This window comes from Parambassis ranga, chromosome 14 (genome assembly GCF_900634625.1).
Source record: "Parambassis ranga chromosome 14, fParRan2.1, whole genome shotgun sequence".
Lineage (NCBI taxonomy): Eukaryota > Metazoa > Chordata > Actinopteri > Ambassidae > Parambassis > Parambassis ranga.
Genome location: NC_041034.1, coordinates 2,976,864 through 3,108,915, shown reverse-complemented (window position 1 = coordinate 3,108,915; position 132,052 = coordinate 2,976,864). Strand labels below are relative to the sequence as shown.

At 42.2% G+C, this 132,052-nt stretch overlaps 2 protein-coding genes across 3 annotated transcripts in view; both read right to left on the bottom strand.

Moving 5' to 3' along the window:
- Nucleotides 1-12,882: 12,882 nt before the first annotated feature.
- Nucleotides 12,883-112,373, bottom strand: doc2b (double C2-like domains, beta). Its single transcript, XM_028421415.1, has 9 exons — nucleotides 112,043-112,373; nucleotides 65,279-65,358; nucleotides 43,645-43,719; nucleotides 33,343-33,452; nucleotides 30,252-30,378; nucleotides 24,381-24,538; nucleotides 20,823-20,904; nucleotides 18,807-18,903; nucleotides 12,883-16,642 (listed from the first exon to the last, which is right to left on the bottom strand). Exons 1-9 carry the CDS (start codon nucleotides 112,371-112,373, stop codon nucleotides 16,509-16,511), a joined length of 1,194 nt encoding a protein of 397 aa, XP_028277216.1. The 3' UTR covers nucleotides 12,883-16,508.
- Nucleotides 112,374-125,862: 13,489 nt separating this feature from the next.
- The window catches only part of tmem248 (transmembrane protein 248), a 7,824-nt gene continuing 1,634 nt past the window's right edge, over nucleotides 125,863-132,052 (bottom strand). Inside the window, exons 2-7 of one of the 2 annotated variants that reach the window (XM_028421891.1) lie at nucleotides 131,696-131,854; nucleotides 131,158-131,446; nucleotides 129,668-129,818; nucleotides 128,636-128,819; nucleotides 127,805-127,986; nucleotides 125,863-126,474 (exon numbers count right to left, since the gene is read on the bottom strand). In XM_028421891.1, coding sequence (XP_028277692.1) covers nucleotides 126,417-126,474; nucleotides 127,805-127,986; nucleotides 128,636-128,819; nucleotides 129,668-129,818; nucleotides 131,158-131,446; nucleotides 131,696-131,854 — 1,023 coding nt within the window. In that variant the 3' untranslated portion in view covers nucleotides 125,863-126,416. The remainder of the gene's footprint in view (nucleotides 126,475-127,804; nucleotides 127,987-128,635; nucleotides 128,820-129,667; nucleotides 129,819-131,157; nucleotides 131,447-131,695; nucleotides 131,855-132,052) is intronic. The other variant, XM_028421892.1, reaches the window with a different exon arrangement.

Below are 132,052 nucleotides of genomic sequence, written 5' to 3'. Positions count from 1 at the left end.
ACAAAAACAATGACATGAGGACATTAGGTCCTTACTGTTTAGTACCGAATCAGTTCAAGCGATGACAATAATGACTCACTGTGATCTATTAACGTGACAGACGAGCTGCTGGGAAACATTTAGATTTTAGTGGTGATTTCCTTTGTGTGTTCTGTCACAATATGCTGCCGAGATGCAGAAAATGGAGGAATTTATTTGTGTGTCTTGATGGACACCTCATGAATATTAATGACCTCGCAGTCTATTATTATGCCCTCGAGTCCGAGTCCGAGGCCGAGTCATTTGATTTTGAGTATCTGCCGATACCGAGTCCCGATCCGATCCTAGCAAAACGTGTGTGTGTCTGTCCAGACCGCCACGCTAGGAGATTTCACACACGCAGCGGCTCATCGAGGTCTCGAACCAGGACCTCTCGCGCCAAAAGCGACTGTCATACCCCTACACTACAGGACACAGAGCCACCCTGCATAGAAGGCATTAACTTTGAGAGTCCTAATAAATATATATTCGAGTCCTGATCGGGAGGTAATATCCGATTCCGATCGAGTCTGAAATCACGTAATCGGGCCCGATTTCCGATCACATGATCGGATCGGGACATCCCTAGTTATATGAAAATGTTACAGAGTAGAGGCTATTAGAACTACAAACAGTGACACCTGTGGTCATCCAGTGAACTGCAAGCTGCATTGTGGTCTGAACATCAATTATTCGCACACCTGCTGACGTTATAAAGCAGCTAATGCCACAGTCTAAGTTATTTTGTACTGGCTGCTAGCTGAGCTGCTAAATGTTCATGGTGTAGGCTACAGGACGTTTAAGCATTAGCATTATCTGTCTTTGATAGCATGTCATGTTTCTTTAGCTAAAATACACCCACTTGATTCAGAAATTTGTAGCTTAGCTAACCAGCTAACAATATTTTCTGCTAATAAAGTATGCTACATGCCCATTCACTTACATTTAGGTTGCAGCGATGGGCAATGCCCACTGAGGGGGACTATTAATGCCACATCCTTTAGATTTTCATTGAGTCTTTGTAGTTGTAGAACCTGAGGGGAGGTCTAATAAAACCATTTAAATCAGGTTCTTTGTCATATTTTTAACACTAGATTTTTTTCATGTACTTTTCATGTGTGGTGAATTGCTGATTATTTAGAAGTGGTTTTTCAGTGAATGAATGGACTTGAATACAATGCACTGTCATTATGTGCACTTTGATCACGGTACTTATGTGCTTGAGTGTTTAGTCATTACCTGACAGTCATTAAGTCGGCACTTTAATGCCATGAGTTACTTATGGCTTTCTTTCCACTCTACGGGAGCCTTTAAGGTCTCGGTGTGATTCTAACAATGGTAGAAGAAGTTATTCACACTTAGCAGTTCCACACGACTGCTCCGAAAGATGTAGTGAAAGGAGAGGGGGGGGGTCTGAACAGAACCAGCAGAATTTTCCCCTCCAGCAGCTCTGTTCTGCTTCCCGTCAGCTTCTCTTTTAAGCTGCAGCAGATTGATCGCAAAGCTTGCTCCATTATATTTCAGCTTCCTCTTGGCTGCACCTCGAGGCCTCTCCAAAAACTCAGCGTCTTTTCTATTTTTTTTGTGTCGTCTCCATGTGATGAATCGTGGGCTGAGGGATAACAGCTCCCACATGTTTGTATTCACAAATAAGTTTTGATCCCTTTTTGTAGACTTACAGGAAACCTGCAACTTTGGAGAGTTTGCTCAGACAAAAGGACGATGCACTGAGCAGTCACCTCCTGCATCTGTGTCACATGGGTTCCTCCAGGGCCCCACCTGTTTCAGAGAACAGTGCCAGGTCTTTAAACTATTGATTACAATTGTACACATTTTAAACGTAATGTTTCACTTGTAGATTGTGCTGTGTTTGGCTGAGAGAGTGCAGCAGGTAGAAGTCGAGGTTACAGGATATGGCCAACGGGGGCCGTCTAAAAACCGAGCTGCTGGAAACAAACTCAACTAGGTTGTGCTCAGTGTTGGGGAGTAACGGATTACATGATGGTACTTTGACATGCTTTTCACTGCTGGATGAAACAAGTCACGTAAAAAAATCATCGTCTTCTTACAACAACGATCTTGTTTACGGCAGATGTCTGACTCTCCTGATCACTTGTCTCATTGTGTGGTCATATACGTGTGTATGATGGTGAATAGTCATTAGAGTGAGAGGCGACAGAGAGGACAGAGCAGCCGGACTGATGGGGGTCAGAGTCTGAGGATGAGGATGAAGCGCTGCGTGCTAAATGCTCCTCAGTCATGAAGCCGGTACACGGTTAGCATCACTTGAATAAGTGAACTAGTTAGCTCTGTCCAAAACGGAGGCTGATTGACACTTAGGTAGTAGGAACATGTCGCTGCAGTCAGCTGGTTTTATACGTGGTAAAATGAGTCTGTTTTATGGACGTATTCAACTATTTTTGTGTGTAAAATGACTTTGGGTTATGTTGTTTAAAAATATATTCTGTCATGATCACGTTCTGTTTGTGTTTCTCTAAATAGAATAACTAACAACACTGAATAAAGGTTTCTTAGTCTTAATCTTAATCTTAATCCTAAATCTTAATCTTAATCTGAATGCAGTAAGCTGGAACAGGTTTTATTGAAAGTTTCATAGCATCAGCAGGGACTGATCGCTGCATTCAATCACTTAAAATGCAATTCAATGTGTGAGTAATCCAAGTATTCAGAATACGTTACTCAGATTGAGTAATGTAACGCAATACATTACAAATTACGTTTCAGGGCATGTAATCTGTATTCTGTAACATACTTACTTATAAACCTTTAAAAGTATTCTCCCTAACACTGGTCGTGCTTTTGCTGAAATTGCTCTCTGACTCTAATCATCCTGCTGCAGCTGGATGTTGAGCCTGAAGGCTGCAAACAACCATTGAGGAAGTCACTCCAGTATTTTTGATGCTTAACATTATATTTTGCCTGCAAAGAAGTCCTAAATTGTCTCGGAAATTCTAACATTTAACATCCTTAAGCTTGCAGATATATATGTAGTACACAGCTAGACACTGGAAATGAAACATAGTGTGCCAAACAGCATAGCTTAAGGACTGTGTAGGTAGACTTTGTTCAGGTACAAAAGGCGCCTCCTGTGCTCAAACACATGACATCAGTCTGTCAGGCTTCAGTGCTCAGGGCTTAAAGGAGGGAGAGAGAGAGAGAGAGAGAGCACTGAAAGTGAACCTCCCTCACTCCCACTGTCTTCTCCTTACATACCTCTACATCACATTTGATACTATGTCTTAACTGCCAAGACACCAAGCCACAAGAAAAGCAAAGCAGAATGAAGGATGTATGAAAAAAGTCCAGCCTGTTTACTCTGCAGCCGTTGTTGCATCATATGATATACGACGACGAAGAAGAAAAGAGCCGCTGTGCTTTTTTGCATGCGTCACTTCTGAGCAGCTCTGTAGTCTCCAGTGGACGAACACACAAGAAATCCCTTCCACAAGGTCAACAGCACCAACACCATGCTGTCAATCATCTGCTGCTTCTAAGATGAAAAGAGAAATACTGCTGCTGTGGGGGTGATTTCTGAAAACAGAAATGACTAACTGCATGTTGTGGTTAGTAGAAAAAAAGTCAGCCCGAAGCTCAGCATTCAATTCTACGGGCCGGATTTGTGTCCAGGAAGTGTCGTTTCTGCACAGACCTCAGACCTGCATGCCTGAGGCAAAGTGGAGGGTAGTTAGAGAGGCTGAGCTGACATAAGTACTGATGTTAGCTTCCAAAAAACATTCAGGTTACACAGGACCGGGTCTCTTTACGACATACTTCAAGAATAATTGTGCACAAAAAACAGACTGTCACCTGGTCCATGACACGCAGGATGTCTGTGTCTATGACCTCTGCTGCACGAACTCAAGGAATCATCATCAAACCCACAGAAAACACAGAAAAATCATACTTTATACTTTATAAATGTAGAGGAAAAGACATCAACACAGTTCTATTAAGAATAATTAGTGATAAAAAAATAACCCTTTACATCCTCCAGCTCTGTGCCTGAGGGCCCGACAGGTAGGCTACCTGATGATCACAATAAGCAAACTTTACTGCACCTGAGGAAATGAAACACTGGCGCTAACATAATAAAAGAGGAATCATTAAAAAAAATGATAACAGATAAAATAAACACTGGGTTGGTTAGTGTGGAAATCAGCTTTGACAATGACTACCGAGCTAAAAGTGATGCAAGCCAGATCATGTTTGTACTCCTGGATGTAGTGATGACTGGATAATTCCATCTGTTCAATAGTGTTTCACGGTCAGTGTCGAGGTTTACTTACATGTCATGTTTGCCAGAATGATTAAGTCACAGCTGATCAGGAGGATGTGTTTGTTTTGTTCTTTGACCATGTGTTAAGTGAAGAGTTATTTGATCTTTGCACAAGGATTTATAAGAGTCACATGTTTCAACCTTAGATGGGTTAAAATGAATATTTGCATTGCATTGAGGCCTGATTGGAGTTGTTTACGAAACAAACGGCCTGTAAAATGGAGGACCTGGGGGTGGTGGAGGTAGTAGAAGGGTAAGCTGTAATCTCTTCCCCGTGACCCAGATGAAAATCCTGAGAACAAGCTGGGTGTTGGCAGGGCTCAGGCCACGTCTTAGAGGTACCTCCCTCCACCAGTGAACACAACTGTGATCTGTGTAAACACCATTCTCCATGGATGACTGGACTTTGTTCACCCTCAAGATCACCAAATACCAGAGCCTGTTACCTAAACCTAAGGGTTATGTAAGCATGGAGAAGAGCCACAGTTTATGTCCTGAGTTAATTATTCTATTCTCAAATTAAACAGAGAGAACTGATAATACATTCTGCAGGCCTCCTTTATTGTTTTCCTATTATTAAACTCAACCGTTTCACTCATAAGACACAAACGTTTTAACAATTTTACCTGCAGCCAGTCGTAAGTACAAGGAAGCACTTAACGATCATTATAAATAACAGTGGAATATATAGTTACAGACAAAATTAAATGATAAGCCCCCCATTAAATGTCATTATTTTTCAAACATTTGCTGAGTAGTACCAGGGTCTAAGTTATTAGCTCTCTTAAGAACTGAAGTGTCAGAGAAGACAGTCACTGTGTAGCCCTGTGGAAAACTTACAATTAGGTAGAATTATTATTATTATTTAAACTGTAATTGAAACGAAAGGGTTAACTCAATGTTTAACATGAATTAGAAAAAAAAGATGATGAGAAAATGGTGAAAGTAAACCTTTAGTGGAAGACAAGAAAACAAAGAAGTGAGTATGTTCCTTTATTTTCATTTGTTTTGTTTTATTAGTCACTGCCGCTGTCAGTCAAGGTCACCTGTAGCAATTGGCTGAAGATTGAGAGGGGCGGGGCTAAGAGCGAGAGAGTGCGGAAGTGAGAAGCAGGTGTTCGGCGGAGGAGAAGCGAGGAGAAGAAAAGTTTAGCGACATACGTGTTTTGTTTTGTTTTGTGTGCGAATGTATGTTGGAGTGTTTTAGCTACAGTTTAAGTAGTTTATTATCGAAGCGCTCTGCAGGAAAAGGACGTTGTTGCACCGAGCAGGACTACTGCGCTAAGCTAACTGTAGCTAGCGGCTTGAGAGGCCCTGACGAGGCTGCGCACACCTGTGCGGATAATAGTCGCTGCGCTGCAGAGGGAAACGGCTGCGTGCTTCAAAACAGAGAGACTCATGACACCACTGTCTGTTTCCTTCATCTGGACTGGAGCGTTGGTTTGAACATTCCCGCTACCGCCATCAGCAGGACCGTCTTGAAGCGGGCTGGGAGTCCTTCCTGAAGACGCCATTGCTGTTTCTTCTACTCCTTCTCAACCGATTTGGGGATTATTTCTTCAGACTCTTCACTGAACGGTGAGTTTAACTGACTGTACTTCTGCTGAGGACGTGTGTGTGTGTGTTTAAGGGCCTGCAGTATGTTTAAGTGTAAATATTGTATGTGTAATATTTTGCATATCAGGGAGGGGAAATGTGTGAAAGTTACAAATTTGGCCATTGCTGGTAAACAATGAATGATTATCTTATTGCATGTTAATTATTATATGTTCTTTGTATGCACCAATCACTAAGGCAAATTCCTAGTAATGTGAACCCCCTTCACTTACATGGCAATAAACACGATTCTGATTCTGATTCTGGATCTGGATCTAAGTCTGCTAGAGACAACCTGGAGACAGATTACACAGACTGGAAGTCATGTGGTCAGATGAAACTAAACTCACAGAGATCACAGAAATGTACAGAGAGGCGTAGAACCCAAAGAACACAGTTCATACAGTCAAACATGGCGGTGGCAGTATGATGCTGGGAGGATGATTCAGTGAGTCTGGAACTAGGGATTTTATCAGGGTGAAGTCTGCAGTCTGCAGTAAAACTGGGTCTTGGTTGTGGTTTTCTCTTCCAAAATGACAATGACCTGAGACATACATCTCTTTTACAAGGAGAATGGATTGTGATTCCTCAACAGATGAGACTTTACCACGTGACCATGATCTGACTGTTTTAAAATAAAAAGAATGCCCGACTGATTTTGGCTGTAGGAGCGGATCCTGTTCCATTCAGTAGGAGAGTTTCTTCACAACAGTGTGGCTAAAGAGCATAAAGGAGACTGTCGATGTCGAATGTCGATTGCATGGCTATGTTGAATATTCAATTCGGATTGATCGATCACAGCTTTCTAATACTTCTGAAAAGCACACGGCTGCTGTGCAGAATTGACTGTTGCTATGGATGCTGGACACCAGGGGAGATCACATCTTATCTGCTGGTGAAAGTGTTTTAACTCAACACTTTGTGTACAATAATCGATGTGTTTAGTAAGCAGCTGTGCAGGAATATATACAGTGTTCTGTTCGTTTTAGCAAGTTTATGCAGGTTAAATCCACCATAATGAATGATATGCTCACAACTTTGCCAACTAACACATCTAATTTCATTGTGTATCTGAGTGTGAAGAAGATGCAGTTATATAATGGTTATTAGTTGTTTAAACTAAAGAAATGAGAAAGAATTTTGCATCTAGCCTACAAGGGTCCAGGCTACATTCATATCCTAAATGAATAATAAAAGAGTATATAGTAATGAATTCATTATGAATTAATGCTTGACAGGGACAACAGTGGCGCAGTGGTATAGCAGGGTTGTCTAGTAACTGGTTGGTGGTTCAATCCCAACTCCTCCCTAGTCACTGTTGTGTGTTCTTGGGCAAGACACTTCACCCTAGCCTGTGGCGCGCCTTGCTAGTCATTGTATGACACTGCTTGGCAGCAGCCGTAAAGAATTTCCCTCTGGGATTAATACAGTATCTAAAATAAAAAAAAAAAAAAAAAAACTAAAATAAAAATATAAATATAACATTACCTGAAATTATAAAGGGAATTATAAGCTTTTGTACAAACAATGAGGTCACATTCATATTTATACTTAGCCCTCGGGCGTCATTGGGGACTTTTTTTGTCCATTTGGGTAATTTTTGCCTCTTTACCTGGCCACCGTTTTATCTGTGTTGGTGCATATGGCACAATTTTTTGTAACAAAGACTTAATATGTTTAACATATTAATGTTTGGTAGTTTTGAGCAGGGCTGAAGTTGTTTAACATATCTATGCAGAAAAAAGCAGAAAAAAATATTAATCTGTTAATTATTTATAGCAGTTCTTTGGAAGTGTACGTTTTTGTCCATGAATGATACAAAAGGGTAGTAAATTTTAAAACTACTGCTACACAAAAACTAATAATCCATCAAACTCAATATTTTGGCTAATCTTTGACCTATCCATGACAGATTTAAAAATAATGCCTCAGCCACCTAACTTTAGTTTTGTGGAAAATAACTCATTTTTTGTGTTTTCTTCATAAAAAATTACTGTGACATCAAGTAATCAAACTGGCATTTAAAGGGTTAAATTCCTCAAAATGATTTAATGTTTGGTAGTTTTGAGCAGGGCTGAAGTTGTTTAACATATTTATGCAGAAAAAAGTAAGAAAAAATATTAATCTGTTAAGTTTTTATAGCAGTTTTTTGGAAGTGGATGTTTTTGTCCACGAATGACACACAAGGGTAGTAATTTAGAGTGACGCCTGAGGGTTAGTTCATTAGTTGTTTTTAACATCTGTCTGTGCAGGGATACAGTTGTTGGGGCCTAGATGGGTGGAAAATAGTTCTTTTGTGCAATTGCTCACAATTCTCTTGACTAACAGGGTTATGGTATCTGGAGAGAGAGACATTGCTTTTAGGGTTTTGAATCATATTGTAGCGAATTGCAGTGGTGATTTCTATGTTTATGCTTGTGTGTTTGTGAGCAGTACGTACAGAGTCACGTGACCGTACTTTGACCAATACTGGCTCGGATAAAGCAAGACCGCTAACCCTAACCCACAACTTTTCGGGAGTTCAGAAGCAAATAAAACTGCCTTCCAGTAGTTGTGGAATACTGGAAGTGCAACCGGGACTCTCTCTCTTTCTTCTGTGACTTTATTTTGCAGAGACGTCACAATCTATTTAGTACGTTGAGGAGTGCAAATTAAGAGCCATTTAGATCCATCTATTATATAATTCAGGCAGAAATTTCCCAAATCAAAGAACTCACATAAAAAAATGACGAATAAACTGCACTGCAGGACATGAGAACAATGTAAATATTAGATTTTTAGGGTGAAAATACAAATTCTTACTTAGAAAAACTTTCTTTCTCATTTTCTAATCGACTGTGACGAATGTGAACAGACTTTTTTCTTCTTTCTTTTGGAGAATTTATAACAACACACGCACACATATTAGGAACGTTTTCTGAGCTTTCTGTGTGTGTGTGTGTGGTCTCTAGTCGCCATGGTTACCTGCAGAAACCACCAGTTCACATATTAACACTGTCATTTACTAACACTGCCAACCCCTGCTGACATTTAGTCATGCAAGCAGGAGTATCACACCTACCACCTGTCAGGAAAATGAACTTATTAACCTCTGCTTCAGTTCGGCTGCCTCATTTCATTGTCGCCTGTGATGTTTTCTCTCATCACCTGCAGAGAGCTCAGCGTTCAGCTGCAGGAGCCGTTCATCACGCCACACTTTTTTCTTCTTCCATTTCTAAGATAGATGTCTGGGAGCTTAAATTCCCTAATTTTCTGTGGTGCTCAAAGACATACATCACAAGTTAAAAAACATCCTGAAAAACTCTGACTCCTGACAGGAAGGTAAATGGCTGCCCTGTGCTGTTCTGTGTGTATCCCTAAAAAAAAATACTGGCCTAATGTTGGCTGTCAGACAGAAACGCTGCTTCCTGTCAACCTCAGAAGAATTACTGAGCTGCATTTTCTTAACAGATGTCTTGTCACGCGGTAATTGCAGAGATGTTGTTAGCAGGTACAAAATGACGAGATGGGCTTTGAATCTGTGCCAGGTGATTAAAGATGTGGGAGAGTGATGAAAATTTGAGAGACTAAAACTTTTTATTCGTCTGTGAGGATTTTTAGTTGTAAGTTTCATTTGTTAATTTATTTATGAAAGTAAGTCAGATTAGCCATGTTTCACTTAGACTTTTCTAGCTGTAACTTGTGCACATGGCAGCATTAGCGACCGGCTAATTATTGAGCTAATGGTATATGGTGCCTTTTGTGCATTGCTTGAACTCCCATAATTCTTTACTCTGTATGAACACTAGGGATGTCCCGATCAGGTTTTTTTGCCCTCGAGTCCGAGTCATTTGATTTTGAGTATCTGCCGATACCGAGTCCCGATCCGATACTTTCAAGATTCTCTATAAATGCGGCAAATAGCGCGTGTGTGTGTGTCCGTGTCCAGAGCGCAGCACTAGGTGATTTCAGATCCGCAGCAGCTCATCCAGACCTCGAACCCAGGACCTCTCGCACCAAAAGCAACTGTCATACCGCTACACTACAGGACACAGAGCCACCCTGCACAGAAGGCGTTAACTTTGAGAGCCCTAATAAATATATATCCGAGTCCTGATCGGGAGGCAACATCTCTGAAATCACGTAATCGGGCCCGATTTCCGATCACATGATCGGATCGGGACATCCCTAATGAACACCAATACCATAAATGGCTCAAACAATAACCTTTTAGCGAGTCAATTAATTCTCTCGTTATCTGTAATGAAATGAAAATGAAATAAAAATGTGCCAAACATGGCGGGCTGTTATGCACAGTTTCATGACATGAGAAACTTCCTGTAGGTAAAATTCAGTCTGTTACTAAACTAAGTCAGTCGGTTAAATAAAAAACAATTTTCCTGCTGTGCTACTGATCATTTGGAGCGCCACATTAGCGCCTGAATGTTGCTGACGGAGAGTTCAGACTCTTTCTCTGTTGGCCCATAATGGGCCGCATTAGGAGACGGGGGCACAAAGAAATAGGCAGTCACGCAGCTAATTGATTTTTCTTTGTTCCCTGCTTCTGAATCAGAGCTGAGCAGCCGTATGTGGTTTTCTGCAAGAGTAACCTGGCTAAAGGCACAAAGAGGAGATCCGTATCTCTCTGAATTGTCTGGTTATGTCCTTATAGAGGAAAACTGCTTGAAAAATTGCCTTGTCTTTCATATGGCCGTGTACAATGCAGCTGGGCTGTGAATGGAAACACCTCTCAATGCAAGATGGATTAGATGTTAGAAGTGTTTCTGTGCTGAGGAGGATTTGATGTGTCATAATTCATCACAGTTACTTTATTCTCTCAATTTAAACACTATTTTGTAAAGAAAAACTAAGATTCTGCACTTTGTACTACTCAGAAGCTGGTAGAAGGTAATATTGATTGAAGTTTATTTCAGTGTTTCGATTACTTCTGTCTAAATGTGTCATGCAGCATGTTTGAGTTCTCTCTACGTGTAGCCCTGATTGTGCTGTTTCCACATAGGCGCAGGACTCTATCATATTGAAAGTGAAAAATGAGCTGTGGGAGTGAAAAACACTCCAAAACTACGTGTTTCAGAGGGTTGAATGGAAACTGTGCAGTTATTCATAGTGCTTCTCTGCCTCTGGATGAGTGTTCTCAAGTCAGAGAAAATAACCTCTGATAATGTCTTCAGGGTTTGAGACCATTCATTTTTAGAAAAAGAGAAGCCTGCATCAAACTGTTGGATTTACCAGCGGGACTGATGGGAAGATGTTATGTTTAAGGAACATACGGATCCCTTCTTTGGAGAAATCCGTGTTGTGAACCTCCACAGCAGCATGAAAATGGCGACTATTGACCTTCTTCCACTCAGGGTGGTAGTCTAAGGGGAGTAACTCCAGTATGTTTCTCCCATAACTGTTTTAGGTGAAGGTATGACCCTTTTACACAAAGCAGAGGACTACATCTTGATGCAGCTCTCACTGACTTAGTGACCGTTTCCACGGTTTGGCTTGAAGTGGTGGATCTTTCAGGATCCACCCCAGAAATGGCAGATTGACTCTCGATGTACTGTGCTGTCATGAGAGGTAGAAAATACACTGGAGTAAAAGACTGTAACATAGAAACTGTTGAGCATAGCAAAGTGGAGCTAAAGAATAGAATAGAATCGAACTGGGAAAACCTGTTTAAAACCCGGATTTTATTTTAAGTAATCAGTTGGAGAGGTGGATTAGGTTTGGTGTAGAGGTAGAGCTGGGTGTCATTGGCGTATCAGTGGAAATGGATACTAGGTCTGCAACGATTACTCGAGTACTCGAGTAATATTCGAGGGCAAAATAAAGCGACAACTAATTTAGTACTCGATGAGTCGTTTAGTGATGTCATTGGGAATGATTCTCTCGTGGCGTAGAGGGATGATCAGCGTTTTGGGAGCCAGATGAATTCTTCTGAGGTCAGAAATTCCACAAAAGTTATTGACTTGATAAACTTTTCTAATGAGCAGCGTATGGACACAAACATGCGTGACTATGCTGGCCTCTCATTACCAGGCAGCACAGCAGTAATACAGCTCCTGATGCTCTCTAGTCAAAACACAGAACACCGGCATCAGGAAGCGCCTGCTGTTTGTGCGCATTTGCACAGAAATGATTTCACATTTGACACATTCACCTTTCAAGAGGAGTGAAAATGACCCGTGTGAGGGAGAAGAGAACAAAAAAGGCACAAACATCTCCTGCTTTGGTATAGGACTAAAATATAATTTGAGACAATGCATTTTATAGTCAATACATTCAACAAACCAGAAAACAAGTGCCTGAGTGTTCAAAAGGAAACAAACCAACAAAGGAGAGATTTTAATTCACATCAAGTCACGCTTCCAGATAGTCAATACAGCAGCCAAACAGGCAATGCAATAGTGTTCAAAGGTACAAAATGTTGTCCAGAAGAAAGACTGACTGATAGCATAATCTGAGAGCATCCACAGTCGTATATTATTTTGTTTTTTTTTTATACAGAAAACAGTATCAAACATTAGGCAAAGTCATCTCATGACAAAACCAAGAACATACGCATGCAGTTATGTTTTTCTTTTCCATAATATTGAGCTTGCATACAAAGGCAGACAGATTACAAAATCAAAATCACATGTCAGTTGTATTCATTACATATTCATCAGAGAGAGAGAGAGAGAGAGAGATCACTGTTGTGTCAAGGAGTATATTGAGATGCCAACAAGGTTTCGCAGCCGCTTTGTGCCTCACAAATCACTGTGGCTGTACAGGCTGTTAAAGGAAACAAGAGATGTGACAGCCTGATGCATGAAGCATCTCACTCCTCAGTGCTAAAAGGTGTGAGAGCCAAAGCCCTCAAAATGAACATAAAAAAGGTGAAATAATAGAAATAAATGGACATCAGGGCTGTGATTAGTCGGATAAAATGAGGCGACATTAACACAGACAGGCCCGTACAGTGACCAGTGAGGTAATGACAGGAAGCTGTTAGCTGGATTGCAAAGAGCCTGACAGGAATCCTGATGTTTGTTTCTGTGTTACCAGGCAGAGCGTGGCGGAAATTTACAAGAAAGGTTGGTGGGTGGGTGGGTGCGTGGAGAGGGGGCGGGGGCATACGGAAAAGGTCACAGCGTGGATTGAAACTCATAAAATCACAAATACATGGCATGCATCCCAACGTTACTGATCCATGAGGGTAACTCAAGTTCTCAGGACCGCACAGGGACTTGGAGTATTAAACTTTACCGTAAATTATTCAAAGAAAATACATAAATTATTATTATTAAAGTAAAGAATTTTAGCTTTCTTAGTGACACAGCCCCCGGCAGTCCATTGTGGAAACCCACAGAGGTCAGAATTTGCCTCATTTCACCAATATTTAGACTTTTATCAGCCTTTCTCTAACTGTTTTGGTTTTATACCAGTTTGCGAATGGGAACTCTTCCCATATCCCATGATTCCTTGTGCCCGCAGGTTATTCAGTCGACCATTTTCATTTATTCATCACCACATTTTTAATCATTTGCGACATTTTGGTTTATTTACGTTAATTTGTTCCCATATTTTGAAGGTGATTGATTTGATTGATTCTTTCCAAATTCATTTTTTTTTCCTACTTTTTTAAGATGTTCCCACATTTTCAAATTTTTCTCATTATTCAGTTAAATTATTCCCGCAGAGAAAATGTTCATTGCTCTCCACATTTGAATTAATTTGTTGGTTATTTTCTCTCTCATTTTTGATTTATTCATTCAATATTTTCAATTTGTTCCCTTTTTACTTCATTCTCACTTTTGATTATGAATTTTTATGAATTTGTTTTAATATAAAGAATAATTAGTTCCCACTTTTTATAGTTTGAATAATTTGTAGTTCATGTAGTATTTATTCCTTCACACATTTTACGTGTTTCACATTTTGATTAAATTAATCATTTTGATTTTTTTTGTCATGATTTTTAAATTTATTTTCACTGGATGTCAAATGTTACCTTTTCACCTCAGACTCTGCAAATCTGAACTGAAAGCTGCTCCTGTTGTTGTGTTCTTTATGTCTATTGGCACAAGTGATCAGAGGAATGGGAGTTCAGTAAAACAACTTGAGTGACACTATCGATATGTAAACATCAAGACGTGGTGGAAATGAGATTAATTATGCCCTATGTGATGTTCCATAGTTTGCTGCCTGACTGTGAGTTCAACCATCTCTATTCCCAGGTTTGTGTGCTCCAGCACGGAGCTTCTGATTGGATGATTACAAATTATATAAACACTACAGAGCACTAAGGTGCACATTCTCAGAGGATTTACTGTGGAATAGAAGGGGTTAAACATGTACATTCTGTTTGATACATTAATAGTGGCGCTGCTTACATTAAAACATAAAACATAGTAACAATATACGTACACTGCTAGTATATTAAAATGTCTGCCCTTCTCATCTCTGCCCATCTTAGCAAAGCTTGCATTGCACGACTGAACAATCGCAGTTTAGCGAGGGCGAGTTTCACCCTTTCAGCAGCAAACTTCAATAGGCTGTTGTAAACAATACATGCTCTTATTAGTATTCTTCTGTTTTTTTTTGTTTTGTTTTGTTGTTTTTTTTGTTTTTTAATATTTGACGTAAACTTCCTGTTTTCAGAATTCGGCCCTTTTGACTTACAGCAGTTCCATTTTCAGCTGTTTTTGTGGAAACTCATTTTCTGTAGTGTAAACAACAAGCTGGACACACACACACACACACACACACACACACACCACAGAGCTGCCCAATCAGGTGGTATTGTGATTTAACAAGTGATTTTCAGCCAACGGGTCACCCACTGAACTCCATTCTGTGGCTGATTACAGCTGTACAGGGTGATGTGATGGGTGTTTTATCCACAGATCATCAGAATCACTGTGTGCATATGACATCTTACACCCGTAACCGTCTCCGGCACTCAGCTAATCACAGAAATATGCCCTCGTTGCCCTTGTTCAACTAACCGACTCCATGCTTTTTGTGGTCCTTAACATTTTTGAGCTCCTGCTGATTGAACACAGTGCTGGAGCTTGTTCCGAATTATTACCTCCTTTTAAAATGCACACTAGTTTAGCTTTTTTACTTTAAATTGGGAAGCAGCAGCTCTGAGGGGTAGACGGGAAGATATGACATCAGTGTTACCACAAAACTGGGCAGCTCGACGGTCCAGGGTTTGCACTGAAAAATGAGTCAGTAATCCCAGTAGGTCAGGTGGCGCCGTGACACCTTCCTCATTGTGACACACAGGGAGTCAGTTTAATATCATGAATACATGCTGTTAGTAGTCGTAAGGAGCGTATTGATCATTCAGTAATTAGTATGGCTAATTAACCAACATCTGTCTCATTGTTCAGACATTAGGGTTACAGCAAGTGACACTGTTTAAACCTCAGTATGTTTCAAAACAGACGTGATGTAATTTGCTGATATTTAAATCACTCTTTGTCAAAGTAGTTGGCCATGATGGTTTTTACATAAGGAACTAATTACTTTAGACTAATTCTAAGCCAACATGGGAAGTGCTTAAAAACTGCAGTTCCTCTAGTGGCCACACAAGGCTGCAGAAAAGAAAGAAAAGGTGGTTCATCTCATTATTGGTCATTTCCTGACACCTGTCTTATTTTAAAAAAGGAAAAACAGGAGAAAATGTAAAAGAATTTAAAGAGTTTACATGTGAAAATATTCTCAATATTGTGCAAAAATTTGCGGACACAAACATAAGACTGCAGTTCCCTAAGTGGCCACTGGAGGCTGGTTTCAAAACGAGAAAATACCCGTAGAGATCCATGTTAAAATATCCAACTTTACAGCTGATATAAACAAGTTTACAGCCTGCTAGAAAAACATTTTAGGTTGGTGTGGACACTCGCAGCTGACCTGTTGGATGCTGTTTCAGATCACATCCCTGTTCCCTCGCGCTGCACCAAGCTAGCTTCAATTCTTTCTTCAGGCAGCATCACGGCTGTGTTGGTTTGAAGCACACTGAGGCTTTAACACTCACTGTATTTCTCCAGTTCTCTGTAAACACTACTGTTTCTATGGCATCGTTTTCATCTGGCGACTACATGACAGAGGCTTCAGACTTCTTACACAAACTGCTGAATATGTGGGACGTGCATAATCAGGAATTTATACTCATGTCGAAGAGTGACGTCTTCAACAAACAGGCTGATTGTGGGACGTTTGTTTGAGGAGAACTTTTCCGCTAAAAACTTTCTGCACAGTATGAAACACGTTAAATATTTGCTACATCTCCATTGTTCTACCTCCTACAGCTCTGTAGGAGATTGTGTTTTTTCCTACAATTCCCATCATTTTGATTCAATTTCTCTTTAAAATAATAAATGAGTAGATGTGCAACTACATGTAATGTGTTGAACATAAACATTTGGATATTTTTTTAGTTGAGCCCTGTTAAGAGGAAATATATTCCCAAAGAGAGGCGTCACAGGTCGCCGTGGCCGACAAAATCCAGAGTAGAGGAGCTGGGAGGAGGAGGAGGAGGAGGAGGAAAATCAAGGCAGGAGTCCTATCTGGTGTAGCCAGGGAGAGTTTGGATGGGGGGCCAACAGGATGTGGGTCTTCAGTCATTTAATGAACCAGGTAATTCATTGGTCAACGTGTGCCAGCGTTCAATTTTTTTGTCCTTGTTTTTCAGGCAGTCAAACCAGTGTTTGAGCCTCTCTCCGTTTGCATTAATACCCAGGGATACACCACCTGAAAGAACAGGCGCACACAGTGAGTCACACGCACCAAAATCACCACAAAACAGCCCAAAACTGTATCAAAGATATTGTAATCCTCCTGTAAAAGGAGGTTTACCATCAGCTGATGATGCCTTTATAAACAATTGACCAAGAAGATTCTATGCTCTGATAATAGGTTGACTTATGACTTTTAATGCTTAACCCTCATGCACTGTTCGGGACATTGTTGTCCTCTGAGAGAAATGTTTCTGTTTATTTTGGCCATAACTTTGTCAATATGTGACCAAATTGAATCATTTTTACTCAACAAGCTTAATTTTACATACATTTTGTTAATATGATTTAAACATTTTTCATAGGTCAACAGTACACTGTGGGCAAATTTTACCCCCTTATGTGTTGTTCGGGACAAAAACGTCCCCTAACTTTAACGGTTTTAAAAATATATCAGATAAATATTTTTTTGAATTTTTTTTTGCATAGACCTTTTAATTAACTTCAGTTCTAATCAACAGTAGTGAAAAAATCATTTCCCCCCCGGATTTTAACCCTTTAATCACCAATTTCATAAGGGGTGGTGCTGAAAATTGGAAAAAAAAAAAAACACAAAATGGCTCATTTTTAATAGAAAAGGTGAATGTGGACTGGATTTTTTTTAACCTTTATTACAGTCTTGGTCATGTCAAACATCAGTAAAAAAATTGACTTTATTGCATTATTAGTTTTTGCACAGCACTGGATTTTCATTTTTTCTCCCATTTTGTCCCATAGACTTCCATTATAAACACACTTTTTTTGACTGCACAGCCATGGCACTACATAATCATGCATTCTTGATTGTTGGTGGTTTACCCTGTTGGTAGGAGGTAACATTTGTGATTTTTACGTCCATAGGGGATGTTTTTGTCCCGAACAACACATAAGGGTAGTGTTTGCGAACAGTCCATGAGGGTTAATAAAGATGAGTAATGGTGTCATTTGATGTCACCAGTTTAATGCTGAGCTCTGTGACATTGCCTCAAGCATCCATCATAGTTTAATGTGAGCACACTGGCTAGTTTGCGATCCACTTCACTTAAAACTAGCCTGCTTGCTAGCATATGCTAATCGTGTGCAAAATGTTCTATGGATATGGCACTTGGTTAGCTTGGCTACAAATGAATAAAACAGTGATGTTTTCTTCACTGACTTCACTGACACTGATACCCCGTTCACACTGGGGAAAAAAATGTGGCTTAAGCAGGATTCGGCTGCATCCTGATTAATCCAGATGTGTTTTTTTCCCGAGTGTGAACACCTCGAATCCGGCTGTATCCAGTTTGATTTCAATCGGGCTAGATCCACCCACGAGAGGTGGATCTGGCTCAAATGTGGCTCAGGTGTGAACGCAAATGTGGCGAGCGAATCCGGCTAGCGACATGCTACTTCCGGTTAGCGACGTGCTACTTCCGGTTCAAGGGGTGCGACACGGGACAAAAACCGCATGACGCATGCGCACACGCGGTCCTACACGCTGGATGAAGCCGGATTGAGTGCGGACACAACTGTGTGCTAGCGAGATTTGAAAATAGGTCTGAACGCATCCAGCTTAAAGGCTGTCTGGGCTCAATCCTACTCTAGCTGGAATGACTTTCTCCAGTGTGAACGGGGTCTGACACTGACATGCAGGAAAATAGTTGCTGATAACTCGTGTACAAGATGGACATTTAACAGTGTAGAAAAAGAGTAACTGTATTAGGATTTAGTCAAACCAATTTGAGCTTTAATTTCACTTTTCTGCAGCTCTGTGACTTACAGTGAACTTTCTGGAAAGACTATTTTTGCACAGTGCCTCTCAAGAATATTTCCTATTTTTATCGTTTGTCCATCATTTTTTTAAAAAGTATTAATTGTCTCAGACACACTGTGCTGTAAACTGAAACCACCGCCACCTTTAACTTTTAAGTGGGACAAACGCTTCCTAAGAGCAGCTTTCAAACAGGCCAGCCAGCTCTTGGCCGTGGCTCAGTGCTTGTTTGTGTCCCAGCCTTCAGGCTTGAAAAGGACCTGGGCAGATGGAGGCACATCTGGCCTTCGGTCCAGCTGAGTCGCTGTCAGGCCCACATCATCATCATCATCATCATCATCAGGATCGTCAGCTGTGATGCAAGCAGAACAGGCCCACCTGTGCTTACCTATGAAATCATTTGACTTTCCGATGTCGTAGTCCCATACGGTCACCTCCAAGGTCTTCTTAGTGAGGTCTGCATATTTTATGTCATAACAGAACTCCTTAAAGAAAACAAAAAGAAGAACATAAGGGCTCTGGGTCCTTTTCTCCCACGTACTATTATGATAATTGAGAATAAAAGTCTATTCTGCCTCACCACCTTCACAACAAAACAGCCTCCTGTATCATTACATCCAGCCCACATTTGGTGAAATTGGTTCACATAATTCCAAGTGCCTTGTTTAATCAAAATAAAACGGTTAAGATGTGAAATGTATTTTGACTGCACAGAGGAAATGGAATGTGAGACACATTAATAGCACGACAGTGCAATCAATAAACACCGTCTGCTGTATGAAATGAGCATTTTTTTCTGATATCAATTGGTGAAGCAGGAGCATTTATCCTGCATTCCAGTCTGAGGTTCATTTAGGGATGCAGCTCCACCTTAATGAAATTAATGCCCTGATATGGTCGAAGACCTCATTGCTCATCTCTTGACAGAAAGGTCAAGAGGTGATGGAGGAATATGGGCACCAAAAATGTCAGAGGAAATGTCAAGCCGTTGGTGCTTGGCCAGGGACGTCCACTCGTATCCAGGTGGACCCTTCGGAGCCAAGCTGCCCTGCCCGTGCACCTGAGCGGCCTGAAAACATGTTTTCATGGCTTCCTCCTCCAATTTCAGACTCGATTTCAGTGAAATGTACAATTAATCATTATAGTTACAAAGGGAGGTGTTGAGCTGTGAGGCCTGGCTGCTGAAGAAAATAAACCGTTTCCTTCATTTTGAATTAATCAGAGCTGCGGCGTGGCACAGTGCAGCTCAGCAGGCACACAAACAACACAAAATATGTTGATCTCACATTTTAAAGGGGCATTATTAGATTTTTTCCGGCTAATACAATATTTGTGATTCGATGTTTCAGCAGCAGACTGAAATGTTGCCACCGATGTTTTTTCTTTTTAACTCTGTAAATGGATAAAACATTCCCATGGTACAGCATATTTTTGCATTCATGCTGAAAAATGAAACGTATTGCTTAACATCATCCCACCATGGGACCTGTACAGGTGCAAAAGTCTGTGTTGGGAGGTAGTTTGGGAATGGCTGTGGTACAAGCAGCAGAGCAGAGCTTTACTCAGGAGTCCTGGGTTCAGGCCCTCCACCCCTGGTGCACTCTAATACTTCAGTTTTAGATTTACTGGCAGAGCGGGGCTGAAGCGTGCAGCCGGCTCTGCATAAAACCTTTTACTGACATCACAATCACGTCTGCTACACGTTGGTTCAGAAGGTGGTACCTGTGACAGAGCTAGGACCAGAAGCAGCCTACGTGTGTTGTTAAGCTATCTTGCTCCGTTAGCTTTTTGGAAGCATACAGTCAGTTTACCATACGATTAAAGCTGAATCGAGCCGCTCAACAATGCAGAAAACAAATGATCTGAGCCTGTAAAACGAAACGATAAGCTGAAAGGCACAAAAACCTATTAGCCTGTTCTGGACTAAAGGTCCTATCACAGCCACACAGCCAAATCTAGCCTCTAATATCCTCTTTTTAAACTGTGTAGGCTTGAATGAAATGTGCAAAAACCCCAAATCCTGAGAAAAATGACAACAGCTACTCCTCATCTCAAGCTTCACTTGTGTGTTCAAAGCTCGACCTCTCACACCTCTACATCAAAGAGATTCTCAGGGAATGAGAAGCTAAAGAGACAAATATTCGGCTGACTTTTGTGACATATTTTTCTACCTGCTTTCTATCTAAAGACAGCTTTGGTTCAGCTGCTCTCTCAAGAAAGTCGTCTTGTAATAAATAGAAAATAGAAGAAAATGTGCTTCTTCTTTTTCAATCTGACAGCCGTGCCCTCTCAGAATAGCTTTTGTATGTCTCGGGGTTACGGATATTGCCCAGCACGTAAGAGAAGAAAAAAAAAAACCATACAGCAATGAAGTCAAATGAAATTGGAGCCGTGAGGTTTTTACCTCATTGAACTCGGGGTTGAGCGTCTTCTTTTTCACAGCAGTCTTGTGCTTTGACTTTTTGTTCTCGTCAGGCTTCAGGTACCTGCAGGAGGAAGACAAAACACAGCAGAACCTCATTAATAATGTGGAACCACACACACACACACACTGACGCTGGATGTTTGTCTGCTGTTATACTGTTCTGTCCTCCAGGGGGTGCTGTGGTACTGCCCTTCATTTAACCACACAGCTGCATTACAGTACACATTATCAGTGTGTGTTAAATTTAATTTGGTAGTTAATCTTAAATGTTTGTTCACAGCTTTTCTCTTATTTGTTCAGACACTTTATTAGGTACAGTTTGCTAATGTTAAACCATAATCCTCCAGTAAATCCTCCAATCCAAGTTCAGATTAGTTTTGTTCTGACTGAATTGATTGATATTTTGGAGGCTTTACTTCTGAGAGGGAATCCCAGTTCAAACATCAATTAAAAGTAAAACAAGATTCATCAGCTGTTCTCTGAATCTCTTTAAATTCTGATTTTAAAAATGTCTATTTATTTTATTTTATTATTTTTCTGTCTATTTACTGTATCGACAACATTAGCTTTAGTTAACCTAACTTAAGAGTTTATGTTTGGGGGTGGTGGATACATGCTAACACTTGATATACTTTAGATATTTAATTTAATTTTAATTTATAATCCTTTATTAATCCCACAGAGGGGAAATTTCTTGAGGCTGCTCATGTCATACAATGACCTGGCAAGGCGCCCCATACACCAGTGTACCATTAAAGTGAGTACACTGGAGGCTATGCGGGTAAAGTGCCTTGCCCAAGGACACACAACAGTGACTAGGGAGGAGTTGGGATCGGACAACCCTGCTCTACCACTGAGCCACTGCTGCCCCCCACGTAATCTGCATTATTTGCTCTTAATTTTAAAGCTAGACTAGCATCTCCTCAAACTAGCTACAACTATGTGTTGCTGCAGATCAGACTTTTAGCAGAGCAGCTAGTTTGCTAATAAACCAACCACTTAGTTGACTCACTCACAACAAACGTGTTGCAAATATTCTTTGCTAAATTATTCCTATCCAAATTTAAATGTCTGGTTAGTTTTTAGTCTGCTAGCAAAGGTAGTTAGTTAGATGGCAAGTTTAAGTTTTATGTCAAGGCGATTAGGTTTCAAATTTTAAGAGGAATCAATATGTTTTATAGAACTTTGCAGTTTTTATTTTGATCTTGTTTGTTTGTTTTCATGCTTGTGGAAAATATCATCAGTCCCTAGGTCCATGCAATACCACGTAACAATGCTGTGGTAATCCAAAGTATTTAAAATGCACCTTAAATAATTCAATTGAATACATGAACCCAGCAGACTTTACTGCTGCTCTGCATCACGCTTCTGTTTCACTGCAGTGAGTCAGTGGTGAAGACAGACTCTTACTTTGCTTTGTGTTTATGAATGTACAGCCAGTGTGTGTGTCTGTGTGTGTGAGAGAGAGAAGGTTAGACATCGGTTTCTATTCTGCCTTCATAAATGATGCAGATGCGTCCTCGTACGATTACACTTTCGGGGGATATTGTGGTGTATTTCATTGCAATTACAGTAGCTCATCACAGTCGGCTCTCTGCAAACACACAGACTTAAGAGACTTAAAAGGAGGCTAAGTGGGTTATTGCTCACAAACTTAGCCCGCGGGAGTGGGAGCTGAAATTGTTGTTGATGAGGATGTTGCGGTGAATCTAATTGTTGTCATGTAATTGGACTACTGACCCCAAGGCGTAACAGTTAGGAAGCAAACAATGCTTTTCTGCAATGTGCATTTTTTTTTTAAACTCCCACTGTGTGCATTTGCAGCATGATTCAGTACTCATTCTTACATTCTAAGCACACACATCTCTACTTGTTGCACTTAATCTGAATCTGTAAATATTATTCTTCATATTTGCCCTGTAGTCACCCTCTGTCTTCGTTTTTGACCAATAATTACTCAACCTTTGCAAACTGCCATTTCCAGACAGTGGCAAGTTTAAGGACTGCACAAGTAGTCGCCACATTGCCTTAATTCCCATAATCCTTCACTCTGCATAGAGCTGTGCAAACTAACACCAATGCAGTGACATAAATTGGCCTTTAGGTGGAGATTATTAGTGTTCTTTTTATACTAGTGAGCACAATACCTCACACAGAGCAGACAGTCAGCATTAGTTTTATCATGATGACATGTTTTGCATGGTCTGGATCGATTGACGCTGATGCATTTTCATGCACAGCAAAGAGAACCACTTCCTGTTTGTGTGATTTGAAGCCTTCAAATAGGAGAGGAATCTGCAGCCCTGTTTATCTGCCGGTGTACACACTTCCTTTCTTTATTCTTCCTCATGTGAGCCAGTCAGTAAGTCTATTATCGACCGCGTGTCCTTCAAGCTTCAGGGAGATTTTTTCAACCTCAGATGGTTGGAAAATTGTTGCCAGCCCCTCTCTTCTGAAACGAGACGCGCTTTTGTTCTCGAGGTGTGCACAGCAGTCGGAAATTAATTGCACTTTCATTACTCAGCCAGATGAAAGACTTGGGAAATGTTCAGGTGTGATAAATAGGAGTCTCCTTCAAATTGCAGCCCTGCGGATGGCCTCTCGTGGTTGCGAGTCTTTCATGCTGCTGGTAATCATAGGTAGTCTGCTAAAACATCAGCACCGCTGGCTACAGTGCACCGCACATCCACTAAAAATAGCATTATGACAAGCATCTGGTGTTCGGAGGAGAAATGTTAAATCGACAGGTTGTTGGAGTCGACCTCATAATAAGAAACAGCCTGATAATATCTCACTGTTTCTTAATAAAAATGGAGATGATTGTCTGACAGTGAAGATATCTCGACACCTGAAGGCCAATCTGCCATGAAATTTGGTATCAATATTCATGAAGTCTGGGAACTGATCGGTAATATAATGCTGGTGACCCCTCTGTACCTTCTCTTGTGCAATCATAAGGGCACATTTTTTGTTATAAAACGCATGAAATTGGTTGTGGATACTGAACACAACAAAGTTAAATTTAATCATTAAGCTTGAATACATATTACGGTAGTTTGATTTAACTTCAGATCTCATCCTCACAAAAAACTCTTTAAACCTCAGAGCTCCAAAACCTGTTGCTGGCTCTGAAATTGATATTTTTGTCCATTTATTTGTTGGGTGTTGAAGTTTCAAATGGTACCTAAATGTGGCATATGTTTGGAAAATACCATCAAATATATATAATATCTGTGAAATTTCATTTAAAATACACAGAAAGAGAAACCCTTTGCACTAAAAACATTCTGTAAAAAACTAAAAAGTCTGCATGCCTCAGTGCAACTAGGAAGCCGAGTTGTTATCTTATGTCTTCCAGGAACCATATGGCCAAAATTCAGCGGATATTTGGCTAATTTTGTAGTCTTCATACAGTTAATATGTGGTGAACAAAGGGATTGTAGAGGCCAGTTCTCAACCTTTTATATAATATTTTCCGTCAGCAGCCCTGGTTTTTGTGTGTTTCTGGTGTGCCTGCAGGAGTGTTTGCATACTGACGTTTTGACGTAGGGGTCAGAAAAGCCGTTGGCGTCCATGGCGGCGAGGTGAGCACAGCGTATGATGCCCACTACCAGGCAGGACTTCTGGGTGTTGTACTTGAGAGAAATCATGATGCGTCCACGCTCCTCCAGAGACTTGTCTTCTGTCTTGTTGACCTGTCGGGTGTAGATGACAACATTTAGACTTCTGATTTCCTGCTGTGAAAGTCAGTTTAGAGCAGCTGCAGTTTTTGCCGTGTTAACAGCAACAGTGTTTTTGCCTTTTGAAAATCAGCCAAACACTGATTGGCTGATTGATGCTATCTCCGCTGTACATGATGAGCTAATGGCCTCATCAGAATTAATTTGCCGTGTTCTTCAGAGACAAGACAAACATCTGAACTGACACATGACCCGTGTGACAAGTGTGCAGCTCGCACTGATGAGCAGGATCTCGGCGTGCAGGAATAAACACACACACACACAGTCTAAATATGGACGCACAGACATAACATGGACTCCCTGCTGTAGCCAAGTTAGTTCTGTAAAGAACAATAACATGGAGAAATGAAATATTGTGAACATAAGAGTTTGGAATCAAGAGACGGCAGAGATATTTTGTTTAAAGCTACAGTCCTAAACCTTTGTCTCCCCCTTCTGGCAGTGGGAGTAACTTCACATACAAACTAAGTATTTCAGGTGATGTCTCCTCTGACAGTTAACTTAGTGCTGAAGTGCATTAGACTCCTGTAGCTGAAGAGATCCATCAAACTAAGAAAATAGAAGGAAAATACACCTGAGTGAATAAAAGTTACAGAAATGTTGGCTTAGCTGTCAAAAAGCATCTTTTTACTTCAACCACGAGTGTCATTTACCAGCGTCATTGCGGCTGTTGCTGATTGCGTGATTACGCGGCAAATTCTTCCTATGCATAAGCACGTATTTTTACCCACGTGAAGCCGTTTATATCAGCAGGACGAATACACAGACAGGCTTAACTTTAGCTTCAGGCTTATCAGGAGCTGCTTTAAAGAGCACAGACCGGAAGAAACGGTGGCATTAAGCCTGAGATTTGGTTGGTGCCATTTCAGGTTGATAATCATTAGGTTTATCTGGTTTCATTCCACCCCCTCTCATTTATAATAAACTGCCAATTCTCTCTGAAGCTGAGTTTCAGAGAGGTAAACACTTTTTTGTTGTTGTTTGTTTGAAATTACTTTAGGAATGTCACTAATTGATCCCTCTGTGGTGAGAATCTATCTATTTCTCCACCCTTGTTTAGCCCACAATACCCATAATACAACACAACCGGCCAGTGTTTGGTCAAAGATTTAGGTGTTATACCAGTTTCAACCCCAGGTAGGAGCTGGATTTCTCAAAGACTCCTCTGAAGCTTGAAACGGCTTATTCTACCCTTTTCAGCCTTTCAGGCTCGAGCGGGATTTGGGCAAATTCAGTTAAAGCCGGATTGGTTTCAGTCCAGCTAGATCCACCACTCATAGGTGGGTTAAGCCTGATTCGCTGAAGTCTAGCTATGGTCTAAACGCAAACGTGGCTAGTGATGACATACTTCTGGGTTCACTGGGGCAGTATCTGGGTCGTGTACAAAAGCCTTGTGTAAACATCCGGTGAACTATGAAAACTTTGAGTTTATTTCGAACATGGCTACAAAGGAATCAACTGTGTTCTGGACCAGCGAGGAAAGAATGAACAAAACGGTCTGAGCGGGTTGGAGACAGCATAGATGATTAAAGTCAATCTGGATTCGATTCTACTTGAGCCAGTTTGACTTTCCCCAAAACTTTCACATCAGGAACTCATTTTTCTGATAAATTTCTTTCATCTCATAGCCTCTAAAATGCCAGAAGTCCTGAACCAAGGCTTTAAATGAAAGCTAACAGATTCAGTGTGTCTGCTCAAAATATAATATAATAATATTATATAATATAATATCAAAAGGGTTCTGCCCTCAAAGCAGAAAGCTCATAACTGTTAAACACTGACACCAACAACATTCAGAGGAACAGTGTAACAAATGAAAGGAAAGCAGGCTTCAACAGTCTGTCCAGCAGTGTCCACAGCAGGATACAAATCAGACATCTCCGGGGATCAGACTCTCTCTACATGAATCACAGATGACTTTTACAAGATGTCTCGCTGGACTTGTGGACTCCGAATCCATTTCATCAGGCATGCCAATGCATTTCCAGGCGCCGCCCCGCTTTACTGTCAAATCCATTTTCTCTGTCTCTTCTTTTATTGTTTATCCATGGTTAGGACATCCCACTGTAGTCAGACTGATGCACTGTGACAAACCAAGAGTCTAACAGGATCAGGTATCGAGACAGGAGGGAGGAAACCTCAGGCTACCTCTAAGAGATAACAAGGTTGGCGCACCTGAAGTGCTGACATCTTTACAGCACTCTCTGTCTCGCAGATCCACCATTTAGCCAGACTAGCATCTCTCTGCTAACAGGTGATTTTTTTTTTTTTTAAAAAAACAACACCAACAAATTAATAATCCTCAATCAGCCTTTTCATAAACTTAGGTCTCCTCCTCCTCCTCTTCCTCATTCTATTAATCCCCTCAAACATAAAATCAATTTACATAAGCAAACATGTTGTTGTGCGGGAGTGTTTGCTTAATATTTTCCAGCTAAACTCCAGAAAACTCAATTATGATTGGCAAGAGGATGTCCAATAATTGAATTGAACTCGCAGTATAACCGGACACCTCCGATGTGAATGTACATCTTCCTATGCGTCTTTATTTACTTGACTGCTGCACATATAGGTAGCAAGAGAACACAATAATACTCAGAGGGTATTGACTAGGTTCCAGGTATCACACAGACCCTCAGGGGTTACCAGGGAAACAGAGGTATTACCAAGAAAGGTCTGGTAAAATCCCAGGATAAAGGACGGTGCTCTTTTGACTGGTTTGCGCTGCTGAGCCTCTAATCAATTCCAAATTTCCAGACTTTAAAGTGGAAACCTTTCATTTACTGCCACAAGAACGCAGTTCAGGATATGAGGCTGTGCAACAGGAAACCAGCCAACGTCCTGCTAGGATCCCTCAGATCAACACCTCTCTGAGAACAGCAGGGATCCGACGATTGTGCTGATGCAACAAAAGAGGCCGCGGTGTTCAGGGCGCTGGCATTCGCTCACAAACATATTCCATACAGAGAGGACAGGGGGGAAGCCGTGCTGATGGCAAGAGAGGTGAAATCAGGTAACACAACCTGGAGCTCAGAGGTTTAACGAGGATATTTAGGCTTCCTGATAGAATATTGCTTCAGTTCTGGCATAAAATAAAAGACGTCTTTACACCCAACCCCCCCCAAAATATGTGCTTTTTTGCCTTCTCGTCATGGACAACCATATTGGATGTTGCCGTTCTTCAACCAAACACTACCCTTTGTGAAAATATCCTTGTACTAGTTATGGACAAAAACACTAGATGATCAATCAACATCACCTGTAAAGAGTTTAGAAAGGATTGGCTCTCCCAGAGACTACTCAGCAGTTGATTGGATAAACTGTCTGTCTGTCAGCAATATGCAGAAGTGGAAACAGTTCCCCATGTGGGTCTGTGGGGATTGATGCGAGTGGCCACATGAGGAAAAACAACCTCCACATTGACCTCATTTCTCATCCTCAGGTTGAGCTCACCCTAATGACCCTAAACAAGGTAGCAGTGTGAACACTGGTGCTGACAAATAAGCAGCTTTTATTAAATATGGATTTAATGTGTAATGAGGCAGAGTACAATCCAAAACATGGAATTAAATCTCAGATTTTTCAAAACAGGACGAGATACAAATTTGTGGCAATTTCTTACAGTTAAGCCTTTCATTGTCCAACCGCGCAGTGGGAATAGAGAAATGTACTGCACACAGATCCAAGATTCATTGCCAGATTAGGCTGCTGGCTCTAACACTGCTCAGGCACACTGTTGCTGTGTGCTGGTGCCAGAGCAAGGGACAGATCCAGAGTCCAGGCTGGCAGCCTCAGCCATTAGATGGGTGATTGGTCACAATGTTAGCGAGGACAAAAAAACACCCAACCAGGTTATTCAAAGGCCTTTAAAGCAACATGTATGGTGACAAAGAAGAACATGTGACCCATTCAGGTACAAGGTTGATGCACATTAAGAGTGCTCATGTATCCACACAAAACCACTGAAAACGCTGTAGTACATATGCCAGGCCTGTTAGTGGTGCTGTAACAATACCACAGACACATGTTAAAAGCAGAAAAAGAATACGTGAGGCTGGTGCTGACCAAACTTGTGTCGGAGTGAGTTAAAGGAGAGGGGGAGTTGTAGCGTCATTGTTTCAGAAAAGTTCCATTTAGCGTGTAAACATTGAAAACTGCATTTAAAAAATGAGCGTATTCAGGCTCCCAAAACACTGGATCCATGTAGATATAACGTACATACGACAAAAACCTTTACGAATACACCTAAGCGTATCTAAAAAGATCAATTATTTAATTCCATGTGAATTAGTTGACTTTTAGTATGTAAATAGATGTAAGTAAGAGTTAGTATAGTCACTTCAAAGTACCTCGCCTGTGCAACACTAGCTATCATTAGCAAGTTTGCAGTGGATATAGGAAGCTAATTTTCTACATTCTCTGGAACTGGACTGGATAGCTTGCATATGTCTAAGAGTTGGCCGACTAGCTAGTAATTCCGGGCTGTAATCACGTTTAATTCTGCTGTAAAGTTGTACATCTTAACATGGAGGTCTGGGGGAACTGAGTCAAAATTTTGGAGCCAGCCTTCAAGTGGACATTTGCAGAACTGCAGCTTTTGGCAGATCCACACTAGCATTAGCCCTGGAAGTCATTAGGTTGGTTTACACACTAATATATAAAGATATTTTATACAACAGACACATAGAACACAACCTGCCAGAAGGCTTAGAAATCTGACTGCACTGTGGCTGTGTTTACATATTTTGTATTTTTGGAAGCTATGTCACACTCCCACATAGACAACAGTGAGTGGAGCAACAGGAAGTTGTCTTTCCAAACACAAAACAGCGTTCTACATGCCAAATATGGGCTATCCAGAATTACAGTGCATCATGTTTTTAAACCATAAACTGTGTAGGCAATTTCAAAAGGATATTCAATCACAGTTCAATGACACTTGACTCCACTCTGAAGCTCTCATAACACATAATCCACTCCTGCACCCCACTTATGTGCTCAAAACCAGTGTGCTAATCTGTCATGTAGTTTAAACCACAGTTATTTCTTCATACATGAAGCAGCATGGAGCACGCTTCTTGTTGGGATCTTTAGTGGTAGCAGAACTGCACCATATTTCAATTAGATCAGAGCAAACAAGCTAAAATAGTGACATGTTGAGCTGCAGTGGCATATAGCATTATGCTACCACACTCACAGAGGACACACAGGCACAGATGCTGGAGCCAAGCTGCCAAGTAGTCTCTCAATAAAGAAGGATAAAATGGTCCCGATTAAATTTACGATGCCGTATGTAGAATATAAAACACACAGCAGCCATGAAATTTTACATCCACGGTTTTGCAGAGTATGCATGAAATCTGCATCAAATATCAAAAACCTTGGCCAACAGAAAGACTGCTGTTCAGAGATTATTTTCCTTGATTTTCTCTTTGCTTTTACTTTATATTACACAATTTAAGTTATGTCACATAACACCTGAATAAATAAAACAAAACATGGAGGAGCTAGCTTGCTAGCTAGCCATCTCATGGTGTTTCTAAATTACACTTAATGACATAATCTGTGGTAAAACTGTACATTTTAAGACACAGTAGTTTTGTAGTGTAACATATGGGGGCACTGTGTTTGGAGTGTGTGCATGCAGTGTGTAGCGGTGTGTTCTTACAGGTAACTGTTTCTCCAGGCAGTTGTTGAAGTTTTTGATTTGGTTGGGCTTTAGCTTCTTGAGGGGGATCCTCGTTTCCCCGATGAACTCATTGTGGCGGAATTTGTCCTCATCACACACTGAAATCCTGCAAATACAAGAGCAGAGCAGGTGGAGGAGGAGGAGGAGGAAGAAGAGGATGAAGAGGTGAGCAAAGTGAGGCTCAGGTTAACGTTTTTTTTCTGTTGCTGCTGCTGAGAGGAGGCTTAGAGCCATAAAACTGGGTACTTTTCCACCTGGAGTCCATCATCCCCAATCACAGGGTTTCAGCTCTCACCAGGATCTTCACTTCACTTTTATAGGTACTCCCACTTAACCTCTCTGGGCCACCAGTCTCACAGCTCTGAAACACTTTATAAGATGTTTGTCAGCCTCGATCAGCGTGGCAGGAAATAATGGGATAATTACACGTTAGGAAGCATTCAGCTGTGTATGGATTAAAAAAAAAAGATGTTAAAGTGAGAGGAGACTGAAAGCTGACCATGTTGTGATCGTGATGCCTTGCATGCATGTTTAGATCTGTTTCTACATAATAAATACAAAGACTCATATATAACCCAGCCAGCTAAAGGCTGGCTGCAGTGAGTAATGATGGACCGAGAGGCAGTTCCAAACCACCGAGGACAAAAGCCCACGTGCCGCACATCGAGCTTCAGCTGCTTCCTTCCAGAACTACAGATCTATATTCCTCTCCAGCATTTCATTACATTTATAATGAAAGCCAATTATTGGTGCTCCCAGCAGGCCTACGTGTTTAAATAAATGCAAAGTGCAGCCCTATGCAAGCCCCAGACTTGACATGATTCACACTCATGGCTACATGTAGAGCAGCACTGTGTGTTTTTGAGTGCTTTTCTTTGCATAATCAGAGGAAAACACGAGGCCATATATTATACTCTGCTGTATGGACAGGTGCTGGTGAATTCAAATTTCAATTTACAGAAAGAAACGAGTTATCGTTTCTTAGAAATGGTTTGTGAATAGTCACATCAGATCACATCTCTGCTGCTGATGCTAACACACACAACAGTTTGTTTTAAAAGCTCTGCAACACAAACAACAACAATTCAGCAGCTGCTGAGATAAGTGTCTTCCCAGTTCATAGTCTGTAGCATATTTGAAAAGAAGGATAATGGCAGTTGGAGATTTTATGAAGAATTTAAAATTATCAATAGAAACCACCTGGTTTGGTTTGAGGAGAACCATTTTCAACAACATTCTTGTATCTCTCCCCCATATTTGCAGCTAATGTGTTTCACCCTGAAAAACACATTTGATGTGTTGGCTATAAACATACGACCACTGGAGGGCGCCAAATACATTTACAACCACTTGGTTTCCATGGAAACAACATGGCTGCTTCAAATAAGATGTTTATGTTGCAGCAACACATGGATAGCTGACTTTTTAAAGTGTGACAACAAATGAGCATAATGCTAATGTTAGCATGCTAAAGTGCTAGTGAGGTTTTTGCAATGTACTGTATACATGTATACATGAGCTTAACTAACTTTTGACCAGAAGGTGGCGCTACCATCATGTTTTTCTTCCTACATGAATGTCTGAATTTGAGGTCGTCCTTATCAGAAAAATGTTAGCAGCAGTCCGATTTTCAGGTGATTAAAACTTCTGATGTGTACTTCGCTATGTGCCCTCTTGTGGTCGTATTCATAACTACGTGTTATACCACAGTTGTCATGGAACTCGTCACCATGGTAGCCAAGAAAATGGCCGAGATGCTGGTTGTAGATGGGAGGCATTTGCCAATCTGTTGGGCAAAGACCTAAACATCTTTTTCTAAACCCAACATCAATAGTATTGATAAAATTTTATCAATAATATTGATAATATTGGCACTAGAGTTTAAAATGGTGGAAGCGCAGACGCATTGTAAACATGTTCTCACTTTGGTAAAAATAAAGGAGCAACATATGGCCAAGTAACACCTCCATTGCATAAGAGTGTCGTATTTGTCACAGAGAAGTTAGTGTTCCAGTGTGTTTCTCGGGTGTTGTAGTGGGACAAAAATAGCCTTCAAAACAGGAAGTCCTCACACCCAGACAGGAGCGCTGTTTGGAGAAACAAAGGATTCCCCAACTGTTGTTCTGATCAGGGGCTTTCACAGGTTCTCCCTAACATCCAGGCTCACATTATAATATGACAGTAAACAGAAATGTACGGCATGAATAAGCACATCAGTGCCATTGTTATCAAACAGAGGCTGTAATTTACCTCAAAGTCAAAGAAGAAGAGAAACTGTCAGACATCACAGCTCCCTGAGAATGATTCTCTGATCCCTGTAAAATGGATCCATAAAGCTGCAGCATAACAAACAAACCTTCTTTGTCCTTCTTCTTTCACTCCCGTCCCTTTCATTTTGTTTTTCACTTCGTAGCATCTCAGCCATGTCACTTCCTGTCTTCTTCTTCTTTTTAATTCAAATGTTAATTCAACTTTTCTCTGTTATTTCCTGTCACTTCAGTTACTTTCACTTCAGTCCTCTCTCCTTGTTTTCCATCCTCTTACATGTTTGTCTGGTTATGTTTTCTTCCTGATCTCCTCTTCTGATCCTCACTTATGTCTTATAGTATTTCCATTTTACTCTCCTTCTTCTCTTCCATTACAAGTTATCCTTCCTCATATTCATTTCTTCTATGTTTTCATCCCTTCCATTGTCTTCATTCTCTTGCGTTGCTCCATCCCTGCACTCCTTTGTCTTTCTTCTCTTCCTTTCTTTTCATTTTTATCTCACTTTATTTCCCCACATTTCGTGTCCTTCCCCCTTTGTTAGCTCCTCCTTCATACTTTTTGATTGTCTTTCCTGCTCTTTTACTCTCCCATCATCTTTCTTTCTCCTCCGTGTATCCTTTCCTCCTTTCTGTTTCTCTTACTTTCCTCGGTCACTTCTATTGCATCTATTGAATCTTTGATTCTGTGCCCTCCTTCTCTCTCATCCTCCCCTCTCCACCTCTCCTTTCATTACCTTTCTCTACAGTCTTTTTTATAGCTGCTCTCTTTCCCCTCCTACTCTTCCTCCTTCTGTCATCAGTACCTGAGTGTTTTGCGGACCATGTCTTCATCCGTGATACCGTAGTAGGTCAGGGTCTCGCTCCAGACGGGGTTGAGCGTGTTGTGCAGGGTCTTGGTTCGAAGTTTATTGGCCTGAAAGACAAACAAAGACATTCGTTACTAAGCAGAACTGAACATCAGTTGTGATTGATAACTGCTGGCTCCTCCTCCTCCTCCTCGGGCTCAGAGCGCTCATTCCTCAGGTGTCAGTTTCATTGAAATGCTGTCAGAATTATATAAACATCCTTGAAAATGTACAAAGCCTCGCCGCTCCCCGGAAAATTTGTCAATGCTTTGACGTCTGGTGACAAATACACAAGCTCACTGCTGCATATTGAGCGGGGCAAACAACAGAGTGCCGGTACATGAAGTGACAGGCATCATCAGAGCAAAGCAGGAAGCAAATTAAAAGAGCAAGCTCCATGTGATGAACAGTCTGAAGTCCACAAATTCAACGTTTCAGTGTTCTGATATGATATTTCTCATTCTGGATCTGACCAGAGTAAAAACAAAAAGTGTTTTCTATCGCAGTGAAATGCAGAATTACTGTTAATAGATCTCCAGAGAAGATCCCTCATGGGTGTTACAGAGGATTATTGAGCACAAATTGAATCGATAAAGCTTCCATACACATTATTTTCACACTTATTGTGTGGGGGAAATCCTCGGGGTATGCCGCCCAACGCCACGAGGCGAGGATAAGGACCGTGTGCGGCGAGGACATGTGATTTAGCTGAATTAAATCAATTAGGCTGGTGTGATTATTTGCAAGTCTGATGGCAGGGTTCCATGTAACAAGGTCTCTCGCTGATTGTTTTCTCCCTCAATCAGTGGTTGTTTCCCACAGGAAGGAGGCAGAACACACACACACACACACACAACCAGATTTAACAAATGCACATAACATGTTTTTATTTTATAATTTAACTAAATGATTAAATTTGAATCTTGATTGCTTTCCATGAATTCTTCTTTCCTTCCTTGTTTTGTCTTCATAATCAGGCTTTTAATCTCGTCACTGTTGCTCATTGGAAACTAAATGGAGCCTTTTATTTATGCTGCATCTGAATTAATTCAGGTCGGGGATGTTGGTGGATCAGGAAGGCTGAAATGTGTCACCATGTTGCATATAATGAGGTCTGTCTTCCTTATTACCACATGAAGGCAGAAATGTACCAGTGTATGAGAGTTGATATTATAATGTAACATTTCTGTGACATATGTATTAATTTAATCTATTCTGTTTTTTTTTTGTTTGGTTCCAAACACTCTAATAATAATAATTATAAAAGGATAGCAGCATCCTATTAGGGAACATTTGGTACACAACTTTTAGACTCTATATACGAGATGATTGTCGACTTAAATACATCCATAACTGTCCGCACTACCTCACAGGATGCCTGTGGGTCAGATACAAGTACTTATCCTGAAGCCTGGCTAGATGGATTTGTATGAATTTGTGAATCTAATGAGAATCCAGCTGCTGTTAAATGAACACATCAACAATCATAGTGTCATAATGCTGACTTGTGATTGTTTTAAACCAGTGGTTCCCAATCTTTTTCTGTGTAGACAAGAGTAGTTTTTCACCAGCCAGAGTCCAGTTGATGTATTTTAATTTGAAAATCTTACGAATTCTCTCTGCTGTTCTGATGCCTGACTTCCTGCCAGCTCGATCCGGTTGGTCCAGTTGACGAGTTTTGGATGCGACTAGGGATGTACCGATCAGGTCTTTTTCTTATCTGCCGATACCGAGTCCTGATCCAATACTTTTAGGTTTCTCTACAAAGGCGAATGGCAGGGCACTCATTGCGCTCATTTGTGCTATCTTACTGTTCTGTCCTGCTTCTTCGCGCTGTCACGGGGTATATAAATGTTACTAGATTTTACCTGTTACTGCTCATGTTTCTTTGTGTGTGTGTGTCCCAAGAGCGCTTGTCGCTTACTGCTTTGACCGAAACGCATTGCCACAGACAATAAATACTTCATCTTTCCCAAACTGGGAAATTTCGCAAACAGAACAGCTTATCTGAGCCTGGAACCCAGGACCTCTCGTACCCAAAGTGACTAGACAACAAGCCAGAGAGCCATCCTGCACTGGATTAATCCGCGGAAACGTTGACAGCCCTAATACATATACATCCGAGTCCTGATCGGGAGGTAACGTCCGATTCTGATAGAATCTGAAACCATGTCCCCGAGATCGGATCTGGACATCCCTAGATGGTGTATTATAGTTCTAGTAGAGTAGAGCAGAGCGGTGGGACTGAAAATAACAATAAAAAGCCCTGAAGTTTCACCTCCCTCCATTCATAATGAATGATGAGACAGAAGACAGATTTGTATGTGTGTGGGGCTCCTTTACCTGTGATTTACACACTCCTTCTATGCTGCCTGGGACGCTCCATCCACCGCTGATAGTTAGAAAACCATCGAACATTAATGTGAGAATGAATGGAGTGAAGCTGAATGGTAATTCAGGATGGTTATCACACTCTAGTGTAATTTCCTGTGCAAAACCAATAAAGATAATTACTGAATAATAACAAAACTCATTTATTTTATCTTAAATTAATATTTTTGCCTTAAAACAAATTTATATGTTAAGTTCACAATAAAAAAAAAAAAATCCATCCTGAGGCATATTTCGGTCTCTAACACACATACAGAGGCTTTTACTGTACGTGTGGGGAAACAAACCCGATAACTGCACGAGCCAATTACTGCACAGTGCTGCTGCGCTGAATGTCAAAACGACGGCCGTACAGGGGAGGGTCTCCATAAATAAGTGATATCATACCTGTCCGCTCAGGTACTCCATCACTGTTTGAGGCAGAGTTCCTCATCCACTCTGAGAAGGTCAAGGTGTTGTAACCGTCGCCGGGGACACCTTGACTGTTTTACATGCTCTTTCGGCGAGTTACTAAGTGGATTGTTGGCAGGACGGTGAAAAGCAGAGGAAGTGATCCGATGAATATCAATGCTGCTGTGATCGGGGATGTCAATAAATCACACAGAATGTATGATTTGATAACAAAGCCCTGAGATGACATAATGTCAGGGTGGAAGGCAGAGGAAAGAATGAAATGAGAAGCTGCTGTGGAGGTGGGAGTTTCTCTTCTAACGGGTGCAATCAGCATGCATTAAAGGGGGAATAATTCACCTCCAACCTCACCAATGTTTCAGTTCTCTGACTAATTAAGGCTGCTTTTACATGGACTTGTGCAGACCTGAGGCCAATAGGGAGACATTAATAAGTTCATTAAACAGCCTCTGTGCTGGGTTTTTAAAAATTATTCAGATTTTATGTGCACAAATTAAACAGATTAGACCAGTAAACCTGCAGAGATAATCCAGATATTTATTATAAAGACAGTACTGTTTGCCAGGTGTGTTAAAATCAAGCAGATCAGGAGATGTGCTGACTTTATGGGGGCTTAGCTCCTTAACATAAAATCCTACATTTCCCATTCTTCAACCTGAAAACATGAATATTTGACACTAATTCATGTTTATAATCTGTTCATTTAAAACACTAAATTATAATGTTTTTAAAATAAGTGTGTTTCTTTAAAATGTTTTAAAAGAGAATCAGTGTTATTCTGACAATAATATTAAACTGGACATTATAAGAAACCAATTCCAAATCCATGCTGGTGAGCTAATGTTAGCTAGCAGAAATTAAAAAATCATTAAAAAATCAGTCACCATGGTTTTATAGGCAAACATGGAAAATCGGGAAGTTGTAATTGGAAATAAAAAATCAAATGTTATGTTACCATTTTATACAGTACAGGAGCCAAATTTGAATATTTTCAATTCATGTGATTCTTCTAAATGACACATTTTAAATCCTTCTCATGTGTCCTTTTATTTGCATGATATCACAGAACAGAAAAGTATATTGTCTTTATTAGTGTTGAATTATTTGTAAATAAAATAAGAATAAATTCAGAGGTGAAGCTCTTTTAAAGGCCCTACTGTGGAAAAACAAAACTTCTGCTATAAAGACACTTGACACACGTCTCAGCTGCTGAACAAATGGCATAATAGTTTACAATAATAATAAAAAAAAACAATGTAACACAGCCTCTTCCTCTGCCTTCAGCTGTGTGTTTGGAATAATAGAGAAGGCAATAAAATAAATAGAACTATTCATTTTCTATAATAACAAGCTGTGGACTTCATTTCAAAGTAATCTGAAACCGCAGATATGTTTGTTGTGTCTGTGCAGGTGAATCACATTCCTCGTTTTACTCTGGTTTATTACATAATGTGAAATACAATAAACAATAGTGCAGCTCTCTAAATGGAACTGATCTCTTAGAATTGTATTTTTGCACTGTGTGTATGTATTTATATCCAGCACCATTACCTTTTTATATCAACCTGCTATGTCACATCCTGTCCAAACATCACATTTTCTATGACTTCCCTGGAATAATTAAAGGCATCTCATCGTGTTTGATTGTGGTCTCGGCAGAGATGAAGCTGTGATCCGGCTTTGCAGCAGAGCGTGAAACTTCACTTCTGATTACAGTGCAAGCAGAACTTATGACCTCTTTAGTGGGCATTAATGAGGCTCTTAGACCGAGCCTAATGATTATTTTGAGAACAAGCTGAAGGGGAAAATGTGAGAGAAGGTGGCAGCATCTTCTTTTACTGGCAGAAATATTCACAGGCCTCCTACTGACACCGCAGACAAATCCAAGAGAGGTTTATTATTTGACGTAGCAGTCAAATAATCCATGACACTTCATATAAACTCACGCTGCTAAGCTGAGAGGGAGCTGGCTGATTAGCATTAGCAGTGATACCCAACATGGCAGGACAGTTACAGAAAGGAAAACTCCTGACATGAAGTCACTCTGTGGTCACACCGTGACAGCAGAAACTTTTCAAAGTAAATTTAATTCAGCTTTTGAAAATGCTAAATTTATACAAGGACAATGTACTGAAACAGGGAGTTCATTTCAGAACAGGTCATTCTAACCTTGCTCCAAACATGGCCGACAATCAGAATGAAATGACATGTGATAGCTGCCACAATGGTCCACAGTGTTTCTGCTGTTGCCTAGACAGGCATACAAACACACTGGTGTGCGTCACATTTGTGTCATAATTCAACCCAAATATATAACTTTGAACTGCTAAATGCTACATTTGATGACCACATGCTCACACTTCTTTCACTTCTGTATTCAGGTTTTCAGTTTTCTGTGGCAGAAGGCTCCTCTTTTGATGGTTTATGTGTTACAGTGTGTGACGGGGTGGTGATAAGTGTCACCCTAACCTGGACACACGTGCTACATAAACCGTGGCTCTTTCAATCAGCTGCTGAGGATGGGCTGTTCATTTCAGGGGTGAATTGTTCCTGAGGTTGATGTTTCAGTCCTCGTTAATGATGGTGGGACCTGTTGCCACGGTAACAGAAGGTAACAGTTTTCCTTGTAAAACGTGTTGTGATCAGTGTTAATTTTGGCAGCAATTTCGGATTTAGTTTTTATTTTAGTCTTGTGACTAAAATGTCATTTGATTTTAGTCACGTTTTAGTCATCAACATTTTTAAAGTTTTAGTCTAGTTTTAGTCGACTAAATATCAAATAATTTTAGTCGACTAAATCTGCCGTGGATTTAGTCGACTAAAATTCTATGATATATATTTTTCATGAAATATTTAAGGTTTGATTGTGCAATAAAAACAGGCACAGCTTTAACTTGTGTTATTTGAAACAAACATCTCTTTATTTAATTGCTATGACCTTTTCACAAAAGCAGCAGTGAACAGTGAGCTGCTCTCCCTGAACACACTGTTCAGTCATGACCTTCTTCATGAATCCTCCATAACTACAGCAAAACACTTCAGTGACAACTTAGAAACAGGTCGCATGCTGTAAAACCATCAGCAGCGGTGTCTTCATTTATAGATTTTGTCACGTGTATCTTTGAACGGAAGTTAAGATGACTCGTCTGCAAATGTCGCTTCAGGTTTATTGTTTTTACCGCTGACAGTCGCTCCGCACGGTTTGTAAACCGTCTTGATTGTCTTGAAATTAAACGTGTCTGTGTGTCTGTTCTCCTGTTTTGTGTTACCGTGCATGAGCACGCCTTCTTCCAGCATCGCGGCGCAACGTCCTTACACAGAGAGAGCATTTCTGATTGGCTCTCTGCCGCCGTCTCCTGATTCGTCCCTCCCTTTCCACAAACAAAATTTGCTCTGATTGGATCTCGTCTCCATCAATAATTTCGTCTCGTTTTTATTCGTTGACGAAAGTGTCAATACATTTCGTCTTCGTTTTTGGCACCGTGCGTTAGTTTTTATTTAGTTATCGTCTCGTTTTTATCAGCAAAAAAAGGTTGTTAACGAAAACTATGACGAAAATGATTCGTCAACAAAATTAACACTGGTTGTGATATTGATGTGTTATGATCTTTATCTAACCTCTTGCCCTGTTTGTTAACCCGTTATCCTAACCAGTAGTTTTTTTTAATGATAACCCCAAACACAAGTGAAAACAAAACAGCAACGCTGTTGGGGGGGGGGGGGGGGGGGGGGCTGGACCCTGGATTCCTGGGTTAAGCTCCAACTAACAGCATCCCCACCCCATGTTTCCTTTTAACTCCCAATTCAGACTTCTGTGGCTGTATTAGTCCAATGATTGGATGATATCGGGTAATACATATATATGATCGGATCAGGATGTTGGAATTGTTATGGTTGTTTATCAAAATTTACAGTTAGCAAGATGGCTGCTCCAGGTAGCTAAGGGTTTTGTTTAGGGATGTCCCGATCCGATCACGTGATCGGAAATCGGGCCCGAATTACGTGATTTCAGACTCAATCGGAATCGGACATTACCTCCCGATCAGGACTCGAATATATTTATTAGGACTCTCAAAGTTAACGCCTTCTGTAGAGGGTGGCTCTGTGTCCTGTAGTGTAGGGGTATGACAGTCGCTTTTGGCGCGAGAGGTCCTGGTTCGAGACCTCGATGAGCCGCTGCGTGTGTGAAATCTCGTAGCGTGGTGCTCTAGACACACACACACACACGTTTTGCTAGGATCGGATCAGGACTCGGTATCGGCAGATACTCAAAATCAAATGACTCGGGGGACTCGAGGGCAAAAAAACCTGATCGGGACATCCCTAGTTTTGTTTACCTCTGCTCAGAGAGTGGCAAAATAATGCACATGTGAACCTTATTTACTTAGTTGTCCAAAATATTCGTCAAAAAACAGCTGCAGCTGCTTCGTTTTTACATTTTTTTAAAAGAAAACGAAAGAATGGAAGAAAGAAGGAATTAAAAGGTAGATTAGCAGGTTGCTGGCTGCTGTTTTTTGATTTTTAAACCGGTGCTCCTGTTTTGGCACTGACAAGTATCTTATGAGGACTAAGTTAAATTTCCATTAGAACAAATACAGTGATGAATCACTACTGACGCAGTTGGTTATGTGTCATTCACTCTCAAAGGAGTATTTTTAGCCTGGAACCACAGCAACTCTGTTTGTGTACTTGCTATTTCTCTTTAACAAAGTAGCACTCCTGTTTATCTCTGCAGAACGGAGAGCACACAAACAGCCGCTGAGGCCAGGCAGCAGAGACTCAACTGTTGCTGTGTAAACAGTCACATTTCTCTACAAATACTCTGAATTATACACCAATCTCATCACTGCTGTAGTTGTAGGACAGACGTGAGCTGTGTGACGGACAGATTTCTGCTAGAGGAGCAGCAGCAGGTGGACTGTTGATGTGTTTTATGGTCCCTGTGACACTTCTTACACAACTGTTAGCTGCAGGCTAATTGCAGATTCTCAAGGATTGCAGTATGAAAACATCACCTGAACAAGTATCAACAGTGTTATCATGGCTACAAGCAGACACATTTCGTCATGCACAGTAACAACATGGTTATAAAGATGATTTTAAATTTAAAAATTTCTTTGATTATTGATTTTATAAATAGATTCTAGATTTCTTTATAGAATCTTTTAGAGTGCAAATTTATTTTTGGTTTATTTTACAATGAGGCATGTGAAATGCTGTTTATACAAACTGTTTACTGAAAGTACTACTTCATTCTAACAGGTTAAGCTGGTGAGTAGTGATTAGGCACAAACCAGCCATGGAAATATGTATTGATAACAGATGCACAAACTGCTTCAAAATAATAATGAAGCAAACATTTAAAGTACATTTGTCCTTCAGATGTTCTTATCTTAAGGTCACAGAGCAGTGCATGTCAACATTAAAATTAAACAGGACAAATAAGTTCAGAAAAGTCACATCGGTGATTATTTCAAGTTAAAAAATGTGTCTGTGCAAATTAACCTGTGACTGGAATATGTCCCACACTAGTGCATGTTTTCACTCAGACTGTAGAACAGAAGCAGAAAAAACATGACAAACAAACAAACCGGACAATTTCACATTTAAATGTATGTCTGTGCAAATCAACTGTTACGTTCTTCCAGTGCTTAGTAATGTTTCCTATCTTGCTGTGGAGTCCATAAATAAAGATCGGAGTTCGTTCTTTTGATACAAGCAAAAATCCAGTTACTATGGCAACAACCAACGCTCCACGCTTCACCTAATGCATGTGGTGGCACTATATACAGCTGTTGCCGGCGTTGTGTCCTCGTCGCGCTTTCTTCGGCTTTCTTCGGCTTTCTTCGTGCTCCGGCTTATGGTGACAGACGTTGAACTTATGTTAGAAACGTGCTGCTCCGCATTATTTAACTGAACACCACTGCCTTCCACCATTATTGTTATTGTGGGCTCACATGTGCGCGGGTGATGGTGAGAGTACGCCGCACAAAAAATGCGTCATCATGACGAGGCACTAATCGCAGTAATCGATAAGTGGCATATATATTAATCGATGACAGTTTTTCTGACGATTAATTGCACATGATACGATTTTGCACAAGCCTAGTCCTTAATAGACGTGAAAAAATGCTCTCCAATAAATGTAGGGGAAGCTCTGGATGCTGATCTATACGTCCTACTGATGCAATGCTGCTTCAAAAATCATCCGTTTCCAGGTAATTGTTTTGCATTAACTTACATTTTAAATTATTTTATTTATATATATTCTTTTCAAAACATTAGTGACGTATTGGCTGATGGCACCTGACACATCAATTGATTATGGAGCGATAAAGGAACCAATGTTTATGTAAGGATGCAGGCTGGGAATATTGGTGGAATTTCACCCAGTCAATGCTGAGGTTCTGTGCTGAGAGCAGACAATTACAAGATTCAGATCAAAGCGACAGAAGTTTGAAAAGATATTAGAAGAAACTGTGATGTAAGTCAGGGAGATAATCAGCCAGCTTTGGCTTTCAATACGCTGCTTTTGTGGAATATAGTCATTCACAGCATCTATATTAGATATGAAAGCTTTTAATGAAAGGATTAAATCATCCTCAAGGCCTGCTGTCAGATACAAGTTAAAGAATTCACTGTCTCTTTGGAAACAAGCAGTGAGTCATCTCACACTGTGGCTCTGACACACAGGGACCCACGAGCAGCCTTCAAGGCTCTTTTACAACAGTTCAGAAGTTACATCTGTTCATGTGAACCCACGTGTAATCCACAGCAGACGAGTGCAGCTCAGCAGCGGGTTGCATTAGGTCAGTCAGCTAATGTTTACACTGACAGACCCACACTGTGGTGCTCCCTGAATCATGAAACAGATCATTATCCTCCTCCTCCTCATACGGGTCACCTACAAGAAGTGCTAGACACTCAGAGCCGTGAACCCGGTGGAGGTCTGTGCATAAAGATGGACCAACATTTTATCAAAATTGTGACGATGAGCGTTTCTAAGCTCATTGCTTTGCAAAGGTACGCAGGTCTACTGGTGTTAGGATATCAGTTGCCACATGGGGGCACCGTCAAACATTTACATAGTTCGCCCGATTATCCAAATACATGGAAAGAGGTGGAGCATTAGTGGAGCTGAGGCTGACGAGGCTGATGTAGAAGCAGAGCCAGCAACCGTTCATTTGTACTAAACTTTAAATATTTTCTTCTTTCTGCTATAAAATTAGGTGTTTTATTTGAGGGATGCATTGATTGACTTGTATTTGGAGTCAGCCCTCTAGTGGCCATGAGAAATACTACAGAGTGTACTTCATTTGTTCAGTGTAGCAGTTCTATCTACTTTGCTAAGCTAACCTGAAAAAACCCATCTAGAGTAAAGTGAGCTCAGTTTTGACCACAGTGTTTAAAGTCGTGAGAGAACAGTGCAGATTCATTATTAATAACCATAGAGCTCACCTTGCTGGCGCCGGGCAGTAGGTGCAACTTGACATAAGGATCTGACAACCCGTTGTGGTCCATCGGCTTGAGCCCCTATGGAAGAAACACAGAGAGGCATTCATGAATCATTAAAATAAAACTCCTGGGACAGTCTAACAGCAACACATGAGGGGGACAAGAGGAGGAAATACATAGATCTACTATATCTGCTGCTATATAAAATGTATTTGCTGTGAATCACGTATACAACTGTGTTGTGAATGAGACATTCAAAGAAAGATCTTCCACCTCACTGTGAGAAACACTGATCAAGTGTACAAAGGAGACGACTGAAGGGAGAAGTTTTACGTTTCTTTAAAGTCGAAATCAATAGAGCTCACAGAGGGCAGAGGATGTAAAGGTCAGTCACACAGTGAGGAACACCATGTGGGAACCCACTGAGTACAGTCAAAGAAACTCTGAAAACCCTCATAAAAAGTGTTTGTCCATGACCCCCTGTGGTGATTCAGGACTGTGTTTCATATAAAAGCAACGTGAGAGTCCTTTAATTACTATTATTTGTATTACAAGCATTGTGAACGACGTCTGCACCGACCACCTGACTGTCAGGCTGGCATGGACACATGATTCATCTTCTGCTGAATCATACCGGTCTGATAAATTTCCATGTGTCTTTTTTGTTAACTGTATGGTGTGTAAAGGTGGACCCCTGTAGTAAAGAAACACAAATGCACCTATGAAGCAGTAATGCGATCATGCAAACTAGTATTTATGTATGTTGTGTGTTACTCTGAGTGGCTAAATGACCAGAGGGAGTTATTTATGACATCAAATAAATAGTACACAAATAGCCAAGAGTAACTACGTCTTTGTATTTCAGACAACCAGTTAAGCAGTAGTAAAACCGTTTACCTATGACTTTTATTCTGTAAGACATTTCTGTGAATTGTTGTCATCATTAGGAATAAATGAATTTGATCAGTTCATCCTTGAGTCCAGATTTGAATACATTCTCTGAGATAATGAATGGAAGAGACGTCACAGTGACCTTCAATCACCAAAATTGAATCAATTCATTCTGAAGTCCAAAAGAAAAAATGTTTAAAAAGGTCAGAGTGACGTAAAATGAATGTTTGTGCCAAATGTGAGGAAAGTATCTGAAGTCATTGTTCAGATACTGATGTTTTTTTTAATACTAGATGTGGATGTATGTGAAGTCAGAATGACCTTTGATCCCTTAATCAATTCATGTTTCAGTCCAAAGTACATTTGTGCCAAATTCTGTCAAAGAACTAAAACACGATAAACTGGCAAATTAACTAGAACTGTTAGAACAGCTGGAGGTTTATTTACACATCCTAGTGAACATCACTAAGGTAAGTTGGTGTCCAGCAGTAGCTAGCATTAGCAGTAACAGCTTTGATAAAGATTACTACGACTACTGATAATACAATACAATACAAAGAGAGGTCACATCGTTTACTGTCACTGCATGTCACTGTTTAGATCTTAAAGGTCGGGTAGGAGATTTCATTCTGATGCACTTTTTGTTAAATTAGTGTAACTTCTCTTTTTTAAACTATTTGAAATAAAACTTTATTTTGTTCTGTAATTGTTATTAAAATTTTCATGTTTATTGAAAACTAATACTGAGTGCACGTTATTAGAGTTGTTGTTTGCCTTTTTAAAATCTACTGACAGTTTTTGAGAAGTGACAGAGTAGGCTACCTTAAGTCATTTACACAGAAACATGCAAATTAGTGTCAATGTAAAAACAAATCATGATAAAATCGTGATCGTGATTTTATCATTAAAGAATCGTGATATAAAATTTTTGCCATATCGCCCACCCCTAGGCCGAAGTCACAGACCACAGCTCGTCTTCAGGTAATGCGCGTCCATGTGAGTGGAGGCGTGGCTTCGGGGTGAGCTCAGAGAGAAAGGGGCGTGTGTTTACTTTCAAAATCTGGCTGACTCTCACTGAGTTTTTAAAATCTCCTACCCTACCTTTAATAGAATACTCTCATACCCCGTTCACACTGGGGAAAAAAATCTGGCTAAAGTGGGATTCGGGCCTATCCAGATGTTTTTTTTCTGAGTGTGAACACCTCGAATCCGGCTGTATCCAGTTTGATTTCAATCCGGCTAGATCCACCTCTCGTGGGTGGATCTAGCCGGATTGGCTCAAATGTGGCTCAGGTGTGAACGCAAATGTGGCTAGCGAATCCGGTTAGCGACATGCTACTTCCGGTTAGCATTGTGCTACTTCCGGTTCACGGGGCACGACACGGGACAAAAAACCGCATGACGCATGCGCACACGCTGTCCTACCGCGGTCTGAACGGACTCTGCATATTACGAGGCGCCACCTAGTGGTTTGGAGGACAGCAAACACGCTGGATGAAGCCGGATTGAGTGCGGACACAAGTGTGTGCTAGCCAGATTTGAAAATAGGTCTGAACGCGTCCAGCTTAAAGGCTGTCTGGGCTCAATCCTACTCTAGCTGGAATGACTTTCTCCAGTGTGAACGGGGCCTCAGAGATCAAGCTAACTGTGGTACCTTGACCACTGACAGAAGACTGCGCTCTTGACCTGTTTTCTTTTTGGCACACCGCTGCTAAGCGCTAACAGCTGATTGAGCCTGTACTCGATACAGAGGAAACTTCATTGGACAGGCCATCCGACTGAGTCTGCACTGAACCGAAAACTAAACTGAACCGAGAGGTAAACGGATCAGCAGAACGATCAGAAAGCTCCAATCAGCTTGATCCTTGAGAGTATTGTCTAAAATGAGTGCCCCATGGCGTCTCAATACAGCAAATTTGACGTGTGCCTTAAAACCATCTACTCCACCTCATGCCTGTTTACATAGTTCTCATCAGTATTGTAGCTAACAGAAGGTTTCTTTCCCGGTTGTTGAAAATATTCATTATTAAATCCGGCGTCCAGTTCAAATGTCACCTCCCTTTCCTCACTAACCAACTTAGTGACATCACCATCTCCGCTAGGACAACACTGGCACTGTACGTATTGCGATATGATATCCACCTTTTTTATCATGGATTGTTTCTTTTCCTTTTGAAGGATGGTCCTCACTTCTACTTTGTCTAGCAGACAAACACTCACATAATCCTCCTTAATAAAGGCTGTGAAATTGACTTAAAAATCTCACAATACAAAGACTTCATCTCTCCTCTAAAGCCTCCTCATCACTGAGAAAGTCTAACATCATTCGTTTAATTGTTCCCTGCCTTTGTGGTTTTCTCTTTAATGGAGCGAAAATGGAAAAATAAAACAAATATGACGTCTGTTCTGCCACAATTATCGGGACTAATAGAGGAGCTCGGCTCAAAGCCCGGCACTCAGCAGGAATTACTGGCAGCAAAATGACACACTCAACTGTGTCTGTAATAAGGCAACACTACTGCTCTACATCCTGTCTGCACAAAATAAAATAAAACCACTGTGACACTAATTTCTTCAGCTCCCACTCATAAACATGTCCACGTTTTGATGGACGATGTCGGATATATTTAGTACCCCCAAAGCTCAGGGAAAGTCCAGACGGCACGTTATAAACACAGACTATGAAATCAGTTTAAAGGGAAGGAGGGTCCTTCTGATTTCATTTGTGCACGTCACAGAGACGGATACATGCAGGGAGCTATCAACAGGATTACATTTGTCTAAAGCTCTGATTGGACGGGCCGTCGCACGCCCTTCCAAGGATTTTGTTGTCACTCTTGTGGCTTTTGCCGTGAATATAAAGAGGAAGGATCAGTCAGAAGGCTGCTCACGTATGAGGAGCGATTGATAAGTGAGCGGCCTAAACGGAATAATAATGTGGCAGAGAAAGACTTCCTGTGGGTCAAAGAGGCTGACTTCTATGAAGAACAGCTTGTTGTCTCCAGAAAGACAAAATATGGGGTCAATATTCCAAAGTCTGGAGGTGTCAAAAACTGTTCCTCCTGCAGCCTGTGGGGGCAGGCTCCAAAGGACGACCAATCCACATAGGCCCCGTTCACACTGGAGAAAGTCAGTTCAGCTAGAGAAGGATTGAGTCTTTAAGCTGGATACGTTCAGACCTATTTTCAAATATCACACACGCATGTCCACGCTCAACACAGCTTAACCCGGCTTGTTTGGTCTCTTCCAAAATGCTAAGGTGGCGCCTCGTAATATTCAGAGTCCGTTCAGGCTGCGGTAGGACCACATGTGCACATGCGTTGTGCGTTTTCTCAATCTTTGTTTTTTTTTTTTGTTCAAAAGGCAGTTTATTCCTTTGTAGCCCTGTTGAAAATAAACTCGGGGCAAAGCTGTTGTAGTTTAATGGTTTACATACACGACCCGGACACTATGGTGTCGCTAGCCGGATTCGCTAGCCACATTTGCGTTCAGACCTGATCCACATTTGAGCCAATCCGGCTAGATCCACCTCCGAGAGGTGGATTGAAAACTATCCGGATATATCCAGCCCCACAAAGGGTTCCATCCTTCCATCCATTTTCTTAATCTGTATTGCCCTGTGCTACCTGGTACACATTGAACAGGCCACCAATCTATTCCAGTGCTAACACAGAGAGACAAACAACCAGTCTCACACACACACACACACACACACACACACACACACACACACCTATAACCTTGTTTTTTAACTCCTAATTGATGTGACGGGCTCCAGATATGCACACACTGTTTCTGAGGCCTGGAAGTATCGACTAGTATCGACTGGCAGGTTCTTTGGGTGTACATTTTAATGGCATCCTTCTTGGTTGAGCCATCAGATTCAAGTAGATGGAGGCTTTATTTTGTGCAGTGATGAGGTCAGCAGGTGTAGTTTGGTAGGAAATAGTCCCAGCATGAAATTGTTAGTATCTGGGTCCAGAATTCCTGAAAAAAGACATTGTTGAAGTATTAAATTGCATTTTTGTCTCACACCAATCAATCTAAATGGCACTGCAGGCCAAAGGATACATGTAAATATTTGATTGTATGTGAACTCTCCCTTTAACTTTTATTAGAGTGACACATTCACGCAGAGCTGAGCAGCAGAAGCTGAGAGGCATGCAGGGATTCTGCTGCTTTATGCAACACAGTCAACATTCACTTTACAACCCGAGTCTCAGTACCAGCCATGACCCTTTCTCCTCAATCTGCTTTCTTATTTTCTCCTCGCTCATCCAGGGAGCAGCCGGGGTGAACTAAACATGGAAAATATTCAGCTTTGTACGATGTGCTGAATTCAAAATACACACACACACAAATGGAAACATAAATCTGACTCTGCACCTCTGAGTGTGGGAATGTTACTCAGTGTTTAGCTGTAACTGTTTCTTTCACACTAACACATTACTGAATCAGCTCCATGAGAGCTGATTGAAGGGGTTAAAGTGTCATCTTCATCTGCTTCTATTGTTGCCCTGAATACACACCTGAAGCTGAGACACATTATGTATGAGGTTGGACCGAGGATGAGGAGACAGCTGCATCAAGCTGCTGATTGCACAAGCACACCGTGAATACTCGGTTGATCATAATTATGGAGGGTACGGAGGAAAAATGACCGCTGCACCAGGCAGATGGAAGTGTACACACACACAGACACACACACACACACACACCTCCCATCTCACACACATTCATTCATAACAAATCTCCTGAATAGAAGCCTGAAAGGAGGTCCAGCTCCAAGTTTAGAGCATTTAAAACAGAGCATACATGCTGCTGTGTTCAAATACATCCTTCATCACATGCAGCACTGTGCCACAGATCTTTTGGTCGGATGATTTTAGGGTTTGTCTATCTGTGCTTCACACGGGTTGTCTTCACCTGTCAACATGATTGTGCAGTGAGTCTTTAATGGAGTCTATTCTTGGATAAGTTCGAACACTAAAAATAACTAGAAAAGGCATTTTCTGAAGAACATGCAAGTTTGATTGCTGCAGCTGAAGCATTGCTTTGAATGCTGATGTGAAGGATTGCTCTGAATTGCTGGAGAATCTGCAATCTGAATTTAATTCACTGAAACACGGTTAAGAATTTGAAAAGATGAAGCTCATATTTTGAAAAGTAGAAAATCTTAATAGGAGGAGATACATTTGGCAGATGACCCTCGTTGAAGGACTCTCTCTCATAGACTTCAATGTTAAATGGCTTTTGAATTTTTATTCATATTTTGAAAACGAAACATATTTGAACAAATCCGAATACAAGTTTAACAGCCCTTGAAGAGCTGAACAGAATGATGTTTGAACGGGTTCTGTAGCTGAAAGCATGTGGAACTAGTTACATGTCAAAGTTGAAGGTGGTTTTGAGGCTCCTCCATAGACTCCCATGTTAAAAATGACACAGAAATTGCTTAATATTTGAAAAACTATAATTTTTTGAAAAAAACTTGACATTGACCCGGAATGTCCTCTGTGAGATGAACATTTTGATAATTGAATGGCTGAAATTGGTCAATGTCAAGTTTTTTTCAAAAAATTATAGTTTTTCAAATTGCAAAGTGCAATAGTTTTTTAATTTGATTGCCTTGCAGCAATCAAATTAATAATAATAATAATACAGATACTTGCCCATGAGATGTTTATTTTATATATTTATGTTCATGATATTAATGAATTGTAAGAGATATGCTTCATGTAATGACATTTTTTTAATGCTATTTTACCAGAGTAGGGATGTTTTTCTAAAAATAATAATAATAATAATAATAATAATAATAATTGAAACCTTTATTAGTCCCACAATGGGGAAATTGCTTAAGGCAGCCCAGCAAAGAGCGCCATACACCAGTGAGTACACTGGAGGCTATGCAGGTAAAGTGTCTTGCCCAAGGACACACAACAGTGACTAGGGAGCAGTGTTAATTTTGTTGACGAATCATTTTCGTCATAGTTTTCGTTAACGACCTTTTTTTGCTGATAAAAACGAGACGATAACTAAATAAAAACTAACGCACGGTGCCAAAAACGAAGACGAAATGGATTGACACTTTCGTCAACGAATAAAAACGAGACGAAATTATTGATGGAGACGAGATCCAATCAGAGCAAATTTTGTTTGTGGAAAGGGAGGGACGAATCAGGAGACGGCGGCAGAGAGCCAATCAGAAGTGCTCTCTCTGTGTAAGGACGTTGCGCCGCGATGCTGGAAGAAGGCGTACTCATGCATGGTCACACAAAACAGGAGAACAGACACACAGACACGTTTAATTTCAAGACAAACAAGACGGTTTACAAACCGTGCAGAGCGACTATCAGCGGTAAAAACAATAAACCTGAAGCGACGTTTGCAGACGAGTCATCTTAACTTCCGTTCAAAGATACACGTGACAAAATCTATAAATGAAGACACCGCTGCTGATGGTTTTACAGCATGTGACCTGTTTCTAAGTTGTCACTGAAGTGTTTTGCTGTAGTTATGGAGGATTCATGAAGAAGGTCATGACTGAACAGTGTGTTCAGGGAGAGCAGCTCACTGTTCACTGGTGCTTTTGTGAAAAGATCATAGCAATTAAATAAAGAGATGTTTGTTTCAAATAACACAAGTTAAAGCTGTGCCTGTTTTTATTGCACAATCAAACCTTAAATATTTCATGAAAAATATATATCATAGAATTTTAGTCGACTAAATCCACGGCAGATTTAGTCGACTAACATTATTTGATATTTAGTCGACTAAAACTAGACTAAAACTTTAAAAATGTTGATGACTAAAACGTGACTAAAATCAAATGACATTTTAGTCACAAGACTAAAATAAAAACTAAATCCGAAATTGCTGCCAAAATTAACACTGCTAGGGAGGAGATCATACAGACATTATATCATTATATAAGGACTTAAAGCAATAGCCTACCAAGCAGTTTTTCAGCCTCCAAGCTGTGTTTCCAAAGTCTCTATAGAGATCTATAGAGCCCAATGTTGTTTTTGTACCCGGCTGTAAACATGTTTGTTTCTGCTGTGAAGACATGTTTAACATTTTCCAGGATTTCTGTTTTATTTTGCATAAAAAAAGAATATATACATTGTTGAACTTGAAACTGGAGTTTGAACCTGTTTTTTTGTGTTTGTTACATTTCTATGTTCCTTAAGCTTTTGTTCTTGTTCACATGAATCTGCTAAGTTTAACCATATTTATATACAAAGTCATTAAACATAGACAGACACATTCATTTTAATCAGATAGTGTTCATGTGTATTTTCAAAGCCATACATAAATCCCATGGGTGCTTATTTTCCACAGCGCTATCAGCCTCTTGATCGCTGGGGCATGTGTCTTCATTACCATATCTGACTGGGCTGCTAACGCGCAGGTGGAGGAAACATCAATCACCAGGAGCAGCAGATAACAGGACGGGCGAGAGAGGAGCCATTGATCTAAGCCGAGGAGGAAGCTGACCCGCCGTCCCGTTAAAGAAGGGGTTAATGCCTCAGGTGGCACCTGGGGTCAGTGGAGGCGTTCAGGTCAAGGCGATCGAGAAGTGATGGAGGTAGGTAATATGGAAAGCTGGCAGATGGCCCACCATTTATCACAGATGTATGTCAATACTCACGATGGAGAGGCTTGAGGGAGAGTGTGGGGGAGGTGGCGGGGGTGTCACATGGCCGTGCTGGGACACATTAGTTTCAGTGCCAGTCATATTATTGATAACAAGTCATTGATTTGGAGGGGAACCACAGCAGGGATGCTGATTAGTGATGAATGGGATTTTTGTCGAGGATAATAAGTGGAAATTTAGAGATTTTTGAATCATACACACTAACAGCACAAATACAGAGGCTTTAATTTGACTACATTTCTAATAATTTCATGTTATATCAATGAGGTAAATATATATAATGTGCACTACGAAGCACTGAATCAATACTCTATGAAGAATAAGGGAACATAAAGCAACTTAAAGCGTCACTTAATACGTACAGTTATTACCTTATTTCTTTTTTCTGACTTGTGTGTGTATATTTTTTTATGCTATCAAACCTTAAATACAGCTTTAAACCTTATCTAATTTTCCCTTTGAGCTCTATCCAATCCAACAAACATGTTTACACCGTCACTCTTTTAAAGGATTTTAGTTCCTAAATGAATGCAGTATTAAGAAACAGGGCTGTTTTTAGTGGACAGGTGTGTGTGGTCACTGAATGCTAGCTGGTTAGCTTAGATTCAGCACCTCTAAGACCAGAGGAGAGATCAGGACCAGAGGCTTTCTGTTACTCAAATCTCCCTTGAATCTGTAACGTTGAGGAGGTAACTGATTGTTTGATGCACTCACTAGCAAGCCTAACGAGCCAATCAGCATCCAACAGTAGAAGAAAGACGCACTGCTTCAAGGTCAGTTCTCAGGAAACCTAACCTAGGTGATGACAGGGATAATCGGTCCATCTTTATTTGTTGGGATATTGACAGTGCATTATGTTGTGTAGGAACAAAAGATTCAAGGTTTCAATTAAATTGATAAACTGCCAATATTAATTGTTAGAAATCAATACAACCAAGTGCTTGCTCGGAAATCGTTCTTTTAAGTCTGCGTTTGTGCCAGACTCGTTAAATGTTTTTTTTTCCATTACTCGGTTAAATGTAGTTCCACTGTGTCCATTGTGCATCTCTCCCCACACTAACAAACCAGGCAAGTTTACCCTGCGTGATGGCCTCCCTCATGTTGTCATTGTGTGAAAACAGAGCAACACAATGGAAGTGCAATTATGGTATTTAAAAAAACACACACACACACAGAAGTCGTCTACATGTGGAGAAACTGGAGAAAACACAAGCAAAGCTAAAACATCAAGAAATTTAAGAAAACATCCAAGAAGGAACAAAAACCAGGCTTTTTAAGCAATTTCAGTTGTTTAAGCAGTTTCCAAGAGTACCCCAAAAAGTGACGGACCCTAGCCGGGCTATCCAAAAATACTCAGGATGCTAAAACAAACCAAAAAAACTGGACTTACAGACTCCAGAGAATCTTTAGATCTTTTATCTTTAGGTTAAAATCGAATATTTTACACTTGCCAACTTTGTAAATAATGTATCGAGCTTATATCCGTAGCAGCTTTTCTGTTTCTGCTTGTGTTTGTGCTTACTTAAATACACTGTGAGCAGAAACAAAGAGTTTTGGTTCAGGAAAGTTCGTCGAACAAGAATCTAGATTGCATCTTCTAATTAGAATTTACACGTGAACAGCTGATTGATGATGTGTAACAGTAATGTGAATGTGGTTGACCTTTAGGGCCACATTTCTCTGCATGCTTCTGTCACTGTTTGTTATCAGCGTGTTCGTTTTTAATTAGTTAAATTGTCTTGATGAGTAATTATTGGTAAAAATGCACTACTGGAGAAAAATGGGACCAAAACACAAGTAATCACATTACAACGATAAAGGAGAGGGAGCTCAGAGGAGGAAGAGGAGAGCGGGGGCTAGGGGTCAGTGGTGGGTCTGATCAGGGCTCACAGGGTCTGGGCGCTGGTTAGATAAATCTTAAGTATTGATTAGTGGGGACTGGTTGGGATTGGAGCTTATCTCAGTGGCTTACCTTCTTGTATCTGGGGATAGGAAGCTGTTTTTTTCCAGCAAACATAAAGCACCAACACACACAGAGACGATGACGGCATGCAGAAGAGTAAAGTGGAGGAGAAAAGAAGACAAAAAACAACATTTGAAATTAAAGCATTTGAAGCAACATGCAAAATAAACACTGAGATGAAAAATGAAAATAAAATTAAGCAGTGTGTGTTTGCCGAGGAGCCGTTTGGCTCAGAGCGCCGCAGAAATGTTTTCAGTTCTGAAACAGAAAGTTTGATTAGAGCCACACTTAATTTGAAACATCTGTTGATACAGTAAACTTCACTAACAAACTTACATTTGGCTTTAATTAATTTGGTCTGGGACAACAGTTGCAGTCGGTCTGTAATGATTGAAAAAAACAGCTCTGAACTGCTGCTGCTGCAGATAATCCAACAAATCCACACACACGGACAGCAGAATAGGAATGAGAATAGGCTCCGCTTGGTGTCCACAGCTATTTATATCTGACTTGTTTACAGTTTCTGTTCTGCTGAACAGACCTAAAGCGCATCTTATAATGTGTGTTATTCTCAGAAGATTTGCATGTTTTGATTTGAGGCTTGTTTCGGGTTTTCTGTCCTGTTGGGTTTCAATTTATCGCAGTATCTAGTTATCTGGATTTACGGCTTCAGTTTCTTGTATTGGGATGTGTTTGTCTTCTTGTTTATTTTATTGATATTGACAGGTTCCTTGTACTTCCTGTCTTATTTTTGTAGTCCTCTTTCCTTGTGTGTCGCAGTCCGCTTTCACTTCCTCTCGAAACAGTACTTAGGCCCCGTTCAGATAGCGTTTAAGCTGGATACGTTCAGACCTATTTTCAAATCTGGCTATCACACACACGTGTCTGTTGTCCTCCAAACCGCTAGGTGGCGCCTCGTAATATACAGAGTTTGTTCAGGCCACGGTAGGACCGCGTGTGCGCATGCGTTGTGCGTTTTTTTTGTCCCGTGTCGCTCATTCTTTCTTCGGGTCAAAAAGCACTTTGTAGCCTTGTTGAAAATAAACTCGGGGCAAAGCTGTCGTAGTTCGATGGTTGTTTACATACGGCTTTTGTACGCGACCCGGACACTGTCCCTGTGAACCGGAAGTATCATATACCTGAGCCACATTTGAGGCAATCCAGCAAGATCCACCTGCGAAAGGTGGATCTAGCCGGATTGATTTCCCCAGTGTGAACGGGGTCCTATCTGTAAAAAGTTTCTCTGCTATTTTCTTGCATCTTATACAACCATAAGTGGGCACATAGCTGTTTACTTTCTGCTGTTTTTGCCAAGGACAAGCGTGTTTACATCCCCTTTTAATAATCAATACTTTTGAGGCGATAACTTGTATTGAGCCTTAGCTTAGCTTAACGAAAAGACAAGTAGGAGTAGAAAAATGTGACCATCTTGTTTCAATAATGCTACTCTAAGCTAACTAATTGGAGCTTTGCACCAAACAAAGACTGATATTGATTTTTTTTTCACGCCTGTCTTGTTGTTCTCTTGTTTCTTTAAGTTAATGATGCACAAGTGCAACAAAAAAAAAGTCTTATCGGACAAACTACATGGATGATTTACTGTGTTTTTTTCACCAGGCACTTGCTGTCTAAGGCTTGACAGCACCAGTATTAACTGTTAAGATATGAATCACAATTGATTTTGCTGCAGCTCTGACATAACAGCGCCTCACTTAATCCTTTCTGAATAGCCTTGTGGGAAGGCCCATCGGACAGTTCATCGATATTTTAGAGGCGAAATCGGTACGTTGAAAAGTAAAAATAAAAAACCTCTCAGATGCGCTTCTATTTACTGTAATACAGGGAGTACAAATGAAGACAAGTTGTTTCATTCTTCAGTCTTCAGTCTTTTTTTTATGTAGAAACAAACACAGTGTTACAATAACAGACACAAAACACCAAAGACGTGAGTGAGTGTATGTTTGTGTGCTCCCACATGAGTGTGGGCATATCAGGCAATGAAAATGCCGTCTGTAGAAGAAGAGAGTGACACAGTGTTAATGTAGGTTCCTGAAGTGTAGGTGGTGCTGAATAAACAGGTTGCACTTGAATTGTAAAGATGTCAAAGATGATATCTGATTCACTGATGAAGGCAGCAAAACTTGTTTTATCTATAGCGGGAGGTGTTCCTAAAGAGAAAGACTAGATCACTTTGTATCTACCTCTCCATCTGCTCTCCTGCAGACACATATATAATATCTAGCAATGTAAATAGTCCCTATTCTCAGACCTGCAGTCTTGCCTTTCCTCTTCTCTCTCTCTCTCTCTCTCTGTCTGTGGACCCGTCTGCCTCCTCTCCTTCTTTGACCAGCAGTAGTCCAATTTCCGCCGGCACCCTGTAGGTCCACAGCATGGGTCTGCGGTCGTTGTTAACCTCAGCCTCAGTCTGGGACGGAATTCAAACTGCCGATACGCTTGTTTAAATTTGGCACGTTTTCCACCGGATGCCCTTCCTGACACAATCCTCTCTATTTATCCAGCCTTGGAAACGGCACAGAAGTCACTGGCCTCAGACCCCTGTGGCTAGATTAAGACTCTACTGCTGCTTTAATATGTGGATGACAGGGAGGATCTGATGATGTCTGTCCTACACTATGATAAACACTGGCAGGTACACATAGATGAGCAAATGATCCAGTTTTCCATTGATCCATGTATCTGCATCCGTGTTGAAGAGACTTTCAGACCTCCTGGGTCCACCCCCCTTCTAGTTGGACATGCCCAAAACACTCCAACAAGGACACCTAATCCTAATCAGATTCCTGGACCACCTCAACTGGAGGAGCAGCAGCTTTACTCCAAGGTCCTTCGGGATGACTGAGCTCCTCAGCCTATCTCTAAGGGAGAATGTATCATTGATCACATTCTTTCAGCTCGTGGCCATAGGTGAAGGGAGGAACAAAGATCATTTGATAAGCTCTCTTCACTAAAACAGAGCGGTGCAGCATCAGTCCACCCGTTGATCTCCTGCTCCATTCTACAAAGGATACAAAGATCTTATGATCCTGTTTTCAGCAGCATAACTTTGGCACTTGAACAGTTCCCTGAGGAGGTTCAGATCAGCGGCTGTCCATATGTGATACATGTAAAGCTGTACTTCCTTTCTTCATGTTGACTAAATTTATGTAAATTATGAGTAAGTGTCTCTAAATGTCAATTGTATGTGTCATTTGTGAATCATCCTTATTAAAAAGCACTGTCTCAGAGAGGAGTGATATTTAGAAAGAGTGAAGACTTTCCATGAGATGTATTTACATGAACTGGTGTTCACACTGCTGTGTTTGAAGGGAAGTTGATCTGGTCTTTGAGCAAACATGTAAAATAATATAGCTTCTTTAAAGTAAATAGTTAATGTATTTCCATGTATTGCATCATATTGTACTCAAATACACTACACGTAGAATTATGTAGTCAACAACAGTCTTAAACTTGAATATGTTTTAGCCTCCTTTAGCTTTGATGACAACTTTGAACACGGTTGGCATTCAAACAGTCAGCTCCATGAGGTTTGGAGGACTTGGTGACTGCACACCCCAAACTGTCTCACCGCTCTGTTGCTCTTCTTCTTGGTCAGACAGTTTTATAGAAACTGGAGGTGTCATTGTCCTGTTAAAAAACTGTGGTCTAACTACGACCAACAGTGCCACCACGCCTCCTCCTCTGTGCTTTACAGTGTCACCAGTGTGTAGACACCCTCTGCCCACCTCTTCTGTTTCTGAAGGGAAGAATCTCAGATTTGGACTTGTCACACCTAAGTACACATTTCCAGTGGTCTAAAGTCCAGTCCTTGTGTTTCTTGGCTCTTGTTGTTGTGGCGTTATTGCAGCACTAGAGCATGTGATGGTTTTTGGCGACTGCACGTTTTTGGGGGTTTCCTGACCTTTATGTCTTGAAATGATGATGGACTGTTGTTTCTCTTTACTTATTTGATTGGTTCTTGCTATAATATGGATTTGAACAGTTGTTGGACTGGACTATTCTCTCACAGAGAACTGTGTATCAACCCCACCTGTGACTAATAGAATGCCAAGAGCATGCAAAGCTGTCCAATGGTTTGACTGCTACTGTAAAATAAACATATTAATATATGTTATATTATAACATGTTTCCATGGTAACATATATCGCATAATGTATTGCATTGTACTGTGTTGTATGGATTCTTATCACAGTGGAGTCTGAACATGGCTGACAAGTCTGAGACAAGTCTGTTACAACGCTCCCTCAGATGGCAGACAAACAGTGTTGTTTTCTATATTGAGATATCTCACTGTGCACCAAATTGTTGGACAGATGGACAGACAGGCTGACAGACTGGCTAGTATCACCATCTCCAGGCCATGCTGCTACACAAAAAAAAACCATAAAGAAACCAGGAAAAGTGATTCATCTTTAAACTTTTAACATGCGGGGCTCATGTTTTATCGCTGATTCCATCAGTCTGCCGAGTCCAAACAGATCATTCATTCTGATAGACGAGCAGCAGGGTAGCGAGGGCGGGTTAGAACCCATTAGGTTTGAACAGAGACCTCAGATCAGCTGTGACTGTTGCCTGCTAAGATAATAAATTGGAAAAGTCAGGTGTGAGTGAAATCACTTAGGAGCGGTGATGTGGAGGCCAATGGGTGTCATGGCTGCTGTGTCCGAGGTCTAAGAGATGTGTCAGGTGCTACAGTCTTGCTGTCAGTGCAGCTGTTTAAGAGAGATGTGCAAGAGCTGTAAACTGGTTTATGAGTTTTCATATCTTATCAAGCTGAGTAACCACAAGGATGATGACAGCGGAGCGAGGACTGCACCTTCCCATACAGCCGGGGCCTCCTGCAGGGAAAATTTAATGGCTGTGTGCTGATGTGTTGAGGCGTAACAACCAATAAGGAGACTCTCAGCTGGAGGAGCAGAGTACAATGACAGAGACGATCTTGTTTTTGTCTGAGGTTGATTTTTTTTTAGGTGCGCAGTAATGTAATCTCATGAGGGAGCGCAGAAATCTTTATTCAGCTGAGGTGGGAGGAACTAAAGAAAGTGGCAGCGTGTTACTCAGTGAGATTTGACACAGTACAAAATAGGACTGCAGGGTGATGTTATGTTTGCAGCAGGCAAGCTGGAGAGGTGAAAAGCTGATGTTTGTTTGTACTGCAGCAGGCAGCACTGTCATTCAAACAGAATGTAGCTTTTATGCTCTTATTTTCCAACTGCAAGGAGGTTTGCTTCGATGTGTTTTAGCTCCTTGCACTGTAATATTAGCATATTTCTGATAAAACTCTTTACAACTGTTACACGAAGAAGAAGCAGCAACAGACTTATTGTGCCACGCAGAATCATAGCGAGTGATTGACAGGTTTGCAGAGAGAGTCTGATAATGAAGCATGTACTGTCTGTGAATGCTGATAAAGGAGTTCAAAAAGAAAATAAAGTGTGAAAGAACACTTTGTGGTATTTTACAGTGATATCTGGACGTCTTTGGAGAGAAGTGGCAGCTCAGTGGGGAGGTGTAGGAAAAAAATGTTTTTTTATATAGAAAAAAGGTCTCAATGTTATACTTTAGTCTTATTATTGTTAAATTCCTTGTGCCACACCTGTACTGTTGGTTGTCTGCTGCTTCTCTTTCTTTGTCATTTAATTGCCTCCTGGGGACAAAGTTTTTTTAATTTAACACGATTTCCTTGTTTTATTTATTTAGCGTTACAGTCTCACACTGAGGCTTTTAGTATTATTTGAACAAAGTAAAACGTGCGCAGTTTAGAATGTAATATGAAATTTAGTCAACCCCCAAGAAAGCTACATACTTGGCTGTCTGCAGATCAGCCTGTTCGCTTGCTAAGCTAACAAACAATCAAACCACAGTGATGAGTAGAAAACAAAAATATGCGTTACATAATATACATTCATTTCTTCTCAATGACAATATAAATGTATGAACAACAAGTGTATCTATCTTTCAGCCATATTTTCAGCTGTAATAAAACAAATCCTCTGCAGCCGTTTTTATTGTAACATTTTAAGGTAACACAGACCTAAATGCCACATCAAATATTATCAGTCAATGTTAAAGAACTCTAAAGCCTTTAAAACACATTAAAAATGACAATTAATGTGTAATAATAATGTGGCTCTGCTCCAGTTTGAATAAATCAGGAAAATAAGAGTGGACATTTAGCGTCGTGCTGTAGTTTGTTGTGAACTGTCTTCTGAGCAGCAGGTATCACAGGGACACAGAGGGAACACTGTGCACCTTGCAGCTTTAATGGTAGCACCTTATTGAGTTTTATCAGCTTGAAATAATATCAGCAACAACTCTGCTGATGTCTGAGGTTTCAGAGACTCCTGCTCTGAGTCACTAAAATCTCACCAGAGGCGATGTTACCCCACCAACAAACAAAAGTGAGACTCAGACCTAAACTTGTTTATGTGTTCTCATACACATCCTGACTGCTGCATGTAGAGGAAGTGCTGTAAGAGCTCTGAGCTATTTCTGCCTCTGTTCTCCAACATGTGTGTGCTCCTTTTTAAATCAATTAAAGCCAGTTTCCAGGGGCTAAACTGATTTATTTCTGTCATGTGAGCCATTACAGTGGATGTGCTGTGATTCACTTAGTGCAGTGGGCAGCCTGTGAAGATGGTGACGCTACAGAAAGAGTGAACGTAAGGCCGCGAGCTAACACTTAAAGTTGTTGTCAGGGTTGTAGTTTCACTGAACGGTACTGATGACGTCATGGTGATCTTGGAATTGCTTTTTAAAAATCTTTTCGAGCCGCTGTACAGGGAGCTAAATGCACCGCAACAACGACTATCCTGGTTCTGTGGAGCATAGCATGTGGTCGATGTGTTGTCATTGATGCCGGCGCCTATTTGGAAAGCCCTTTAGCACTGATAGCTATAAGTGTGTTGTAGGTGTGACAACGGCCTACAAAGGGTCCTTTACAAAGATGACAACAATCACCTAACGACATGCTAACTCCTACGTGCTAGCTTTAAAAAGACCCTCAAGAGCTAGTTGCATTTCGTCTTTGGTAAGTTACTGATTTAACTGATTACAGTTCTTCAACCTTCCAAATGGCTCTATGGAACAAACCATGTAGTAAATCTGTTGATGTCTGAGTGAAAAAGCCTATGGCTGCTAACCCTGCCTTAGGCTTCCATTGTGCCTGACTGAAGGTGCAAAAATGTCAGATGCTTCTACCCAAAACATGACCTAATGTTAAAAAACTTAGGGTTAAGTGTCTTGCCCAAGGACACATGGCCTGCAGCCAGGGTGGGGGATCGAACCACCGACCTTAGTGGACAACCACACTTAAAGAGTAATATCCCTCTGGATACAAATTGTTGTTGAACAAGACACAGATAACATTTTTAGCAGACTGGACCAGAATAGCATCCATAGTCCACATATAGTCTGCATATGACTGCACCACAGGTTTCATAAGAGTCCCTGTAGGAGGCTCCGACTGTCGCCATGGTGGCAGCATCTGGGTCTGCCTAAACTCCTGTTTAATCCAAATACTGGCAAAGAGGTGGAGCTCACAATGTGAGTTAGAATACCTGTCACTTAAAGTGTTCGCACATTATTACGGAAAAGTTTAAGTTTTAACATAGAGGTCTATAGAGATTGACTCACATTTTGAGCCAGCCCCCAGAGGGCAAGGAGGGAACTGCAGTTTTCTTTCTTTCAGACAGCAGCAAAATGTTCATACATCTTCCAACTTACATCACTTTGTAAAATTAAAGAAAGCCATTAACTAATTAGTTTTCTTAATGGTTTTATGTTTGACTGGCAGTTTGTTCAGATAGTCATCACTGCTCGTGCATCCATACCGCGAGCTTAATTGAAAAACTGTTTGATGTCTTCGGTTCAAACAGGCAGTGAAGCGCTTAAATAAATTGACAAAGTAAATACAGACATGACACACAGCTTCATCTCATAAAAACTCTTAGAGTGTTTGAATTGGTCCTGAAGCACAAAAAAAAGATAATGAAAAAGTAAAAGGTATTATTAGATGGGGCTGGCTCTCATGCTGTTGACATGTCAAGGAGAAGGATCTAATTAACAAGAAAGAGTCTTTGTGTTGCACTGCCTTCATACTTGAATGAATGGGTTCACAGCCCTTCAGATCCACTTACAAATGAAACGTAGATTGGCACCTGCAGCTGGCGAAAAAACACAAAAACTCCCCTCTGCTACACCATCTGTGAAAATGCCATTTAAACACTCAGGGTTATACACGGTCAGAAATCTGTTACACTGAGCATTAATGAGGGAATTAATTAGTGCAGCAAGGAGCCGACAAGGCTCGCGTTGTTTTTAATTTGTGTATAACAGCCACAGTGCAATCGAAAAAGAGGTTCTCAGTCCTTAGTGCACCTTAAAAACTGCTTTGGTCTGCCTATTTCACCTCACCAGCTGAACCCATCTTGCCAGGCTTCAGGCTATGCGCAGAAGAATGGGTGGTTCTGACCAATCAGGTAGTACCGAGAGTCTTGGGGGTATGATGTTCCTCACAAAGACAACTACTACTAGCTACTTGCTAGTTATCACAGACCTTTAGCAGCTTGTTTGCGTTTCACACTGATTTTTATTGATTGAAGTTAGTTCTTGATTGGCAGTGACTGACAGGTTGTTCCTCCAATCATCCCAGAAGTGTTCTTTCAACCTTCCAGATGGTCTTAGGGAACAAACCATGTAGTTAATCTGTTGTCACTCTTTTATACACTATATACTCGTGAAAAAACACCAACGATTTGGGCAGCATTGGCTCAGTGGTATAGCAGGGTTGTCCAATAACCGGAAGGTTGGTGGTTCGATCCCAACTCCTCCCTAAGTCATTGTTGTGTGTCCTTGGGCAAGACACTTTACCCGCACTGCCTCCAGTGTACTCACTGGTGTGGCGCACCTTGCTGGTCATTGTATGACACTGCTTGGCAGCAGCCTTAAACAATACAATTTCCCTCAAACTAAAAACCTAAAGAAAATAAGATAAAAAAAAAATCACATCTGCCAGATACGACACGTGGTTAGCAAATGACTGAGTAAGAAGGTAGGTTGAGGATGATGGGGCTACATGCAATGCAGTGAGTCTGTGGTTCAAGTCCCCCTGACCCTACCACCTGTTTTGTTTTTACCTGCTCTTAATTTTCATGTTTTTTAGGGTTATGATATGTCTCTTCAGCTCAGACTGATCATCAGATCCGTGGCCTTTCCCGCTCTTTAACCTCTTTTGTTTGTTTTAGTTTCGTTGTCTGGTGACCTTTTGTCAGTTTCTGCAATGATTGACATTTATTTTTTGGACCAAATGCCAGCAGATCTTTGATAATATAGGCATTGTATATGTACGCTATCACTGTTGCATGAATATAAATCACTATGCCCACTGTGCATTGTCCACTCCATCCATCAGTCCACTCAGTTTTACTGTTTCCTCTTCCTGTTTTTGTGTAAATCTTCCATTCCTCTATGAGCAGGGATCCATAACATCTCATTAGACAAATGCTTAATTGAGGTCCAATTGGAACAAATGCAGCTGTGGCAGCAGAAAACTCCATGGTTAGAAAGTCCAATAAGGGCTTTAGTAAACAAATTAAATCATGGAAATGGCTATATACAGTATTTGAGAGAGAGAGAAATCGTTTTCTCTGCTTGGCTGAGCAACAGCTGAAGTCTAGGACCAGAGCAGTATAGAAAATAACCACCATAAATCAAGATGGCCTGGTGCCTACTCTGCTGTCCGACACTCCTGCCAAGACCAGCTCCTCTGATGCCCACTTCCCTCCATACCTCCTATTCAGGCAGACAGATAGGAAGAGTTATAGCTGCTGACAGCAGCCATGGCTGTCAGAAGCACCACTTCATCACAGCCAACACAGGAGAGTGAAAGACGGAGGAAGACACCTCCATGTGCTTATAAACCAGCTTTTTATTAAAAAACCTGACCCGCTTTGAGTTGTGGCTGTCCGCCTGTAATATTCTGGATGTGTGGTTAATTACATAGTTATTGAAGAATTCATCAACGTCGCCGTGCCTTCGTCTCAGCTCACCGTTTGCAATATGATGTATTGATACAACGTTATATCTGCAGGAAGAGTTTTATCGACAGCAGCTCGATGCAAAGAACAAGGAAGAAAATTCTCACAGTAATGAGAGGTTATTGTTGTCATGAAGAGGCGGTAAAGACATGAGATCTTATCAGAACTATAGGATACTTAAATATAGACCATTAGCCTTCCACTGTATATCCAAAACTTTCAAGTCGATAGCATAGTTTGTTTGTTTTGGGCTTTATCAGTGACTTGCCACTAGGGGGAGTAGTGAGACCTGTTCAGATAAAACTACGCTATGAGTCCATTGCGTGTGTGCCAGGGGCGGGAGTTTTGTGGAGCGTAGGGGAGTTGATGTAAAATAGTTTGAGTTTAATGTTTGTGATCTCTTGTTGTCTTGTTGCTGCACATTTATAGTTTATAAAGAGAAATTTGATGAAAATCCAAATCCGTTGTTTTTACTTTTCTTGTTATTACACACTGTTCTGAGCATTTATAACATAATAACAAATATGTGCCAGCTTTTGAAAGTTACATTTCTTCTGTCAAGAAAAACAGGTAAAATAATTAATACAAAGAACATTTTCTGACAGAATCATTTAAAAAAAGAAGGTGAACTGTTGCTGAATGCTGAAAAGTGTCTTGTCGGTTGCTAGAGTTCGATGAAAGCTGCATTATTAAAAACACAAATGTCTCTTCTTTTATCTAGGAAATTAAAACAAGTGTCTGATTGTTAGCAATATGCTTTAGAAATAATGCTGGGATGTAAATATCTTTTTCACAAATAACAGTGGGATGTGTTAAGTTGCTGCTGCGCAGCCTTTTTTGCCAGGACGTGTAGGTTGAGACAGGAGCAAAAAATATTCTGCTCCAACAGTTGTTATCTTATTAAACCGGAGAAAATGTTGAACAACTGTCAGCTTTAAATGGTCTGCCCTTCATTTCCTCCTGACAGACAGAGGTTTGTGCAGTAAACACAGAGCACAGTGTGTTTAAAAACACAAGCGTTTTACTTCTAATCCAAGAAAGAGGGATGGTTTCATCATGGCGGCTCACCTTGGCTTTGTTAATGGTGCAGTGCAGTGCGTTGTTCTCCTGGTCGTACTGCAAACTGAATTCCAGGGTTCCCAGTGTCGCTGAAAAACAAAGAGCACAAACGGAAATTAGACGCTGAGGAAGAAAAAACAAAAAAAAGCCTTCATGGGACACAGACAGCATCACCGGGGAGACACGAAATCCAACTCCGCTCGCCTGATTTGATCATTTGAAAGGAAAACCCTAATGGGAAATCTCATGGCGTTCTTGGCACTGACATGTAATACTAACCAGAAATGAAGAAAATGGAGGATTTCAGCCTGTTCTCATAAAAACAGCTACTATTGGTGCAACATGTAAGGCGATTTTAACCCGTTTTTACAAAGCTCTACGCCCTCCTGTGGCCGAGTGAATAACAGCATACATAGCTAGGTGTGCACGCTAACACATTTAGCATTCATATTTATATTAAAGTTTGAGGGCCATGCAAACTGCTGGAGTTTCCTGGAAGAAAAAAAAAACTTCTATATGAGTTTTTGAAGTCCTGCTGCCTTTGGTTGTGTTGTGCACATATTACACACACACACCGAGTGGAGGGTGAGAAAGTGTGTTCACAAGTAGAAAAAGCATACGGGATCAGAGTGCTGCCAAGTGCACTAAAAAAAATAATGGATCTCTTCCATGCAGGTGGGCAGAGCCAGTGCAAATGTTAAGTGGTAAAAATGGAAATTAATGGACCTAATTCATTTGTTTAAACACTTTCTTGAATATTTATTTTATCGTTAGCTGTTGACTTTTGATTTTAGGTGTTTTTTTTTGGGCATGTTTCTTTTGTTGTTGGCTCTCTGGGCACACTTCTGCAAAGTGGATTGATAAAATGTCAGAATAGAACAGAATAAAATAGATGTGTGTGTGTGTGTGTGTGTGTGTGTGTGTGTGTGTGTGTGTGTGTGGGCATTGTGTTGTTAACACCCCATTTTTTTCCCTTCACTCACACTTTGATATTAATACAAAGAGCGACCGTGTGCTCCACGGGTTTATGATCGTACTCGGAGCTATCACCACCTCCTCCGTGCTTTACCTCCACTTAAAAACTTCAGTGTGGGATGATCCGGTCGTTGGCTTTTCAAGTGTGACTTTTACATTGTGTGGATGGACGTAATAAAGTGCAATATCTCAACTCGTATTAGAGGGAACGATGTGAAACATTGGACACATATTAATCCCCCGCAGGAGGCAGGTTTAGAACTAACACATTTCTTACTATTAAAAGCAGATTCATAATAATTAACTACACAATTACGCAAACTTTAAGAATGTTGTTTGATTGTTTTCCCCTTTTGACAAGTAAAGAAGAGAAACAAAGACATATTCAGTGTATTATTGCTCCTTAATGAATCCATGGTCCTCACAGCTACTTAAAACAAGTTCCTCCATCCACATTATTGCCTTTTAAAAAGACTCCCTATCAATAGCTGGTTGGCTTCCAGAACATTAAACCCCTACAGTTTGGAATTAAGTCTCTATTTGTAATTAGAGTCTCCTAAGCAGCAGTGAATCAATGCTGCTCTGGGGGGAAGCAGAGCTCATCACCCTCCATCCCACACACACACACATACACACTCACAGAGGAAGACATTTTGTCTACTTTTTCGTTTGTTGACATGATTCATGCAGGTTGTGTTTCAGTTTTACAGCCACACAGAATGCCTGAAAATATAAAAACGTGAGGATTCACTCCAGCTTAACAAACAACATGTAGCAGCAAAACAGCTGCATTCATCAGGTCTGCACAAGTTTCTGATCATTTTGCATCCTTTCTACACCAATATCTATACATCATAAGAACTACAGCTGTAGCTTTTTACACCAGCTGGTGTGGAAGTGCACTCTTAATTGTAAACTCGTTAGTGTTTAGCCCACAATAATCCACATATATTTAAAGTTTTTCTTCTAAGCTGTAGCTGAAAATAGGCCGATGATGAGGATAAATGCAGTTCCTAACATGGCCACTTGGTGGCTGGCTCTAAAAGTGAGTCAGTCCCAGGAAACCATGAGACGGGAGCGATTTTCCTTCTAGACTGTGTCAAATATCATGAATTCATGTGTTTTAAAACCATCTTGACCTAAACCCAAACACTCCTGAGTGAAGGTCTGCTGTATAGCATGAACCACACCATCCCCCAGCCTACCACCGTAACTCTTTATGCAGACCTTTGCAGCCCCATGTTTGGATGACATCAGGCGATACGTCCATATGTTCCACTGTAATTTGCTCCTCATTCTCTGACACTAGTATTTCCTTTGGGAGCAATAAAGCTCTCTACTTTCTTATCTTTACGGCAGAAATAAACAGTCGGTGCGTAAAGCATGAGTTACCAGCAGGTTCTGGTCTGTGACTGCCTGCGGGACCTCAGCTCCACTCACGCTCCACCCCTGTATGAAGCTGGCAATCTGAGCTTCCAGCTGGGACTCAGACACTTCAGAGACACTCTGTCCACAGTCATGTACAGTCTCCAGTCTTAGTGTACCATCTTTTTTCTGCCCTTTGTTAGTAAAAGAAGCATTTTGCCTTTTATTAACTAAATGTATTGAGACATAGGCGACTCTTTTCCAGAGCCTGAGATGAAGTTTGTCCTATAATGAACTCCTTCCCAACATTAATGTTTAATTTGCTGTGACGCCGCCTCTGTTTGTCTCTGTATTCAGGGTAAACAGTGGGACTCTATCAGGCCATTTGCAAAGGTGCTGCTTGATGTTGCACTGCAGATGCACGAGCCATCTGGATAGCTGTGGGGTACAGCGCGGTCAGATGCAACAGCACTGTGAACTCGACGGGAGAATAATAAAGTGGAGTCGTATTCCCGGCTGGCTGTGCAGCCTGCTTTCTGTGACTCTCAGGAAAAGAAAGGAGATAGGTCTAATTCCTTTTCAAGTAGCTACTTAGCTGCATTCAAAGCAATAATTACCCAATTTTCTGCAAAGAATCATTAATTACATAGCTTCAAGCAAAGGAAGGAATTCATGAATGTATTTGTGGGAATTTATTAGCATCTGTTTCTTCCTTTTCCCCTCAGAGGAAAATCCTGTCTGTAAATATGTTGGATTAATGAGACAGTGAAACATCAGGCGGAGTCTGAAAACAGGAGCTAAAATCAGGTGATTGTTTCCCAGCAAGTGAAGGAAGACAGGTGCTGAAAACCTGTTAAAATGTTTACAACATTATCGTTTCTTCTTCTGCTGCTCCCGCTGTGCGTAATGATTTATGTTCTGAGGGAATGCGCCGCCCGTTACCACCGACGCCGCTTAAAGCAGCGTTTTTAAGCGGAGACATCGACTTTTTCGAGACAAGCACAGAAAAGTTAGGTCCACATTTTGTTACGTGTGCATCACATTTTGTGATCTGTTAAAAAACAGTCTGCATTGACTCATATTTTCACCCATTAACTGATCACAATGTCATGTTCTAACTGGCCCATCCTGACCAGGAAAATAATCTTAAAGTTATCAAAACAGCCATGTTCACACAGCTACACGCCCTCCTGTGGTTATTTTTAGTAAGTGCAGTTGTGCGGTTAGTAAGAAGCTGATCTATTTACTTATTTTTTTTATTCCACAGATTATTTGCAGCAGGTTAGTGACATTAAATTGCATCTCAAAGAGTGTGTATTTGCTTTTAGACCCCATTTAGAATTTAGATCAAGCGATTTGGTCCAAATCTAGGCGGATTGATATTTCTCAATATCTTAGCGCAAAATCTGATTAAAACCCAGATTGGTTTCAATCACAAAAATGGATAAAGGGATTAACTGCATTCTGGACCAAAAAAATGTAAGAACGAACAAAACAAAAGAAAGCACACGACGCATGCGCCTACCCTGATCTGAACGTGGTACGAATTCTACGATGCGACACCGAGCATTTTGGAGGACAGCAAATACGCCAGATTGAGAGTGGACGTGTGTGTGCAATAGCCCGATTTGAAAATAGGTCTGAACATATCCGAGTTAAATACAATCCGGATACAATCCCACTCTAGCTGGATTGACTTTCCCCAGGGGTTTTAGAGCGATAAAACGAGGCCCACAGATGCACTTTTATTCAGCTCTAGTGTTGGAATATTGGTCACCTCCATATGTGAGGAGACTTTACACATAATGTTTTAAAAACTTCTTTTGTGGCATGATTAACAATATAATTAATGGAAGACATTCACTTTTAGAGCAGACAAAAAACATCTGAATACCAAAAGATATCTGGATAGAACAATCATACAGCCTTCAGGTTTACGAGGGCTGATCTCGGGGCACATTAACCACAACAGACTGTAGTCAAATCTTTGGCTCATAGCAATAACCAGGCAGAGAGTCCTGAGTCACACATGGCTCCACATGAATGGTGCATGAAGTGACATTTTGCCAATCTGATCTTGGAGCGCTCCGAAAAATAAAAATAATAAAAACAGCGGAAAGAAGGAACAACCTCCGGCCTCCAGCACAGTTAAAGCCTTCACTCACTTGTTGCACATGTCAGCGGGCTGTTTATAGCAACGGTCCCTCTCCTGGCTGTAACAGTGTTAATAGACCTGATGAAGGAGACACGGCCAGTGGGGACAGGAGAATGATTTCTGAGTGATGGCTGCTGTCACAGCGGCCGTCACCATGCTCAGCACTATGCTGGATCCGTTACTTTCCCTTCAGGCAAACATGGCAGTAAGCTGTGCCCTGTGAGAGGGGCTGCTGACCGGACGCTCACCTCCCAGCCGAGCGCCAAGTTCATGAGACGCTGCAAGGACGGGTTCACCCAACTTTCACTTCACTCTGTGAATATTGATCAACAGGCAGCGCTGAGCACACCCTGTGAACATCAGCGCCGTCTACTTTCTGGGCTCGCTCAGGTGGAATGGAGGTGCAATTAGGGCGCCATTAGCTGTAAATAGCTCAAATTGCATAAATTGAGTGCAAAGTAATGCATCTTGCAAAAGTAGGTCAAACATGCTCTGAGTTCCTCACATCAGTAGGAGAATATGAGCCAAACTGACTTTTAATGTGACGCTACTGCTAGCTGGCTAACTTAGCTGCAAACTTAAGGGTTAACATCTTATCTTTAGAGCCTTTGCAGAGAAACTGACATGTTTGGTGATGTAAGGCAGGACTGTCTTTGCAGCCTACTTGCAGAGTATTCATTTGAACATTCTAATTTTTATAGACAGATAATATTTGGAGTCTCACTTGAACTGATGACTAATAAAAGCCACTGTATAGACTCATATTCTGACCGTGCTTCAGAAAGCAGGGGGAGTCCCACTGTGCACATTATGTTACTGTAGTCTAAGGGACAAATTGGCCAAGTGTTAATTTGTCTGCTTATGCAGTGCTTGAATGAACAATTAGATTGCATTCTTTGCTTCAGCGTCCCATTATGTGCCTCTCATTAAAGTGGAAATCTCTCATGGGGTACAACAGTTCCTGTAAAAGATGTGATTTGTTTTGCTTCCACGGAGCTGATTTGTTGTCTGATGACAGAAAAAAAGATCCGTCACGAGCTGCCAGAAGACGTGAAAGCGCCGAACGCTCGGATCTTTACAGAGTAATCTGTTTTTGACATCAGGGGTTATTTGCCGAGACACGACAGAAACTTCCCCGCTCGGCAGCGGAGCTTCCACCTACAGAGGAAATGATTAGATTTCGGAGCTCATGACTGCACACATTTGCATGTTAATGAGAAATAAAACTTCGGAAACAATGTAACATCTTAATGCCTTCAGATAGAGTGTGTGTTAATTCAGAACTACTTGTGTGTTCTGTGAAGACGAGCATGGTGACGCGGGGACATTTCGTTTTTCTTTTAGAGATGTAGCAGATTTTTACAGCAGTGTAACACATTTAACACTTAGATTTAATCAGAGTAAAGTACAAACTATAATACACAGGAGGGGTTGAATTACAAATCTTATTTTTTGTCTTGCTGGCTTCTTCATTTTCATATTTTAGCAATGTAACAGGATAAAAAATAAGAAAAATATTTTTCTGCAATGATGCCTGGAGCCTTTTTCCCTTTCTTGATGACATGTTAAAGTCTTTATATTGGTTGATATCTATGTCTGATGTAGAGAGCTGCAGGAATGATTCCTCAAGCCTGGAAAAGTGTTAGCATCTTAGCACCTCCTGCTCACTTGTCAGCTTAATGTTTAGATCTTAAAAAGTGGATGCTAACAAGTGCTTAAATGGAACTACACACATCCTTACAATGTCATGTGACTTTACTGTAGTTGGTTTATTGTTGGGGTTGAGAGACAGATGGTGGAACAAGCGATGGATCGGAGGATCACATGGTCCAAGTTATAGAAGGTGGAACCCTTCAGCATTAAGTTCCTCAGTCTGTGTGTGATGTCCTGCCTCTAACCTCTAACCTCAGCTTCATGCTGTCTGTGTCAGGGAAGAGGAACACTGGAACACATCCTCACCAGCTGCCCTAAAGCACCGGGAGAGCTGGCGCTTGGACCAATGCTGAAGGTAGTTGCTAAGTCCATCTGCAGCACCATTGATCAGACCAAACATATCTGACCAGTAGAAGGTGGCATCACTTCTTTGTGAGAGCAGGACAACACCCAAACACCAGACTGAAAGCTCAGACGGGCTTCCTGGGTACATCAAATGATTGGCAGGTAATGGTGGTAAGCTGGGGAACAGCTCAGACTCCACACAGACATGGTGGAAGCCACCTTAAGGCCAAATATTGTGCTGGTATCAGCTTCTCTCAAGCAAGTGGACATACTGGAGCTAATGGTGCCCTGGGAGGAGCTTATAGAGGAAGCCGGTGAGCGCAGGAGGGATAAATACACCGATCTGGTGGGGTGGTGTGCACAGCGTCTGCCTGTTGAAGTGGGGGCAGGAGCATTGTGTAGGGCCTACACCCTCCTGGGCTGAAGCAGAGCTTCAGAGGCAGCAGATAAAGATGGCTGTGGGTCAGGAGAGACCAATCCTGCTTGGACGCAGGCTGGGAATGGATGACTCTCAGTTGGGTCGTCAGGTGGAGGTGGGCGGCCTGGAGTTGAAAGACCCCTGTAGCATTAGCTTTAAAGCTTTAGTGTTCATTAGTGAAGATTATTCTAATGTTGGTGACATTTCTGTGAAATAAAAAAAAAAACACATCAAACATGGCGGACGGGATGTCACACTTCAGTGTCACTACAGTGATGCTTTTAAAGCAGGGTATATCTATTAACCTGTGTGGCAGCTCCACAGATTAGTGGAGCGGGCAGAAGCAGAGGTCACACTCCTTTTAATTACTACAGCCACTGAAGTGTGACACATTCAGTCTGCGTCGCTCATCCTGCAGGTTCTCTTCATTAGACACACACCATTAAAATATTCTTTGAGTGCTCGCAGCAGTACCCATCAAGTCTCACCAGAGGTAGTCTGGTTCGGCACGTGCCGCTGGTCCTGTATAGAGCCTGACATTTGCCACGTATGTCATGAAGTTCGGTGCTTTACGATCTCCACATTGCACTGGATTTGTAATCAGTCAGTAATTTAGTATGTGTTACATTAGTCATTTGGCAAAACATCAGAAAACTATAATATATGTCATTACAGGAGATTAGAGTACCCGTTTTGTCCTTTAAACTGAAGGGCTTGACACCTTTAAAGGAATAAAATACAGCACAAAGTCAAACAGTTAGATTTCTGCTTAAACTCTTAAAATGATTTGCATCCTCATACCGAGGTCACTTTGGGAAGATGGCTGACTTTGAGTCTGTTCCAAACTATTTCAGATAAAAACAGCTCTGTAATGCTGGTGCTTCAATGCTAACGTGCTAATGGTGGAAAAGTTTGCAGGTCTGGTTAATATATACCTATTTTCTCTTCTTAAACATGGCTGTGAAGACAGTCAGGAGTTAGGTGTGAAACAATGAAGACTTATGAGCATTAAAAGAGTCATGAGGATGTTTACGGGTGTGGGTTAGCGTTAGCAGATGTTAGCATGGAATTAGTCTTGTTTAATTTGAAACAACTCAACTCAACTTCAAGCTAGCATTCAGTGTGCATCATGTGCTAACAAGTTGGAAAACTGAGATGTTTTTGCTAGCAGTTGTTCGCCATAGTTGATAAAACATTGTTGTACTTTGCACATAAAAACACTATAGCAACAAGTCCACCGATGGAGCCATTTTGGATTTTATAGCTCTCTTTGCCAAAGGAGGTTCCTGGTAAAATTTTAGCATGGAGATATTTCTATTAATGTTCTCTGAATGAGAACAGTCCAGATGGAATCCATGCGTACTTTCTGCTCATACAAAGCACATGTGGTGTTAAACTTCTGAAGTAATTAGTACAGCAGTGCCAACAACAGCTCCCAACACAGCAAAGACCAACTGTGTAGCTTCACTTTTGGCCAGAGTCCACCAGAGTCGCTGACATCTACATTTGTCCCGATACAGTTGCCACATCTGACTGGCTTGTGTGCCACATGACGCTTGTGTGAGGATTGATGTGCACATGCATGGCATTTCAGTGGACATCAACTAAATATGCAAATCTGATATATGTAAAAAAAGTGGCTTTTAATGTGAACATAGCTTTAGTTAAAAAAATCTGGAAACGATTTCCATGCTAACATGGATAAAAAGCATCTTCCATATAAAGGTACATCAGGGCTTTTCTTTGCATGGTCAGACACAGAAATACGAGCTGAAGCGGAGCAGATTATTCTCAGGACAGTCCCAGTGGACACATCTGTATTATGGCTGGTGCTGCCTTCAAGGCCACGCGCTCCTCTGAGTCTCAGCATGTTGGGTCAGAGCGAGCTGGCGGATAATTCAGAGGAGAGAAATATACAAGTTTCCCCGTCCTGTGTGTGTGTGTGGAGCCTGCTGCTCCTTTGTTTGTATTCCATCTGTGACGACTTGAGGTCACGTCCAGTGTCTTTCTGTCTTTTCTATCTCAGATTGCTTCTCTGTTATTTTGATAAAGCTCCGGCCGGGTCCCATCAATACTAACCATGGATTGTAGCTGCAGGCTAGTTTAGAATAAAGGTCAGCTGGTTATGTGTTTGGATGGAAGCTGATACTGATATCAATTATTAGGAGAGGAAAAATCTCATCATAATAAATCAGACAAATGCTAAATAATCTCACTTTGATGGGAAACCAAATCCATTTTCAGCCCTCGGTCTAATAATCCTGCAGATTTCATGCACAGATTGATCAGCAGAATAACTTCATTGTGACTCATTGTTCTTATCTAGTTTATCTTCTCCTCTGTGGCAGGTTTGTCCTCATACTTAATTACTCTTACTCTATTCATGGAGAGACATTGCAGTCTTCTTTATTTATAAAGTGAGTGTCTGGCCACCACCTGACCGTCCCCTCCCCCCCAAGGCCTGGAAAATGAACTTAACAAGCGTCCAAATCTCCAAAGTGTTGGCGGAGCGACGGACGCATGAAGAGATGAGTGAGATCAGTGCAGTGCCACAGGCCACAGACAAGACAGTCGAGGAATTTGCACCAACTAAACACTCAAATGAGCTCAACAGAGAGTTGCTGAAAGATTTGCCAGAAGTCTAATATCAGGATGGCTGTGCTAAAATATGCACATGCACCATGGAAGTTCAGAGAAGGCGTTTAATTATTACCATGTCCAGCGCGCCTGGTTTACATCTAATAACCATTGATCAGCGTCAGCATACAGGCAGATCTGCAGCTCAAACAGCAGGAATTTTACTGTAAGAATGACTTCTTGTAGGAATAAACAACAGGTTGGCTAAAAATGATGCCCAAAGGAATAAAAACACAACAGATTTGCAGCTGCACATTGATCCTTATGTTCCCTGGAGTACTTTTTAAGAGGCTAACAGTTCTCCCCTTGTTGCTGCTCAGAATAACTAGATGCCATTCTTTGTAAATAATCATTTTCTTGACAGGTTGAATGTGGAAAAACTGAATGTGAATGGTGAATTCCTCACTTCCATGTGCAGAGTGTATTGATTTTAATCTTGCTGCTGAGCACTAATGGCTGGAATTTTTGCTGCTGCAGGAAGAATCTATGATGGAGCCTCAGTCACCGTTTGTGCAAACATCTTTATTTGTTGTTATACATAAAGCTTCTCTGGATATGTGATGGATACCACTGGAAATAGGTCTACTGACAAATCAAGCTAGATGTGTTACTTTTATGCTTTGTCTTCCAATCCAGAAATAAATAATAAAAAGGTACAAAGATAAACATAACGGCACTGCCGCTGCTCCTCCTGCCTTAGGCTTTACACCTGTAGACACAGAAGTTCAAGGCCTCCCACTACACACTGAAGATAGGCATGTAAGGTTAGCTAGGGGCTTTAAATTGGCCTTAGGTGTGACTGAATGTACCTGTCCTGGACAAAGTGGATTAAGAAAATGGATGGATGGATGTTTTATATTCGTAGCACCTCTGCAGGTGCATCTCCAGTAAAACCCACATTACTAACGTTTGTTTGTTTGTTAATAGTCGCCAATAGCCCAAAACTGCGAAGGGGTATGTTCTAACCACCTTAGGCTTCCTATGTATATACAAGGAGAAATGGGGCCAGCCTAAGGCTTTCCACTTTTACATAATGTAAGGATATGATGGAGCGTTCTCCTCTCCATAGGCTTCCATGTATGCCTTAGGCTTCCAAAGTATATGCATAGAAGGATAGAATATCCTTAACCGCACTTTACGCTCCATTTAGAATGAATATGAAATACTTGTTGTGACTCATGTTTGGGTTAATTTCGCCCCCTTTGTGCACTAACATAATAATAATTGAAACAAGATAAAAGAATGTGATTTGCTTTGTTTGTATGACGCTGGCGTTTAATTAGCTTTTACTTTGGAAGGATTTGGAGAAAAATGTTGGCCACCACAACATTAGACATTGAAGACGTTTATTGTTTTATTATTTGTCTTTTGTTCTCATCCTCTCCATTTTCACTCAACACCATCACCGCACAGCCACCATTCATCCAAGTCTCCGCTTTCATCTAACATAAAAATGAGCTTCACCCGTCTGTATGGCAGGATTAAGCTGTCAGGTCGCCTTCCAGAAACAAAAAGGTGACTTTGAAGACAAACACCTCTATGATACTGTTGTCACACACTGTGTTAATCCACTTAAGTGTACAAACTAGAAAATCCATCATCCCTTTGGAGTTAATAGTCAAAGTTCCATTCTGAGCTTTGAGCTAAACTTTGACTGCGTTTTTATTCACATGTTTGAGCGAGAAGGAAGATGAAGGGAGGGCGGTGATCAGGAGTCGTGCCTGCCAGCGTCCCCAGAGAGGAGTTATCTTCTCCACCCTGCTGTACGCTCACTGTTTTGCAGCCCAGTGGATTAGAAAGGAAAAGGAGTGCTTTCTGCTTCTGCTTTTTTTAACCCTGTTTCTCACAGCGATATGAAATTCTGTCAACAGAATGAATAGTAGAAAAGATTCAGATTCAAAGACCTTTGTTGTCATTCTTTCTATGTTTAGAACATGCAGATGAATCAAATACTCTTCCTCTCCCCCTCCCTGATAACAACATGTATGCTTGCTGAATTATTCTCATCACTACTGATAAGATGCTGTAGAGTCCATGTTAGCAGTGATGCCACAATAGGACAAAAAATATGCAACAAGACTGAAAAGTTTGACGTTCTTTCTGAACAGAGAGAGGAGTCAACTTTAGGTACTGTTGAAGTGATTTCACAAAGCTATTAGCTCCTGACTTCACAGGGCCGCGCGGCAGGTGGTGATGATGGATGGCTTACGGACATCGGCTCCGCTCTCATTTTGGCTGTGATACATTTTCCTTGTAGGCTGCAGGCGATGGTATGAACATCTATTGAACGTCAAAATGTTTGATGAGAAAAGTAGGAGCCACTTAACATGAAAGAGCAGGCCAAGGGGCAGAGACGCACAGATACTTTATTATTAGAGGAAAAATGATTGCTTCTATAGAAACATAACAAGAAACATAACAATAGGGAGCTGTTCCAGTGTTTATGAAATATACAGCGAGCTGAACAGAGGAAGCACAGAGATCCATCCAAGCAGACCAGAAAATGAGTCAAGGTAGGAAGGACAAAAACCTGCAATCCCACAAGTGTCCTCTTGAGGGCTGAATGCAAAAATGAGTAAATCTCCATGGACGTTACAGCAGAAATAAACAGCCTGGTACGAAAGCAGTTTTAGTCTCTGTGTACTGTATGTTTTTGGCTGAAGTTTAGACTCTGATTTGTGAGACTGGTGTGAAAATGGTGATTAGAGGCTGATTTGTTTACAGTTTGTGCTTTCTCGCTCCTAGCTTTTCCTGTTCCCCTTTTTTGGGAATACAGTCTACTGCCACCTGCTGGTGTGGAGGCTCATTCTCTCCTAGTATAGTATAAGACTGGTGTGTTCGAGTGCAGCTCTTTGAAAGTCAGTTTAGGCCATTTTTAACCCTAACAATGTCCATAAAGGTGTCATCCTGTAGCACACATCTGTGTTTTAAAGGAACTCTTTGGACACTTTGTCCTGTTTGAGGTGGATCTAATAAAAACTTCTTTTCCTCTTTAGTAAATTACCTTATTGGCTAAAATGCCAGAGGACCCACACACAGATATATTAGTGTGTGTGTTAGCCGTTAGCTCCTCAAGTACACTAACTAAACCCTACAACCAGACCTCTGCTGACAAATGATCGATATCGCTGTGCCTGTTTCTGGTGCGAGCAGGCCTGAACGATAACTCACCTGATCACAACCCATAATGCACTGCTCATCAAGCCACAAAAATGTTGAGTCTACATCCTGAATGTGTCCCATTAGGAAGATGCATGTGGTATGAAAATGCATGGCACTGTTTCTGCACTGAGATGTACTGCAGCGAGGACGGAGCGCTGCCTGATTGATGCGGCGCTCAATCTTAGTGTCTGATCAGAGCTGAGCATCCAGCGTGCAGCAACAGCCAGGAGCTCCCACAGACACACTGATGCTGGAACAAAGGACATCAGGCCTGTGTTACCATCTTGTGTTTTAAATGGATGATTTTAAAGTTTACATTGTCATTGAAAACAACAATCACACCTACTCTCAGAAGAGCTGGCTTCCTGTAAGACCAACAGGCCTGGTCTGAATCTGATGAAGGCGCTGCTAAGGTCAAAATGCTTCTTAATGTTTGTCTGTCACTCTTGTCCGTCTCCTGGTTGCCTCATTTTTATTAACCATTAGCATGTCCAAGCTAGGTCTGATGTCTAGAAGTGTCTCTGTAGTGTTAGCATGAATTGAATGTTGATATTTTGTCTGTCCATCCTCTCTCTAGCAACCTCCTCCACATCATTTGGGGGAGTACCAAAGTGTACCCAAACCCAGCCAAGAGATATAATCCCCTGCCACCTGGGGGCATCTTAACCAGGTGCCAGATCCACCTCAACTGGCTCCTCTTGACATGGAGGAGCAGCAAATCTACACACAGAGCGCAAATGACCGAGCTCCTCACCCTATATCTAACAGGGAGATCTGCCATCCTGTGGAAGGAAACTCATTTTGGCTACTTGTGTAGGTGCGTACATCAAGTAGTAAATCCAGAGCCTTGCCTTTTGGCTCTGCTCTCTCCTCCATCCTGATCGATTGGCTCAGTGCATTCCCTGCACTGAGCCGCCTGTCGATCTCCCGCTCCGTTCCTCCCATACTTTGGGCTGAGCCCAGCAAGACTGAATGATGTTTGTTCACTTTCTTGTGGCCACACCACCCACAAGAGGACCCATAAGAGGTCAGGTACCCCGTGTTTTCGGCAGCCAAAGGTGATGTTTTGATCCTCGAAAGCTGAATCTGGTTCTGGCATATTTTCTCTCTTCATGTTTATTCTTCTTCAACACAAAAACAATATAATATCTGAGTTTTGTCTACAGTGAAAAGGGTAAAATTAGTATTTATTTTTGAGGTTAAATGACCTCAGGAATCATAGGATTGGTTACGACGGAGACAAGGCAGACTCTTTGTACCTTCGGGCACAAAGAGATCTAAAAAAGTCAGCTGATGTCTGGCATCCATGCTGTTTTCTAACCCTGCGTTTCATGATGCAGAAAAGGTTTTAAAGAAAGAAATGTGCACTCTATGTTTCTGCTGTGTAGGCCTGTGTGTGTGTGTGGTCTTTTCTCTGTCAGGCAGCTGTCAAACAGTGGTCTTACCTCACCGTGGATCAGCCTATGTGACAGTAATCCCATCTATCCATCACCGTGTTTCTCTCTTGTTGTCTTATCTCGGCGTCATTGTGCGGTTTTGTCCCTGCAGCTGCAGCGTCTGAGCGCCTTGATGTGGTGTCTGCGCCGGCTGATAGCACTGTTGATCAAACCGACGGCTGAACGGTCACTCGGCCGGGCGGCGAGCTCGACTTCATTTACTTTTACAGTAGTTCATCACAAACGTGCTCTCAAGGACGCCACTGAGGCTTTTCCTACGGCCAATCATCCGTCAGAGCAAACGAGCAGAGGCAGAACAACATGTTAGACACAAGCAACAAGTTATCTAGCAGAAGTGTGTGTGTGTGTGTGCAGCCACATGTATGCATTATGTCTGTATAATGTGGTTACGGTATCTGCCTGCACTCTGGGCCTTCCCAAACCGCTGAGAAACAGACAGGCTAATCTTGTTGGTTGCTAGGAACTGAACGAGCTGGGGAATGGATGAGGCAGACAATTCTGTACCCCCCCCCAAATAGCTTACCACATTGAGCCGGACTTGATCTAATATCAGCGGGGAGGGAACAAATGGGTGGCTGTGAAAGGGGGATATGCATTTGGCCGAGAACAATCATATTAGAAAATGCACTGTGGCTGCACGCGGTCGGCTGAGCGGTTTAAGGCGCGCCGGGGTCAAGAGATGCATGAAAAGGAGTGAAAGGTTTCCGTCCTGGACAGCTGCTTTCAGAGTGACAATTACACTCATTCATTCTTCCATAAATATTTATATGGCTTTGGAACAGGCTGTAGCGCAGCTGTCTGTTTGCATTATTTCAGTGTGAAATGACAAAGCTCAGAGTTGGCACGGCGACGTGTTAGCACGCTGGGCACACATTCCCTTATAGAGAAACATTGTTTTCCACCTTTAACCCTTTCTACCCCAAGCATATTGGTGTTCGTCACTTTTTACTTGTATACATTCATTATTATACATCGATAGATTATAATACATGTATATAGCAGATATACCATGCCCAGATATTGCAGCTAATACCTCGACAAATAAGCAGGCTCATAACTTCGCAATGGACGGGTTGATTAGAGAGTTGAGTTGATTAGGATGATTGACACCTCGAAAATTGAGAACCAATATATTTGACAGGTAGTAGTAGTAATATTAGTGCTAGACTCACCAATGACCAGCCACATGGAAGAAAATGCATTTTATTAGGGATGTCCCGATCAGGTTCTTTTGCCCTCAAGTCCGAGTCTGAGTCATTTGATTTTGAGTATCTGCCGATACCGAGTCCCGATCTTTCTATAAAGGCACTCGTTGCGGCAAAATGTGTGTGTGTGTGTGCGCGCGCGCGCGTCGCCACACTAGGAGATTTCACACACGCAGCACATCAAGGTCTCGAACCCAGGACCTGTCGCACCTAAAGCAGCTGTCATACCCCTGCGCTACAAGACACAGAGCCACCCTGCACAGAAAGTGTTAACTTTGACAGCCTTATAAATATATATCCGAGTCGGGAGGTAATGTCCGATCGAGTCTGAAATCACGTAATTGGGCCCGATTTCCGATCACGTGATCAGATCGGGACATCCCGACATTTTATGCTAAACGGCCGTTGCCACATTCTCCCCCAAAAAGTCCTCCATAAACAAAATAAATGTCTAATCCTAATATTTTTAGTCTTGAATAAACACAGACATGTTGGTCTATCTGAACCAATTTATTTATTGATCTCACATATGACTTCTGATTGCAAATTTACAGAAGAAAGACAGATCTTTTGCTACTCGCTGTAAACTAGTGATTTTTTACTTTTATATTCTTTATATTCTAACTTACCAAATGTTTATAATATAGCAAAACAAATGTCACAGTGCCAATTGGTAAAGTCTCAGCTTTCATATGACACCTTGTTTGTTTGTGTGACTTGAAGTATCGGAGAGCTAGCAATAACCACGTCGCAAGTGGGTCGACTTTGATATGTTTTATTTTGGTGATTGATAATTGATTTGCATGGTGTTGGAGGTATGTTTGATGTGTGTAAATATGGCTTATATGTGCTTGTAGTAGAGTTTCTCCTGTTACATTTGATATGCAATATGATTATTTTTTTTACATGGTTAGTACAGTGTTTTATGGCTTTTTATTGTTGGGTGCATGGAAAAAAACCCGAAAAAATGGGGGCTGTGGGGTTGAAAGGGTTAATTTTTTGATCCAGCAGTACTCAGGAAAGTCCGGTCATGGCTGAAAGAGCATCAACATGTAACTTTAATTACTTTTTTTAACGCCTCCTTAATGTTCAAACATCACATCACAACAAGCTGCCACGTCCCCGTGGATCAGTTTTGTTATTCCAGAATTCAAAAGGCACAGAAACATGCGGACATTTTTTATTGTGATGAAGAGAACACGCAGAGCTCTTGTTTTTGTTGCGCCCGAGGACTGGATCCAAAATATGCATAAACATTATTTAGCAGATGTTTTGGAAGCACCATCCTGATGGCTAAATGATAAATCCGACACATTATATTTAAATCCTCTGAGAGCTCTTATCTACTCTTCACACTGCATGCTGAAATGTCCTCTTAGTTTTTTATTATAGGGTCCTCCGGTCCAGAAGCACGCCGGCCTGCTTGGTAGATTGAATAGGTTTTAAGGGAATCATTAAATATTTCCATCAGGGTTGTGGTAGTAACGAGGCGAGCAGAGACGCTCAGGCCTGCCTGCATCCAGCCAGCTCCTCCAGCGCCAGCTGCTCCCAGCCCAGCTGAAAGATTTAGGAGTGTTTCAAACCCACAGACTCTTCCAGGGCGTCTGAGCAGCCCTGAAACCTCAACATTTCAGCCCCTCTCCAGTTAAAGTTCGAGGTAAACAAGGCAACAAGCAGCATGTAAAAGACAAACAGCCTCACTGAGTCCAAACTCCAAAGCCTGTTTCACACAGGAAGTCAATAAAAGAACGTCGTCTCACATCTGTGACATCACAGGCGATGCTGGATTCAGACATGTCACGTGGCCCTGAAGCAGAAATATAGATCCACAAACACAACCTGACTCGACCCGAACAATCAGGATTCAGGATCGGATTTCTGTGTCCATATTATAGGCCGAAATAAATACATAAATAATAATCAACTGCAGTGTGAATGTCTGTCTGTGTGATGGACTGGTGACCTGTCCAGGGTGTACCCCGCCTCTCATCTGTAGATAGCTGGGATAGGCTGCAGCCCCCCCATGGCCCTGCACTGCACCAAGTGGGTTCAGATGATGGATGGAGTAGTAGTGTCTGTGATGTCACCTGTCACCATGTTGGAAGCATGCCTGAGTCTGCCTAAACTCCTAATACAGGCAAAGATGTGCGGCGTGAGTTGAGGCTAAACTGTGGCAGAAGCAGGAGAACTTGCTGTCATTCAAAGTGGTCAGGCCTTTAATGATGTGTCATTTTACATCCTAATTTAATAAAAACACAAAAGAATTGAATTGACCTCCTCTAAATGTGTGTTGATTTGTAGCCAGCCATCTACAGGCTGTTTGGTGAACTGCAGTGTTTCAGTCTTCTGCATGGGCTGCAGCTTGTTTTTTTCACTGCATCTTGATGATGTGAGCATGGCTGCTGCTGTCGCTCCAGTGAAGCTTAGTTTGATGGTGCTTATCAGCTTCACACACTTTTTATTGACCGTGTGACTCGTGGTGTCCACTGAGTCGTGACTGGATGTAAACATTAATGGCATCCCCTCACATGGAAGATCTTTGGATTCAATCAAGCATCAAGGAGCCATGTGCTGCCTTCATACCTCACATAACAACAGCATAAAAAAATATATTAGATTTCTGCCAGTGCTGCTGGTTAAAAACTGGAGGATGTCCCTGAATGACTCGTGTTTGCAGCCTGGAGACATCGGGCGTTATCTTTGTTTGGACTGAGCCTGGACCTCCTGCTTCTCACAGTGGCTGGAGGGTGATGGAGAAACAGGTTTTTCCTCCCACCTGTCTCAGTGTGTGCCCCTTCCCCAGATATTTCCCCTCTACTACAGTCTACAGGCTGTTTCTCCTTCCACTTACGGTACGACTCATGTGGCTGACATTTCCAAGTGGATTTCCACTCCCACTAACGGCTAATGAACAACATGAGCTCGCTCTCCTTTTTTTCCTCCCCTCCTGTGAAATACAGTCCACTCCAGGATCTTCTTTTATATGATGGCTGACGAAACCAAAGCAACACCCACGTCATGCACGGGCTCACTCTTACACCATTACAGTCCTCAGCGCTGTAAACATAACAACAAAGTGTCTGTCAGCGTGGAACTGTTAGCACTGCTAGCTTAATACATGTTGGATAATCGAGGACATACAAGCCTGAATCGAGCTCACAGCTCCACGACCTTAATGACCATCCCTGTCTTTTTATATTGGAAGTGTTATCCTTCCTCTGGCTACTTGACATCACATCTATTCTGGTGATACACAAGATGTTACAGCCAGGGTGACTCTGTGGAGATTAGATCATCGTTTCTACTTTCAAAGCGTTTTTTTCTTATGTAAAACCTAAAATAAACAAACGTGACAAGCAGCTTTAAAAGCAGCTTTTCTTTGTGGGTGAGGCGAAAACTGATGCCGCTTTAAAAAGAGAGCGGCGATGATGCAGGGAGACAAAAGCCCCTCGTTCACTCTGAACAGACAATGTCACTTGCTGTCATGAAGTCAGCATGAAGATCACCTGCAGGCCTCTCACTGCATCGCTGTGTTTGTACAGCTAGCAGCTACCAGGCGTCAAACACAACAACAACAACAACAACAACAACACCGCTGGTATAATTAGTAAAGCTGCTTGAACCAGCTGGGAGCGTCAGACGAGCCGTCTCCCACCAAACAGCACGGCCTCCCTCAAAGAGAGGACGAGCAGATCAACATCTTCACGTCACATTTTCAGTCGGTGTCGGCTTATTGTTCACCTCATTAGAAAGTCCTGCTCCTCTGTGCTCACAGGACAAGTAGAGACAACTCAAACGTGTCTTTGTGCAGTGAAAACAAACAAAACACATTATACTCAATGAACGTTTGTCATGTTAGTGCTGGTTGCAAGTGACTCAGTTGTGTTTTGTTTTATAAAGAATCTCTTTAATGCATTTAATTTTTTTATTTGAGATATGTAGAAGAGAATTTTGTAGAAATAAAAAGGACTATTGGAAAACTAAAAGAGTTGTTTAGTTTTATGGCTTGTAGAAAAAACTTGAATTTACAGTGTAAGCTTAAAAAATGGCAAAACTGCAGTGGTTAAAGCTTAAAGTAAGATGTCAGGAACTTTTAGGAAATGTGTTGTCCGGGAGTCTTCGTTCAGAGAGCAGAGCCTCCTGTGTGCGTGTGCTGTGGATATCTGTGCACCACACACACACCTCACAGAACACAGATTAATGGCTGAATGAGAATCTACAGTGCATCAGCCCCGCAGCTGTAACCACAAATGGCAAACACTGCGCCCACAACTGGGATTAAAGATGTGCGGCTGGTGATAGGGGGTTGGCTGCGCGGTGAATCAGGGGGCAGCGCGTTCGGGTGCTGCTCCTGATGCAGGAATAAAATTGCCTGCAGATCGATAACCTGCTGTCAGACATGACTGGAGTGATTTTGCTCTTTTTCTCTGGGTTGAATACCAAAACATGTCACGGAACACCGAGCCGGCCTGCAGGCGAATCCCTCTAAGAATGGAGGAGCGGGCACATTGTGTGTGTGACAGCGTTACATTTTATGAGTATATTGCTGAATGGCAAACGATGTGTTAATATCAGAATCAGTATCAGAAAGCACTGCAAGAAATAATTTCATATTTTATGATAAATGTGAGATTAACCTTGATAATAGTGACACCTGTGGTTGTTAAGTGAACTGCAGACACCTCATCCTCCTAAGTTAAAGCTCACTAGCTAACCACCCGCTCTGCATTGTCTGGTTGTTCCATTAAATCATCATTTTGTATTGTGCATCACTCCAGCTGGTCAGACAGTACAGTACTTTACCTGAGTACTCACATCATGTCTACCATGTAGACAGGCTACAGTTAGCTGGTCAACTGTCCCTTACTTTCATCACACATCTCATCAGCTACTAGAACTCTATCTATAAATTTGGTGTGTATAATAGATAACACTGGTGTTATGTCAGGTTAGCCAACTATCATATCCACTCATATAGCAGTTTGCTAGCATTAAAGGTAGGGTAGGAGATTTTGAAAACTCAGTGAGAGTCAGCCAGAATTTGAAATTATCGGAGCTCACCCTGAAGCCACGCCTCCCAATCACATGGACGCGCATCACCTGAAGACGAGCTGCGGTCTGTGACTTCGGCCATCATGCACGTACCTCTCTGGTGCACGCAGAGCAGGAAGAGAGTGACAACCAGCCAATACTCCGCGCAGGGTCCACCCGGAGGATTGGCTGATGTTTTTAGTGTTTTATAGCTTCCACAGATGATTCATATTCTTCGTGTTAATGTGAAACTGCCGAACTAATTGGTTGCTATCGGATTGTAAAGAGAAGTTACACTAATTTAACAAAAAGTGCATCAGAATGAAATCTCCTACCCGACCTTTAATGAGAGAGAACAAGCAAGTCAGACCAGCTTCACTCTCCTAATTCTGGCTAAACTGATTAGGACAGCTAAATATGAACTAATGAAGTCATTTGCAAACATTAAGCTAGCCGTTTAGCAGCCAGGATGGATGCATTTGTTGGTGTTATTTACTTTTATTTGCTGCATTAGGTGAATTCGACCATGTTACTGGGCTAGAAATCAATTTACAGGAACTGTGTGGGAAGTTGTCCCCTAAGGCAGGTGGAACATCTGCAGAAAGCGTCATTATTTAATTCATTAGTTGACTTACGTGGTGTATTTTTCCATTTTATTTGATCGTCCTAACGCTTCTAAATAGGTGGAGGAAACAAAATCCCACAATGCATTGCATGTAGAACACCTATCAGAGCTGCCTCAGTGTACGCAGAATGACAGCGGAGTCGCCGAGGAGCCTGTAATTTGTGGACCTAAATGGAGCGAGTGCAGCCATTTATCAGCGTTATTAGACACACCTGTGGGTTTCCCCTCACCCACCTGTCAAAATGTCTGCTGTCACATGGTCGATTAGCACCCGCGCTGCTAGCTGTACCCCACACAAGCCAGGGGGAAGTGTGCTGCACTGTTAACTGTCTGCTAATTAGCTGCAAATGGATGTTAGCGGCGGATGTGTCTTTGGTGGCTCATTTAGCGAGTGGAAGGTAAAACGTGTGTCTGGCCTCATGAGACCGGTTCAGAGAGCTCGCCGTCTCACACAGGAAACACTTTCAGCGCCCGACCCTCCTCTGCTACACAAAAAGGCGACTGTTTCTCACCGCTTCAGCGCGATGAAGAGGCCTCCCAGTGTTACTATGATTACAGTGTGTGTAGCACTGTTATGCTTCACTGCTGCTGCCTCCAATATGGAGAATTTTTACAGCAGGTTCAACAACATCAGAGTTTAGTGACTCATTGTTACAAGCCTGTTATTTACTCCATAATCTCCATTTTTCAACAAGATGGAAGGGGAAAAAAAAGTGTTTTTTTCTGGCCTGATCAGAATAAGGCGACAGAATTCTTCATGTGTCACTCATACCAAAAAAAAAGCCCAATTTTAGCCTCACAGTTTGGAATTACTGACAAGAAGGTGAATATATATACACCTGCATATATAAAGCAGTAAGATCGTGTACTGTTCCCTCTGAGTTAAAGACTCTGTGATATCAAAGCTCCGACGTGGGTCCATATGCCGCCCTGATCCGTCTGATTCTGATTGTGTAAGTGGCTTTTTTTTAGAGACATGCGAAGGCACGGTGATAATCAGCATAATGAACTATTGGAATACATTTTAATATTAACTGAAGGAAGGAGGTCTGTCCCCCTGTGGAGACTCACTGTACGGTCAGCACATACAGTACTGTACAGATGTAAATTCAATAAAAAGTCGTTTTATTGTTGTTTATGTAATCCTTCAGTGACCTTTATAAATAACTACAGACTGTATAAGAAGCTGTGATGTATATACAGACACTCAGTGAGGATGAGATGATCAAAGGATCAGCAGCAACCTCATATCTCCACCTTCAGATGCGAAGTGATGCACACTGGTGACCAAGACAAAGCATGTCTGTGAAACAGGAAGCACGTGGTGCTCATTATATGATCTAAAGCTGCAGCAGTTAGCTGTGAGTCCACAGGTTTGTCCATTAAAGGACAGATGGCGCACATGACGGTGACATAGTATGTATTATAAATTAATCAGTGCGCTGTGATCAAATGATGGAAACACGGGGTCGAGGTCAAAACAGTTTCGTGCCCTGGTGGTGGTGGTGGTGGTGGTGGTGGTGGTGGTGGTGGTGGTGGTGGGGGGTCAGACCCACAAAAACAAGCTGTAAAGCTGTAAATATATATAAATGACGTATTAGTCAGAAATGATGATGAAACGACTACATCTGACTTACACCGTCAGCCCCATCACGACCCTCTATCACTCCTCAACGCTTTGCGAAGAACACATCAGATGGGGGGACGGCTGTGTGTGTCTCAAGGCCGCGGTTATAAAATGTGAAATTGCTCCTTCAGAGGAGCTTTGGCAGCCCTCAGGTGTGACGCTCGGGCAAAATTAAAGCGCACAAGTGTTCTTCAGGCTGATTATTTGATTGGCCCTCGCCCGTCTAACTTTGGCTGCAGATAATTGGACAAATCTCCGCTTCACTTTGAAGAAAATACGACGCACTGATGCACCAAAAACAACAAAAGTCATTTATAATAATATAAAGATGTGGTGTGATTATCCTCCACGCAGCCGCTGCCGTCATCATCGGGATAAATAAGCTCATCTTGTTGATCAGTGAAATACTTCTTAAGATTAAAATCTCATTCATTGCTTCAGTTATTACAGTAAAAGCTGTGAAAGAACATAAATAAAGGTTTCACTTTTGCCCTCGCAGCTTTAACCAGAAGCATCGTCTGCGTCAGTGACTCCTGCCTGAACAATGACACGAGCCCAGTGAGCGAATAGCGAGGCTAAACATCATCTTTTCTCTGCGCTTCCTGCTCAAGGCCGCCGTTATAAAAACAGAGGCTTTTCATCTGTTGCACGCCGCACTGCAGTGTGACATAAAGGACAAATTAGAGCATACAAGTGCCTTTCCCTTTGATCATCTGATTGGCCCTTGACCCCCCTGTTTTCACAGTGCATGATTGGACGTCACTTAGTCAGTGCTGCTGCAATCTGAAAAGAAAATCTGCCTCCCGTCCCTCTGTTTGTGTTTGCATGCTCATGCTCGCGGCATTTCCCCCCTTGCAGAAACGCTGCTCCCTGTGCCCTCCAATCATGCACACCACCGCCGCCTCAACATCCACCAGCGCTGCTTTCATCTGAGCTCAGTAAACGGACGACAGCAGGCGAGCTGCAGGAAAAATCCAAGCATTTTCATTTTCAAATCGAGACCACGGCACCAACACTGTCAGTAAGGATGGCTGCTTTATATGTGACAATTTACTTTTACTGACCTCTGACCCCAGTGTGCAAATCAACCTGACTGACGAGCTACCCACTGTAGCAGGACAGTGCTAATCTGGCTGCTAAATTAGGTAGCATGCGTTCTCTAGGAGTTACATACAGCTAGCTGGCTAAACTTAGCTTGCTTGCTAATGTCACCACTTGCACAACAATGGATTAAGTGTGGTACCACTGATGGTCTGAGCGCTATTAAATTACCTTGAATATCTATGTATAAACAACATAAATCCCACAGCAGCATATTTTTACATGCATGTCATAGTGTTGTGCGATCAGTGATCAGTTGTGCCTCTCTGTCTTCCTCAGCCTGACACCCGCACGCATCCTCCGTCCATTTGTTTTCGCGCGCCCCAAATTATATTATCAAAAACGTTGAGCTCTGCACGGACGTCGGTCTAAAGGTGGCGCACAGTGAAGGCACCACCTCTGTAAAGGTAGAAGTCGCAGCTGTGGAGGATCCACCTTCATCAGCATCCGCCTGATGGGACATGTAGCCCTGTCATCATTTATCTTATAGCTGTGTGCATGTTTTATGTTTTTGTGTCGACATGTCGGACCTGGCTGTGATCACACACACACACACACACACACCTCACACTGTCAGTGACCGTCTCACACACACACAGTGTGCTGCAGCTGGTGGACACAGTGCCCTCCAGCAGCTTCCTCTTCTTCCTCTTCTTCACTCTGTTACCTGATACGACCTGAAATCTTACAACATAATAAGTTGTCACCGGTTGATTCAGCACAGCAGATGATGTAGGGGTTAAAAAGAGCTTTCTGGCCTTTCAGCAGCTGAACAATCACTGCAGCGCCAACACAACATCAGTCCACGCCGAGTCCTCAGGCTGACGGTGAATTGCTGCTCAGGTCACAGCTTGACACCTGATTGTAACAGAATTGAGGGTGCTCAGACACATCGATGTACCATCGCTGATGGCTTCCTTTGGAGAAGTCTTCAAGTTAACTATTTAAATCTTGCTCTCAGCATGTAGAAACCAGAATATGCCGAAGAATGATGCTCTTTGGTCCAGACTGACTGACAGCTCTTGGGCTGAATGTCGCGACATTTGAGACTTCCTGTGATGAATCCTAAAGAATCCTTTTGCTTTGACTGAAATATTGATGGGTTCACCGTGAACATGTGACCCTCAGGCTACACTATGAACCACCATGTTATTCCTGTATGCTTAGTCATCACCGCAACATCCTGCTAGGAAAGCGTCTATATGCAGAACACGGCAAAGGCGAGTATTTTGAAGCAAGGAAAGCAACATAATCATCTCTTAAAGCCTGTCCCATGTTAGAGTAAGATTCTCCAACTCTAAGGAGAAAAATAAGCCACATTTAGCATTAAATTAGCTTCATGTGAGGCAGCTGAGACACAAATGACATTTGTTGGAGCCTTTTTTTGTGTCTCTGCAGCCTCACATTAAGCTACAGCTAAACTTGAAAAATGTAAATGACCTCCAAAATAACACGCATCTGCCAAAAAAAACTGCAGTTCCCCAAACAGCCACTTGAGGGCTGGCTCAAAAAAACAACTCACTCCCCACACGTTAAAATGTCCAGCTTCACAGAAGTGAATTTTAAGACATGAAGTTTTCCATAAATAACATCACAACACAGTATCTGGTTCTATTATCTGGTTAGAAGACACTCGGAGCGTCAAACATGTCATCGGAAAACATTTTTTTAAATAAGACATACCATTATATGACGTTTTTATATAACTGCAGTGTGATCCTTCTAAGTTTGTGTTTACTTTTTTTAATGTTAAAACAAAAGGGTTAACAGGTAGCAGCTCATACGTATGACGTCACATGTTTAATTAATTAACAATTAAGAAACCTTTATTAGTCCCACAATGGGGAAATTGCTTAAGGCAGCCCAGCAAAGAGCGCCATACACCAGTGAGTACACTGGAGGCTATGCGGGTAAAGTGCCTTGCCCAAGGACACACAACAGTGACTAGGGATCGAACCACCAACCTTCCAGTTATTGGACAACCCTGCTATACCACTGTTATACCACCTGGGGCCACTATACCACTGAGCCACTGCTGCCCAATCGTTCATTAAGTATCAATTAGCATCATACAGGATGAATTAGACTGTGACACAAGTGTAGCTGCTGAGCACGGTTTCTAGAAGCCTCAGATCTGAATGCACGTTAAACACTTTGTAAACCTGTTGCTATACCAACCACTAGAATGAATGCTGAAGGCAGTTCACTGCCTTTAACTATAGGTTTAAGAAAGTGTGTGTGTGTGTGTGTGTGTGAATGTGGGTCTGTTTTTTTTTTTTCGGAACAAAGAATCGGGGACAAAGCGTGTGTGAGTGTTGGGTGTGCAGCGAGGAGCAGACAGACGGGTTACATTATGCTGGGCAGCAGGAGGCTGCGGTCAGATACTGAGCCGTACATGCCAGCAGGAAGACGCCTGCTGAGCGCTGCTGCTGGGCTCCACACACCTTCACCATAGATACACCGTCTCTGTCCCTCCTCACGTGTGACATGTGGAAGCTGAGTGCTGTTTTTTACGGATGCAACATTTTTCAGCAGGGTGTGTGTGCATCACTATGAAGCAGATGATCCCTGAATATAAGCCCTATGCTGTGACAGGAGGAGGTGGGGTGAAAGGGTGTGTGGACATGACTCATGAGTACTAATGCTTGCTTGTAATAAATGAAGCCATGGGAGGGCCCTGTTTTATTGGCAAAGAGGAAGGCTGCGAGTGGACAGTGAGGAAGAAAAGCAAAACACATTCTCCTATTCTCTCTGAAAGTCTGGGCGTAAGGAGCCCGGGGATTAATTGAAAATGACCAGTCTAAATGCAAAAAGTGCTTTAGCTCATGAAATATGAGCGTGTGCAACAAAAATGTATGCAGCGGCTCATTAGCGTTTTCAGCATTTCAAATCCAATTAATGGAACAATTCATCTTCTGGAAAGTGAGAAATCAGGCGGTGGGTGGGGGCGAGGTGGGGATCTGAGGAAGAGAAGATTATTCTTTCAACAAATGAGAGACAGACAGGAAGGGGGGTAACCTCTTAATTGCTCTCATCCTCTGGATCCCTTTGGAGGGTTTGTGGGAGCCGTGCGCTGTTTGAATGAGAGGACAGTGAAGATGGAGCCGTCACTGCCACACCTTATTGAATCTGCACCGAGCAGACACCATCCGCCACAAGATACCATCTCTGACAACACAGAGAGCAGCAGTGGCCTCAACATGTGGACAGAGCGGGCACCACCACCAGCTGCTGCTGCTGTAGACATGCACAACGTGATGTCATAGGCTGGTGTATAAACAACACACAGCGGCGTCTTTACTGTCCCGGCAAAGCTTTCATAGTTTGACGGATGTTGACACGCGGCTTTTGAACGCAGCCCGGTTACTGCCCCCATGAACACAGATGTATGACGTTGTTAGCAACATTTGTGTTCAGACCAAGCAACAACCTCCGGGGCTCAGACTTGAAGCCCATGCGGAAGTGTCAAAACTTGTAGTTCACGCTGCAGCCTCTGGGGGCTGGCTCCAGAAGCGAGTCATTTCCCATAGACTCTCATGTTAAAATGTCCGACTTCACAGCAGAAATGAACATGTTTACAGCCTGGTACAAAGAATCATTCTGGTCTCAAATGAAAGTTCTCTTCTAGTGTCAGTTGTACGGGGGGTGAATTTTTTTATAACTCACTCAATTATATTCTGATTTTAAAATTATGCATAATTATGAGCATTGCCGCTTTGAGTGACAGGCGGATGCCGTATCACAGCGCGAGTTTCCTGCTTCCATGATCACCGGACCTCCTCAACTCCACTCGTGCTCCCCCTCTTTGTCCGTATTTGGAGTTTTGGCGGATGTGACAGAAACAATCGGAACGTCACAGAAGCTCTGTCCATAGTTTTTACTGTCAATGGTTCAGACCTTAGCCAGATTGTGTCCCGTTCTGTCTAGAGCAGGATACGGGCTGAATCCCACTCTGATTACACAGAGTCTGAACAGGATGTGAACTGACTGTAGGTGCGAGTGAGAGTGTCTGTGTGTGTGTTAGCTTTAGGTTGTGGAGGATGAGCAGGTTCAGTAAGTGGATGGATGGGAAAAGTTTCCGCTTTTGACTGATTTAAACCAGTTCTAACCTCTCTGAGTCCTGATACAATGAGTCGCCATGGCAACAGATGCTGGAAAATAAAGAGATATGAATATAGATATAAAATAAAAATAGAAGAATAACATGACAGTTGTACCTCACTGTGTGAACATAAAAACGGCGATGTGCTCTGGCTGATGTAAACACTCTCTGCTGACGTAAATGTAACTTCCTGCAGGACACTTCAGCTTCCTAACACACACACACACACACACACACACTCCATTCAAGTTTAGCCACCCCCAGCGGTGAAGACTTTTCTTCACATCAACAAAATTTCCACAGCCAGGAACACGCTCCATTTTGGATACAGCTGTTAGATGTTCAGGTCTGCTGGTGGCCAAACGCGTCTTTTTTTCCCTTTGTGTTCTCGGTATGCATCATTGCCGCCGTAAAAACTGACAAAAATGAATGAGGAGACTTAATATAAAGGCAGTGAGCAGAGGCTGTGCCTGTGCTTTGTTGTACTCTGAGCTGCTCGCCCTGAGGCAAACGCTTAGAAGCTGCCAAAGCAGCAAATTACAAATCACAGTTCACATCCGGCAACTCAAAAATGTGTCACCTATTCAGAAGTCTGTGTTATAGACTGCAGAAAGAAGACTTAAAGAGAAGAAACAACACATTTACATTTTTGTGCTGCCAGCGAGTGAAAGGAGACAGTGACAGGTGGAGGAAGAGGAAGTCAGGAGAAGGAACATGAAGGATGAAGGTGGTGTGTTTACAAACAGATAAATCACAACCCACAGTGACAATCCAATCACCTCCTAAACCTTAACCCCCACAGCAGTGTCATTACTGGATGACATCAGTATCAGTATCTATAGAAACACAGGATTCAGAATAAGGTCCGCGGGGTCGGACCTTGCTTGACCTTCAGCGCAGCGTGTAGAGCCACGAGCCAATCAAACGTCCAGAGTGCATGACATCGATTCAGGTAGCTTCAGACCTTCTGGCTGTATAGCTCAGGATAAATTATGTAAAAGCAGAAAGTCAATCGTACTGTAGTGCGCTGCAGAAGAATCTCTCCAGCCATGCTGCTGATTCTAAGACTGAACGGCCGCCATCTTGGCATCTCAGCCGAAAGGGAGGGACCACCAACCAATATTCAAAAAAATACAGAGAAAGTGATGACAAACGAGGAGAACTATATTTTCAACTGGATGCCATTATTGGGTTAATTTTGCAGTTTATTATACAAAACTATAAAGCAAAACACAGCAAGCACTTGTTAGGATGTTAGCATTGAAGCCCTAGAGATAGTTGTGTAACTTTAGCCGCCTGTAACTATAAAGAACAGGAAATGTGGCAGCTAGCACCAGAAGCCGGTATCAGTATTTTAAGAAACCATGCTCTATTACCCGCTATGCTGGTAAAGGAGATGACTAAGGAGAGAAACAAACTGCATCCCTAATGCCGTTGGCTCTTTAATTTTCTCCTCTATTTGTTAGTCGATCAACTAATTTAATTTGTCCAGTGGATTTATAATGAGAATTTAAAGTTGAATAATAAAAGTGGAGCTTATTGACTCACTGAGAGATGCAGGAGGAATCCAGAAAATCCAAAAACCCAAATTAAAAGGACTTCCACTGAGGAGAACACACATACATTCGGCCATTGCCCAGTTGTGTCTTTGGGCAAGACACTCACTTATTTGGTGGTGGGGCCCGAGAGGCCGTCGCCACGTCTCCGTGTGAATGTGGGCCAATCAGGGCGTGGCCAGAGGCGGGGAAAAGAGTGATGACAGGAAGTTGGAGGGAGGGAAAGAGGAAGTACAGGACAGAAGAGGAGTTTTTATAACGGATTCTTCATAGAGATGAGTCTGGACGGAGGTGGAAGTAAACAGCAGGTAGCATCTGCCTGTGATTCTGTGAGCCGCGCAGACCTTTAAACATCAGACACTTAAAATGATCTGTGTCCAGAGCTGGGGTCAAACTCAGAGGGCATCCTGATGCCTGAGGCGATGTTTGTGTCCGCCCCTCAACCTCGCCGCGTTCCTTCATCCTCCTGTTACTCCTCTTCCTCAGCCTGATAACGTCCCCTGTCTCTGAAACCCAGCGAATGGGTGTCGATAGAAGAATGTGTAGTTTCAGCTTGGAATATCCACGCACCCATGCAGGGCCATATCAAACATAAACTGCGCAGCAGTAATGACAGAAAACACCAGCTGTGAGATAGAGCCTTCATTGATTTAAAAAAAAAAAAAAAAAAAAGAAAAATAAACGAGCTTGCACTGAAAAGCCAAAAGACAATGCAGCAGCATAAGACACGCGGAGCCTGCGAGAGCGTTTAGAGGCCGGGCTTCATCATGAAGTGCATTCAAGCACGGCCAGTCAGCTGCACGCCGTGAAACGCTCATTCAGGCTTTTCATGTCTCTGATTGAAGAGACTGCCTTGATGTTAGAAGATAGTATTTGTTCTCCGAGTTACACCACATTCCCTCCGTGTTCAGCTGTACCAGTCGCCAGCAGCTCTGGTTCAGAAACAAATGTATCGTCAATAAATCTCAATATTAGCGGTGATAAATGTTTGGAACTTATCAGTGAAAATGAGGCTTTATTAGGTTTTTATTTGACGACACTAATGAACGTTTGGGAGGGTTTTTCATCGCTGCACCACCACCCCTCTGATGAAAACACTGTACCACATCTGAGCAGCAGTAAAATAGATTTCCATCTTTTTGAGAGCGAGGCAGGGCCGCTCGGACAGTCCACACACACACTCTCTCACACACACACTCCCCGGCCCTGTGTGGGAGTCTCCAGATTGAAGCAGAGATGAGCAGTTGGAGCAGAGATGATGACCACATTTTTTGATTTTGATGGAATCTGGACAGGTCATATGTCTGTTCTGTAGTTTCAGCTAAACCAGAATTATGCAGAAAGAAGTCACTGTACAGTAGAGAACACCAGCTTCTGACTGGAATCCTCCAGTGTGCATCAGCAGCTGCTGCGATATCTGATTTCATTTAAAGACATGAAAAACTTCTTTACCAGACGAGTCGGTGTAGATTTAATACTCATAGATCTGTGCTCATCCGGGAAACACGCGACTAAATAAGGGATGTTGGACGACACTGCAGGTTTAGTGTAACTACATTAAAGCCAGAGCAGATAGAGCGCCTCAGTTATATCCAATGATTCCCACACACCTCACACACTGACTGCACAGCAAACTCTGAATAGCGCCATGCTAACACCCGATTCTAAGGATGAATACGAGCTCAAGGTGGAGTTCTTCCTGCCACTGTTGCCTTAAGTGTTTGCTCAGGGTCAGAGAGTGAAGCACCTTTATTATAAAAGACTCTATACATATCAAATTGATCTGTCATCACAGCATGTAACATGTTTCCTACCAGTCCTCACCGCCATGTTTCATTGATGGTGGGCTACTGCTAACAGGTGGTTTCCTCATGTTCTTATGTGACATATTTTAACAAATGAAAGTTAGTGTTATAAATCAATGCTGTACTATAACAACAGAAAGAGTTCATTGTCCTTGGATGGGAACTGCTGCCATAGAATAATGCACCAGCTGTTAGCTCTGCTTGTGTGCCGCTGTTTGACCGACCTTTACACCTCGGCTAAGATTATTTTAAGTCCTATTTTTGTTTATTGATTTGTTGTCAGGTTTTATTCCCACTGCAAACTTAAAAAGTAATGACCAGTGGTGGAGGAAGTACTGAAGCTTGGTACTTAAGTAAAAGTGCAAATAACCAGTAAAATATATACTCAAGTAAAAGTAGAAGTGCTACATCAACAATCCTACTTAAGTAAAAGTCTTAAGTACTTTTAAATGTACTTAAAGTATTCAAAGTAAAAGTACTCACACACTGAATATATATGATTGATTTCCATTGCAAAGGATCTGAACAGGTTAAAATAATCAAAGAAATCATCTCAAATGAAAATGGAGCATGTGTAGTTAATGTCCATGTTCAGTCCAGAAGCAGCTATGGACAGGTCTGTGTGTCATGAGGCAGGCTGTGGGCATCAAGTGAACAGAGAGGCTGCTGATAACAAACAGGCATTCAGCGTGTTTACTGTGTCAGTGTTCCTGCTGTAGATGTAGATGTAGATGCCGGTGCTCTGGCTCACTGGTGCTCTGGCTCACTGAGCCAGAGCACCAGTGAGCCAGAGCACCGGCATCATGACTGAGGCTCATTATAGAAACACAGCTGGCAGCGTGACACCACCTCCATGCAGAGTCTGACCTCACATCAGTCCAGCACTGTGTTCATCACATGGAACAAGGAATTACAGACACTGTAGAAATGTAGTGGTAGAGTAGAAAGTACAGGTAACAGCTGCAACATGTAATGGAGTAAAAGTATAAAGTATGCACTATTATTTTTACTATACATAAAAATTACTAAATTACTAAGTACAGTAAAGAAGTACAAATACTTAGTTACTTTCCACCACTGGTAATGACAGTGTTTCATTGGTTTGTACGTCTCATCCTGTCCTTATTTCTTTGAGTGTGTGTGTGTGTGTTTGATTAATGATGTATTGCCTGAACCCCAGTCAAGTCATTAATCTGAAAAAAGGTGTAAACACAGTCATCAGCTGTTTGTATCTGCATTTTGAAGTATCACATAAGAAAATCCTCTAATGTGCAAAAATGTGCTCGAGGTTAAAGTCACATATTAGAAGTAGAAGGGAAAAGACGTGCCTGACATCCAGAGAGAAACCAGGCTACAGTCATAACAGGTATTTGAAGGTAGCATGTTAGCATATGTACCGCTAACAGAACTACAGCACCTACAGATAGCCTGTATGTTAGTTGTTGTTGTGAAGGTGTAAAGAGCATTTCAAGGAATAAAACAAACAGCGGCTATCAGATAAAATGATCTGTGACACAAGACAAATCTTAATGCACATGTCTCAGCATGTCCTTCCATTAAATATGCATTAAATAGAATGAAAATCAGTTACTATTCCAGGCAATCAATCTAACATTTATCAAACAAAGAGGAGCCCCGGTGCACCGCTGCCATGTGAGTCTGCTTTGATTCGAAATGTCATACAGCCTGTAGGAGGCTTCACGCCGCCTGTTACCATACATGTACCTGAGCCTCCCAGAGTGAGGCAGCTTTATTCTCAGGTTTGGTTGCACCTTCAGAAGCCTGGCTGGCTGTGTGTGAGTCTTTTACCCAATGCTCACAAAAACCATAAAGGTCACAGAGGGCGGGTTGGAGAACAGAGAGTATAAACAAAACAATCTTCAGACGGAGGGAGAAAATAATTTCATGTCTCCATCCTGGCCTCCATGATACAGAGGGAAGGTGGACTGTGTGTCTGTCTCTCTGAAGTCTTTTAATCTGTGTTTTCCCACAGCGATGTTGTTTTGTAACAATAACGTTCAGCGTTTTCTACATCATTAAAGCCTTCTCTCCTCCAGCGTGAGTGAATGTCAAACAGCAGCGCCGTGCTACCTGTTTGGTGTTGGGTGTAAATGCATCTCAGGAGGGATCAAGGGGCAGCTTACCAAGGTGTTGCCGACTCATTAGAGCCAGCAGGATGCGATCAAATGCACTCAGATCTATACAAATGGAGCTTTTCAGAGCAACCGCAATCTTTGCTGAGGGAGAGGCGGCGGGGGGTAGGTGGGTGAGAGCGTAGATGGAGGAGAGGGTGAGGGTTTGTTGACCTTGATGAGAGATGGTAAAATGGTGCTGTAAAGCATGCTGAATCTTTAAACAGACTATTAGAGTGCAATTTTCTGTGCTGTGTTTACTGATGCTGAAACATAACTACACACCGTCCCTTTGCTTTTATGTCCGGCACAACATAGCTCCCATAGTTTCCTTTAATCTGATTTAGTCACATTTTTAAAGGCTTCATCCGTAACTGTAAGCCTTTGCTGCTCCCTGTTAAAAAGTTACTGCTAATTCCTCTCAAGCTGCAAACAAATATTAAATATTTTGTTTTACAGTTTCTTCATATTGGCCCAATGTGAGGCTGATCAAAGCGTGCAGGGCGTCTGTCATCACCTGTGACTGTCTGCAGCGCTGTTTCACCCACATTCAGTGGTGCTAATGCAGATATGATTTATGGGGAGGTTACACACTGAGGAACCATACAGACCCTGTTCCCAAGGGGGATAGATTTTTTCTGAGTCTGAACAACGCAAATCCAGATATATCCAGATTGATTTCAATCCACCTCTTGGGCCCCGTTCACACTGGGGAAAAAATGTGGCTTAAGCAGGATTTGGCCGCATCCGGATCAATCCAGATGTGTTTTTTTCTGAGTGTGAACACCTCCAATCCGGCTGAATCCAGTTTGATTTCAAGCCTGCTAGATCCACCCTCGAGAGGTGGATCTAGCAGGATTGGCTCAAATGTGGCTCAGGTGTGAATGCAAATGTGGCTAGCGAATCCGGCTAGCCACATTATTAGCCATATTACGAGGCGCCACCTAGTGGTTTAGAGAACAGCAAACACGCTGGATGAAGCTGGATTGAGTGCGGACACAACTGTGTGCTAGCCAGATTTGAAAATAGGTCTGAACGCATCCAGCTTAAAGGCTGTCTGGGCTCAATCCTACTCTAGCTGGAATGACTTTCTCCAGTGTGAACGGGGCCTTGGAGGTGGATCTAGTCAGATTGGCTTACATCTGGCTCAGGTCTGAACGGAAATGCAGCTAGCGAATCCCGCTAGCGACATCATACTTCCGGGTCATGGGGACAGTGTCCGGGTCACGTACAAAAGCCTTGTGTAAACAGACTAGATTTGAAAATAGGTCTGATCGTATCCAGCTTATCTGGATTCAATCCTACTCTAGCTGGATTTGACTTTCTTCAGTATGAACGGGGCTGTGAGATTATTTTTGCTATATACAGTCTAAGCTCAGAAGTTGGTTAAACTTTAAAGCCAAAAAAAGACCCACAGTATTTATACAGTATCAGAGCTGATATAGTTGTGAGGGATTGCACATTTTGACCCTGAGAGGGGCCTCATGTATGATTCAAACACCTGAGCATCAAACTTTGTGTTCTCACAATCGACTGATTCACTTTGAAGGTGAGGTCAGCTGGTTGATATGAGATCTTTTCACTGCATCAGCAAGCGGTCTTCATCTAACCCCACACTGAAGCTCACTGTAATGAGAGGAGCTGTGTGCTGCTACATGACTGGATGAAAGACCTCCATTTTAAAGTAGTATCTGAAAAACTCTGCCGAGGTCTGTAAGCAGAGAGAATACACTGGTTTAAAGTCCGTACTTGACACAAATATTGATTTGTGCTGACGCGGCTGGTTTGCAGCTGTATGTGTAGATTTCATTCACTAATGGCTCTCAGTAGAAAAACAGAAATCCTGTGGCTGTGTCAGTTTAAAACATACGCCATATTACACAAGCCCTTAATCCTACTTTGCTGAATGAAGAGGTTTACATAAGAGAAAATGGGAGTTTGCACTGTAATCAGACTTGCAACTGCAAAATCATTCCACTCAGCCAAGTGTGCATGCCGTGCATGTTTTATTTTACATTTCTGAACTATTTTCTGATGATTAAGACGCAGAGTGAAGCCGCATTTCCCCTCACCCTGGAAAAAAAAACCATCGCTAATCTGAGGGCTTCCTAAGCTCCGACAATCAGCAACTGCTTTTGAAGTAAGAATAAAAAACTAACAAACAATCACAAAGAGTAGACGACACAGCAAAGATAAGAACCTTTGAACATCACAGCGGCGCTTCTTGGAAATGTGGCGATGATGATGATGATGATGCAGCCTCCTGAATTACTGTTTGGAGCGCTGTGTGGGATTTGTGTGCTGCTGCTCTCTACAGGAACACATAGATTTCCACCTGCTAGGATGAGAACCAATGCTAATAGATTGCAGACGAAAAAGGTGGAAAGTCCATTCACTAACACAGATGACTTAGTATGCTTCATGATACACTTTTTTTAAACCACAGACTACTGAAGTGCTAAACCAGTGTTTAGAGCGCAGGTTCAAGGCAAACTGCAGTTCCAAAAATGGCCACTTGATGGCTGGCTCCAAAACTGAGTCTGCGCCTTCAGCCCGTCAGTGATAAAGTTTTATCTTCAGAGAATTTCCCTGTTTCTGGCATCTGTATGTGCGGTCGGTTTAATAAACTTCCTGCTAACACAACTGGCCTTTCACTTTGGCCCCACCCCCTTCTGCCCATATTTGGAATAGGTGGACTCAGGCGATGCCAGCACACACACCATCTTAAATCGAGAGTATTTTTTAAATTGGAGCTCCTACCTGGGCTCTATTTGTTGTCATTGATGTCTTGTAATTCACACATTTCAGTTAATTTAGTGTAACCAGCTTTTATGTAAGACCTCAGCCTTAAACCAGTAGGCTGTTGTTTTTTGTGTGTTGTTTATCGATTCAGCTCCTCATCATGACATTTAGTACAAAATATTACATAAATAAACTGCAGCGAGTTTGTGTGATGTTTATGTATTACGTGCCAGAGTTGTGTTTGGAAGTTAGCAGCTAAGCAGGAAGTAATTTGCATAATACCACTTTATATTCATCAGATGGTATATAAGCATTAGCTGCTTGCTTCCCTTGAGGGTGTGTAGATTGTTTCTGAGGTTGGTTGTTCCATAATAGTGTGAACACTGACATATCCAACCTTCCTTTACTCGTACTTTTACATGGTGACTGGTCCTGTAGCGACAGCTCACAGTAACACCTGGCTGATCTGACACAGGGGATTCCTGTGGCGGCCTTGAAGTAGCTTCAGAAGACTGAATCTGTCATTTATGCTGTTTTGTAGATGGCTCATTTTATGGTCCGATAAAAATGATGGGTTTTTAACAGAACCCCCACACCCCCTTATCAGTCTCACAGGTTTGTTGAAAAAAAATCATTCACAGTATGAGCTCAGCAGAGGGGGGTCCTTGACCTATTGATGCCCTCTTGACCCCTGAGCCACCTGTGATAATATATAAAACCAGAGGAGGACACATACATGCTCTGTAATCAGGGAACAGCAGAGCCTGGCTGTGTTTAGGAAGTATCCCTCACTGCAGATGGCAAATAAAATAAGGCTGTCCACACCAATAACAAATCTGAGCGCTCATTTGGTAGCTTGTAGCCTGAAATGAGCCAGCGCCGGCAGCAGTAATGAGTACAAGCTCGTCTGGACTGCTTATGCTTTTGACTGCCGCGCTCAGGACTGTTGGCAGAGGCTCATTAAAAGGCCACCAATGCTACGATAACAAGCACAGAGTTACCTTAAGAAGGCAAGAGGTACTATGGTGAGGTTTATTGTCTTTGTTCAGTGAAAAAAAGTTTAGCAGCTAAATAAATAAGAACTAAGGCTCTTATTTTGACTGACTCCAGCTCTAGTGGATGGATGGAAATCTGACCTTCATGGTTTGTTTTTGTTTCTAGTAATATTATATCTTTGACATTTAAAAAGACCCAAAAGGGATAAAGCACTTTAGTCTTAATGAGCATACGAGCCTCTTCTCTAGGACTTTTGTAGTCCTCTAAAGCACCTGCTTCTTTTTCTTGATCCTAATTTAATCAACCTGTAATAAATTAACATATATTTTCTCTGTATCTTTGGTACAATGTGATTAAAGATTACATACGTAATCTTAAATCCTGGAGGGCCTGGAGACCATCTGGCAAGACAGACATCTGCCACCCCAAGGAAATCAAAGCCACTTTAGCAGAAAATACAGTAACCACACAACAATATACCTACAGGAGGAAATCCTCCCTGCCCGGCTGGTGTTAGTCCAGGTGAGCTCAGCTCAGCAAGCGTTTCCAGGCCGGCTCTCCTCTCTCTCAAAAGGGCCAGACACACCGCTGTCTGTCTTGTACAACTCATTGAGATCTGCCTCCTACGGGGAGGAAAAGACTGAAAGACTTCCAGTCGTCCAGAGAAGCAGGGCAGAGACCTATTATCGATCCAACGGAGGTGGGAGACAAGAAACTTTTGAAAGAACACGAGTTCAGCATCTTCTCAGGGAGTAACGAGAGCAGCTCTCAGGAAAGAATGGACAACTTCTCCCGCCGAGTGCAGCGAGTCTGATTTAGAAAAAGCTGCTGTGGTCATACCTTCAGTCCACTGAGGCAAAAATAACAACAAAATAGTGTACTTACAAGTAAGAACACAAGTTTAGATGTTACTTGAGGTCAAGTGCTGGAATGACGGTAAAGAAAATGTGGCAACCAATTAACTGCAAATATACTCTGCAGTTTCTAAATGGGGCCCCTGGAGAGGAAAAACATCTTCCAGCTACACATGGGCTTCCTTAGCACCGTTATATAATTAGGAGTCCTCCCAGAAAACACAGGAACAAAAGAGAGAGAGAGATCAATGGTTTCTAATGGATTAATCAGCCATGTGGTGAAGTCATTAGCACATATGATCAGAAAATGCAGGACTTCAAATCAAACAGCAGCAACTGTCGATATCTATGAAGACCTTCAGTTTGGAGCGGCGGACTGAATTCCTGAGGAGGCCTCTGGGTTATAGTGAGAAACATGCTGCATAATTTCCTTCATTATACTGATTACATTTGGCTACTGGGGGACAGAAAAGAGAAGAGAGCAAGACAATAATGTAACACACTGTGTGTTATGCTAATGGGATGCAATAGTACGTACTTCCTGTCTCCAGAGTTAAGCTGAATTTGCCTCTCTTGCTGTTAAATGTATTATATTGTAAATGTATGTATATAACAGTCAACAAATGGAGGGACAAGAGCCGTCAGGCTTTACTTCCTGTTTTTTATATATGTACACATAAATGTAGGAAAATTCCACACGTCAGTGATGAGGATCACTGCGGAGCCCAAACTGCCTTTATTTAAGCAGATTCTGGATTTTTCGCATTTTTTCATCCTTTGGCTGGGTATGCGAGATGTATATTAAAATATATAATTTCACATGTTTGTTATTTTCACACTGACAGCCGTGTTTGAACTACACAGTGACTTCCAGGGGAGCAGGTGGGGGTGGCGGGGGCGTGGAGGGGTGTTGGCCTTGTGTCCTGATGTCCCATCACAGATATCATGGTAGCTGTTCTGTTCCTCTCCTGACGGTTCTCTTCCACCTCCAGCTTGTCCGCACTTTGCATTCTGAGCATAGGTGCTTGCAGCTGAGCCTCAGACCTCAGCTGGCAACAAGGAGTTCTGTTTTCTGATTGGTCGATATGTCGGTAATTCCAGACATCTATATGCGCGCACAGTAGTCTGCCTTTTATTCATGTATAGGATAGTTCATAGGAGTTTCTGTGCTGTGAAGCTAATCATTTCTCCAGGTGAGGACTTGTTGAAATGCGTGTGTCTCACTCTCAATGCGTGAGACTTGAGAGACCTGCAGCCGCACCACTTAAGTTACGAAAAAAGAGGCAATGTAACGCTAAAAACGTAGTAATTTACATACGCATCTTCTCCATTATGGACGCATTTTTTGGACGGTGCGACCTATAGTCCGGAAAATATGGTAATTGTTAGTTTCCACTTCACAGTTTCCTCTGACTGACGGTGGCCATGTTGCTGGTCATTTTGCTGTCTTTGTTGTATTACACAAGGGTATGACTAGCTGGTTAGCATGCTAATTTCTATGGTGATTCCCGTAGCCCAGCCTATAGCTATATATTGTACTCTAATGGCTACACAAGATCCTTAAGTGCACTCTGTGTGTCTTTTCCCGTTAATTGTGAGTGTCAGTCAGAAATAATAAGTTCAGAGCTTTGAACCTTCATACTTAGATACGCCTGATGTGGCCTCATTAAACTGCACACATGCTTCAGACCAAAGGAGAAATCTAACATCCGTGGACAGAGTGCCCACTCAGTGCGGCCGTGGTTAAGTTTTGATTCATCGCTTTGTGTGGGCAGAGCAGTGATCAGACACCAGGATTTAATTTAAGCAAATGGAGTGAGTGTCTTTGGCTGAAGCACTCCGTTTTGGAACTACTCTGGATTTGAACATGAAGCTTTTAAAAGCTCACTTATCAGCAGCAATATTTTAACACGCCCACTCAGCGTGTGCATGCAAAGTGTGACAAACTAAAGCTAAACAACATTTCTCCCCACCGCCGCCCCAGACGCCAAATGGATCTGTGTAATAGCTGGCATTATCATTACATAATGTGCTTAGTGGGATGAAGGCAGACTTTGTATCTGATGAGGCAGAACTGCTGCTAACTTAAAAAAAAACACGCCTGTGGAGAGACAGCTCCAGTAATAATAATAATAATAATAATAATAATAATAATAATAATAATAACAACCCATAATGTGACCAGGGCTGACAATCTGGCCCGCTTTGTTAGTGCTGGGTTAGTCGCAGGAAAACACGGGACACTACCCTGAGTCATTACTACTGCCACGACAGCTTGCAGATAGACTCTTAATAGGATTCTACTGTGGCGTGCACGGCAGCGCTGAGATCGCTCTTTACGTTGAAGCGAGCATTATGAGGCTCGGGGGGACGTTTTGGAGAGGATTGATGCCGCCCTCTGTTTTAACAAAGATCTGCAAATGGCTTCTGGTCGGGGAGGAAAGGCAACAGATGGCCTTCCTTTCTGCTTCTATCCTTACAGGAGTGCACTGACTTTTATTCTTTTCTTTTTTTTTAGGAGATTATCCCATTGGCCTGGCACCAAAAGCATTTACACATTACTGCTAAACTGTTGGCGCAGTAGCAGCTTCTTTAGAGAATTCTTCCTCACCCAAATCGTCGTCTCTAGAAAAGGCTTGAAACAATATGTTAATATTGTCATTGTCTGATTCAGAAAAGACAAAAATATATTTGAGTAATCCTCATTTCCTGAATTTAAATTGGGATGAATCATGAAGGGAAATTATTCCCGTCTCACACCTGCTGCTTCTTTTCCTGGTATTATGAGGGTTTTTGTGGACACTCCTTAAATAAAGGTTCTGTGGGCTTAGACAGAAAATGATGTGAGTTTTTAGCCTCATTACACTCCCAGGTTGCTCTATTTAAAATTCTTTTAATTAAGTAGAAGGCACGACACGGCCGGGCCCCGATGAACTGCTCAACTTTTGCAAAGCGCAGCCGCATCAGATCCACAGCTGACTCTCACCCGTGTGCTTTGACGTTCTGCTACACATTTGATGCTGTGATGTAGCATTGGATGAGTTCACAGAGGGTGTAGTAGTAGAGACTACCACCAGATCATCAGCATATTCATAGTGGTAACCCAAGGTGTAGTTACATTTTTAAACCTACATCGTGGAGCTGCTAACATGAAGTGCTGTTCCTTAAATGGCCACTAGATGGCTGGGCTCAAAGTTGAAGCCCATGCAGAAGTGTCAAAACTTGTAATTCACGCCGCAACTGCTGGGGGCTGGCTCCAAAAGCGAGTAATTTCCCATAGACTCCCATGATAAAATGGCCGACTTCACAGCAGAAAAGAACATGTTTACAGCCTGGTACAAAAAACCACTCTCGTCTCAGATGATAGGTTCTCTTCTAGTGTCAATTGTAGGGGGGGTGAATTTTTTTACAACTCACTCGTTTCAATGGTATTCTGACTTAAAATTACGCATAATTATGGACGTTGCCGCTTGAGTGACAGACAGTTGACGTATCACAAAGTGAGTTTCCTGCTTCCACGATCGCCCGTCCCCCTAAACCCCGCTCGTGCTCCCCTTTTTGTCCATATTTGGAGTTTTGGCAGACGTGACGCTGCCAACATTGCGGCGGTCATCAACGTCCTGGAACCTCCCACCAAGCCTCAGAACAGCTCTTCAGAAACAAACGGGTGACGTCACGGAAGCTCTGTCCATAGTTTTTACTGTCAATGCTCCAAACATTAGGGCTTCAAAGATATGTATAATAAATGCATAACTCCCGTTAGCTCCACCTCTTTGCCCATATTTGGATTAGGAAGTACTTGGGTAAACCTCAGATGCTGCTAAGATGGCGATGACAAAACCTTCATGTTGCAAAACCACAGACAGCATGTCTGTGACGTCACCCGTAGATTTCTGAAGAGCTAGTTTGAGTCTCTGTGGGAGGCTCATCACAGACGCTTCGAACTCCTAATACTAATACAGGAGAGGAGAGGTGGAGCATGAGTGGATCTGAGGGAGGCGGGCAGTCACAGAAGCAGGAAGCTCATGCTGTGAGGCAGCAAGACATGTTTATTTCTGCATGGCCATTTTATTTTGGAAGCCTATGAAGATAGACTCACTTTTGGAGGCAGCCCCTAGAGGCTGCGAGGTGAACTGGCCCTGGAGGTTGCCACTTGTTCAAAATGAGTCCTCCTCAAACGCACTGGTGATGTCCCATACCCTCCCATTCTTCTTTATATTTTCTATAGATATAAAAACATTGGAGTGATTCCATTGTGTTTACTTATTAGCCAAATAGGTGTATTAATGTATTTTAGTTGCGGTTGAAAAGGCTTGTTGCACAGAATAACAACAGATAGAAAAATGATGCTAAATATTAAAGTTTAAACCCACGCTGTGTTCACTGCAGGTGACTCTAACATACCGTCACAGACCCCGCTGTCGGATCAGTTTCTTTGTTTTCCTGCTCTGTGTGTCTCTTCACCACTTGACAAGCAAACGCTGTAGCTCCACTCCTGTGCTGCGGAGACAGCAGTTCTGCCAGAGCGAGACATCTCGGGGGAGACCTGTGTGTGCATGCATTACCGGCTGACTCCCCCCAACGCCGCTGCCCACCCCCGGCGCCCTGTCAACACATATGGCTGCAAGGCTTATCTCTCAAAAACACAAGAGCCTTCCTCTGTCATGTGGGTCACGGTCGGCCATTTCTCCGGGCACCCGGCGGGGACGCTGCCCTCGACACCCACTACAAACGATCATTAATTAATGTGGCAGAGATCCGGATGTCCAATGGTTCTGATTACCCCACTTTGCAGGGGAGCTGGGACACTTGGCGGGTGATGCACTTTTCCGTTTCAATTAAAATCAAGGTTGAGTCAGAGTGAATCAGGAAATGTTGCTGCTATGCAGATTAGCCAGCAGGTTCTTAGCACGGATTGAGATGTCCCTGTGTGATTTGGTTCATGAGGGAGAACGCTGCCACACCACGCTCCACCCTCCCTACACCCACACCCCCTGAGGAAGCATGCAGATACTGGATCAAGTCCCAGAGGACCGTGTGGAGCCAATTTAGGGCAGCGATGGCTCTTTTAAAATCACAAACAGGAAGAAGACAGTTCCTTTCTTTTGCAGGAAGTTTGTGAAAAATAATTTCTGACATTATCCATTCAGATCACAGCGGCTCACTCGCTGCGCCGCCAGGAGGGAGGAATTACTTTACTTCAGTGTGTGACTCATGTATGTACGAGTCCAAGAATGATCAGACCAGCCTCACAAAAAAAAAGTGTGATAAAATGTTACTAACCCTCCGAGAGGAAGCAGGAGAGAGCGTTCATAAAGTCGGTTTCATTATTTTTTAAGTCATTCAGTCTGCAAAGCTGATGTGATGCTCCCAGCTTTTATGGATACAGCTTTTATTAAACAGCTTTGGTTTCAGCTGCCATTCAGCGAGTCTTTCAGCTGCAAATCATAGCAGCGGCGCATCTTAAAGGAAGAATCCCTTCACTGAGACGCACAGGCGCCTGTTAGTGGAGTTCACCCAACATTCTCCACTGTGACACCCAACAAAAAGCCCAACCGAACAAACCCTAAAGAGCCAGTGAGCCCTATGTTCTAATGTTCTCTGTATAATACCATGGACTGTTTATAGGCAGCTGCATCTCAGTTTTAATTGCTCAAAGTTCCAGATGACGTAGGGCTCGCCTTGTTTTGTGCTGACAGACATGAAGCTAAGGCTCACAGGTGATAGGAGGCAGGGGGGAGTGCAGTAAAAAGTCAGTCATCACCCCAACATTATCTTTCTCTCCAATGTCTGCTCCCTGGACAGTAAATTTGACAATATCTGACTCCAGCGGACTTCACTGGGGGCGTGTCCTGCAGGATGTTAAGGAAGCTAAGAGAGCTAAGGTTAATTTTGTAAAAGCAGACTTGTGTGTGCTGCTGCAGGAGCTTTATTATGTCTCTCCTTCCAACCTCCCATGGCAGCAGCAGCAGCAGCTTGGGATTGTTTGGGGCATTGCATCAGTCCCAAACAGCCACTTGTTATTCATATTTTTTTTAATTATATATTTTACTGCCTAGCTTCATTAGACAGTAGTTGAGGCTGGTGACATGCATACAGATGACTCACATGTTCATAACTCATCCAGTAAACATTTTATATCTCTTCCTCGTTTGGCTTTTTTTTTTTTTGGATGGGTGGAGGAGTGGAGTTGACATTGTAATTAGCCTGCATCGCTGATGACTCTTCAGGTGATTGCAAAATCATTAAGATGATGCTCAGGCAGATGTTTCTGTCTAATTGCCTTATTAGCAGGGAGGATGGAGAGGAGCTGAGGTTTGACGTTTGCATAAACCTGCAGTGCGACCCATCCCCGACTGACATGACTGTAAACGTGCACCTAAATCCTCCTCTGACTCCTTCCGGGGAACATAACACCTGTTGCAAACAGCAAACATGGCGGAACACCAAATGATACTGTTAAAACTAAACATGCACTCCATCCAGATGTCCCGCAGGTCTGACTGTGCCTCATACATAATAATCTATGGGGCTACAGTCCAAGGCACAACAACATCCCCAAAAAAATCAATGCTGAACAGCAACACCAGCTGACAGCCTGCATTCCACTGCTCCACCAAACACCTCCCTGTGTGCTCACTTTAGTCAAGGAGTGTGAAGAGAGGTTTAAACCCTGCTTACACCTCCACACACCTGGAGGAACACATGTGAGTCCCCTCCTGGATTCAACCGTCAGAGATGCATCAGAGAGCAGAGCTGTATCTGCTTATAAAAGCAGTCACTGCTAACTGGGCTACACTCTGTTACCTTAAAGAACGAAGAGCTTTTCGAGGAATAACGGTCGTTTCAAGGCATGCACGGGTTAATGTCATATACAGCAGAGGGTTTGGGGTGATGTTCTGCTTTATCCAGTCCTCTTAGAGTAGAAATGAGTTGTCACATTCAACATCACAAACATCAGAAAATAGATGATAGATAGCAGAAAGCAGCATGTGAGCCCAGTGACTGATCAATATCTTATTTAACTCATTATTGGAGAACCAAGCGGAACAAAGACAGATGAAATCTGCAGATTAAAAAAGGCACAAAAAAAGTTGCCAACAAAGGCGACAAATATAGCAGAAAGGAGGAGCGGATAAATAAACCTGTGCCTACTGGAGAGCGTTTGACCTGCGATCGATCGACTGTGCTGATTCACAATAAGGACAGAAGCCGGCTGTTACTGGGTCTTACAGACTTTTTAGTAAATCCACCGCCAGCAGCCAAATTTGCCCTTCAGTTGTTGGTTTTTTTCGGCTACATTTTCCAGTTTCCAGTTAATCGTCGCCATTCCATCAGTCCGTTGTTGATATATTCGTGCACACCTGCACACTGAGTGAAGAGTCCACGTGCAGTGAGTAGTTCATGCTATTTAACAATGAAGGACGTCTATAAATGATGAAGGTGCGCAACATAGTTGATTAATACATAGATGAGGCTTTTCAGCTCCAATCGACCGGACAAGAAGCGCTGAAAACAGCCCAGATGTTAACCAGTAACTGAAAAGAACTATTGCACAAAAACCTGCATAACATGGCCTCTAAATGTCGGCTTAATTGTGCTTTAAACGCTCATTATTTAGTTGAATGTATAAAGATTAAAGAGGGCCATTAAAACAGTCGAGAAACATGATCCGTATTTAAATCTCCGTGTTGTTGAACAGCTACATGAACGTCCTTCTGTCTGCTCCTGTCACAGATTAAAACTACGTATCTCTGCATCGCTGAGCGAAATCCTGGTTTCGCCTGGTGGAGGTCAGAGAGCAACATCTGCCAGACCCGACCTGCCCTGCTCTGCTCTCTGCCATCCACCCCCACACCCATCCCCACCCTCCTCCTCCTCCTCCTCCTCCTCTTCGTCCTCCTGTCCAGTTCTGGATTAGAGCCGGCCTAAGCACCCCTCCAACACACACACACACGCACTCACAGCATGCCGCTCTGCATGGATTAACTCTTACAGAAGCTGCACTGCTGTCACACATTAACCTGCAGTCAGCCGTCTCTTGTGCAGAGGACACTCGTGAGGATTGATACAAACATGCAGGAAGGCGCTGCGAGAGCAACGTGTTATTCAGAGTGACTTCATTCTGTGAACAAAAAAAAAAAAAAACATGGATGCAGGAATCTGGTTCCATCTCTGTGACGTGCAACAGCTGTGCTTTTTTTCTATTATCATCCAAACCTGTTAGGAAACACACACACACAGCAACAGCACACCGACAGGCAGTCACACAACTGGAACTTGCACGTTATGCCACTAGTCATACTAGTGTGTGGATGAGCTTACAGATGCAGTCAGACTCCGCTGAGCGCACAAACTGCGACTAATTTGAGGCTTCACCAAGAAGCCATGAATCATTCAGCCCGGCGAGACTGATCGACAATGAGCACCCCATGGACACGGGGAATATGAAAGACGCACACATACACATGATGTGATGGACACACAGTCATTTGCTCCAATAAAATCATACAGGAGGAAGAGGAGGAGGAAGGGGGGAGCTGTATTCTTTGCAGCAGCAACAGTTGGCTGTCTGTCGACTGAGAGGCAAAGAGTTCGCTGCAGCACACACACACACACACACACAGAGCATGCACGCACGCACGCATCCGCCAGAAAGAGATGGAGCCGAGAGAAGAAAAGGTGACAGATAAAGCCACCAGGCTGAAGGGATGCCTGGCAACTGGTGTCAAAAAAAATGGAGATGCAGTAATAAGAGAAAGGCAGAGGGGAAAGCCACATGTAGACATGCTGGACAACACCACAGGAGGATGGAGGGGAAATCACTCACTGGAGTCATCAGAGTCGTATCCCTCCACATCAGGCTCCTCATCCCTCTTGACGGCCTGTAAGGAGGCGGTGGCTCCGGCACAAGCCCGGTCCGGGTTATCCTCATTGGGGCGGTCACTTTCAGCAGAGGCGGTGGCGGTGGCAGCAGCCGAAGAGGTGGAAAGGGCAGAGCGCAGGGGCCCAACGTGGGGCACGGCAGGGGGGAGGCCCCGCGGGTAACGTGGGAAGTAGTCAGAGATCTGCTTGATGGGCTGGATGGGGCCGGGGCACACGTCAATGGCCATGTGCTCCTGGATGCTGATGGTGGGTTTCTCGCCTTTGCGTTGTGTCATGCATGCGGTCCAGCCCGGAGCCTACTCCCAAAACCAAAAACCAAAAGAAAAAAAAAAGAATATAAACAGACCTGCCCCCTTCGTTTCTCCTCCTCCACCTCCTCCTCAAAAAAGGCAGGTGTTGTCCTGGATGGGTGCTGCTCCTGGGGTCCAGGTGATCTGTGGATGTCACCACACTGGTCTACATGGAGTTGTGGAGGCTGCTGCTGCTGCTGCGTGTTGCTCCTCAGACCCAGACCATGCTGTCTGACAGCCTCACACACTCTACTACCTAACCGCCCGCTCTCTCCTCTTCCTATACCCCCACACTCTGCCCACGTCTGCGCTGCCTATCTGAGAGGGAGAGAGAGTGTGTGTGTCTGTGTGTGTGAGAGGGAGAGGGAAGGGATTACAGAGGAAGGAGGGAGGGATCAGCTGATGTCACTGCCTAGCAACCGAGCGGTAAACAGGAACCGTCGGCCGAGGTGCTTAATTATGATATTAACCCCATCCATCTGTCAGTGGGAGGGAATCCAGAGCCGTGCCAGACTTGTGTGTGCGAGCCCTTGAGTGTGTGCGTACCTCTCATGCTATGATAACCCGCCTTGAATTGATGCTTTGTGATTCCTGGATGTTTTTGTACTGAAAATAGGTCTGATACACTGATTCACATGCAAATCTCCTGAAGAAAGAGCAGATTTGAAAGTCAAAGTGCTGCCTGAGGACCTTCGGTTGGGTTATTAAAATTGTGATGAAGTGGCTTTTGATTGCAGGAACTCAGGTGATCATTACAGGAACGTTGGAACCCTTTTTTGTTCTACTGTTTTTTTTGTCTTGCTGTTGATTTTTGTTGATTTCTGACAGAAACTGCACCCTAGAGTCTATTTCAGAAGTATCTCACCTGTAATAGGAACTTTCTTTCCTGTAAAAACACACCTATGAACTGCAGGAACTCGCAGGTCGACCATTTGTTTATCCATGTTGTGGTGTTTCAGGAATCATAGCCCATTGACACTGCTCTAATTTAACCAGAAGGGAACTGGGAAACCTCCCAGGAGCCACTAACAAGGAATTCCCCCATGGTGGCTACTCTTTAAGGAACTTGTCACTACCTCACTTTTCTCTCTCTCTCTGGGTCCTGCTCAGCCAGAAACCCTCATTTTAGAGTAAATGTTCCTGCAACGATGCAGGAACTCCCTGGAAAAACTATGGGGCGTGGCTAAGCGCTACATTGTGAACTTAGCATGTTAAACAACCCACCTATATATGATTGAGTCACTGCAGTCAAAAAGCACCTTTAATGCCTGTTTTTGACCTCTGAAAACCTCCCTAAGATCTTCCAGCATGAAGATATGTAACCAGCCCAGGCAGTTCCTGCAGTGGAAAACCACCTTTAGTATTTCTGACAGTCAGAACCTTCACAAAATGTCTCATGTCACCCTCGACTGCTCCTGTTTTCACCCCCCCGATTAACACATATACATAAATTCCTCCACATTTTCCTGTTTAACGCACCGACCCCTTCCCAGAGCACCGATTACGCACCCTGATGTTATCACACGTTTCTTAATTGCTCACCATCTGTTGCAAATTTGTTGGTGGCAGTGGAAAATGTGTGCACTCATATTTTCTGGTTGACTCTGTGACACAGAGATGTTAACGCTGCTCTGCAAGAGGCCGATGTGTAAAAAAAAAACACCTGACACCTGTCCTCGCTGCGTACGCCTGCATCACATCTCAGCATATCAGCATCTGCATGGAGACCTCTGCTGCAGCAGCTCTGTCTTCACCCATTCACACACGCCGCTGCTGAGCAGAGGGTGGAGCGCCCTCTTGTGTTTGCTGTTAGCAACAGCAATCCACAGCTTTTGTGCAGCAATTGAGATTCAAAGGCTGTCCTCTTGCTAATGTGTGATTCCACTGGATGCTAACATCATTTGACACAAGATGAAATTTAAGCTACTGTTGTTTTCCATTCATTATCTGTGACGCACTGTTTAAAGGATGCTGCCTGGGAAGAGATTTTGCTTCCTCTCTCTGAACAGGTGGCCTCAATTATGTCTTCCTCTTCTAAAAGGCAAGGCGTCCCCACAGGGGATGAAATCCAGATAAACCCTAATATCTGTATAAAACAATGCTGCGTTTAGGACGCTAATTTTTCCCGCCAGAACAAAAAAATCTGAATACATTCTTCCATTGTTTCTGAGATTTCATTCTCTGTTAAGTCTTGTTCTGTGAGATGGAAGATCCTGACACAGTGGAGGCTTTAGAGTAAAATGGTAAAACAATGGCTGCTTGTGAATAATGCATTGAGAGATAGCAGCAGTGTGGGGACTCCTGGGTATTTAAAGTAGCCCTCTCTCAATCCCCCAGCCACTCGGAGGCAATTACCTTGAAAAAAAAACAGAGACAAGTCAACAGTAAACATGACTGGGGCAGCAGGTAAACTGAAAATCCCCAAGAACCAGCTGTCAACAAATTGCATCAACAATTTACAGGAGCACGGTGGGTGCATTATTTATTTTGGAGCGTTGTCTTGATGGAGGAGCACCCCCCCCTCTCGTTGATGGTCTTCTCCTGTAGCCGTCTCAGAGACGAGCGAGGTCTGTGTGTCATGTTGATGCAGACCGTACAGTCTCCGATTTGGAGGCCGTTTGTGATGTTTGGATTGTTTTTTTGCTCTCTGCTTGGACAGCGGTGGATACAGGCCTCATCTGTGCTGCAAAAATCTCTCATAATTCACCTTAAAAAATGGTGTGTGAGTGGTTCTTGATGTGCTGTGTGACGATGAGAGGGAGCATTTATTTTATTTCAAGCGTTTAGTTGGAGAAGGAGGGCAGCAGAGGTGGAGCTGGTCGCCATCAGCGCTGCAGGGGAAATGAAAACCAAATATTCAGAGAATCTGACCGACGTGTGGTAGAAGAGCTGAGGACCTGTGACCTGACCATGAGGAGCACCAGGTGCTAAACTAGAACTAGAACTCACTGATTTAGAGACTATTTTCAATGTTTGGATTGATCTTTGGCCTCTGGTTGGACGTGGTGGAGGATCCATCTCAGAAATGGCCGATCTGGTTTGGATAACTGCACAGACGCGTTCCTCAGAGATACCCATGTGCCAGCGTATCACTACATTCTGCCGTGGCTCTTGTCATAGACAGAGACTGGCCTTCCAGGACAGGTCTTACCCTCCAGGCTCTCTCTCTCTCTGAAGTCCAGTTGTACTTTAGTTTAGCACTGTTTCAAAGGCGCAAAGACTGTTGCTGTCAAGGCGGATCTGTCTGCTCCCTCTGCTGGAGACATGAGCCAGAGTTTCTTGGTGAGAGCGAGAGGTTGCTGTCAAAGTGACAGTAGCAGATGGTGGTGTCTACAACCTGCTTCATCAAGTCAGCTTGTCTGTGGAGGGACAGCCTTCCTGAAGCAGTTCAGGGTCCGCCTGGCTCAAACATTCGATGGTCTGTTACTATAACAAGCTACTATATCTTATTGTTATCATAATGGTGGTAGTTTGAGAGCTGCTGACCAAGCTATGAAGGCATGTACCATAACTCATGTCCTTCCACTGAGGCCACAGACTCATCAATTTTATGAGCACACATGTGATTTGTCACATTTTTTTTAGCTTCCCTTTACAACCAGCTTCATAAAATCTCCTCTAAAATTAGTGGCAGCGCAGTGACTCATTCACAATTTTGTCATAAGAGACTCCAGACAGGGGAATGAACGTTCTCCGGGTGCAAAGGCTTTAATAAAAAAAAACTAAAGTATGCGCACAGCGTGCCGTCCAGAGGAGATGAGTTTCCTGCTGAAGTTGAGTTCATGTTGCTGGAAATACAAACAGTGTGTGTGTGTGTGTGTGGGTAATGATGCACACCGGCAATTTCATTTTGGATATTGATGACATGTCATCACCTCGCTGGAAACGTAGCCGCTGACAGACGGAGGAGAACGTCTGTGTGTGCCAAACAATGACACAGATGCACACCAGGAAATATCCTGTTTGTTGAGTAGAAGTGTGTGTGTGTGTGTGTGTGTGTGTGTTTTCCACTTTAATCCTCTCAAAATGTAGAGAACACCTGCAGCTGCGCTACACCATGATGTGAGAGGGACACTAAAATTACACAAATCGTATTTACTCCTCCCCCCGAGCGCTGATTTTTAGTGCACGCAATGACACGCTGCACCGTGAAATTACCAAATGGAGAAATTTCCACTTGTGCACAACAAAATAACCATGCTGCCACTCTGAGGTCAGTGCATCCGCTCGGCTGCAGAACGAGACTGGGTTTTTTTTTTCTGTGACATCAGCAGTCGTAACGCGTCCCTGCGGCTGAGCTGGGCGAGCAGAAGGTGTGAAAATGAGTTTAATGTGTCAACAATACTTTTTAAATTGATTGTATTTTCACTCAAGAAAACTATACCTCAGATCCTGAAGCCATAATCACACATACTTGTGTTTACTGACTCAAACTGTAATTAAAATCAAACATAGTTAGTGTCACTTAGTCGATCCACTACTCAACCAGCAATCAGGAAAGAAAAAACTATAAATACACCAGCCGCCACTGCACAAAGCAGCATCTCTGTAAGCATGAAACAAAGGGAGCCGGCTGGACCTTCAGTCCTTCAGTCCTTGAAAACTTGAACTTGTGTCAGTATTTCTCTGGCTGCGTCCAGACACGGCAGCTGTTTTCCAAACTGTGTGTCATGTGTCTGACATGAACCAGTCATTTTATTTTATGCCAAATCCATCTGTGTTTAAAAGTGAAACTTAACAGCAAGTTCAAACCAAACAGCTTCCTCGGACTCCTGAATAAGGACTTGTGTGGATGTACTGGTCCTACAATCATTCTGATCCCTTTTGCCCAAACCTGACCATGTTTTGCATCTGGTGGATATACTCGTGAGCAGTGTTCGGATTACGGGGGAGCTAAGGGGAGCCGAGCTCCCATGAAAGCCTACTTTGAGACCTTTAGGGGGAGCTCTGAAATGTTGTCAGATTTTGGGTGACAGGTTTTAGACTTTGGATTTTCTGTACAGTCAGGTTCTTGGGTTTGTTTTTGTTCGCTGTCAGTAATAAACCCACTGCGGTGTCTGTTCTGTTGCAGAACACGGGCCTACATCAATCACTACGTTTTAGGGTTACGTTGCCTCTTGAATTTCTCTTAACTTAAGCAGTGCGTCTGCAGGGCTCTCAAGTCTGATGTATTGAGAGTGAGACACGCATTTCAACAAGTTCTCACACGGAGAAATGATCAGCTTCACTGCACAGAAACTCCTATAAATGAGTCAAAGGCAGACTACTGTGCACTCATATAGCTGTCTGGAATGAGCGACCTATCGACCAATCAGAAAATAGAATTCCTCATTGCCAGGTGAGGTCTGAGGCTCAGCTGCAGGCACGGCTCATGTGCATGCAAGCACGCTGCTGGTGAGGGTGTGTTAGAATCATTGACAGTAAAAACTATGGACAGAGCTTCCGTGACGTCACCCGTTTGTTTCTGAAGAGCCGTTCTGAGGCTCGGTGGGAGGTTCCAGGACGTTGATGATCGCCGCCATGTTGGCAGCGTCACGTCCGCCAAAACTCCAAATATGGACAAAAAGGGGGGGCACGAGCGGGGTTTAGGGGGGCGGGCGATCGTGGAAGCAGGAAACTCACGTTGTGATACGTCAACTGTCTGTCACTCAAGCGGCAACGCCCATAATTATGCGTAATTTTAAGTCAGAATACCATTGAAACGAGTGGGTTGTAAAAAAATTCACCCCCCCTACAATTGACACTAGAAGAGAACCTATCATCTGAGACCAGAGTGGTTTTTTGTACCAGGCTGTAAACATGTTTTTTTCTGCTGTGAAGTCGGCCATTTTAACATGGGAGTCTATGGGAAATTACTCGCTTTTGGAGCCAGCCCCCAGCTGTTGCGGCATGAATTACAAGTTTTGACACTTCCGCATGGGCTTCAACTTTGAGCCCCGAAGGTTGCCGCTTGGTTAGAATAGATGTTGGAGAGCAGGTGTTTGTTTTTAGCTTAGCTTGGACCTTTAGCCTTTCCTGCCCACTCTGCTTTTTGACATCACAGGTTGGTTTTTGGGATGATTGAATTCTGAAATTCAGCAAATTAATGGATGAGATTTGAATCAGAGAAGACAAAAAGGCACAACAACCCAGGTTTGTCAAACTTAGGGTCTAAAATGTTAAACTGGAACTCCAGATCTTATTTTAGTCTCACCTGAAGTCAGGATTATGCTTTTGTAAAATATTGTAAAAATAAAATGAAATGTGTTTTTTGCCATTATGTTGATCAAATTATTAAAAATGTCCCCTTCTGTCCATTTTCTATAACCAGCTGTGATCATTAAAGTCTGGAAAACATATTTGTGACGTGGGTCTTCCTCCTCAGCATCTGCTAAGTCACAGCTAGCCATCTATTAGACGCTAACAAGCAGCTTTGTGCACAGCCCAGTCCTGAAGCAGCCTTTGTTGACAAAGCCATTACTCAGAGCACGAAATCACAAAAGGATAAACGATCTCTGCCAAATTACACACATGTCTGCAGAAATCTGATTAATGGTCTCTTAACAAGTCCTCCGAGGAGCCTCCGACTCTCCAGTCACCCAGGAATTCAGCCCAAATAAGGGAGTCAAGGGTGCGAGTGACCTTTCCAGATATTCTTGTTAACACCGAAATTCTGCTGCGAACAAAAGAAGTCGGAAAATTTTATTTTCAGAGTCAAAGAAGTTAAAACATGAGTGTCGACAAAACAGATCAACAACATGTCACACAATGGAGGTCTGAGAATGAAGTGATGCTCAGACTCCTCTGTTCCATTATGAATGGCTGTCAGGGACAGAGACTTCTTGTACTGCTCCCCCCAAGGTGTCAGCGACGAGACTGAGAAGCTACAAATTCTCCTTTATGGCTTTTGATGAATGAAAAACACTAAGAATAACCCGATGCCCTCCAAACACCCATTTATTAAACATCAGGCGTCCGGCCGTCTGCTGAGGCTGCCCTCTGCTGGTGAGAGTCGGCCTCAGTTTTTACTGACCTAATGATGCAGCAGGACGGAGACCGTTCAGACATGAGAGCAGCCCTCAGAGTCATTTCCTGTATCTGTGATCACATGCACCGCCCCGTCTCTCTCATTGGACCACCGTGCAAAAAAACTACTACTTATCAATTTCTTTTGTGCCTTTGAGCCCAAGATAATTTCAAGTCAACAAGTCTGTCGTTAAACACTATGAAAGCACATCGTTAGAAGGACTATGCAGCAGGAAATCATGACTGATGTCTGTGGCTCTCATTCATCCAGCCCATGGTCATTTCCAAGAGTCGGAATCCTTGAGTCCAGATGCTTCGATTCAAACTCTTAGAAATCAGGACTGATGTTGTACCTGACAGATCCAGCCTTTTATCTGCGGCTGTCTGAGAATCATGGCCAGCTGCACTTGAGGAGATTGTTCTGAACCTTTGACACAAAACATTAACGTTAACCGTCCTTTCTAACGAGCCAGCAGACACAGAACCACTGCTCGCAGTATTTAAAGTATTTGATTTCACCTGGGCTCTAGCTCCTGCAGGGAAACATTTTTGGAGACACTGAACAGGGTGGAAGAGTCGTTCTATCATATTTGATGGTTACATCGTCTATCAGCCATAGAGTAAGGTTGTAATCCGTCCTCTCTGTAGCAGCTATGTTCACTAACAGCTGTTTGGCCGTCGATAAGAATCAGGACTGAAAAAACCAAAACAATCAGCTAGAAGAAGCTCAAACAGCCGCGCTGAGCTGAGGAGAACCGAAGCACTGGAACCTTTTTTGTGCTTTGATGATAAGGCTTCTATACATGGTCAAGACGTGGCCAGGTGTGCGCGTTCACTTTCACCAGAAGCCAGTTTCACTTTGAATCTGGCTCATGTGCAGCGCTGCTAAACGGGAACAGTGTAGGAGGATTTGGCTCCGGCTTCGTTTCCTCCCATGTGTTTGTTTTGGGATAATTGAGGTTTGTTCTGCACTATATGACAAACGCACTAATTCCTTAGACTGTAATGATCTCACATGTTGATGTGGTTTTCACTCCCGACTTTCTTATTTTAAAAAATAACAATTAACTGCTAATTACAAGCGGTGGGTTTCTCCAGTATTAGAAGGAAAATACAGACAATGACAGCATCCTCATGTCCTCCTCGACTGTTCCTCTCCGCCTCCTCCCACTCCATACACCAACAACATACAGCCCTGCTGAGTGGTTGGTTTGTACTCATCTGCCTTTCATCCTATTGTTTTATACATCCCTACACTGTTTCTGGATGCATTAATGAAGGGAGGTGGTTAATCACACTGTACTGTAAAGCCTTTTTGCCAATCAATTCCTTTTTTAGTCTCTCATATTATGATTCTATTTTTAATCTGGAGCAACAGAGACATTCAGCTGCCTTTGAGGTCCCCGAGGTCCAGACTTTATAGTACGGTTTTCAAAGTGCTGCAGAAATGTCCCACTTTGTCCTGATCACTAGCACCATGGTTTGTTTGGTGTGTCCGTGGGTGGATAATGGGAGGAGTGAATGGTCGTTGCACAAATAAAATTTCTTTGAGCATTGCAGAGTTTTTAACTGCAGTAAAACCTGGTGCAAGGATTTTAGATGCATGTCTATACCAGGTATTACGGTATGGGTGCTCAGGGCAAATAAAGGCCCAGATTTTAATAATAATTTACCAGCTTGGGAGAAGGAAGAGAGTCCAATTACTTAATATGTTTTTTCAGTCTTAAAAACCTCAGGTTATCAGCTCAAATGCCATTTTTTGCATATTCAGTATGATGATTAGTCTTATAAGTGCATTTATTTTATGTAATGTAATGCATGTATATCATAATATATAATTATATTAGTTTGTCTTTTTTGTTTTATACTTTTACTTTTTAAATACATTTAATTTAATTTAATTAAGTGTTGTGCCGTATTGGACGCAGGTGACGTCATCGCGTTGTTTACGTTTGCGCCGCTTTGATGCTAATTAGCAGCAGCTGCTTGTCTCCCTCACAGGAGCTGCGCGTTCTGTCGGCTTCTGTCGTGTTTCAGTGTCTTTTTGAAGCGGAGCTTACAGCGTGTCTGACATTTTACAATTTAACTAGTATGAATAACCCAGAATGACCCGGTCCAGACGCCAAAGGGAAGCTGAAACTCACATTTAGAGGTTAGTGATGATACATTGATAGCAAGCTAAGTTAGCCGCTAATGCTAATTGACATCGCTTAATTGTGTGTGTCAGGTGTGTTAGCTTATTAGGCTAATTTTAACCGTGTGCCCTAAGTGGTGGCGTGTGTAAGACTTTTGCACTGTTATGTAATGCCATGTTTTATTAATTAAGATGGCAAATTAAGCTTAATGCTAACACAAATTAAACAGGGTGAAGCTGTGGGGTACACAGCTGTGTTTGCTAATGAAAGAAGTTAAGCTACAACACTGAAGTTCTGATTCAATAGTTAGGGGATAACATGAGTCAGTTTCTAAAAGACTGAGACTAAAAGCTAAAAGCCTCAGCAAAGTGTGTAAAAATATGTTTTTATTTGAAATAATGTACTCCAACTAGGCCAGGTCCAAGATTATTCTACAGACGCTAAAAAATATGTATAAGAGTTGGGATTTATGGAAGAAGAAGAGAAACTGAATTAAATAACCTTATATGCTCATTTTACCAGTTCATAAACACTCCTGCTCCACACATACGTTACAATATGGTAATAATATGATGGTATAATAATGTCTTTTTTTCTAATATGTTTGCAAATGTCAAGAAGTCACAAGCAGAGGGAGACACCACCAAGGCCACGCAGATTATTCATCAAATAAACATAACGTTATTATTTTTTTTTTTACCAGGAACAGAGCCTGATCCGACAGAACTGTCACATTTGACCGAAGCCGTCAACTCAGCTCTGTAGCGTGTGCAACCGTAATGAGGCAGTAAACTTCAAGTTGTGTTTAAGCTGCGCTTCATACTTTTGGCCACTAGATGCCAGCGAAGAGAGCTGTGTTGAAAAGCTTTGGGTCTTTTTTCAGTACACGCTTCAGAAGCTTTGTTTTACCATCACTACTGATACAATAATGTAAAAAGTCTGTATTTTCCTATAGAAGTCTTTGTTTCACTGCTTTTTTCCACCTCCTCTATTAGAACATGTCTCCTTTTTCTTCTTGGAAATTTTAAATGTACAAAACCTTGAAGGTTTGTGGGCCTGACACTGTGCTCCTCTCTCACAGGAGCTGCGTGAAGTTTCAGTTCAAGCCATTAAACTGTGCTCACAGTTCGCACGTTGGTGGAGCTGATGTACAAAGTAAGAGGCGCTCACATTTTGTATTTAATTAGTATGAAAAAGTTCTGGTTTCCACGAGCTTCACACATCTTAACAGGCTTTTCTCTCTACCACAGCTGAGGGGGGTGATGAGACGTGGGAGCTCCACGGTGTGTGGGACGGTCCGAACTCCAAAGAGAAGATGAAACTCACATAAAGGTGAGTGATGCCCTAATTACAAACTCCACATGGTCCGTTTATATTCACATAGTATTCTGACTTTTGGGGTTACAAATGATTGTGTGTTCGCTAATGAAATAAATTTATTCGATTTATTAGAAATGCAATATTCTGATTTTTGAGGGTGCTTTGAAGGTAGTTTGACTATTTCCCCTCCTCATCTTTTTAGATCATGTCTAAATCATGACACAAATGTTTGTGTTTTAAGAACTTAAAAATGATTGAACCTTTAAAGTTTGTGGTGATAAAACAGTGACAGCGAAATTGAAAAATAATTTTGGCGCTGGCAAACAATCAGAATCAGAATTCCTTTATTTATCCCCGAGGGTAAATTCTTTTTTACTGCAAGTGTTTTATCTTGTTTTTCTTATCATATTTTTTGCATTTAGTCTTTTTTAAATTACAATCTTCAAATGTTTTTACATTGTATTTTTAGGATGTTACTGCTTTTCAATCACAATTCACTGTTTTAGTGCAGAAGGGCAGGTCTTCAGGAGCTTCAGTCACTTATAATCTGCATACAGTTTATATGTATATATATATATATATATATATATATATATATGTAGTACAGTTACAATCTAATACGTCACATTTATAAAGCTGAAAAACTTCAGTGCTTGACAGAATTGGGAGTCACTTATATATGTATATTTATTTGTAATTTGTAAAGATCCATGTCTTTGATTTGGTTCTGTTTGGTGATATTCTTTTACAGAAATATTAAACACCATAAATCTCGTCTTCTTACGCACAGACAGCGTTCACAGCCTCACACTTCCAGCACTTAATAAGAGTTTTTTCTATGGTACTTTAATTTTAGCAGCAGCAAATTTATTTTCTGACAGATCGTTAATCTCTCTGCAGAAACAGTGATAAAAGGAGAGTCGTGCACACACAAAGAAGTTGAACTTTAGAGACAGTTTATTTAAACTTCATTTACAGCAGTTCCACTGGAGAGGAAAAGGGGGTTCTGAATGACGTCCTAGCCACATTAAAACCTACGGTCCTAACTACTGTATGTACAGAGAGAAGGATGCAGCTCGACAGTGCAGAAGGCACGGAGTTGGCTTAATACTCGCCTGTAAGCGCTGCTAACATGACAGAACGGATAATGGGAGTGAAATGGCGGTTTAATATTGTAGAAATGTTTCGTAACGTGGTGCATTATTATACGGCTGCGCTGTTTTTTTTCCTCCTCCCACCACATGTAGAAGGTTAAACTAGAACAGCGAGCTCTTTTCTGTGTGTTGTTATGTTTGTATTTGTAAGAGCAGTGTGTTTTACAGAGTGTGATATGTGAACATGTGTGAAACTGGACAATGTTAAGGCATTTTTGCAATAAAAGAGATGCAGTTCTAAATATCAGGAAATAACACGAGGCGGGATTAAGAAGAAGCAGATTTAGCGATACTAATGACAGTTTGGCAATAAAATGGCATGCTTCATTCACAACTTTCAACTTTCTCTTCAATTACATACACCCAAAACATGTTCAGCTGTCTTAATAACAGCCGCCAGATCTTCCAAAATAAAAGCATGTGAGCACAGGAGATGATCGTAAAAAGCAGAAACGGATCCATGCTCCAATATGATACGTCAGAATCAGGAAGACTTGTACTAGCATCATTCAGTGTGGAAAAAAATAATACACTCATTCCTCAACATACACTCTCAAACAATAAATGTGGATCTTGATACAGTAATAATAATAATAATAATAATAATAATATCACAAGAAGTTTCAATTCGGTCACAAAAACCTTATAATATATGAATACCACTCAAACAAACACAATTCAAGTAAAGCCTTTCAAACAGAAACCAAAACACCTGGAATTCTTGCATCTCAGATTATGCTGTTTATAAAAAAGTACATTCAACAGGTACATCAATTATGGAACAAAATTATAGCACAGAGGTAAGTAAAATGTCATTGCTATTTAAAGAAACAAAAAGCGGACGCAGACTGTTTTTTTTAATTCTCTACTTTAGTGTCTTGAAGACTGCGATAAGGGTTCGGATGAACGTAATTAATGTTTTTTTTTTCCAAATCTTTGATTAGTTGCTTTTTATATTTTGAGATGATGATTGTCAAAGTCAGCTGTGCTCTGGGAGAGATTCAGCCTCTAACACAAGACGACAATTTTACTTTCAGATCCAGAATTTATGTTGAAATCACAGTCTAACGTCCACAAAATCACTCACTCACACACTTTTTAAGTGAGTTTTTGCACAGTTTGCCGTATGGCAAAAGACAAGCTATATAAACATAATTATAAGCCGGTGTATTATTATGTTTATATTGGTTTACATTTAAACACATAAAGAAGATAAAAGAAAATCACAGGAGCAAAATGTGCAAGAAGGTGCGCTAAAGCCGAATTTATACTTCCCACAAGATATTAACGGACTCTTCCATGTTCCTGTTATGCTTGGATGCTTTATAGCCTGCGTTTCAAACGTGAAAAGTGCTGATGCACAGTTTTATTCTACCTACGCATTTGTTGTTGTTTTTGTATTATTTTAAGACAAACAGCACAGAAGAGACATCCACGTAGTGACCCTCGCATAAATTCGGCTTAACTAATGCAAGTATGTGCAACTGATATCGATTAACCTAAACATATACTCAAAAGAATCCTAAAATATAATGAAATCAAACATTAACAGGACTAAAATAACAAAGACTCATCCGACAAAGAGAGAACTGTGGAAGAAAGGACTGAGAATAATCTCCTTGACTATGTTTCAAGCAAGTGTGAGTCTGCTGTAGGTAAGGCAAGCTAATGTTCTGTTTCATCCAGGTACCACAGAGAAGACTGTGTGACGGGCGGCCAGCAGCGAGCAAATAAATGGCGGTTGAGGGATGAAGCCGTCGTCGAGGGGGAAAAACGAAAGCAGACTTTCAAACCACAGGAAGTCCTGCAGGTAATTTAACACCTTTAAAAAGCAGGAGAGCCACAATAACACTCGTGTTGTTTATTACTGTTAGTGCATTTTTTTTATTCCATTTCAATTAAATGAACTAATTGCACCAACAGACTCTAAAGACTCGGTGCAGAAATAATAACAAACATCATGCTCTCTCATCACATGAGACGTCTTCTGTTTGGAGATACTTTGAACATTTAGGGCAGAAATTCAGCGATAAATGCGACACGCTGACGTTTCTTTTATCGTCTTTCTTGGGAAGAATGAGACTGCATGGATTTCTGGGATCTGGCCTCCTGCTTTGTTTACATACTGCATGTCCTGAGGGGCACAGGTGTGAGGGAGGGAGGGCGACTCGGGCAACAACAAAAAAATAGAACCAAAACAAAAGAAGGTTTCCCACAGAAGATCAAGAGTTCCTAGAAATATTTACACCACAGATACAGGCACTTGTATATCTTTGGTTGGAGAAACCCAACATTGCAAGAGTAATGCATTCACAGAGCTTTTGTGTCCCTTATTGTATTACCAGGGTTCACTAGGCAACTGGTATGTTTATTTTTTTCTTCTTCTTCTTCTGCGTCTCTGAGTCTGTCCATGGTTACAGGTAAGTTCTGGCAGAGCTCTCCGATGTCTTTTTAACCCTCTGACAACGCCACCTGCAACACAAGGAAGGACATTTAGTGCAACTTAACGCACACACACACACACACACACACACTGAAACACTTGATTCCTCAGGTTTTTGAGTAGTGTATATAGTGGCTTTCAGTATGATGTTTTAAAGCCACATCAGAGCTACAGTACGTATGCTAAGACACTGCTGTTAATTACATTCACTTATTTAAAGCTACAGTCCAAAATGTTTGTCTCCCCCTTCTGGCAGAGAGCCACACTGTTTACAAACCAGCCCAAATACACAGATTTGAGAAATCTGGAGCATGATACCAGCTAACTGGAGATGTGGGACTTTCTGGAGCTAGCAAGCTAGCTAATCAGTGTTACACCTGTTGTGGGAGCCAAATTGTGTGTTAAATTAATGATGTGTGTTGTATTAAATAGATGATGCAACCTTCTGTCAATCATTTTATGTTACTGTCCCTTTAAGAGAGCCTCCAACCGTAGCACTGTTGCTGTTTAGAAAGGCTTGACCTTTTGGATAATCCTATAATGAGGCAAGGCAGAAACTTGGAATAAATATATTTGTTTTTCCTATTTATGTACAAGGTGCATGAGTCAAGTAAACATGTCTCACAAACCTATTTTCTTTTTTTTTACTTCTCTTGTACCTGCAGTTCTGGTGTTTGATTGTAACACATGATCAGATAAGGCTTTTATTGTGAAGGAGCCAGAGAAAATCGACTTGGACTAATTAGTAGGGATGTCCCGATCCGATCATGTGATCGGAAATCGGGCCCGATTACGTGATTTCAGACTCGATCGGAATCGGACATTACCTCCCGATCAGGACTGGGATATATATTTATTAGGACTCTCAAAGTTAACGCCTCTGTGCAGGGTGTCTTGTAGTGTAGGGGTATGACAGTTGCTTTTGGTGCGAGAGGTCCTGGTTTGAGACCTCGATGAGCTGCTGCGTGTCTGAAATCACCTAGCGTGGCGCTCTGGACACACGCACACGGGACATCCCTACTAATTAGCACACCGGTTTTGACACTGCAGGGAGGAATAGAACAATGTGCTCTATGATGAGACATCTCCAGCTCGGCCCTGCCCACACCCATCTCATTCCTCTGCTGTTCTGGTTATCATCCATCTGATGTGACTCCTGTGGTGAGTCAGAGTGCCCTGAACTGTTGTAAGAAAGGTGAACAGTGTCGGAAGACAACCTTCATCACATCTGGGAGTAAGATGCAGCAGCCACAGAACAGCTTAAAGCTAATGTTAACCCAAACAATCAGCAGAAAATCAGCAGTTGATTGATTGTTTCTTTGACCGATCACTGGTCAGTCGATGTTTGGCTGAAACTACCTGTTGATGTCATAAAGCACTGCTGGTGTCTGTTGTACCTTCTCTGGGCAGAAGTCGGGGTTGGTTTGTCGTACTTTGCCAGGCCGCCCCTTTATGACTGCATAGCAGAACATAGTGATGACCATGACAAACAGGAAGTAGCTAGTGTGCATCAGATGCAGGTTGATGAGGGAACGGTCATCCTAGAAAGAGAAATCAGAGTTTAAAGTCTGACTGTGTGGAGGGCTCTGACTGTGACTGTAAAGCAGATTTTCATTCAGTCACACGTCTTCCTGCAGCTACTCCTCAGTTTATCAACAACGCACACATTCCCTAATTGTTCGGTGCTGCCGTGACATTTAAAATCCTCCAGTCAGTGCAGTTACACATGGTTCACTGAGGGTACATCGCCACAGGTATGCAGTTTAAACCCCTCAATTACATGACCAGGAGTCGTGGCTTACACAGGTGCATTTAACTGCACAGAGTGTCACAACATTTTAATTAAGAAGAGGAAGAACAGTCTCCTGAATCACCTCATCAGACTGAGTGTTCAGCTGAAGCCTGGCAATGGGATCTGTCACCACAGTTGGTTGAACTTCAGTTTGTTAACTTGAGAAACTAATTATTAAAGTCATGGAAACACGTCCATAAATCAATAAAAAGTCCCAAATGGCAGGTCGTTGCTGCACCGTCTGTTAACAAATGGGAGGAGGACCAAGAAGATTTGCTGATACCCACGCCTGTACAGTTAAACAAATATTATATTACAGTAGAAAAATAAAGACGGTAAAGCAGTAGCTGCTTTGTGCAGGTTAAGTAAATTACAAAATTAGGGAGGCACTGACTCACATCAGGAACAATGACGGTCAGCTTTGGGTTGAGTGCATGGTACACCTTGCCGATGGCTCCTTTGTAACACCAGAAGGGGTTGTAGTCCTGACCGTACTTGCTGTCCGAGTCCCGGACTGTGGTGAACACCTTGTACCAGGAGGTGGCGTTAGTGTACGTTTCCGGCACGCAGTGTGGCGGCTGCCTGTAAGACCGAAAAAGAATTCATCGGTTCATTATGAAACGCATCAGAGTGGAAGCGTGGTATGTGTTACCACATGTAAAACACATGTTATAACAGAGCTGGATCATCTACGATGAAAAGATCAATAATGTCCTGAGTAGAAATAACAACTATCAAAACTTTTATAGGGCAGCAGTGGCTCAGTAGTAGAGCAGGGTTGTCCAATAACCAATTGGTGGTTCGATCCCAACTCCTCCCTAAGTCATTGTTGTGTGTCCTTGGACAAGACACTTTACCTGCACTGCCTCCAGTGCTCTCACTGGTGTGGCGCGCCTTGCTGGTCATTGTATTACACTGCTTAATAATCCTCTGGGATTATTAAATTAATTAATTAATTAATCCAAAAAAAAAAAAGTTGTGCAGTTTACCTTTCTGCCACTAGAAGGCTCCAAAGACTCAGCAAAGACCACTGATTCTCGACTACTAATCCAAGTAAGACCCTACTGTGTTCATCTGCCCTTGTGTAACCTATAATTCAACACAATCCTGTGTCTAACATCGGATAAAGCTAACTATGCTAAAGCTATCAGTTATTTATCAGAGGTACAGGATGTCCTGCTGCTTATCCCCGAAGCTTCCTGATAACCTTGAGAGTGTTTCACCATAACGGCATCATGCAGTTATGGTGCTACCTCCTGCACACTTTGACTGATTTGAGTAGCAGTTTTTACTCCTTTATTACTTTATTTGCACAGAACACTTTCAGAAACGATACGGTGACACAAACTGTGCTTGGTTTTGTGTCTATCTGTGCAGATTTATATAAAGAAAAATGTGTTCCCAAGAGACAGGGAGGCAGGCCAACTCACACTGTGACTGGGAAGATATTGCTGGCCGCTGTGATGGTCATGCAAGTGCTGAACACCACCTGCTCACAGTGGCCATGCAGCACGCAGTCATCTGAGTTCCAGGATATGGGCAGGGTGAAAGTGATGTTTATTTCTTCATGGGCTTCGCGGCCTGCACCCAAACACATGGAAAACACAATGAGGAGTGAAGATTACAACATTTCGAAGATTTGGCTGCAAACTCTTGAGTCTGTTTTTTCTTTTTCTTTATAAAAAGCAGTGTTGTTTGGAGGCCAACTAGGATGTTTGATTTTATATAACTCACTAAGGCACAGCAGCAGTAATTTCGGCTCTAATACTGAATGATTTTCTGGGCTTATGAAATATTTGTTGAACTGCAAAGGAGATTAGAAGATTAGCAGTCAAACTGAGTGGCCTCCTGGGTGAGACTGAGGATGGATGTGTGTATCCAGGTGTGGATGGAGCCAACAAACAAAGCAAAGTCAAACAAATAACATTTCTAACCCACTGTCTGGGTGATTCTTAGTCATATGTTGCATGTATAAGCAATAAGAAACATGCAGATAACACAGTAACACAGATAACAGATAACACACATTAAGACACAACTGTTTGCTTGACATGATAAAATATTTGCATAGCTCTTGATTTACTCTGTCCATCCCTCTCGGTGATTTTAATTTCTACTCATGAGATAAGTGTACACGTTATTGCAGCCGTTATTAAACACTTCTAGTTCAAATCATCTGAACTTTTAAGAAAAGTCTCATCATAGTTTCTCATTTTCAAACAACCACTCTCACGTCTGGGACTTTATCACTTTGGTACCTGAGAAGATGGAGGCTTGTTTTAGCTGTCTGTCTGTATCTGGTTTCTACAGTTGAGCATGAGCGCATAGATTATATTTTTCCCCAGACTGGAAACATGTTTGAGCAAAAGTGATGAACAGGCCGTTTCTAGTTTATTTACATTTTTAGATAAATAACTAGATTAACAAGGACATGTTGTAGCCATAACTGTGTTGTTTCCATAGAAGTGCAGAAGAATAAACTGGGGTTCAGAGGGTTAACACAGTGGTAAACTTTGAATAAAAGACAGAAAGTGTAATGTTGTGTTCCACCCCTCTAAATTCTTGCTCTGTGAAGCTTGATAAGCTAACATTAGCTGCAGCAGACATGAAGGGAACACAGTCACAACTATGCAGATGAGATGTGTTGAATTCGCTTCTTTTTTTTTGCTCTGCCTTCTAAAAACCTTTAAGTGTGAAACCTATAGGGGGACAGGAGGGGGATCGGCTTAATGTTACACAACGCTGCCACTGTTAAGCTCACTATGTCGGAGTAAAGTCACCGCGCACGCAGGTAAGCTAAAACCCACCTTCACACAGCCAGCACACAAACACATTTCACATGACTTACATATAGACACAGTCCTGCCTGGTCTCCCGGTACACACACACACACAAACAAAACAAAGAATCTAAAACCTACCGGACAGGCCGACTTGCTGCCCGAGCACTGTAGCGTAGAGGTGGGTGATGTTTCGAGAATAGCCTCCGAACGGGCGCTGGGGGTCCAGCGTGAGGGTGATTGGTACTGAGATGTTGATAGGACCAGAGTCCTCCAGCATTAGCGGCGCCTGGGTGCTGGACCGAGCCTGGCCACTGGTTACGACCATGCTCTCTGGTGTGGTCGACTCATTCAGGCCGTGCTTTATCGTTTCATTCTCTGACACGCAGAAGTCCAGCTCGTTGAAGCGCAGAAGAAACGTGTTCCAGTCCTGGAGAAAAGAGGGCGTGTGTGTGTTTACAAGAACAAGATCACAGCTTCCGTAAATCAACCTGCTACAAGTAGTATTTATTTATTACACATTTATTCTGCATGTACAGGTGAAATACAGGTCAGCACGTAAAAATCACGGTGGTTCACTTTAGACCTGACATTTTAGCATCTGGAGAGGATTCAGGAGACATTAAGGAGCAGACAACATAAATTCTTCTCTCTCTTCGTGTGTGTGTGTGTGACTCACCTCTGTCAGCTCTGGAGACTTGATCTCTTTAATCTTGAAGAAATAACCGATGGTGAGGAAAGCGATGGCCACCGCGCTGACGCTGATCATAAAGATGACCAGCGGTGGACGGTTGTTGATGTAGCTTCTAAGGTTCTCTATAGGATTTAACAGGTACACCTGCAAGTGGACAAACACACACACAGCGTGCAGACATTTAATGTATAATTCTACACTTTGATGCAGACATTTAAAATGAAGTCAGATGAAGTCTGGTGCAAAAAAAACCTGCTGTGTCATAAACCAGGAACAATTAAATATAAGAATATATTGTACACATCTCATGTAACAGGTTTCTTAAACTGTCAACACATTCTT

Bases quoted from the DNA above. Each gene is read 5' to 3' on its own strand.
- doc2b (XM_028421415.1), bottom strand. From the start codon at position 112,373: ATGACACAACGCAAAGGCGAGAAACCCACCATCAGCATCCAGGAGCAC. The intron at 43,720-65,278 runs GTGAGCCGCCAT...TTTCTTCCATAG, and splicing joins GCACCATTAACAAAGCCAAG to GGGCTCAAGCCGATGGACCA. The intron at 24,539-30,251 runs GTAAGAACACAC...TACACCCGACAG, and splicing joins GCCTGGAGAAACAGTTACCT to GTCAACAAGACAGAAGACAA.